The sequence below is a fragment of the Vicia villosa genome, unplaced genomic scaffold (genome assembly GCF_029867415.1).
Source record: "Vicia villosa cultivar HV-30 ecotype Madison, WI unplaced genomic scaffold, Vvil1.0 ctg.002484F_1_1, whole genome shotgun sequence".
In the NCBI taxonomy this organism is placed as follows: Eukaryota; Viridiplantae; Streptophyta; class Magnoliopsida; order Fabales; family Fabaceae; genus Vicia; species Vicia villosa.
The window spans coordinates 92,496-234,530 of NW_026705941.1; the positions used below are offsets into that span (position 1 = coordinate 92,496).

A 142,035-nucleotide genomic window follows, 5' to 3' on the forward strand; every position below is an offset into this window, starting at 1 on the left:
CTTGTATTCAGGTGAAAATCTATGTTTGAAGTAGCAAGTGTCAATGGTATGGGCGAGACGTGTGCAAAAGGTGAACTGTTTGGGTGGACCACGATCTTCAAACAAACTTCGACCTCGGCCACATCCTTTGTTGTTATAACCACGGCCTTGAGAATAGTTACCATTATCATACACTTTGTAAAGAATTTTTTAACTTTGAATTGTAGTACTTGCAAGACTTGATTCTTATTGAAGAACCAATGAAAGAACTTTGCTAATGGAAGAAAGTGGATGCAAATGAAGAATTTGAGAACAATCACGTTGTTGTTTGATGATCTTGAAAGCAGCACAATTGCAAGGTGTGTGGCAGATGCAAGAAGGAAGAGGACAAAGGTCTTCAAGACCTTCCCAATAAATTTTCATAAAATTGAAAAATCCTAAAATTAATCCTTCACCTTGTTTAGTGGAGTGAATTTCTTGCAAAAGTTCATAGAAGCGAAAGTGATTTCTTTTAGTGAATCGTTATTTCAATTCTTGCCAAAGAACCCTGGAATTTTTTACGTAAGCGACACTTTGAGCGACTGAAGGTGTGAGAGATTGAGTTATCCACAAGATAACAAGACCATCACACTGCTACCATGCATCAAAAAGAGAATCATATTCTGGTAAAGGCGATAAATTTCCATTGATGAATTGCAGTTTGCTCTTGGCAAGGAAGGTTCGCTTCATTCCACGACTCCAAGTATGATTGTTGTTGTTTAATTGTGGAGAGACCACAACCAATCCTAAATTTTCACCACGATGAATGTAACAAGGTGATTAATGTGATTGAGAGGATTCTTTGATGTGATGAATCGTTGAATCATTGTTTTTATCAGAGGAAGATGGAGAAATTTCTTAATCCATTACTGAAGGAGAGGAAGATGGAGAAATTTCTTAATCCATTAGTGAAGGAGAAGAAAAGCAGAAAGCGAGTTTATTATGACATAATATCATATTAGAGAAATAATTACATTTTTCTTATTGATGAAAATAGAGATTGAGGTGAGGGAAGGAACAGTCACAAAAAGTGTGAGATATTGGATCGAACTCTAGTATGGTCGAAGGGTAGCTTCTTGGTTTGACAAGATTAAGCATGAAGTCGAAGGTTGTTCACATGCTTGTGTCGAAGATGCTAGGGTTGTTAGCATGTTAAATTAGGTTTAGTGTTTAAACCTTAATTTGTTAAGTTGGCTTGTTTATTAAGTTGGCTTGTGTAATGGGCCTTGTGGAAAAAGCCCATTAGTTAGTATGTTAGGTTTTATTATAAATAGCATACTAGTCTCTCATCATTGCTAAGCTGCAAATCCTAATTTAGGGTGAGAGAGGTTATTTGTTATTCTTGTAAACTTGTAATCTTGTTTTCTAAGAGAAAGTGAAAGAATAGCAGTTATAATCAATTCTTGTGTTCTTCTTCTTCCTTGTTCTTTACTCTTCCCTTGCATTATACTTTGTTCTTGGCATCGAATTCACAACAAATTGGTGCAGTGAGCGTGGAGAAGATGCCTTAAACAAAGTATGAGATTGAAAAGTTCACCGGAGTGAATGATTTCGGTCTGTGGCGCTTGAAGATGAAAGCCCTACTGGTACAGCAGGTTTGCTTGAAAGCGTTGAAGGGAGAGGCAGCCATGAATGCAGAATTGATGGCAGCGGAGAAGACGAATATGATCGAGAAAGCACACAGCACAATTTTGTTGAGCCTTGGTGATAAGGTTCTCCGACACGTATCAAAGGAGACGACGGCATCAGGGTTATGGGTGAAACTTGAAAGTTTGTATATGACCAAATCGCTGGTAAATCGACTCTACCTGAAGCAAGCTTTGTATTCATTCAAGATAATTGAAGACAAAGTGTTGGCTGAGCAGTTGGATATGTTCAATAAGCTGATTCCTGATCTTGAAAATATTGATGTGAAGATCGATGATGAAGATAAAGCGCTGTTACTATTGTGCGCTTTGCCTCGATCACATGCTCACTTCAAAGAAACTCTCTTGTATGGAAGGGAGTCTCTGACCTTTGAAGAAGTTCAATCAGCCCTGTATCCTAAGGACTTGAACGAACGAAAAGAGCATAAACCTTCGACTGTTGGTGAAGGTTTGGCCGTTAAGGGCAAATTCTTGCGAAAGGATGGTAAGTTCGACAAGAAGAAGGGAAAAAGCCAGTCGAAGTCTTACAGCGGCGAATCATCTGGCATTCGATGCTATCATTGCAAGAAGGATGGTCACATAAGAAAGGTGTGCCCTGAACGCCTGAAAGATCATGGAGGTAAAGATAATGGCAATGCAGCCATTGTTCAAGATGATTTCGAATCATCAGATGTCCTTGTGGTTTCGAGCAGTGACTCTAGGAAGGAGTGGATTATGGATTCAGGTTGTACTTGGCACATGACTCCAAACAAAGACTTGTTCGAGGAATTATGTGATCAAGATGGTGGATCAGTACTGCTGGGAAACAACAAAGCTTGTAAGATTGCAGGTGTTGAATCTGTGAGATTTAAGCTCCATGATGAGTCAATAAGGTTATTGACTGAAGTCAGGTATTTTCCTGATTTGAAGAGAAAGCTGCTTTCTCTTGGTGAATTCGACAAGAAAGGATATGTTTTCCAAGGAGAGAAAGTATTCTAAGAGTCATGAAGGGGTCGAAGGAAGTCTTGAGATGCGTGAAGAAACAAGGCTTGTATACCCTTGAGGCTGAAGTTGTAAGTGGTTCGACAAATGTTGCATCAACGAAACCTTTGTCGAATACAGAAATTTGGCACATGAGATTGGGCCGTGTCAGTGAAAGAGGTCTGGTCGAATTAGGGAAATAAAATCTGGTTGGTGGAGACAAAGTCGAAAAGCTGAAGTTTTGTGAACCCTGTGTACTTGGAAAATCTTGCAGAGTGAAGTTCAACAAAGGCAAACAAAGAACACATGGATCCCTTGATTACATCCATGCCGATCTTTGGGGGCCTGTAAGGTGTGCATCACATTCTGGAGCGAGGTATTTCCTATCCATAGTAGATGATTATTCCGGGAAGTTATGGGTATTTATCCAGAAGACTAAGGATGAAACTTTTGAGAATTTCAAAAGTTGGAAGACTCTGGTCGAAAATCTGACTGGCAGGAAGGTCAAGAGGTTGAGAATCGATAATGGCCTTGAATTTTGCAATGAGGCGTTCGACAGTTTTTGTGCTGCCTCTGGTATTACAAGGTATAGAACTACTGCAGGTACTCCACAGAAAAATGGTTTGGCTGAAAGGTTTAATCGAACTATTTTGGAGAGAGTCAGATGCATGTTGACTAGTGCCGGTTTAAAGAAGGTGTTTTGGGCTGAGGCTGTTTCAACAACAACATATCTGATAAATAGATGTCCTTCGACAGCGTTAGGTATGAAGACACCTGAAGAAGTTTGGTCGGGACATCCACCAGATCTCGATAAACTGAGAGTATTTAGCTGCGTAGACTATGCTCACATTAGGCAAGATAAGGTCGAACCTAGAGCTCTGAAATGCATGTTCATGGGATACCCTGGAGGAGTCAAAGCTTATAGGCTATGGTGCCTAGAGCCAGGTCATGGGAGGTGTATCACAAGTCGAGATGTAGTTTTCAATGAAGTTGAGACGACTTTCAAGAAAACTGGTAATGATGATGGTTGAAGTGCAGAAGATCTGGAACAGGTAGAGATTCCTGTTGAGGTGGAGCAAGTTGATATTGAATTTCATATTCCAGATGAAGTCGAAGAAGAAGCAGAAGATGATGAGGAAGTTGAGGAAACTGTCGATGACTACCTATTGTCCAAAGATAGGTCGAGAAGAGTCATCAAGTCACCTCGGAGACTTGGGTATGCAGATCTTATAGCTTATGCCTTAATCTCTGCAAGTGAGGTTCTAGACTAAGAACCTAGAGACTATAAGGAAGTTATGAGGAGTCGAAATAAGACTGAATGGCTGAAGGCCATGAAAGATGAGATGAAATATCTTCATGATAATCACACTTGGTAACTGATCAAGAAACCTGTTGGGGCAAGGTTAGTCAACTGTTAATGGATTTTCAAAGTTAAGGAAGGAATTGAAGGAGTGACGTCGAAAAGATACAAGGCAAAGTTAGTTGCAAGGGCTTTCACTCAGAAAGAAGGTGTCGACTTTAATGAAGTGTTTTCTCCTGTTGTGAAGCATAGGTCCATTCGAATGTTGCTTGCCATGGTGGCACAGTTCGACCTTGAACTAGAACAGATGGATGTGAAGACTGCGTTCTTGTATGGTGATCTAGATGAAACGATCCTGATGAGGCAACCTGAAGGGTATGTCGAAAAGGGGAAGGAAGATTATGTGTGCAAGCTAAAGAGATCTTTATATGGGCTGAAACAATCTCCTCGACAGTGGAATAGGAGATTCGACAAGTTCATGGCACGCATAAGTTTCATTAGAAGTCAGTTCGACCACTGCGTTTACTTTAGATTTTGACCTGGTAATTCATTTGTTATTTTGTTGCTCTATGTGGATGATATTCTCATAGCAAGCAACAATGATGAAGATGTGATGAGGGTGAAGGTTGAACTCAATAAGGAGTTCGGTATGAAAGATCTGGGAGCTGCTTCCAGGATTCTTGGAATTGACATTCGAAGAGACAGAAAGAAGTCGAAGTTATGCTTATCTCAAGAGGCATATCTACGAAAGATTCTCGAAAAGTTTGGTATGTCGAATTCGAAGCCAGTTGTGACTCCAACAAACCCTGAGTTCAAGCTGAGTATAGATCAGTGTCCTAGTACTGATGTTGAAAGAGCTTATATGAATATCATCTCATATGCTAATATAGTTGGTTCTTTGATGTATGTTATGATCTGTACTAGATCCGACATAGCATATGCAGTAAGTCTTGTAAGCAGGTACATGGCGAATCCTGGAAAGGCTCACTGGCAAGCATTAAAGTGGATTTTAAGGTACATAAATGAGTCTCTGAATATGGTCCTAATTTATGGTGGAGCCTTGGGTGAAGATAGTAAATTAGTAATCGAAGGATATGTCGACTCTGATTATGCAGGTTGTATGGATTCTAGAAAGTCTATTTCTGGATATGTTTTCACCATGTTTGGCACAACAATTAGTTGGAAAGCAACACTTCAGAAGGTCGTTGCTCTATCAACCACTAAAGCGGAGTATATTGCTCTAACTGAAGCTGTGAAAGAAGCATTGTGGCTTGAAGGTTTTGCTAAGGAGCTAAAACTTCAAGGTAAAGGTATCACTGTTAAATGTGATAGTCAAAGTGCAATACATCTGTCGAAGAACTCAGCCTATCATGAGCGAACTAAGCACATTGATGTGAGGCTGCATTTCGTCAGAGGAGTAATCGAGCGTGGAGAAGTCCAAGTGCTGAAGGTTTCGACTGAGGACAATGCTGCTGATATGATCACAAAGACATTGCCGAGTTGCAAGTTTTTCCACTGTATGCAGTTGATAAAACTGCATGAAGAAAGCTAGTATGTTCCCTTGACGTTGTAGAGTTGGGTCCAAGGTGGAGATTTGTGAGATATTGGATCGAACTCTAGTATGGTCGAAGGGTAGCTTCTTGGTTCGACAGGATTAAGCATGAAGTCGAAGGTTGTTCACATGCTTGTGTCGAAGATGCTAGGGTTGTTAGCATGTTAAATTAGATTTAGTGTTTAAACCTTAATTTGTTAAGTTGGCTTGTTTATTAAGTTGGCTTGTGTAATGGGCCTTGTGGAAAAAGCCCATTAGTTAGTATGTTAGATTTTATTATAAATAGCATACTAGTCTCTCATCATTGCTAAGCTGCAAATCCTAATTTAGGGTGAGAGAGGTTATTTGTTATTCTTGTAAACTTGTAATCTTGTTTTCTAAGAGAAAGTGAAAGAATAGCAGTTATAACCAATTCTTATGTTCTTCTTCATCATTGTTCTTTACTCTTCCCTTGCATTATATTTTGTTTTTGGCATCGAATTCACAATAAAAAAGATATAAGGAAAGAGTCCTACTCCAACTACATCCCACTTATTAAAAAAAACAGTATAACCTTGAGCTGTACACGATTCCAACTTAATCAAGTTACCTCACAAAAGTGAATCACAACCTGAAGTCGACAAGATAGCATATTTCAAACATCACAAAATATACATAACCATTTTATTATTAAGGATTAAAAATCCAAATAAAAAAGTTGATCCCAGAAAAATACCGCCTTGAAGAATAAGACAAGTCTCGACCTTAAGTAGTTATAGGTCACAAACACCTTAGAGAAGTCAAAAAGCTTTGATACGAGGGACAGTAAAGATGAAGAGGGTTGCTCTTTCCACCCTTTCATAGTGGACTAGTAACGACGATGAAAGACGGTGTTGGTGTTGCTATTAAAAGTTTCGCATTGATCGGCGACCCTACTCTTAAAAATCACCCAACAACTTGAGGCGATAATCGTGATTGAGTGATAATGCCTGTAGTATGGATATGTATAGGATAAAAATCACACCTTAGGAGTTGAACCCATGCATGAGTAGCAAACAAAACATATTTGACAGTTTTGTAACCATTGATGTGATAAATGTTGCCTTATGGAAGAAAAAAATCCCTAGTTTACATTATACATGCCAATATCATAAGTAAAAGTTTCTTCCCCCTAACAATCTTAGCAAATGAATTCAAGAGTTTATATCTAATAAAACTGTTGATTTCTGGTTCTCTATATCTAATGACATCCATATTGAAGAATTCAAAGAATTAGAATCATCATGTGAATCTGCTTTCAATCGCTAAGAAAAAAAACAAAATAAAGAAAACAAAAATGGATTGTCAGGAGCAACTGAAACATAGGAAGATCATGCAACAACAGCTGCCATCAAATAGTTACTGAAAATCTAGGGCTGTTCTGTCATGCCTTCTTGGTGGTCTGCATGAGTAAAAACAGACACTTCAAACTGTTTTCAAATCAAACTGACCTTGAGCAAAAAATTGAAGTACGATAGGAATGAAATAAACTTACCTTGAGCAGGTATCTTTTCTGAAGTTTCAATGCTTCGTCACATGCCTTTTTAGCATCAAGACTTGAGGTTATGTCGCCCAAGATCTGAAGAGATTGTTTCACGTGAGATACATGCAGGAACAAATGAAAGAACTTGACATCTATCCATACATATATAGTAAGGGGTGGAAAAAGAGAGAGGACCTTGACAACGTCATCCACACCCTTGGCCTCAGTTAAAATCCGCTTGTTCTTGGTCTCGAGAACACTAGCAACAAGAAAAACAGCCAGTGCACTATTTTCCTCTGTATGTCCTGCCTTTAAATATTTTCTCTCAAATTTTCCGTATTGCTTCAGAACTTTGTCGTTTGCTGCAGGTGTCACGCCTTTCGTTTTAGCACGCTCTGGGTCCTCGTACCTAGTGAATATGTTCGGGTTGTATTCCATGCCCCACATCAACTGGAAACAATCTATATTATGTCTTAAAATGAGCTATTAATTTGAAATACTCTCTATCTCATCATAAGAATCGGGGAAAAATTGCTCCTCAAAACATTATGTTGTCGTAGGATTTGATCCTTACCTCCCAAAGATACAAAGTGTCTGCAAAAGAAAATTCTCTTCGGAAAAGAACCATCAGCATGCGAAATGCAAAGAGATACTCTCCGCCATCTAAATCCTCTGCAAAATTAAAAAAGATAAGGGTCAGTTGCCTCCTCGTACATTTATAGAGAAGAAAACTTCTTCATGCTGAGACAAACATGAAACACGGTTTTAGGTAATATTAAAAGCACGCGGTTGTGTGTGTGTGTGTGTGTTGTCATTTTTCTATTATCAAAAGCAACCTTGCAACATGAATATATGATTCTCAAAAGAGAGAAATATTTTTCGGAAACTTCCACCACATGGAAGCATTTGACTCCGAGTGAAAATAAAGAATAGAAGAATTTAAACCATGAAACTATTTTACTTGTGACATATTAGAAGTATCTAAAACAAGCTTTACCTACCAAGGTGATGATGAAGCTTGGGATCAACTGTTTTTATTATCTGTGAGAGTGTACCCAACTGAGATTGCACCCCCATTGAACTAGCAGTGCACCTGAAGTTCTCTCTCTGTTATGGGACATGGTCAGGATTGTAAAAACCACAGAAAAATTCAAGGGTATATTTGGTTTGAGAAAATGTTCTCCATTTTACTTCAAATTACAAAAGTACCGCCGTTTTCTTATCTTGTTTTCTTTTTTTTCAGATATTTTGCATACAAACAATGAAAAGAATTTTTTTTAAAATTGTTTGGTGTTTCCTATACAAAACTTCAATAACATGACATAAAGGGAGAACACAAAGAACAGAGCAGGAAAAATTTCCCCTGCATGATATGTCTAGCGTACCATTCTCCGCATCGCACGGTCAAAGCACCAATAGCAATCTGCTTCATTCTCAATAAGAATAACCAAAGGTGAGCAAATATCATTCATTCCTGCAAAGGAAATAATCCATTAAGAAACTTCTTGAAGCTCTTTCAGTTTAACATTAAAAAATTGAAAGGTATAGTAATCCACCTTGTACATAACCAATATCATTGTCCAACCAAGCATAAATCGACAGAACATCCCAAAGTTTTGCTTGATTACCTTCATCTTCGTAAAAGACAAGTGATCGGTCTGTTCGAACAACATCCAGACCTAAAATGCAAAAATAATCAATGGCCATTATGGATACTTATTAAACCAAACATAACAGAATAAAAATCAGAGTATTTATGCAGCAGCATATACTTACCAATCTGATGTAATAACTGTAACCACTGCACAACTTTCTTATCTGGATTCCTGACGGTTACCAAAGAAGGATCTGTTGGCTGGCCATCCTCATTGAGGAGAGGTGTTGTAACAAATTTTCCACTACCAAGGACTGGAACTATCTTTTGACATTCAGCTTTCCACATATCATACTGTCCCCTGAATAATTTACAAAAAGATTTCATGTGTTGTGCTAATACTTAATATTTTATGGGAGATTAAGTTGTTAGAAGATATAAAAATTTCTTGATTAGTTTCCATATTTCTTTGCTATTATCATAATTTGTTTATCTATTTAATCATATTAGTCTCTTAGAGTTAGAACCCATACCAAATGCATTCCCTGAACAGATACAGGAATTCAAAGGACCTAAGAATATTATAATACTACTGACGAGCTTGACTTCTTTTAATCCTCGATCTCATTTTCTAATCCTACAGAAACACATTTAAATGAAAATATACCTCCGGCGTTGCTTGAGCTCATTCCGTTCATCAAATGTACTGTTAGGATCATAACAACCTAGTAAGAACTCCATTACCACCCCTTTGATTGAAGGATGGACACCCTACATAATATATGGATTTAAACACAGCAATAAGCATAAACCAGAAGGAACAAAAACTAGAATAATATATGACGATGATTGATTGTAACTTTCATTGATATATATGTTGTCAAAAAAATACATATGTTGTCTAATGATCATGAAAAATCACATCATATAATGTCTCTTTCACATAGAAAAATGTCCGATGCAAGTGGAGGGAGTATCATCACTGCAGTCTACAACCTATTGGGATAGAGTCACCATACAATTGAACAGTAATTACCAGAGTGATTATAAACACCACAAACATACAGAGGAAACACACAAACAGATCAGCAATGCAAGGGTAAACAATAAAAGTTACCCCTCGCTGTATTCGTCTCAGCACTTTTGCGATATCCAAACGACCGTCTTCATCAAATGATGCTTGCCATCTTCTTTCACTTAAAGTCTTGCCATACTGTGGAAGTAAAAACAGTGTATAAAGAAAATCACCAACTCACTCAAGTATATATAATAACAATATACGTGGAATCGAAGATAAGTAAGGGACCTATTGAGTTCGTACAGATTACACCATTAGACTAATAAAAAGCTGATAAGTGTTCTTAAGTAGCTATAGTGGCGCTATGGCATAACAAAATTTGAACAAGTTGACATTGTTCTGGTATGTGATATTTTGTACAACGAGTTATCAAATAGTAGCAATAGTGGCACTATAATTCGAATAAACTGATATTCCTGGCGATCAGCAATTGACACCACTTATCTTAGCATAAACTTTCAATCTTGGAATAGTTTTAGGGCATTGCTAACATTCAATCAAACATTTCATAGGCATAAAAACAAAAAACAAACAAAAGCATTAATAGATGATGTAAAGCTGACCCTTGGTTTAAAACGAGTTGTTGGAACATCAGCTTGGCATTCTGGTCGAATGGGGTAGAAATCACTCAACTCCCTAGTTCCAGACCTCTTCATAAGAACACTCCACAGCCCCCCACAACCAATCATCTACTTCACCGAAACCTTTCAATGTCAACTCGGTTGCAACATATTAGAGACCCATCACGATCAATTCCTGAAATTTGAGAAAAACACACAAAAAATGTTATTTTTATATAATGAAATCAAAACAAAAACAAAAGGGGTAAATTTGATTGTTGATTGGTATTACCGATGATAAGATAATCCGATTGTGAATCTGTAAGCAGCTTTGTGAAAATAAGCCGGTTGCGGAAACGCGATTGTTAGGGAAAATGGCGATTTGGGAAATGATGAGATTGAATTGAAAGAATGTGGGAAGATGGTGAGAAAGAGAGAGAGAATGGAATGAGTGTTGAATAGAAGAATCCGCAAAATGGAACAATGATTGATGTTAGAAGAAACAAAGACAAAATACTATGCGGCTATATATATGGATGTTTTTTCTTAACGGTTTATTGCATTGCATTTTTCAAAGACTTTTTTGTTTTTTTTACAATCATTACAAATATCATTTTCAAATATTTGTTATGTTGGTTCGGATGGCAATTTTGGAAAAATATCTTTTCACCATGAACATTCGTATTCGGCTATTCCTATTTGGAGGAAGGGATAAATGTATGAGAAAACAATATATCGCTTACAGCACTCCAGTAAATAATGTCAGATATTTTAAACCGATTTGAATGATTTCACATTGATGGTTTTTTATTGAGATCGTGTAAAAAAAATTAAATTGACGGTACATGTTATCTAGGGGTGGGAATAGACCAGGCCGACTAACAGGGGTCTACGGCCCAGCCTACATAGGCCAAGGCCAGACCAAGCTTTTTACATAAATAGAAAAGGCCTAGGCTTTTTTATAAGCCTATCTAGCTAAAGAGGCTAGGCTACAGGCCATATAAAAAGCATTTTAAGCCTATGAGGCCGGCCTATTTAAATAAATTTGAATAATTTTATTAATATTATATTATATTTTGTATTTTGAATTAAAATATAAAAATAAATATTAGTTATCTTAAAGAAATTATGAAAATAAGATGAAAAAAAATCTTATGAACAATGTCATAAGTTACTTCCATAAGTTTTTTCAAACAAATAGTATCACAAAATTTATACTATTAGGTAAACTCAAATAAGTCAATGCAAACAAACATTTAATCTCACTGATCTTTTAATTTGTTAGTCTATATAAAGTTGAGTTGAGTGACTTATTTATAAATGTTCAAATGAAAAAGGCTTTTAAGTAGGCTAACAGGCCAATCAGGCCTTCTAAAAGGCCAGGCTCAGGCCAAAAAAATAAGCCTACGATAGGCTACAGGCCAGGCTTAGGCTTTGAATTTTTTAGCAGGCCAGGCTCAGGCTTGGCAAAGCCTAGCTCGGTCCAGCCTATTCCCACCCCTAAATTGTTATCCATTAAACTCCAACAAAATATTGTTTTCATCAACATTTCTATTCCTATTTGACCTATATTTGTGTAGCGATTTTATCCTTTATGACCTCCCTCAAAATTGTATTTGTAAGACACAAGATAATGACATTTTTGCTCCTATCCATCATCTGAGTCTTTTTCACTTGTGTTTGGTTCATCTGTATCGATTTGCCACTTTCAATACTAATGTAAACTTTTATTGAATCAAGATTGCTTGTATATTCACTTTCCACAATCCAAAATCATCGTTTTCAGAGAACTTCTCAATATATTTAGAACCCACTTAATAGTAAACTTATACATTGTTGCAAGATTGAAGATCAAACACATCAAGAAATATGATTTGTTGGACAAAGAATAAAAATAATCACCCTAAATAGTCTTAAGTAAAACTAATCTACAAAACAATCCGAAAGAAAAATCACAATAACATGAACAAGATAAAGAAACAATACAGAAAAATTATTTACCAACCCCCCCCCCCCCCCACCCCCACCTCTTTGATCGAAAATAATCTACTATGGAAGAGAGAACAACTCTTTGTTTCACTACTGTTCTTGGTCGCCCAGAAGGTCCAGTAAAAAAGCATGAAAATGAATGTTATTAGGGACCACACACAAGAAAGAAGGATATGTGTTCCCTTTAACACCTTCCAGATCATTCAAACAGTCACCAACATGATATGCACGCCTTTGCTACATTAAGAGAGGTGTGTGTCATTTTACATGTAATTCAAATTCATCTTCCATTACTCATCACTTCTCATTCTTCCACTAACTTGTTTGTTTGAGTGCTAACCTTGCAGGTGCATTCTCGCGCTTTCGTACTAGAAAGCTCAGTGCACTGCATCAGAAGTCTAACTGCATCGATCCATTTCACATTTTTGGTTTCCTTGTGGAACAGTGGTGCCATATGTGGGAATCGACTCTTGGTTCATATGAATTTCAGACCTCGTTCTTACAACAGAAACCTTCATTCTTACGTCAAAGATTCAGACCTCGTATCATCGATTGTCAAGCTATTGATCTCTTCACCTAAAATTCAAAATTCGATAACTCTTACTATGGTTAATTCCAAATACAATAGATCTACCAAAGTCATCGCCGCTCTCGCTGCGACGACGGAAGTAAGAAAGAATCCCAAATTTTGTCGTCCTTCAGGATCAGATGATCCAATGTTAGTAACTTCAACATCACACCCAACTAATTCAAACACAATTACTCTTAGATTCGTTCAAGGAATACAACAATATCTCCTAATTCTCCAACATAGTCAACTGCTTGTTCTGAGAGGACTCCCTAATCTACCTCTACCTCGCCCTGTGATGACCTATACATGAATGTTTCCTTGTATCCAATTGTCGCAGGAAAATTTAGGTATTCAAGGAGCAGTTAGTCTAATGAATAACATGTATAATATGATTTAGCATCGAAATTCTCAACTCATGACTGAAAGGATTGTGAGATTAAAATGAAATATGTAACATGCTCCTCCCCGGGGAAGCACAGTAAACGAGGCGGCATCACGACATTGCCCTGTAGTTGTTCAAGATCCAATCCTAGCTAGGCCCCCACTATTCATGAAGTAGCTCCACCATCTCTCGGGCCTCGCAGGAGCGAGAGACACCAGATTCCTCCCCTGAATTGTTAGAAAGAAGCAGAAGCCACGTTCCATTGAAAGCTCTTCATTTGAATCGTTCCTTGATTCCTAGTTCAAGGGAAAGAGAAATATTTAAGGTAGTTGCTCTTGTAGCAGAATGTTGGAGAAACATGTAATTCGCTTATATTCTTGAGAGTGGGATACTAAGATCGTTGGAGAAGTCTTTGAAACTATCTGATTATAATGGGATCGGGGGTCCTGACGAGCATGTCAAGAATGTTGATAAATGGATGGATTATTATCATAATGAAGGATCTCTCAAGTGAAAACTCTTTGCATTAACCCTCACAAGAGCTATCCGGAAGTGATACAAGTCTCTTCCATACGGTAGTATAAACTCGTAGGGGGCCTTTTTTATGTGTTAACCTCTTAATAGATAACCACGATGGTGGTAATTAGTGGAATTACGCAAGTAAAGAAAGAGACCATGCTAGAATACCTTGACTATTTTACCAAAGTGGTTATGGCGGTAGGAGGCGAGGAAGACGGTTTAAAGTTCTAGATCTTTAAGAAGGGCTTGAGACAGAATGTATGTTTTGCGAGAAGTTGGTACCAAAAGGAAAGGACAACATGAACGAATTATTGAACAAAGCCCGATCGTGCGTAAATTGGGAGGAATAGCTCCTAGATGATCAAAATATATCGGGGAAATGTCAAGTGTATGAAAATTTTTTTTACAAAGATGTTAACCGTCTGAGAGATGACAATGAGTGGGGTCCCGATCGAGAGGTCCCTCTTATACCCCTTTGAAAACTTTTAGAGAAAATATTTTTCGTGAGTGCACTAGTGTCGAATTCAAAGAGGTCGGGATCAAGCTTCTATATATGCTAAAAGAGTTCAACATAATAGATAAATTGAAATATTGTTGTTTCCATAAAAGTCATGGCCTTAATACTAATTATTGTATTCAGCTAAAGGATGTCGTTGAAGAATTGATGAAGAAGGGATACATAATCGAGTATGCTTGGGACATCCATGAGAAGGATAATCGGGGAAGGAATGGAACCCTAAAAACTCATAAAATTCTCCTAACAGAAAGTTGTGTCCCCAGAAGGATGAGACATCCCCAAAAAGGTAATTGATGTTGTGGTTTATAAGAGAAGAAGGCGGTCAATGAGGGGATCTTCTATACATTGCTTTTGTAATGGGAGGTGTCCCACGACCGACTAACCTTACGGAGGGCAATGTCAAAAGAAGGATAGTCGAGATGATGATCGTCAATAAGGATCAAGGAGAAACTTCAGCCAAGAAGCCAGAGAGGTTCATCCTCAAATTCATAAACAGCAAAAAATTGATAGGCATTCCAAATGATATCTTCCCTCTAGTAATAACAGCCATGATGGAAAATTTTGATGTCTTTAGGGTCCTCATCGATGGTGGAAGTTCTTGTGATATCATGCATGTTGAACTCTTCAAAAAATTGAGAATGAAAAAGGAAAAGATGTTGTGGTACGAGGGCTCTGATTTGTAGGTTTTCAATGGAATTGTGACCCGTACGTGGGGGTACATTGAGTTGATGGTCACTGTAGGAGAAGTAAGGGATACCAGAAGCATCGATCAATAATTCCTAGTGGTTCCATGCAGGAGCTTATATGACTGCATCTTGGGTAGACCCTTCGCGGCTACATTGGACATAGTAAATTCCCTAGTGCACCTTAAGCTTAAGTAACATAATGTACATGATGAGCCGAAACTATCAGAGATGGCTTGTGCGGAGCAAAGAAAATCCATAAAGCTTTATAATATGACTTGAGCAAAAAAGGGAAAGAAAAAAGCAATTAAGATTAATGTGGCATCCCTCATATAACGACTGGAGAAAATGGCTATTCAACCCCGATAAGAGAGGAGCACAACTCCTAGCATGTATATTGATCACTCTAATGTGACAGCTCCAAGAGTTAACTCTAAAGAAAAATAGTGGTAGGTCTTGCTTATCTTACTAAGCGGTGGTAAATCCACCTGGTTTTTCATATTCTTATAATTTGATGACCTTAATGCAAATGTAATACGAAAGTTCTTTCCAACTAGTAAATAATAATTTTTTTGATAAATTCTTTTTAACTTTGATGGAAAAGAAAATCAATTAGAACATGGGTGAAAATACCCTAGAGTGTTGTCACAAACACACACCACACATGACATAAGCAATATGAACCAAGGGGTAAAAAGTTACGGAGTGTTGCCTCAAATGCACTAAAGTGTACAACCAACGCAATCAGAACTCCATAAATTCAAGGTGTTGCCTTAAATGCTTCAAATCATATGGCCAAATTAATGAAAATCTCGTAAAGACAATGCATTACAAAATATCGATAAACAAGCTCAACCCCCTTATTGGTAGCTAACCATTCTAGAGGCCAAAATGAGTCCCTATCACGTCAACCTTGAACTAGGTTTTTACCTAGGGCAGTGAAGGGTATCGACCCTTAATAGAGCATGATCCTTAGAGGCTTCCAATAAAACTTCAAGCTCTGCCTCATAAATTAAAGCTATCCTATAGTAATATACTCAGAATCTAGCATGAATACCGATTTAAGTGAAAACAAGTATTTAACTAACAATTTGGGGGATATCACTTTCTCATACTCTATTTTCTCGTCTGGGCAGACTCTGTCCCTTGAAACACACAAAGGAGGATATAAATGTCCTACTTGTTGGAGAGTGTTCTCAAAAGAATCATATGCAAAGGCAAGACCCTCATCTAAAGCTTTATTAAACTCCTTACTCAAATTAAGATTCTCAAGGTGCAAAATTTGAAGACTTTCTTGAGCATCATTCAAAGATACTTTAAGTCATGATACCCTATTATGAGAAGGATTGTGTGCCCGATTCTCCTCTAAAAAGGGAAACCTTAGTTGCATATAATGATGCTTGAATGGAGACCAGAGCTTTATTCTTCTTTGATAGCTCAGCCACGAGCAGATTCACCTTGTCACCCAACGTACCATGAAACTCAAAAACGTTAATAGCAACTTCAATATCCAATAAGGAGGTGGAATCCCTTCTAAGGTCCTAAAGGTAACCGGTCACACTCAATGGTAAAATCCTGGACACGGTACTAGAGCACTTGTTTCTCCTTTCGAAGTTGATCAAATATAATGACTTCATCAAGGCCGACCCAACCAAAAGCAAGATTGGTATATGCCTGGCGGGTATAGTAAGATAGATTCGATAACTTCTCCTCACGAGCATCCTCAGTCAAACAAGAAAAATAAGAATAATATTCTTCTAAAATAGAAGCTCTGACTTATCTCGTAGTACGTGGGTCTGGGTGATCCAAGAATAAGGGAGCAGGGTCCTTGAGGAATAAGCCAGCCCTCCTGAGACATGTGAACCCCCTTGATTTCTCCCGAAAACTAGGGAGAACCTAACTGACAGTCTCCCTTCCCCCAAGAACTTCAACTTCAAAACTAAAGGCTAAATCTTCGTGGAAAGGGATACATTTGGGTTATCATCTACTACACTCTAATACCTGAACCCCAAACTTGTGCAGGTGAAAAATTTGGAGTAAACTGCATCAATGATTCAGTAGGATCCCTCGAAGTAGATGTTACCCTAGGGGATGAGGTATGTGGACTACCTACCAGAGTCAAAATTAATCAAGAGGCCCCCATTCATCTTTCAAATTTTTTCTTCACACTTCATGGAATCTACATGCTCCACAGTAGAATTGTCAGAAAATTTAAAGGGGAAATTAGTGAAGGCTACAAAACCTATAACACTCACCGTATATGGATTTCCTATACTTTTTAGTGTTGTCGTCCGCAAACAAATGGGTCTCAGGGGCATCAGAGATGTAACCCGATTCCTTGAAGAAGGCCAACAACTGATTCTTCAGATAAAGTTCTTCTTCAAACAAGTTGTATTCTTTGTAAACATAAGACCGGTTCCCCGTCAAGAAGTGACTTTGGCACCATAAATTGCGGAATAAATTTGTACATTTATAGTCGCGATCAGTTTTATGGTACAAACCTTTCTGTGGGAAATTTCGTTGATGGGGAGACCAGAAAGAATCAATCCTTGAAATGCTTCATGCTATTAGAGTAAACATAAAAAGGGTAACATGTCTCAAAGAAATCAAACCATAGTCATGTGTGTGGCTCGTCGCGCTATGATGAGCCTTGGAAAAATGAAAGAAGAACTGAAAGGTAGACACACTCCATTGATATTTGTACAAATGCTGGAAAACACTAATAAATGCCCAGCCCACCAATTATAGCTGTGAAGGAGAAATCATCAAATAATTCAACACGACAACCTTAAAACCATTGAACGGGAGGCGGAAACCCAAGATGGAGAATAAGTACCCATAAAAGGGGATGACGCGCCTGTCATATTCATTACATATCCTCTTATCCTTGTCCGGAGTCAACACCCCTAGTCAGAGGAAAGATCCCACGTCACCAAAAGCACGGTCGATGCAACTTTCATAAGCGAAAGTTGAAGCAGTCTCCAAAATCTCTAGATCCGCCTAAATAGTGGAAATAACCTTATTCTCTTTGCGACGCATGACAATTGTGACCTCCGTGATAAGAAATCCTATAAGACACCAGGATGGAAAAACGGAATAAGAAACCTCGATAAAGGAAAGTAAGAACACTTAAGGACTTTAAACAACGAAAGAATGGGGAAAAATAAGCAAAGAAGTCTTAATGGGTATTTCTAACATGAAGGCAATGTGATCTCTTACATCCATAAGAGAAGAAGCACTACAAAAAATCTAGATATCCTCATAAGTCATCTCAGATACTCATGTATCCTAGGATCAGAAGCTTATCAATGGTGGCATGTGATGGATTACGCATCAACGACTCCTTAGTGAAAAGACATGTGGAACAAGAAATGCATTTAATGTGAGAGTTTCCAACTCTAGTTGTGTCCTATCACTACCCTTCACTTGACCTAAACGTTAGCTGATCCAAGGGCATGCACGACAAAACCCTTATACTACAAGGCATAGGAAAAGATTTGGGTGCAATTGTTTTGGCCCACTCAGAAGGCCCGGTAATAAATTCCCCAAATCGAGCACAATTGGAGACCAGGTGCAAGAAATGATGACGTTTGTTCCTGTGAATATATACAATCCTAATCTCTAGTTCATCGCACACCGTCTAGATCAATCGAATGATTCCTAGCATGATATGTTGCATTTCACGTGAAGCGATTATAACCGCCTTTTTATATAAAGAAAGGGGTGCACAATTTTAAAGGTAATTCAAATTCATCTCCATTACTCATGACTTCTCATTCTCTCACTAACTTAGATGTTGAAGTGCTAACAATGCAGGTACACTCACATGCTTTCGTACTGGAAAGCTCAATGCACCGTATCAAAAGTATAGTTTGCACCGATCCATCTAACATTTTTGGTTCCCACGTGGAACAACTACCAATTATGAATTATCAACTAAAGGTTACAAATGAGTTATAAGAAAATAGTTCTCCAAGTTCATAAGAATATCTTCTATTTTCTACTCAATTTTGAGATTCAATCTCTCCTTCCGTCAATACATAAATTACAGAATTTCAAAGTGTTTAGAAATGTTTCTTAATCTTTAGACTTTGTTTGAGAATTTGAAGAAAAATAAAGATGGTATTGAAAAAAGAGAAGGATTGACTAAAAAGAATTGAGTGATTTTGATAAAGAAGATTTTGGAAGATTTTATTTATCCATAACACTTAAATCTCTTATTTTGTAGGAATTTTAAGGTTGTGGAAAACTTAGATAAATTATTCAATAATACTCAATTTCATTAGAATATGTTAAAAATAGTAATAAACATTCATTTATCATTTTAAACAAAATTATTATTTTGAAAAATATTTTAAAAATTCTCTGTTTTTTTTATTTTCATAAAAAAATAGAGAAAATTTTCTCTATTTTATTTATAATAAAGTTATTGTAATTAATTTTATAATATGTATTTATAATGTCTATTGTCTGACCCTTACTTTGTTGTCATGCATATTTATGAAGTACTTGTTTTTTAACAAATCAAGGAATCTTATTAAAAAACGAATTAAAAAATATTTTTATATTACAATAAAATTTTAGAATTATTTAATAAATGTGACTAAAGCTAAAATAGTTACAATTAACACAAAAATAAAAATATATTCAACCATAAGTATCACACACTCCCATAGAACAGAGTTTGTTGAATTGGGGTTACAACACAGTGTGAAGACTTGTGATTCCAATTGCAACATTGTTCTACTTAGAAGAACACACACAACCAATACGATGTTGAAAATCTTCTCCAAAAAACCAAAGCCAAAAGGTTCCTCATCATTAATTTGATCATGTCTTGTCTTTTTTCTACGATCATTCATTCAATTTCGCTTAATTTGATTATAATAAACCCTTCTTCTTCGTTCATGCAGAGGTTCTTCGTGAGAGTAAACGAGAAATGGCAAACGCCACTAGAGGTTATCTTTTCAATTTTCACTTCATCACATTACTCAATTACATTTACATTTCCACTTTTAATCCTCCTATCATATTATTATTATTTTCACATGTGTATCTATATCTATACATTCCACAGGTATAGAGAAAGAAATTAGAGGATTACAACTTGAGGTATGGTATCACTTACTTTACTAACTACCTAAATGTAGCACTGACACTTCTGAAAAAATTGTCTCCGTGTCACTGTGGGTGAGGTTGTGATCATATTTAGTTTATTAATTTTTCTAAATTATTATCGGTGTCGACATGTCAATGTTGGTGTCATGTTTCCTTGTCTGTTTTTCATTGTTATTACCATTGAATTACGAATTATTAATATTCGAATATATTCGTTTGTTTCAATTTTTGATGGAGTAAATCATATGCAAGGCATAACTTAACTAAGAAATGTCGATATTGTTAGGCTGGACACTTTGTCATCTGTTTTAATCTTGTACCTCATAATTGTGTATAATTGTGTGTGTGAATATATAAGTTTCTAGTAGTCTACCTATCAAAAATATATCTGCAATCTAGTCCTTGAAATTGTTTATAAGTGGGTTGTTTTATTCCTTTAAATTTGTAAAATAGCAATTCAGTACCTTAAACTGAACAATGTAGGTCAATATAGTCTTTTTTTTTGCTTCAAATTTAGCACCAGTGTTAAAGGTTCAATGTTTATTTTGATGCAGCAAAGACTATTGAAGTCAATATATAAGTCATTCACTGATATTGATGATTGTTTAAGAAAAATGTGTATCGATTGAGGGGCTAAATTGATATTGCACAAATTTGAGGGGGAAATTGCTTTTATAAATTTAAGTACCAAAATACTGATTTACTCATTTATGATTAGGAAAAGAAGCTAGTAGCTGAGATAAAGAGAACTGCTAAGACGGGTAATGAGGTATAAGCATTCATCTATCTTGCTCTTAGTTGTTTTCTTCCTGTAGGAAGAACAAAACTGATAAGCTATGACCGTAATTTAATTGATATTTTCCTTGCTTATCAGTTATCGTGCACCTTTTGCAGGATGCGACTAAAATTCTAGCGCGCCAGTTAGTCCGGCTTAGGCAACAAATTTCTAATCTTCAAAATAGTCGAGCTCAGATGAGAGGCATGGCAACTCACACACAGGTACATTACTCAAATAGTTGTTCTTATGATTCTAATTTTGGTACTTGGTTATGATGTGGTGGGTGATTTTTGCTCTTACCATATACAGGCACAGTTTGCTCAATCTTCTGTTTCTGTTGGTTTGAAAGGTGCTAGTAAGGCAATGGAAGCGATGAATAAGGTAGCATGATTTGTCACATGTTTGAATTAGTATTTTACATCCACGGCTCAATATGCGATACATTGCTTTGGTTGGTTTTAGTATCGGACATGATATGATAGCAAGATATTATTAGAATACACTCCCTACCGAAAAAGATAGAAACAAAAGTTTTTGCTTTGATGAAGGTTTTATGATTTTTGACATGTTATTGTGCCCATTTGCAGCAAATGGCACCTGGAAAGCAAGCCAAAGTTATTCAAGAGTTCCAAAAACAAACAGCGCAATTGGATATAACTGTAAGATGTTGTAAATTTCAAAGTGGTTATAAATTTCGAAATGCTGCTTGTGTTTCCACATCTAATGACACGGATATTAATGGTCCCGACTCTGTAATTCATGCAGACTGAAATGATGTCAGATGCCATAGATGATGTCTTGGATGATGATGAAGCAGAAGAGGAGACAGAAGTTCTCACAAATCAGGTACTAGGGACTTCCTCACATAGCAGTGCTTTAAAAAAATTGTGCTACAATCTCTGCAGAACTTAAATTTGATTAATTTGCTAGAATTGTTGAAAATCGTTATACATTTGGCACGGCTTATTAATTTCTTACTAAGCAGTTTACATGGAAGTATGTTATAATATCTTGTGTTAGGAATTTCCACCAATTGTCTTGTCTTTAATTTTTAAGCAAATCAAATGCACCTTAAAATACTTAAAAAAATTCTGGATTGATTATAGCTAAATTAACAAGGGAAGAAGTTAAGATTTGAATGTATGGAGGTGACATTTACTTTTTAAATTACATTAAAGAATTGATGGAAATTACATGTACTTTTCTTTTTGGCAGGTGCTCGATGAAATTGGTGTGGATCTTGCTTCACAGGTTGGAACTCGTTGTTATTAATCTCTGCAGTTCTATAATCTGTCTTAAATCTTTGTGTTTTGTGCTCCTGTTAATTTCTGTTTTATTTGAACTACTGGCAGTTATCAGCAGCTCCAAAAGGGAGACTCAAAACAAAGAATACCGAAAATGTCAGCAGGTATATATCATATTACAATTCTATGCCTCTCCATTTTTCCTCCATAATTAAACTTTGAAAAAGTTCAGATGAAGATACAAATGCTGAAAAATGTTAGGTTTCTACCATCCAACATTAATTTATTCTTCTGTGAAACTGCTTTAGTTGTTGCTTATTCTGTCAGTTTGTTTGACCTTTGAATTTGATGTCATTGCAGCTCGGAAGTTGATGACATTGAGAAGCGTTTGGCAGCTCTTAAAAATCCATAACTTTTGTCTAGGATTTTGGTTTTCAAACTCAGTTGTAAAAACTATAATTCTTTTCAGATCACCTGTGTTTTGGTTGGAATTCAGAAATTCAATGTGTATATTCTTCTTGAAGTGTTGATTATTTTCAGTTTAAATTTTCATGCGCTCGGCTAGGGCAATCTAGTGGTGTGGATTCAAAACCAAAATTGGGAATGAAAAAAATACTGCATTACACAGAATGATTGCACAGAATAACCTAGTTTGATGCCATATATACCTAATATCAGTTCAAGACTTTTAAGGGCTTGTTTTCACAGCTTTTTTTTAATTCATCTATTGTTATGAAAATGATATCTCCAGTTTTATAATCCTACATCACCATATCATTCAGCACATTAGCCTAGTTAAATTTGATTCATGGTAAAAAAACAGTAACATTGTTATCACAAAACTTTCATCCAGTACAATACTTATTTATAATTAAAGAATCTTTTCTTTGAATTACATCTTCGACATGTTATAAGAACACATTACAGTTGCTGAGAGAAATCTTCTGAAGCAATCCGGGGGGATCCAGAAATGATATCGAGAGGTCACAGGTCATGTCATTGTGACCTCATAGGTAATTCAGTATTATCCATGACCTCATAAGGCTTCTTGAAATCTCAGGTGAAATTTAGAAATGATAACAAAATGAGACCCTTGAGATTACTTCCTGATAGCGAGGAGCTCAAAGTTCCTCAGAGGATCATCACGGTGGCCTCTCAAAGATCCATTGCGCGCAAAAGCTGCTTGTCTGGTCTCGTAAACAGGTTGAACTCTATGTGCAGCGGATGGACGGCCCCCACCACTTGAGGCTATCCTGGCAGTATAGTCGCCTGAGGAATTCGTCCTGTTTGATGATGATACCATTGCTCTTTTCGAATTGCTGCCATATCGTGTTGTATTGTGTTGGGCATAGTGCTGTTAATACAAGATAATGTTCAACATAAGAATAATATTTTGTTCACTTTTTTTGTAATTATTAGTAACAAAAATGAAATGGAACTAGAAATCCTCTTGTTTAACCAAGCATGAAGCAATATTCTCATTTAAGAACATCTTACGATGATTTATATATTCTTATTGTTGAAAAAACAATATTACCATCTCCTTATGCATTGCTGCCTCGTCATAAGTCCTATGTCTGGCATGTTCACCGTGATGATGATGAGGAGTAGAACTTGGGCGGTTCCTATGGGAGGAGAATGCTTCAACAGCACCGGATAACTTCTCTCGAATCTCTCTCCCAACTGAAACAAATTGCACAAGCAAATATTATATAACACAGAATTTGAGAGCAGTATATTAGTTTTACTATTGACGAGTGATGCTGCATATGACTTCAGTTGAACACTTTCAGTTCAAACATTTATTTGTTGGCATATCACATGGCAAATTCAAAATTCCACTTGAGACTATATTAAATTTCATTGTTATTCGGCTGAAAGAAAACAGACCTTGGATCCTTTCCGGTCTGTGTGCAGGTGTAGCTGCTTGCATAGCTGCCTTGCCATTGCCATGCTGTCGATACAGCAACTACAGTAAGCAACCAACAATAAACAGAAAAATCCAAACAAGAAATATCTAAAATACTAACCCGTCCTCTAGAGCTGCTGCTACCAACTTGTGGATATTTCAATACAGTCCAGTCAAAAACATAGTCAAATTGATAGCCTGCATCAACAATATCCACATCCGTTGACAACTACTAAACACACTAAGTTTGCGGAAAAAATAAACTGAATATATTTTCCATGTTACATATTTAGGGCAACAACTTACCTTCTCGGATAAATAGATCTCGGAAAAGTCTCTTTAAATATGAATAATCTGGCTTGTCCTCAAACCTCAATGATCGGCAATAGTGGAAGTATGATACAAACTCAGAGGGATATGATTTACAGAGCACCTGTTTTTATAAAAGCAGATAATTCAAGAAGATCAATAAAATTAAGATTCTACCGGAGACAACATAGAAGGGCTAATGAAGAGGAAAATTTTATGAAAAACATGACAGATCCAGGTAGTCATATCATAATTACCTCTATCGGAGTTGACACCTTTGTCTCACTGATTTTGTCGTATTTTTGTTTTTTGTTTCCAGCCTTCAGTCCCTGCCAGGGAAGACTGAAGAAAGAAAAGGTAAGAAAGAATAATTATACCATGAATAAAGTTGTAATGACATTATCAATTAACCAACCTTCCTCTTAAGAAATACATGAGCACATAACCAAGGGATTCCAGATCATCCCTTCTGCTTTGTTCTGCCAGCACAATCACGCACAATTAGTATGTGGAAAACACATTTGATTCTAATAGTGTAATAATGTTTCTTTTCGAACTAAATGTTCCTAAGTGAGAAAGGAAAAAAACCAGCATAAAATATTACTAACCGATTCCAAGATGAGTGTTGACACTTGCATAGCGTGCTGTGCCTGTAAGGTTCTTGTTTTCCCTATGCAAAGAAGAAAAATATCACTTACAAAATATATTGAGATCAATGGGAATTGCTGGGGCCGAGTTTGATATTGTTACTGTTAAAATTTGCACCCTCCTGAAATAATGACAAAACCAACCTGTATGGTATGTGCCTGTGAGTCTGAAGATCCCTATATTTTTTCGCAAGGCCGTAGTCAATGGCGTACACCTGAAATGAGATTACGAGCATGATGTATCAGTCGATTGTATTTTGTTTTAGACAAAAGATTAGAAATTCATTAAAATAAATAAAAAATTGAAATAAAAGATGGACATACAACCATACTCCTATAGCGTCCATAAAATAAAATAAAGATGAGAAGAATATTAACTCAAAGTGCTGCCCAAACTTATCATATCTGATGATTTGACCAAAAAGATGGCTACAAAATGAAGTCTCTAAAAGGATCCAAACTTAAGGTTAAGTTTAAGATTCATTTTCATCATGTGTTAACTCTAGGTAATATAGTCTCACCGTAAGTTATTTGTATTATAATTAGTACTAGATGCCGGAACTAAGCTACGAACAGCTACATTATCTACGGTGTAAGTCAAGGAACTAAATAAGAAACACCCTCCCCATAAAGTAAATACTACTATGGTATATTATGAAGTAAGCCAATAGAGGTGGTGTGAAAATTAGAAAAATGCACTGGTGAACTTATGATTTTAAAGGAAAGGCCCAAGAAGAAGTAAGAATACACTTGAGAAACTCAACGGCAAACATGGAAACAGGACTCAACCAAGCTTATATTTTGATGTTTTTGAATGCATGCAACTTATTACAATGAGTAATGTGTTTTTATGTATGTCAAAGACAACAAAAATAAATAACAACCAAAATCTTCAAAGCAACACCACATATCAAATGATGCAAGTGCATTATGTCAAAACCAATTTCCATAAAGGATATTTAGATCTTCATCTAGCTGGTTTCTCTATTTCATGGTCTTTTCTATCTCTATTTAGTGGTCCATCCTTCATTTGATTAATTGTTAGAACTTAGAACATATTTGCTTTGCTTTGAAATCAATACAAATCCTTTTCCCCCCTTTTACTAAGTTCCTTTCATGGTTTCTAACAATTGGGTCTTCTATTAGACTCCTCACATGCTAGACGAGATTCTATCATCTTTTCCTAATATAGGTGTTATTCCTATTGTATCTAATGCATTGATCCATAATCTTATTTTTTTTTTGTATCTCTGCAATCCACTACAACATTCTCATACCATATGCTATTGAAGGAACTTTATTTCCTTCAAGCTAGAGGGGTACCTTTCAATTCAATCACAAATAACAATTGAAACATTTCTCCGTTTTGTCCAACTCACTTCAATCCTATGATTTACTTATCTCTCTCTATTTCTTAGTTACTTTGTATGATAGATACAAGATACCAAATTGTGCAACTTGTTGTGGCATAATATGATCTCCAAAAGTCACTTCTAAGACAATGCCAAAGTTCCCTGGCTAAACTTGCATTCAATGCTCTTAACATTTGGGTTGGACCTAAGTCAATCCTACAAAATCGGTTTGTAAGGTGAGAGTTATCCACTACTTATAAACATTGTTCCACATCATACCACATCCAATGAGGGCTCAACAAATGTACCCCCAACCCAAGATTTACTTTTATTTTATCCTAAACCATTTGACTATTTAGATTCTTCGACTATGACTATAATCTACAAAAGAAAATTTTATGAAAGTATTGATTCTTGGATATGTTGGTAAGGACATTCAAAACCAAAGTAAAAAGATATCAGCTTAAAATGGGCTCTACCATGTGTTCACTAGATATTTTTCTATAGATACCCTATCATAATTCTTTTCTAGGTCAATAATATTCATATGTCGAACACTTAGGATTCCCTCTACCACTATCAAACTTTAAGTAAGGCATATTGCTTCCAAAATAGAAAAGGGAATAATAAAAAAAGAACAAGAAAGAGAACTTTTCAATAATAACATTAACATACTTGATTTGCTTTACGTCCGAGGCCCATCAAAAAATTGTCTGGCTTTATGTCCCGGTGAAGAAAGCCTCGTGAATGCATGTATTCAACTCTATTAATCTGAAAAAACAAACAAAAGCACGAGGGAAATAAACCATTAGTATCACTATTTAAAAAAACCTTATTTCATAATAATAGTTGCCAACTTGACAAACAAACTTACTAATTGATCAGCAAGCATCAACACTGACTTCAATGTAAATTTCCGGTTACAATAATTGAATAAATCTTCAAGACTTGGTCCAAGAAGATCAATAACCATGACATTATACTCTCCCTCAACTCCAAACCATTTGAGGTGGGGAATCCCCGCTTCATAAAGAAAAAACCATATTTACTCATTAGGAAACATATACGTAGTTTAATAACATCTTTCATTTTACATTTTTGCTTCGAGGGCATTGGTTCGAGACTAATGATCATGATTTCACTATTTAAAGAAGATTCATCGCACCAATCACATTTTACTCTGTGATCAAGAAAACAAAGACAAATGTACATATTTTTTTAATGATTCAGAAACATATACAATTTCGACTCATAGAAAGAGAGATGCAAACTTACTTCCTCCTTGAAGAAGCATATACAATTTTGACTCATAGTGAAGCTGTGGATGCCTGGTCTTCACAGATTCCTGAATTATTTATGCGGAACACCAAGAGGATTAGAAACTGGAAAACATATAGTATCACTAGAAGTACAACTAACTAGTAATAACGGAAAAAAAACTTCTTGAAAAAACAGCAAAACATGATCAATAATGTAACATAAAATAGATCCTAAAAGTATGAAACAAAATAAGCATCCAGCAGCTGCAAAACAGACCCGAGATAAACATAATGTGCCATTTCACATATCACTTTGATCCATAAAGATAATTTAGATAACTAATTTATATCTCCAATGCCTCAACAACTAATTATCCACCTATTGTCCAAAAGTTTTAACATTTGACATTTATCTCATGACATTTCTTTTTCTATTTCCTCCAGCGATAAACGATATCATACCCAATTTCATGCATCACTATTGACCTAAATAATTAAGATAATAATATCCTATAAGAAAAACTCAACCAAACTCAACAAAATCATGAAGGAATTCAACAACAAAAAAGAGAGAAAAGCATAAAGAGAACTTCACATACCAGCTTAACAGCCACCTCCTCTCCAGATTGTATATTAACAGCTAACATAAGAAGAAAAAAATGAACATGTTAATAGTAACAAAACAAAACAAAACAAAACAACAGAATTACAATATAATGTAGCCAACAACAAAGGGAATAATAAAGATTCACAAACCTAAATAGAGCTCTCCAAAAGAGCCACTCCCAATTTTCCTTCCTAGTTTAAACTTCCCACCAATCACATGATCCATGATATAAAATCACCTTCAAATTCAATCACAATTCAGCCCTTGATTGTGGAGAAATCCAAACAAAGGAAGGAAAAAGGACCAAATTGATTCACCACAATCTAGTAATCAGGTTAAATTTCAAAACAATTGGGGGTAATAATAATAAAGATAATGATAATGAGAATGAATCAAATTTAAAAAATTTGAAACAACCTCAAGAATGAGGATTTATTTATTCAAAAAAGAATCACCTTCTCCAACTACATTCCTTCACCCCAAAGAACCCAAATCATCATGGTAGAATACTTAAGGCCAAAAATCACAAAGGGCACAAAAAAAGGAGAGACAAAAAAAAATGAAATATTTTTGGTTGGATCAAAGAGGAACAGACAAAAGTAGTTTCGCAAATCACAATGTATGGAGATGAACGGAGGAAGTGGGTCTGGTTTGGTGTGAAGAGAGAGAAACAAGAGAGAGAAACTCAATGACAAAAATGACAACAGAAATAATGTTTCTGTTTCATTATACAAAGTTGTTTTTTTTTTTCTTCTTTTTTATTTTTTAATTAATAATTCAATTATTTTTTATTTTTTATTTTTTAACTTTTTAATTTCTTTTTTGACATTTAGAATTTTCAGAGAAAAAGACAAGTAAGATGAGAATTGAAGGCTACCCGTCTCCTTCTCCATGTTTGTGCCAGTCAACAGTAGACAAAAGTTGTTTTCATAATTATTCTTCTTTTGAAAAATATTTTTTATTATCTATTTGTTTTTATTTGATTTTATATTTTTTGTAATAAAAAAGTTTGTTTCTTTTTATTTGTCAAAGCATTTGGTGGTCATGACTTTTTTATGTAAGGATAGATAAAGTCATGAGAATTGCTTTCTTCTTTTTCTCTTTTTTTGGTAAATTTTACTTTTTTTGCTTTTGTTTTGGCACTTATATTTAAGTAAGTAAATTTGTCTTTTTTCGTTCAAATAATAAAAACTTGTCAATGAGTCTGTCTTTTTAATATAGAATGTTTAATGTAGAGTTTTTATATGGATGTTAAAAAAACTATTTTGATTCAATATTTTTAGGAATGTTAACTTGAATAAGATTTTTGGACAACAAAAATTTAAATAAGATTGTTCAAATCAATGTTTTACAAATCAGATTGAATTAGTCGATTTAATCGGTTGGATTGTGAACCGGAAATAAATGTGGTTGGATCAACTTTTCAAAATTGCTAGTAGATCAAAATTGGAATAGAATCAGAAAAATCAGATTGAACCGTCCAAAACCATTCGAACCATAAAATCGGAGCCGATTTTGTAAAATCGTCCGGTAAATAAATGCATAAAATTGACCACTATTTATTTTTTAAAAAAAACTTTAATATGTAAATATCAAAACTTAACATACATTCTCCAATAATCACAAAAAAAATTCATGTTTTTATTACAAACATACGAATTTCTATGTTTTGTCACTCCGTTATAGTTTTTCTTTCAACCACACTCCATCATATATGTTTGTCGTAGTTCAATTCGAATTTGCTTTTTGTTGTTTAATTAAGTGTATTGTATTTTTTTTTGTTGCTATTAGATGTTAATTGATATCTTTTCTAGCAAGTGGTATCAGAGTTTCGCCTCACTACACATTTTAACTTCTATTATTCATAATGGAAAATTCAACATCTACGACATTAACCATAATGATTAAGTTAACTCCTTCAAACTACTCCATTTAAAAACCTAGAGTGGAAGACATACTCTATAGCAAATATTTGTATTAACCTTTGCAAAATAAATAAACGAAGCCAACTGATAAGTATGATAATGATTACAATTTTATGAACGAGAAAACTATTGGACAAATTCGGCAATAGATAGATCAAAGTGTCTTTCATCATGTTGTGCAAGAAACAATTATGTACACGTTATGGACAAAACTTGAAACCTTTTATGAGAGAAAGACAGCCTAAAATAAAGCCTCTACTATTCTGCGATTGGTGAAACTCAAGTACAGAGAAACTCAGAGTGTTTGAGAACACTTGAGTGACTTTTAAAGATTGATAAATAAACTCGCCAATATGAAGATGGTGCTTGAAGATGAATTACAAGCATTATTATTATTAAGTTCCTTGTCAGACAATTGGGACACACTTGTGGTTTCGTTGAGTAACTCTGAACTATAAGGTGTTTTAACATTGGACATAGTAAAAGATAACATGTTTAATGAAGAATCAAGAAGGAGTGAACAAATAATGCCTCCAAAGTATGAGGCGTTTATCACGGAGTATCGTGGAACAGATATTCACAAGAAGTTTAATACTAGAGATAGGTCAAAGGGCGAGTCTATAGATAATTTCAGGGGAAGACCGTGGACAAGAAAAGACATGGAATGTTATTATTGTCACGAGAAATGTCATATAAAGAGAGACTATAAGAAACTTAAAAGAGAGAAACAAGAAAATGGTGATACGAGTTACATAACTGCTACCATTTTTCAAGGCAATAGGGCAATCTTTGTTTGCAATAATGGTTATGTTAATTTGACATCACTAGATACATGTTGGGTTGTGGATTCTGATGCAACATTCCATGTAACATCAAGAAGGGATTTCTTTTCCTCCTATATAAGCAGTGATTTTGGTCATGTTAGCCAGGGGCAAGAAAGTAAGCATTCTTTATGTGATAGGAGGCAAAGTCAATAATTGGTGCGTTAATGTTCTCAGAGAAGACTCCTTATCCGAGCTATGGCATAAATAACTCATACATATGAGTGAGAATGAACTTTAAATTCTAGCCAAAAGTGGTACTTTAGAAGGTATGAAAGAAATTAAAATGTCTCTTAATCCATGTACATATTACTTGAGTGGAAATCAACATAGAGTTTCACTTCAATATAAGGCCCCCACATAGAAGACTACGTGTTTTAGATTTGGTGCATTCTGATATTTGTGGTCCAATAACCACCAGTACTCTTAGAGGTGCAATGTATTTTGTTAGCTTTATTGACGACCACTCTAGAAAAGTTTGGGTGTATACCCTCATAACAAAAGGCTAGGTGTTTGTAGTATTAAAATAGTTTCATGCTAGCGTTGAGTAAGAAACTAGAAAGAAGTCAAAATATGTTTGCACTGATAATGGAGGAGAATTTATTGAAGATTTAAAATATTATTGTATGAGTAGTGGAATTCATAATGAATGAATTATCTCTAAAGGCTTTTCAATTGGCCACAATATTCTCTTGAAAGACTTACATGAAAACCTCCAAATCTACCAAAGATCTTGGAGGACAAACCCTCGGTTTCTCCAGATGAAACCCCTGCAAATATCAACACAATATTCTCGGATACACAAGAACCTGATTGGACATTATCAAACCTCGTTTAGATGGCACCCCAACAAAAGATGATTATGTGTAATTTGTCAGTGTGTATGCATAGGTTGGAGGTTGAAGATGAAGAGCAAATGTAGTAAGTGTTTATAGTTTCATTAATTTGGAATGATGCATGAATGATGTATTTATAGTTGTGAAAGTTTGATGGTAAAAGGAGGAAATTTGAAATTAAAAAAAATTAAAGAAAATGACTCATGAAACAGCATGTGCCGACACATAATGTTAAAAATAACAGCATATATCGGCCTGAATGTCGTATGTGCCGGAACATAAGATAATTCTTTTAGTATGTGCCGACTTGTAATTGTGTATGTGTCGGCCTATGAAATAGAGTCTACAGGCTTCGTTATTGTGTTGCATGTACCGTCTTGAAGGTCTTATTTGCCAGCACGTAATACTGAAGTTACTGTATGTGCCGTCCTGAAAGGCTTATGTGTCGGCCGAACTTTGACCGAAGCTACATGCTTCAATATTGCGTTACATGTTCCAACCTAAAAAGCGCGTGTGCAACATGCAGTGCATTTTTGTGCAGAAAACTATTTTTCATGATTTTGGCCAATTTCAAAGTGGTTTTTGATGATCCCTAAGACTTTTAATGCAAGAGTTCCACACAAACTCAGAGATACCATCCATAATACATAAATGTTATATTTTCCTATAGTGTTAACATCATACAAAATCTCTAATGGTGAAGTTGCACTCACACAATCACTATTAAGAGATAAGAGAATCAAACAATGCGTTAGTACAAGTAACATGGGGTTGATAAATTAATCAAAGGAGATCCCTTACATTCTTTACCTTCATGGATTTGAGAAATAATCTTAACATGCTTTATGTCGACATGAATGTGACCTCTAAAACTATTCAAGTCATATTTAGTCAGAACCACTCGTTGAGCCGGTTTTAAGCTTTCATTTTTTAATAAGTTCAAGAATGACCCATATACGAACCACCGTGGGAATGGAGGTCGAAATTCCAAGGCCAAGTCTGAACTAGGAAAAAGTGGAAATATGTGTGACTAGAATTTTAAAGCAGACTCATACCTTTTCTCGTTCGTTACGTGCGAAGGAATTTTGAGAAAAGGGAGTTTTTTTCATAAATTTCTCTTTTAAAATAGGGGCGGTTTTGTTAATGGTCCGACTAAGGTCATTAGGCCTATATACAGTTTCAAAGTATTTTTGGAATGCTTGGATCTCTTTGATGTGCCTATCTTTACCTTTTATGAAGCATTCTTGTATGGAAAGAAAAGTAGTTGTTAGATGTTGTGACAAGGTGGAGACGTCAAAAAATAAATCAGTGTAGTATTTCCTCCACCAAGTGTCATATACTTGTGTGCAATAGAAGGACGGGAAAAAGGATAAGAGAATGATCTTGGCTTTATCATCAGAGTAGTGAGCCTCACGCTTGTTATACTCGTCTTCAGAGAAGTAGAGGGTACAAATACAAAGTTCACGCTTTTGTTTGAAAAGTGACTTGGGTAAAATTTGATTGAGACCAAACTGTCAAGCAACCAACCTAGGTTGATAACTTAGTATATTGACTTGCTCTTTAGATGTCACTGATCGAGATGAAAGTAAGGTTGAGGTAAGAAAAGCTATCCAAGTCGCCAAAGATTCAGCAGCCTGAGCGAGTTTGGTGGGTGGAAATTTGTGAGTGAAACATTTGGGACCATAGGTTCGATTGGCAAAGGGAGCCATGGATGGACTAAACTTATGACATTTGGTGAACATGAACGCATACTTGAGGAAGTCCTCTTGTAAAGTCCCTTTGTCAACAGAAGTCAACAGATGCAATGTTGGCCATTCTACCTTTCGGTGTTTGATAGCGTCTTCGTTATCATCAGGTTTCTCAACTTGAAGGGATGACTTGAACGTTGCATTTACCTAGAGTTGAATTAACCAATAAGGTCCAACTAATAAGAAGTTAGCCCTAAGTTTTAAATGTTTCAATGAGTCGACAACACATCCTAAGGTCTCATATAAAGAACCTAACATCACTCGACTCAAGCAAAGGTCATGACCCGCGTGTAGTTGGTTGGCCATGGTAAGAAACCTTTTTGCCACTTTTAAAGATTTGCAACAAAATATGCACCTTGACAGTCATAATGCCAAGAAGGCGATGTGTTCGGCATCTGAAACGTTGTCATCCTTTTTTCATGATGATTGATTATATAACGATTGAAGCTGGCACAGTCAGTATTAAAGCCTATAATATCTTTGATAAGCTCATTAGAATAGAAGGCTTTGCCGCTGCTACATCAAAGAGAGTAGGGGTGATCATTCCACTTGGGAGATGAAAGGTGTTTGTTGAACTTTTCGATAAATAAAGGGAAGTGGCTAACATGTTTTAGCAATAACTTGGACTTACTTTCGACATTTAGATTAGGTCATAACTCCCCATTTTCTTCCAAGTTTCAATTTTCTTAATTTCAACCTTTTTTAGCCATCCAAGATAATTATCAAGGTCCTTAAACAAAGGATATGAGCGAAACACTCTAAGAGAGTTGCTCATATAACTTAAACTTATTAGGATTTCAGCGGTAGTGATGGGAGTGTCTTTTGACACCGTTACACTAGTCTCAACATTTTCTTTAGACTTTTTTGTATCATCGATGGAAGTAGTTTTTTTGCTTCAAACTAGAAATTGGTCTTGTATGTTGATACACAGGGATAAAGTACCTCATTTTTTCAAAGTTAACTTTAGGGTCAAGAATTAGACCCATAAAGGCATGTGTTTCGTCAGAGAAAGAAAAGGGAATTAAAACCTGAGACTGGTAATGTAGCGGGGAAAATCTGATATCGAAGCCATTAGATTGACTCGAATCAATATTCCGTTTGAAATCGCCACCGCGCTTTATTTTTTCAAAGGAAAAGGGAAAAGAACGTAAAACCCAAAGTTTTGTTTTTAAAACAAGAAAGAGATCTCAGGTACGGGTGTTGATTATACAAGGGGAAGGTTTAAAGCACCCCTCATATCTGTGGTATTCCACAGGAACCTTTTTGAAAATCTGTGTCGTGTGTGCTAAAAAAGGGTTTGTTTTATTTTTAAAATAAGCTCGGCAAAGCGTTAAGCTTTGTGCCTACATACCTCCTCGGTGCAATGGAGAAGTCAGAGCTAATGTAGTTCCGCTTAAAGGGAAAACATTTTTTTAAAACGAATAAACACTTTATCGTCGTTGGAGAGAAATACTCAGCCATTGATCTTGAGCATGAGAACAAACGAGTTCTTTGCATCGCAAATTAAAGAAGGGCTCCAACTCGGATAAAATCAACGAGTATGCCACTAGCTCTCTCACGCGGAAAAGATCTCATTATATCAATCAATTTCAAAATCGTGGGGTATAACCACTCGTTTCGACAATTAACGGTGTCTAAACTTTTTGAAGAAAAAGGCCATTGAAGGCAAAAGATATTTTTTAAAAAAGGTTTTGAAAAGATTGCAAACATAAGAAGGTTTTTGAAAAAGGGAGAAGATTTTGAAAATTTAAGAATGGGAGGAGATGAAGAGGTTATCCTATTGCGTAAAATAAAAGCTAAGGAAAAGAACGGTCTAACCGAAATAAGAAGCCAACACTTGACATTGTGAGTCAAGGTAGATTTCCCTTCCTTTGGAATATCAATACTAAACCAACATTATCACTTGGGGATCCAGATGAACTTATTATCTTAGCACCACTTTGCATTAAGCACATTAAAATTCTGACGAAAATCGGGCAGAGTAACGGTTGTTTTCGGGTAAAATCCTTATCTCAATGCCTTGGAATTAACCATCAAGGGCTTTCAAGGAAATACCTGCACTCATAAACAGACAACAATCCAATGCCAGACAGACAGAATAACAGCAGAGTAACAATATCATGAGGGTCCAGAGGTACTAAGTCCATAAGTCCGAATCTCCAAAATGCTCGGGATAGTAACCAATAGTCCAAAAGAGAGCCTTAAGTGTTTTTTAGATTTTTGTTGTTTATTAGTGTTTTAGCATAAAAGTAAAGTATGGTCCAAGTGGACAAAAAGAAAATGGCGGAAACATAAACATATGTCCAAATGGACAAAGAGAAAATAGCGGAATGTAAATATGATGAAATGATAAAATAAAGCGATAAAGCGAGAAACATAAAGAGCAATATAATAGAAGTACGAAAATTAAAGTCAATTGTTAGATGTTAAAGATAACCATCTTGAAACTTGTCAAGTATGTTATCAAAGTTAGTAATGAAGATCGATGGTGAGTGAAGGATGTACTCGGATTTAAATTCAATGAACATTTATCAGAAGCTTGATAAAATCATAGCGACTACACGATAAACCTTCATAAGTCTTAAATCAACTGCATACAATTCTCTTCCATGTTTGATCTTTTTGATTCGGGACACGAAATATTGCGCTATGTTAAGCAGATCGCCAAGTGATTTATGTAGAAATCACCCTACAACGAGGCCGGTCAAAACTTTATGTGCTAATGCATGCGAGAGAAGCAATATGTAGATCACTCTCCGAAAGCAATACCGCACGAAAAGAAAAATGGTGAGTGATCTAGTCTTTACTAAGAATCCATAAGAATTCTCAAAGTATTAAGACTTTCATCGATCAAAATAAAGAGAAACAAAAGATGGAACCACATTAAAAGCTCCTTTCATCCATAATTTCAATCACATAATTTTGCGGATTTGGATTCTCATCCTATCGACGCCCTAAGTCCATTGAAATTAGAGAGAAATTAGGCCTCTAGTTTGTGATTCAAAGAAAATATCAAAAGAATGGAGTAGAAGAAGAATTAGAACCAAAAACAAGTCAAAAATAGCAAAAACAAGCATTCTGCCTCACTGGAATTCGATTTACCTCTGTAGGAAATCGATTTCCTGCCTGCAGAATTCAGATCTGGCGCAAAAAACAGAGTGGAAATCGATTTCCCTCTGTAGGAAATCGATTTCCTGCGCACAGTTTTCAAAAAAACAGCATTATGAACTTTGAAACTTGATTTAGGCAAACATACAAACACCTTATGATCACATATCCATTGGAGCACGAATTTTCCATCAAATCACCATCAAATAGGACCAATATAGCATCAAAGATGCATTGAACACAAACAACAAAGAATCACATTATGGTAGATGGAAAAGGATGATGAAAATTACCAATTCTTGAACAAAACTTAGATCCACTTCAACAATCACCAACACAAATCTTGATTTCTCAACAATTGAAGAAAAAAGAGTGAAATGGATGGTGGTTTAGCTCAAAGTTTGTGAGGTTCAAGGTGTGACTCACAAACTTTATGAAAGAATCAAGAGCTTTGGTGAATTTGGTAGGGATGAGGAGAGAAATTGCAAGGGGTTTTTTGGCTCTCAAAGCTTGAGAAATGAGAGAGTAGAGGTCTCTATTTATAGAATTGGAGCAAGAGTAGTGGCAAATTGGTCTTTTTGTGTTTGGTAATTAATTTGTGGTTAATTGGTAATTAAAGTGGGATTTAAATGGTAAAATGATATTTAAGTGGGTTTAATGAAGGAGTTAATTTTGATGAGGTGGAAAATTGGTAAAATGATCAAATAAAAGGTGCCAAAATGATGTCAAGCTTCCCTTCTTATATTTTTTTGAATTTTGCGCACAGGAAATCGATTTCCCACAGGGGTAAATCGATTTCCACCTTCAAATTTCAAAAAATTTTCTTCTTGCACTGTTTTGACTTTTGCCCGATCTTTCACCTGTAAAATATAAACAAAAGAGACAAAACACATATTTTTTTGATTTTTTGGTTAGCACTAAACAAACAAAAATCTAAAAGTGCTTGATGATTCCCCTCAGAGATAATCACAGTATCAAAGACAAAGCCTCACAATGGTGCTTCTGATTGATGATTGAATGCAATTGATGTATGATCTTAGGGTCAAAAATTGGGGTATGACAGGTAAATACATGCTTTCTCTTCTTGATAAGGAGGTTCTGGTACATATTCTTGATTACTAGAAATGAGTGGACCAACAATTTTATTTGCCAGAGGAAGTGATTCCTTGGAAGTAGAAGAACCCTTAGAAGCCTTGGACTTTGAGCTACCATGGTCGAAATAATGAGGAACTCTAAGGAAAGAATAGAGGTAATTTATGATTCTTATGGAAATAGCACAACAAGGTTTTTTTGAAGAAGATGAAATGTTTTAAGAGAGTGAAAGAAGAGAATAGTAGAGAAAATAAATATTTATAGTGGAAGAAAAAACTTTTTCACTTCTTTATTAGTGACATTTGGTAGCTGAACGTGGAATACGTGTGTAATTTTGAGAAGAGAATCAAGCAGTTTGAGTAAGCATGGCCTACGTACTCCTTTAAAAGAGGGATTATGATGGTTTTTTAGAGCTTCACGCGTCTTGATGAGATGTTTTCGGGAAAGATGCTCATGATAACCATGACGTCATAACAGTGAGAAATTGTAGCGTCAAAATGATCAAAAAATGTATCTTCATTTTGTCGAAAAAGGCATTTTTTGGGGGCAATTTGTTAGTTGGTATTTTTAACATACTTCAAATATCAGCATATTAGGAATGATAAGGACAATTAATGGACTTTGAATGACATTAAGTATTTTGTTCGACAGAAATACTATAATGGAGTTTCTAAATAATCTAACGTCAGGTGTTTTTGGCGAGATTCCTACATACGCTGTGGCATTTTGGAACTTAGTGATTTTTCAAACTTTGTGAGAAAAAGACCGTTTTTCGACCACACGTATCAATCGAATGAGTTGGCTAGAATAATTGTTTTTTGGCCTTATCTACTTTGGGATGTGTGGAAGCCAAGTAGTGAGTGAAGTACATGCAAGCGAAACGTGTCAAGCAGTGGAGAAAAGACCGTTCGTTGTGGTTATTTCCTTTTCTGTATAAATAGGAAATTTTAGTGTTAGATCCTGTGTGTTCAATTTGTACAAACTCATATTACTCAAAGTATCTAAGCGTTGTTGAGAAAAGAGTTGTCGAGTGAAATGTACGTATGAATCACCATCTTTATTGTATTTAATACCACGTCTTTTACATTCACCTTACCTTCCTGCTATTTAAAGTCTTGTCGAAGATGTAACACCCCAAATTCTACCCAAAATTATAATGCAAAAATTAGAGTATTTTTAAAACTTTCAACAGCTATTTGGGATATCACATTTACTTCATATAAATATCACATAATCAGATACACAACACTTTAATCGCGGAGGATCACAAAACAACTTTCATCAGCTTTTTAGAACAAACCAACTTTTAATTAATACGCAACACAATCATAACATTCGATTTTATAAACAAATTATCTTTATTCAATTAAACAACTTGAAAACTTCATAGTGCTTCCTATTTTTCAACTTGGAACTCAACAACTAAGATAATAACAACATTGAAACAATAGTATAAACATCCCCCCGAGTGCTACATATCAAAGCGACACACCAACTTGGACTCGATGAAGCTACTAAATCTTCATCACTGCGAATCACCTGCATGTTACTAGTATAAAGGTAATGGCGAAACAAAAGAAAGGGTGATATATCGAATCAATATAAATAGGCATATGATAAACATCATACAAATTTCACCACTTCATAACAACCACTTGGTAACAACAACAAGCCACTTCTTAAATCAACGTAACAACTTAATCAACACAACTTAATAACAACAACAACTTATACCAACAACAACTCACAACAATAACAACTTATAGCAACAACAACTTATAAGAACAACAACACAACGACAATCAATAAACAACGAATAATAACAACAACTTTAACACGCGACCCAATATGCGACTCAACTATGCAAACACATGTGGTACCATTTGGAGTAGAACTCCCAACTTAAACATATGTCAGTTTATCAAGGCACGAGCCTTCAACGTGGTGCCATCAAGGCCAAGGCATAAGCCTTCAACTTTCAACGTGGTGCCATCAAGGCCAACTTAATCATGCAGTGTATGCCATGCGACTTCAACTTCAACAACAAATACACAACAATGCAAAACCAACATCAACATACAACAACGATGGAACAACAACTTAAACATGCATCAACTACAACAATTTAGTCGCACCTGCAAATCAACTTATTCGACATAATTATAACAAAACAAATCAACCAAAAATACATATTAGTATATACGACTTCCTCCGACAATTTTCAACTAATACTGGACTACTAATTTTACCGCTTAATTCTACTTATTCAACCAATTCCATACATCAAACCAACCAAAAATAACTAGGATTAAATATACAAACCCCCCTGTAATATTAGCGAATTTAGGTTTTAGCCCCTGGTAAAGTTTTTTTTTTTAAAATCTACCTTACAATTTGCAGATTCCTTCAATATGCCCCCTGTCAACCACATTGCAACAAAGATTCTCTTTAACCGCATATGTGGCAGTCCACGTGGTATTTGTTTATTTTTTAATTAATTTTTTAATCCACGTGGATATTTTGTATCTTTTTATATTTTATTATTTTATTTTAAAATATATTTTATAAACTTTTTTAATTTATGTTTTTTTAAATTACATTTTCTTTATTTATTTTTACTAATATTGTTTTATGAAATTATATTAATAAATTAGTTATTAAAATATATCTATTGGGCTTAATGAACAATAAGTCTTTAGAAAGCCCATTAATTAGAGTTTTGGAGAGTAATGTGGAAAATAGGTTTATAAACTCTTCTACTTGGACAATTATTTTCGATGTGGGACTTTAAGGTTTATAAACTCTTCTACAGGAGCTAAAACTAAAAAACTCAGCTAAATGTTCATTGTTTGCTCACATAAAAAGCTCAGTTGCAGTCTGTAGGTGGAACTGAGATTTATCATCTTTGGGCATAGATGAATCTATCTCTACCCCTTTCACAAATTCAATGTTCCCAAGATGCAAAATTGCAGCAACAACTTTCCATATCTCTCCAGGATACAATATTTAAGTTTGTTGCCATTACATTGAAAGTTTGCTTTCAATTTATTAAAAGTAAGTTTCTGCAATGATTTTATCATAGCTTCGGTTTGATTTTATTTTTGAATTATTACCAAATGAGTATTATTCGGGCATTAACACATTTTTAGCTAAATAATATTGTTCAATTCAAGTACATCCATACTGATTCAAGAATTAATTTCCTTTTATTTCTACACCTTATGATGATATTGCTATAGGATTTGATTTTAAACACAATAGTTGTGTTGTCAACTATGATACAATACTTGTACTTCATTCTTACTGCAGCCAATTAAAAAATCATTATTGTATTGCATTGCATGAAGTTTGAATATATAAATCCAAACACAGTGTCATACAACAATATTGTATTGCATGGAGTTATGGATATCTTTTGATTAAAAAATCATTTCAATTTGTCACTTGAAGTGCCACTGTAGATTACTGCAACCAATTAGATATCAGTGGCTAAATGTTTGCGTTTTGTGTAGATACACCAAGGAGCAACGGTTATACACTAAGGAGCAACTACATTAGAATATTATTCCTCCTCCTCACACTGATTCAGTAATGGCCTACTTGCATCTTGGCTACAGCTTCTTTCCATGTGATTAATATTCAACCTACTCCTTGTAACAGGAGTTTTTGAATCGCATGCAGAAGCATCTTTCTTGGTATTCTTTCCATTTGTATTAGAAAACTGTTGCGAATGATTTTCATCAAAATTGCCATGAACAACATCCGGAGATATAAATTCAGCTGAATCTGGAAATTCAATAGCAAAAGGAACAAGTTGGTTCTCACAATTTGGGAGGAAGCTCAAGACTGACAGAAGCTTGCGTAGAATGGCATGCATGTGTATTATGGTTGAGGATGAACAACAAGAAGCACTGGTTTTATGCATGTGTCTCATGTGCTGTAAAAGTCCCACATCGAAATTTGATAAAGAAAGGAAAGTGTTTATATAACACTTTTACATACTTCTATTAAATTATGTAAGTTATTGGGTTGATAAGTGAGCTAATTAGGCTTTAGGCCCAATATATTATTTTGATAATTTAAAATAAAAATAATAACTCTTAAAAAATAAAAAATAAAAAATAATTTTTTTTTAATAAAACGTAAATAAATAACTAATAACAAAAAATATAATCTATAAGAAAAATAATAAATAATAAAAATTAAATTAAAAAATAAAGAATTTCATGTGTATTTTAAAATTAAATAAAAAACGAATTAAAAATCCAACTGGACCGCCACGTAGGCTGTTTAGAAGAATCTTTGTTGTAATGTGGCAGTCAGGGGTGTATATAAGGGAATCTGGATATTACGAGGTTTGTTTTACAAAAAATACTTTACGAGGGGCTAAAACTTGAATTCACTAACATTGCAGGGGGTTTATATATTTAACCCAAATAACTACAACCATTTACTAGTTATTGCTACAAAATTTCAACTAATTTCAGTTAAACAATTATACCGGTTAAAACTACTAATATTACTATTCGGTGCTGATTTCATCAACCTCTTGCATTACTACTAATTTAATCCTCTACTAAAATACATAACTTCCAGTTTTGCTGCTAATTTCATCTGGTCTTGCAATTTACTAAATTCCTGCGATCTGCAACGTCTGCTACCAACTACTCTGCTAGCTAAACAACCACTCTACTGAATGCCAACTCTGCTAAAATAATAGCTCTGCTAGTTCACTATTATTAACTCTGTAATCTAACTAATTTATATTATCTATGCAACAACTATATCTGATAATTATATACTATTACTACTCAATATGTATATCCAAACTAGGTAATTCTACTGGATCTCCAGTCCATTAATTATGTAATATGTTACCATTAAAAAAATGCCTCTGCTATAATGTACCAATCTGATAATTCCACTACTATAATATATATATATATATATATATATAGTAGTGAAATTATATATATTAGCTTTTTCATGGGGCGCCCGCCATGCCTTTTGCTGGTGGCCCCACTCGCTCTTCATACGATGGGGCACTCGCCCCCTACCCAGGGTGGCCCCCGTCCCAACTTTTCTTTCATCTTCCTCTTTGACTATGCATTTAGCTTTTTCCTGTAACTTTCCTTTATTCTCGTTCTCCAGTTTCCTTCTTAATCCAACCAATACAACATATATTTTACAAAAACTTAACAATTACACTAACACAAAACAATCTTCGACAATCAATTAACCTCAACAAATTCAGTATCAATTCACGACAATCAAACACAACCGAAAACAACAATTAATCCATGGAAAATTCATACGACCTACCCCACATAAAGTTTATCATAAATCCGATTATAGAGATTGAACCCCACCCTTATCTTGGATTTACGGTCTCTCTATAATTTTCCGGTCGATCTCCTAGCTTTACCGCAGCTTTCAACCTCTTCCTCGCGATTCCACAACACCACTCGTATAAGCTTGCTACACCGAAACCTTGTGCCTCTCACCAAAACCCTTGTTCCTCTTTGTCTGCAACTTTATTTCACAGTCTATTTTCCAAAAGCTCCAAACCCCTTATTCTGCCAACAAAACCTAATTTTCTCTTCTTTTATTCAACTTAACCCAATATTAGTACTTTCTCATAACCTCCTAATTCGGCCTATTATTCGCACCTCCAATCTACTACGACCACCATACTTCGTTCAATATAATTTCTCATTTATAATCCAATATTATTTTTCCGCAACTTCATCAATCCATCAATTAAATAATACTTCATAGAAATACACCGATTAATTCCTAACTTCAATACTTTTCAACAATTAATTTTGAAAATACTCTGAAATATTTAATTAAATAATTAATTAAATTTTCGGGTGTTACAAAAGTCAATCATATTCTTTGCATTTTATTAACTTTTCCTTCATTACCTTAGAACTAAGTATTGAAACCCTTATGGTTAAGAAAACTTTAAAAAAAATATACACATGTGTCCTATGATCAATCTAGTCGATCCTGTAAGTAATCAAACTTTCTCTTTTGGAAGACTAGCGGTTGTTTATCAAAATCCAAGGTAAACATGTGACTAGTGTGTCGAATCGAAGACTAAGTCTCTTCATACTTAGTTATTTACAGACGTGATTATTATCATTCTTTGTCGAATCCTTCAACTAAAACTTTCAGGATAACACAGAGTCGTCTTAAATTTTTTGAGGGTCTTAATTAAGCTAACCAAAGTTTAATCATGACAAAAAAAAATGGTTTTGTTTAACCATATTTTAACTATGATAAATTTTTATGAAATCTTATTTGGCCACACTTTAAATGTGGCAAACATAAGGCTCTAAGTTGTAGTCAACCCTTAAAGACGACTCTGATCATTATTCTGGAAAAAAACTTATATCAAATTTTATATTTTTAAAGAAAATACTATAAGAATACTTTAAAATTCAAATTTCAAAGAAATATGTTTTTAAATTTTCAGTATTTCTTTATTTTCATTTTTTTTATCACAATCTAACACATCATTATTTCGGGCAAGAAATCTATGGAAAACACTATTTTGAACATATTTATGATAACAATAACTTCTATATTATTGTATTCAACCATAAATCATTTCTACTAAACTCAGTTTTATTTAGTGTCAATCCAAAGATATGTTTACTATATCTATTTTTCTCTTTTTGAACTCGTAAAGCATAACTTCGTGGCTAGACACCTTACATAAAGAGTCTTGCTCCGAATTCTCTATGTGAAATTATATATATATATTTTTTTTGGTGTTAACCGACCGGTATCCGCGGGGAAAGGGGCCCCACGTGACTAATCCGGACCCGGGCTCGGAGGCGACGGCACCGTGGCCCCAGAGCGTTTTTGACTCCAACCGGGATCGAACTCGGGTACTAGCCGGTTCCGTTCCTTTTTGGAGAAAGCTCATTTGCCAACTGAGCTTCCCCAGAAGATGAAGAGCACAATAAGTAATTAGCATGTCATTGATATATTTTTTTTAAACTTATATTTTTCTCACGGGTATACCATTAGACTTCAATTATACCTTCTTTTCTATAAAAAAGAATAAAAAATCAGATGAGATATACTCACCAACAAAATCATTTAAAAACTCATGTATAAGTAAGATCTACCACCTCTTGTTTTTCCTCCTTAATAGTTGAAAATAATTAGAAAGGGATGGGAAGGGGATATTTGTTGTTGCACTCACTTGCACTGCATTTTGATGGAGGTAGTTGTGTTGTGTATATCTGTCACGTCTCTTGCATTCCATTGCATTGCACAGAAGACGACAAATTTCAATTCTGTTACATCCTCACACACACAGTCACACCAATATCTCTCGTCCTTTTCTTCCACCTGTCCCATTCCACATTTTCCGCATCTTTTCTACGCCCCCACCATATCACTCACTCCCTACTACTCACGCTGCTTAGACCATCTCCAATGATGCAACTCATTTTTGAGTTTTTTATGGGTCCCACCAGCCATATCATCTCAAAATAATTTATTTAATATTTATTTTATTAGTGTAATTTAAATGGGTCCCACAACTTTACCTCATAAATTAATTTGATTGGGTACCACAATTTTTTACTCTACTATGACATGGCATTTTGATTCAATATTTAATTATTATATTGATATCTAGTTGGAGAACTCATTGAAAAATAGCACCATTGGAGATGCTCTTATATAACAAACAACACATTCCTCAACAACCATCGTTTCCATTCTTTTCTTTTTCTCCAATGGATGAATCACTCGTATTTTTGTGGTTCATGTTCATGCTCTTTATGATGAGCTCCCAAAACAAACCTCCCATTGACCCACTTGAACAGAATGCACTCTACCATCTCCTCAACTCCATCAACCCAACCATTCCTTGGACCACTCTCTTCCCCGACGATCTCTGCGTCACTGCACCAAGCTTCGTCGTCTGCGAATCTCATCGTCAACAAAACCAAACTTCCAAATCACACATTGTTGAACTCACATTTCCACCTTGTTCCCCTAACTCCACCCTCGACCCTTCTCTCTTCACCCCTTTCCCATACCTTCGTAAAATCTCCTTCTCCAACTGCTTCAACAACATGCACATTTCACTTCCCTCTTTCCCTCCATCTATCCAAGAACTCGTCTTCATCGACAATCCATCTCTTGTTTCACCTCTTGAACCTTTTCTCCGCAACCTTACCTCTCTCAAGAAACTTGTCTTGGTCGGAAACGGCTTCTATGGTGAACTTCCGACCAACATTGGTAGTTTTCATAACCTGGAACAGCTTAATCTCTCAAGAAACAATCTCTCCGGCGAGGTTCCGACGAGTATCGGAATGCTCGAGAAACTGGAGATTCTTGATCTCAGTCATAACGACTTCAAAGGGTGTGTACCCGAACAGGTTGGGAATCTTGTTAATCTTTTGAAACTTAACTTGAGCCAGAATGGGTTTGCTTGTAAAATCCCAGAGAGTTTTATCCATTTGAAAAAGTTGGAGTATTTGGATTTAAGCTTCAACCGTTTTGGTAACTTTGGTGTCCCATTGTTCTTAGGAAAATTTCACAAAATGAAGGAACTTCATTTGAGTGGGAACTCACTCTCTGGTAAGATTCCGGAAATATGGAAAAAACTGGGCGGTGTTGAAAAAGTAGGATTTTCTAAAATGGATTTGGTTGGTGAAATCCCAGCTTCAATGGGGATTCATCTGAAAAATCTTTCTTATCTTGGTCTTGATAACAACAACCTTGAAGGCCCTGTTCCTAAGGAATTCAGGTTTCTTTTGAAGATTGCTAATGAGATAAACTTGGAGAACAACAATTTGAGTGGTAGAATCACTTTCATTTGTGGAGGAGGAGTTGGAGGGAACAAGTTGAAGTTGGGAGGAAATGTAGGGCTGTATGTGGAAAACAAGAATGATAGTTGTCCTGGTGATGTCATTTTCAATGGGGGTTCTTTGCAGCTTTTTGATCCTCTTGTGTTGGTTTTGCTCTTCATCATATTCTTCGTCTTCACTTGATTTTTAGTTTTAGTTTTTAGTTTTTGTTTCCACTAAACAAAGTATTACTGATACATCTGTTTACTAGAGTGTGACTCAATTGTAAATGGAGTTGAAAGTAATGGTAGACTATAGAAGTGAAGAAATGCTTAGCATAGTTCCTAGAAAAATGAGTTTCAAATATGGATGAGGAAAACAGAGCATTAAGATGTTTCTATGTTCCATTAGAGATTTACTATATGCTATATTGTTCCTTTTTTTGCAAATGAATTCATGCTCAAATCAAGGTCAACTTTGAAAATTGTATGGATTTTAGATTGTTGCAACTTACAAAATCACGATATCTACTAGTTTTGTGAGTTTAATATATGCAATAAAATTTTAACAGGTCAAATTTGTATAAAAGAAGTTAAATAATGACATGATACTCTGTATATTAAGTCATAAAATATTAATGTTTGAAATTCAAATTTTAATCACGTTTTGTTTGATATATAAACGATATACTAAAATATTCTAAACTATTTCTTGACTTTCAGGCAGAGCTATGAGCTATTGGATGCTATTGTTGATGTTAAAATTGCTCATTAAAAGAATTGAAAACACATTTGGTTTGAAATAGACTCTTAACTCATGGTTAAATTTTTATTTTTTAAATCAAGAGAATTGCATTCAACACACCAATTCTATAAACTTGACTGTCTCTCATATTTAGAAGTATTTTATAAGTAAAAATGATGTTTGTATTGACAAAATTATAAGGAGCTTATTTGATTAGATAATTTCTATTATAAGGAGCTTATTTGATTAGATAACAAAATTATGATCGTATTAATATAGATTTTTTTGAGAAATAAGTTTGACTTTCTATATTTTAGATTTAGCTAGGTTTATTTATACATTTGTTGTATGATTCTTGCGTCCCAAGGCAAGTCTATATTTTAGTATAAAACTAATTTATATCAACGGTGTGTATCCTATTTATTGAGATTTTCCAAAGGCTGAGTTCAAAGGCTGAAAGTGAAAAACTGAGAAAATTGTGCAGCAGTGGAAAAGGCAGAATGTTAAAACAAACTTTGTCAAGTTCAAATTCATGACAATTACTAAGTTAAAGACATATTAACACTCATTATGATTACATCCATTAAAGTACATCAATATACACTCATTATGAAGACAAACTTATGTCAAGTTCTAAGGCATCTATTAACTAAGTATATGCATAAGTTGCCAATACATGAATACAAATTTGTGTCTAAATTTCCAACTCCATATCAGTCTCTGCATCCACAAATCTACTCTTTTTATAAGGATTGCTAAATCGAATATTCTCCATGCTATTTTCCTCTTTGAATATGTGGATTCCACTTTCAATAAGTAATGCATCCTTCATCTGATGGGTGTATGTGACCTCTACATGGATCCACTCATTTTTTGAAAGTGCTTCCTCTAGTTTGAATTTCACATTCCAGAGTTTCTCATTTCTATGTTCCATGTTAAAGTTGAGAACCCGGCTATGCAGGTGCAGATCAAATAGATATGCATGGCCCGGTTTAATCTCTTGCCATTCATGAACTTCGCGAGAGTCAACATAATATCCATAGCCATTGATGAACAGATTGATATTTACTAAGCAATCGGATGTGTCAACTCCATGCTTCAACTTAGTAACAAGTAAAAGAGCAATAGAAGGGAGGTAGTTACGAGACCAAAACGAAATTGAAGGTCCATTACTCTGGTGCTCAAACCACTCTGGAATTCCCTCAGTTCCAGCAGAAAAATAGAAGTGGGTGCCTCTAGCCTCATGCAATTCCTGTAAGCCATACAACATTCCCAAGTTTAGTTCAACATGATAGATCCTAGAATAAATTATTTAATAATAAATCAAATACTAATGCGGAAAAAAACCTGATTCAGTAGCATGCTTCTAGACGATGATGTCAAAGAAACGCAAGATTTTGCAGAGAAATATTTTAAACTCGGCGGGATTCCTCTAATTTCCTGAAGATTCTTGCAATCATCTAAACAAAGCTTATATAAAAAGTCACATTCTTTGAGGCATTCAGGAAGAATTGTGAAATGATTCGCCGATAGGTCTAATATTGTCACATTAGCAAATAAAGTAAGAAATTTTGGAAGAAATTCATCTGACAGGTTGGAGTTAAAGAGCTCTAGAGATCCCACTTGTGGAAACATCTCAGAACTGAATTTATCATTTTCTTTTGGAAATAATAGATGACAATTCTCAATATGAACACTCCACAAATTTGACATCATAAGACTGTTACTCGATAACCTACGCATTCCATTTCCAACTACTTTTAAAAGGCAAAGGCCAGTGAGATTTTGAAATGAAAGTGGAAATTCTTCTATGGAAGTTTCATGCAATTCAATGGCGGTTATATATTGCATCTCTCCCAATATTTCTGGAAAACTCTTAAGACTCTCACAACCTGAAAGTTGCAATTTTTTAAGAGAGGTCAACTTCAAGGGTGGAAAACTCTGGAGCTTGCTGCAACCCTTAGCATTCAAGTCTTTGAGTTTATTCAAGTGCCCAACAGAATTGTGGATCTTAAGTAAATTCTTACAATTATTCATCGAAAATTCTTCTAAGTTTGATAAACCCGATACATCAGGTATATGCGTTAAATATTCAGAATCTTTGAAGTCCAAAACTTTGAGATTTGTTAACTTCTGCATAAATAAAATTAAAATGAATAATCTTAAAATGGATTTATAAATATATATAGAATAGAAAAATATATTTGTTTCACTTGCCTGGTTCAAAAAGCTAGCCAATTCCAATGAGGTAAAGCAATTATTGGGTAACTTACATATGGCCAGTTTCTTGGGACAAAAGTTAGATGGTATATACCGTGAAGGATATCTCTGCCATTCCAATACTCTCAAACTATTTGGAAAACTTGTAGGACATTTAGAAAAATGACCTTGTTTAATAATAAGTGTTTTGAGATTTTTCATTTTCTTGAAGCTCTTTCCCTTCCAATCAACCACTACTTCAACCGAGGGGCAATCCAGATATATGATTTCAATTTTATCTGTTCCCTTTTAACAAATAAGTAATCACGATATAGGTAAGACTTTGACAGATTAATAACAGTAAAACATAAGTATATATGACATGAGATATAATAGTACAAAATAAGAAATCAAGGCTTAAGATTCAACAATCAAACCAAACATAGAAATCTTACCAAATTTTCTTCTAAAACATGAACTATATCTTTATGGAACCACAATCTACTGCGTTTACCAAGCTCTTTGGATGATTCTTGACGAACAATTTCTTTACCCATGTCCTCGATCAAGTCATGTAATGTCACAGTATCATGTTTACCTTCCTGATTAATCTTTATGAGAGATCTGTCAACCAACACTTCAATTTTATGCTTCATGCAGTCACCATAATGAGCATCGAGTATATTTTCAACCTCTAAGAACTCATACCCTCTGAAGCAACAAGCGATGTCAAGGAAAACACTTTGCTCATATTCCTCTAAAGCATCAAAACTTACTTTAAGTATCTCTTGGATTTTTTTGTCAGGAATCCTTTCGTACCAATCCAATGTAGATTTCCATTGTCCTATATTCTTTCCAAACAAATTGGAACCGACTACTTCTAAAGCCAATGGAAGTCCAGAAGCATAAGTTACTGCGCGTTTTAAAACGCCTTCAAAACTTGAATCAAATGTGTTACTTTTAAACGAGTTCCACCTCAACAATTCCTGAGCTTCTACTTGGTTTAACTTATCTACTTCATATGTTCTTTCAATCCCATGACTTGCTAGCAAATGCTTGTCTCGAGTGGTAACAATTACTACGCTCCCAAGACCAAACCAATCAAGTCCTCCAGCTAAAACCTGCAACTGCTTCAGTTCATCAACATCATCGAGAACCAACAAAACCTTCTTTCGATGTAGCCTTTGCCTTAACATTGGAATCCCCTCGCTGACATCTCCAAGCCGAATTTCCGGTCCCTTCATTTTGGAAAGGATCATCTCTTGAAGATGTTCCAAGCTATGCTTAGCTGAATTTTCTCTCACGTTATGAAGAAAACATAACACTTCAAATTGATCGGCGATGAAATTGTAAATTGCTCGGGCAAGTGTTGTTTTTCCCAATCCTCCAAATCCATATATCCCTAACATTTGAACTTTATCATCAAATCTAACATCAAAAAGTGAATTCACTTTTTGTAATCGAGACTGGAGTCCAACCGGATAATTTGCAACGTGCAAAGGAACACGATTAATCTTGTTGGTGACTTTTTTTACTATCTCCCCAATTAAATTGTATTCATATCCATTCCTGACGAAACAAATAATTGTTTCAGTAATACCATTTTTAAAACCATATTTCTAACCACAAATAACTAATACATGTTCAAGTCCCGTCATGCCAGCTCATAGCTATGCAAAGGCATCAGATACAGATGCATGATGGCGAATTCAAGTTACTGGACTATTTGACAAAAAAAAAAAAAAACTAATAGAAGTTGAAGATTAACAAAGATATATTGTAATTCAAGCTTTATATGCGGTTACCCAATATGAAAATTGTAGCCGGACCAGTTGGATGCTTGGTTAAGAGCCACCTTCCATTTCTGCAACCTCTCCATATTCACAGTATCATTTTGGAACCTGTCTCTATGTTTAGCTATTGCTTCACCATAGCTTCCAATTTGATGACGCAAGAGAGAAGGATCGACGCCGTAGAAAACGGGCAAAACCAAACGATTGTTTTGCGTGAAGTGATGAATGATGTGGACGAGTTCGTCTAAACAAAAGGAAGAAGAAGCGTAGTTGATAGAGAATACAAGAATAGCGATTCTAGAGTCTTCGATGGCGTTAGAAAGTGATGGTTTGATTTCATCACCTCCTTCAAGCTCTCTATCATCTATGAAGGTGCGTATTCCAGTATCTGAAAGAGCTTTGTAGAGATTTCCGGTAAAAGTGTAACGAGTGTCAAGGCCTCTGAAACTGAGGAAGACGTCGTAGGTGAATTCATAGGAGAAAGAAGAAGAAGGTTTTGGTGATGTCGAGAAATCCATGATCACAGAGAAGAAAAAGAAGTAAGAATAAGGATCTGTGTATTTGACCAAATATTTTCTGACCAAAGATTATTGGAAAATTGTTAAGTGATTGAAGTATATTTTAGAGTTAAAATTATGATTATTTGAATAATTTTATTTATTAATATTTATTTATTATTAATAATTAAAATTTTACTTTTAATGATTATTATTTTTATATTTCTATTTTATTGCTACTTTTTTATGTATATAGCACGTTGCTTTTAAATAGGAAATTACTCATAATGTTTAATTAATTTATTAAAATAACAAATAAAAATTAATAATTTTTCATCACTAATATTCTTTTATTTATTAATTAATAAAAGTCAATTTACTTAATTAATTCTTTTATTTATTAATTAATAAAAGTCAATTTACTTAATTAATTAAAAATAATAATAGCACGTTCCTCTTAAGTAAAGCATTACTCATATTTTAATTAATTTATCAAAGTGGTAAATAATAATTAACAATTTTCCATCACTAATATTTTTCTATTTATTAATTAATAAAAATTAATTTACTTAATTAAATAAAAAAATTAAAAAATTTCTATAACAATTACTTATTACTGAAAAGTTATAACCCATCCACTTTTTTTCTTCTAACCTATCTATTTCCCACCACTTTATAAGAAAAGATGAAATCAATTATATATAACCCTTCTCCTCACTATGCTACCAAGCGGTAAAGATACATTCAAAAGGGCTCTATCGCCCGACTCTCTCTAAGTGGGGCAGATGCAGAAGCACGTGGCATATCCTTAGTGTAGGTATGAAATATTGAAATTTCTAATACATGCAGAACACATGCTAACATAATTGTCTCACATGATGTCAAGACAGATGTTACGACATCTAGAAACAGACCAGACATATCAGACTGAAATTGATACTGAAATAAAATTGCGAAATGATAAACACCACAGAGAATTGTTAATCCAGTTCAGTGCAACATCACCTACTTTGGGGGCTACCAAGCCAGGAATTAGATCAAAGCCTAAACGGTCCTAGTTTACGACATCTCGCCTAATCACTACTCAGCGCAACTTCTACCTAGATTTCGACATCTAGCTATGGGAAATCGTCATCCCGCTTCCTAAATCACCTCAGTGATATCTAACAGTCTCAATCCCAATGACTCCTTCAAGAAACAACTCAATCAGAAGATCACACTTCCAATACAAAAACTCAACTCTTTTGCTTAAAAGCTTCAAGAGTGAGAACAAAACTCAACTCATTACCTAAAGGCTTCTGAGTGAGAAAAAAACTCAACTCATTATCTAAAGACTTCTGAGTAGAACAAAATGTCTATCACAAGTATCATAAAATAGAAGGGTCACTTATACCTACACAAGAGACCCTCAAACTTGCAACCTTAAGCTTCCCCTAATTTACAAATTATAAAAAATTCAAATTACATTAGGTCAGGTCTTCTCTTTAAGTACACCTCTGCAGTCTATGGGTTTCAAAATCTGCGTCCAGATATTTCTTAATCCACAAGCTGATTGATGCAAAATTGTGTAGATAAATCTCCTTAAATCTTGGAACATAAATATCAAATTTCCTAAATTGTCTTAACATAAAATTTTGGCAACTTGTATACTGCTGGAGATACAAAACTTGTTCCAGATTAAATTTTCTTGACCTACGAAATATACTGAGATATATCCAAAATAAAAATCATAGAATAAAATCAAATCTATCAAGATTTAAAAACAGTTTGTGCTAATGTTCTGGTATAACATGTCATAACATCTATCAGAACATCTTTCCAAAATGAATCTTTTTTAAACCATCACCCCCACCTTCAAGTCAAAGAAGTTGTTCTCGTGGCACATGGTGACACATAACAATCCACTAAAACTAAAAATAACACTAATCATACTGGGTACAAGCATAACACATGTTAACGCAGCTGTCTCACATGATGTCAAGATAGATCTTACAAAATCCGGAAACAGATCAGACACATCAGAATGAAATTTGATAGTGAAATAAAACTGTAGAATGATAAACAACATAGATAATTGTTAACCTAGTTCAGTGCAACAACACCTAATATGAAGGCTATCAAGCCAGGAAGGAAATCCACTATTAGCAGTATTAGTTTAAAGCCTAAATAGTGTCAGTTCAAAACTTCTCACCTTATCACTACCAAGTGCAACTTCTACCTAGAAATCGACATTTAGATATGGGAAATCGTCATCCCGTTTCCTGAATCACCTCGATGATATCTAACACTCACAATCCCAGTGACTGCATACAAAATAACATAATTTAGAAGCTTACACTTCAAATACAAAATACTTAGTTTTGCTTAAAAGCTTCAACCAAGAACAATACTCAACCCAATGCCTAAAAACTTTAAGAGTGAGACCAACAACTTGGCTAACAGTCAAGTAACAAACAGTCTACCATACAGTATCAAAAGATACGTTGGTGACTGAAAAACACGAGACTCTCAAAACTTAAGATTACAACAAATTTATAGAGAAATCTTTTTTAATCTTGAAATAAATATTGTCTCAATCATCCAATTTTAAAAATTTTAATTTTGGTGGAGATTAAATCTTTTTAACCTTCGTAAATCACTAAATTATAACCAAAAAAAATATCACAGAATCAATTTAAATCAAATCAAATCTGTCAAATTTGTTGGTCGCCATAAAAAGTCCATAAGCTCTAACCCCCTTATCATTTTAACATGTATATATCGATATAGAATAATTCTTTACAATCAACTAAATTTTCTCAATTATCTTCCTATAATTGCATAAATCAACTATTTCAACAAACAAACAAACAAACTCAAACCTTAAACAAAGCTACCTAGAATCTCTACAAGTCCACGAAGAAGCTGTATACAAACTAGTATCCTTCCAACCAAGCCTCAACATGCCATCAACTTGAGCAACACTATAACCATGAGCTGGTGAAAACATGTTCAATATCAACTGTGCTTGAGCCATTGAATTACCACTCATTGGAACCTGCTCAAAACTATTTCTTCCTACAAGTTCACTTCTCCAAAGCCTAAACTTCTCTTCACCACTCCTCTTAGGCCCCCCTATCGCCAATATATTGTTAATCTCTTTAGATAGAAGATCATGCTCAACAATGTTCCTGTTAGAATCATCACTATGCAAATATGATCCAAGAGAATCAAAAAGTGTAGAATAGTAATGTAACGAACCGACAAACCGGTCCAAGAATGAGCCTCCAATGTTAACATCTTGTTCTACCAAAGTTATGATTCTTGGTTCCAATTCCTCAAGAAGTCTCAAAGTTTTCCAATCAGGTCCAGTTGAGTCATACAAAGAATGCTGCAACCAATGCACTGCAAGTGTCTCATTAGGCCTAATTTGCAACATGGAAACATCAACAACTTCACCAAACTTACATGCTAGAGGGTAAAACTCCAAACACAAACCAAGCCTTCTCGCGAAATTCGATAAATTTTTCCCCGTCTCAACAAGAAGCTCCATCGATGCTCCCATCCCCGTCATCCGAACCTTAGGTCGACCCTCCATCCGAGTCGCGAGTATGTGAAAAAAAGCAGGCCATTGAAGACCTTGCATGATATCCAAATCAATTATATGAATGCTACTACAACGATTCACGGCTTCGAGAATCGCTTGGTTTGAAGTAAAATGTGAAAATTTGATGAAAGGGGAAACATTGTTGAAGACTTGGAGTGAAGAGTGAATGGTTCTATGATCAATCAAAGGAGAACAAACTCCAAGCCATGAATTCATGACTCTACTTATCATTGCCTTTGCAAAATAAGCAACAACACGTTCAGCACATGATGTTTTATAAGGTGAAGCTAGTTGTGTTAACTCTAGTAACATTCTATGAGCTTCACCAAGATTCTCAACTGATATTGCCACTGCACATTCCATCAAAAGGGTTATCAGATTCAACCCTTGATCACTTTCATAATCATTATTATTATGATTATGGCTATGATTATGAACTAAATCTAAGGTGTTTGTTTGAGTGTGAAGATTATGAATAGTATGATTATCAGAAGAGTTTTGTGGTAAGTGATCTTCAACAAAGTGTTTAGTAATGTGTTCAACCCAATCACATATCTCATTATTGTTTCCTAAGTTTAAGGAGTGGTTTTCTGTTAGTGGTTTTGGATAAGGATTTGTTTGGATGGGAGGTGGTAATAGTAAGTCATTTGTAATGATGGTGTAGTCCCATGTTTGATGCATGTGTGGATGATGAATCATGTTTGGATTTGCATGAAGGACTTCAAATCCTAGTTTCATCATAGAGAAAAAAAGATATATAAAATGAAATGCAAAGAAGTTGGAAAATGGAGGAGTTTGGGGTGTGAATGTGAGAGGGAGGTTTGAAGAAGAGGTTTATGTTAGTTTTTAAAGGGTGAAGTTTAGTGAGGAAATAATTGATTAAAGTAAATTAAGTAGAATTGTGGTGTTGTCAATAGCATTGCCAATTCAATTCCTGTTGATGGCCGGCATAATCAAGCCATTTGGAAAAAGACAAGTCACTAGAAGCTAAACATTACACGTCGATTTGGCAGTGATTTTTCCATTATTATATTAATCAAGGTAATTTTATTAAACTTTTAATACTACAAACTTTGTTTTGACACTTTTTTTTACTCTAATACTAGAAAACTTAATTTAACATCTGCGTGTTGCATTTAATATTCTCCATTACAATTTTTAAACATTAATAACTACTAGTTGAAATAGTAGAAATTCAATAGATATGAGTTTAACGGGTATAAAGGTTGTTTAGTTAGGGGATTAGAAGTGTGGAATGAAATGGTGAAATGAAATTTTGGTTTGTTAGAGCAAATTTTCAAAACAATAGAGAAGAGTTAGACCTGTAAAATTAGCACTTCAATATTTAAATAAGTTATTGAGTGAAAAGTAGAATTAGAATGAGAATGAATTTAGTACTTTAAATTGGGCGATTTGAATTTTATAAAATATATGTGGGTTAAAATCGTTCGCGAGGGACTTGGCGTCTTGTCGAATAGTCATTTGATTAGATATCAGCAGTGAAAGATGTGATGGAGAGCGTGATTGAGTGCCTTAGTAGAGATGACGGTTCACATGTTTGGTGTGTTTTCCTCTTCATCGCTTATTGTTGGATCTTCTATGTGGTCCTTGTGGGTGGTCCAGAACAGTTGCCTTCGAGTCTTCTTTCCTACCTCATAGAGCGAGGACTTTACCAGGTTTACCTTCAGTCCAGGCTCTGGTGGAATGGAACAGAAGAGTTTTGATTGGCGTTGATGTCTTTGGGAGATGTGCATTAAATTCCTTCATCGTGATAAGCAATGTTTTTCAGACGTCTCAACATGTGTCTCTATGTCTTACAATTATGATTCTTTTTAGGAGTAGGTTTTTGTGTCTCTTGAATTGTGTACGCTGAATTTTGATCGTTGGTGATGCGCTAATATCTAGTGTGTAGTGTTGGCCCTCATAGGATCTTATTGCAAGTTCTCTATAATTTGGAGTATCTTTATATAATATGAACGGTTAAAAATACCTGCATGTGACTCGGCGTCTTATATAAATAGTTGTTTGACTAGATATCAAAGGTGAGGAATGTGATGGAGTGAGTGATCATGTGCTTTCGACACTTATGAGGGTTCGCCTGTTTGATGTGTCTTCTTCTTCAATGTTTATTATTGAGCCTTCTTCGTAGGTCTTACTGTGAGTCTAAAACAAAGATGAATATAGACTTTTGAAGAAGTTAAAGTTTCTTCAAAATGTGAGATAATTGATACTGTATATTAGTTTGATGAATTAAAACGACACTTCATTTTTCAAATTTCTCTTAAATATAAGAAAGTTATTTAATTTAAAAAAAAAATTTCATAAATGCATAGCAAAAAAGTTTTTTTTTTCTTTAACTTGAAAATAGTTTTAAAAAATTGAGATTTATTATCAGGTGTGAGTGTGGATGTTCCTTTCTTTTTTTAGTAGTCTTCAAATATTTTTTTAGTAGTCTTCAAATAGGTGTTGGTAATCCTATTGATTTGAGATCTAACTTGTTCTTCGTTGTGATGAAATTTTTAGGGTGAATTCCTTAGAAATCTATCCCGTGGTGATTTTTGTGCATGCATTTTCTTTTTCTCCTTTAATTTGTATTTTCTTGAATTCTCATATGATGTCATTTTTGTACATATGTACTTTGTCGCATTCATTCCTCTTTTCTCATTTTTATTATATGTAATTATTATTTTCTTTAAAGAAACTTTATTTTCATAACTTTATCTTCATATTTTCGGTAGTTAATCTATTAATAAACGAGAGAATTAAGAAAACTTATCGTACACAGGTCCTATATAATATAACATAATTCAATACATAAACTGTGCTTTCAGTGTAAATAAAATATTTTAAATTTTAGCTTGATTGAAATAATTAATCCACTTAATATGTTGTAGTTGATGAACAAGACAAATAACACACACCTATGGATGAACACTAATTTTAAAATTAATCATACATGGCTTAACGGTTTAAGTTGATTTTCAAGGTGGAATGAATAGCCTGAAGAGGTACCTTTCGATTTCTCTATACTATTATTATCATGGAGAAGGAACAGGTATCCTATATAATCCGTTACACGAAAAAAATATTCGTTAATGAGAATTAAGAAAAAGTATAGTAAATTTTTCCTAAGAACTATAAATTTTTTTCTTAAGTTGATGTAAACGAGAGAATTAAGGATTCTCCAACTTCTTTTATACAATAAAACTGGAAAATAATTTAACAAAAAGGACAAAAAAATTACCAACCAAATAAATTACGAAAGAAATAGCAAAGGATATTTGTTAAATTCGTAGAAGGTAAAGTTGAAATTAGTAATTTCTCCAAGAACAGTCCATTTCCAAACTAAAATCTTAATATTCCAAACCGTACTATCAATATTCCAACCGTCGTTTCGGAAGCAAATATCATTACGCAAAAGCCAAATATGTTAGAATTATTTAATATTTTGTGGGGTACAATCAATTGTTATTTAGTTTCTAAAAAACACGTTAATCGTGATTCTGATAGGGGTGCATAAATAGGTTCATTTATTGGTTAAGTGATCTTTTTTAATTAAAGTCTGAGTATCTGAAACCTGATTGGTGTGGGCAAAAGTGTGAGTTTTTAACCCTTTGTCCATAATGGATAGGGACTGGGGTTATATATATTATTTGACTAGGTCCCCTCTGTAATCACGAAATCAGGATTCAGAAATATAACTGACGGCTCCACAACTTGCCTCATTGAGAGTTGTGAACGGGAGTGTGAGATATAGAGGAAGATCCGGTCATTTATCTTTTCATGTATCTAATCAAGGTTACAATAACGACAATCTTTATTCCCAAACCATGTCTACAACAAGTAAGTATTGGTGTTCTAATTTCATATAATTGATCACGAAATTATTCCGCTTACAAAATAGTCCAATGGCAAGTCAAACAACTCTCAATTTACCCTCCTTAACTTTCTTTCCTTTACAAAAAGAGTATCAATCCATAATATTCTAGAAGAAATCTTCTGAACCACCAACTGATTTACCTATCCAAAAAGCTATCTCATCTCAAACACACTACCATTTTACAATTGAAAAAAGTGTGATCCCTACACTCCATATCTATATCACTAAAAAAAACACTTTAAACTAATTAAAAGGAAAGATAATATCTCTGCTCTTCAAAAGATTCTTCGTTAAGAGTCTATTCACAAGAAGTCTCTAAATGGTTTTGATTTAAAAAAAAAAAAACTTCAAACTCCAAATAATGTGCAACACGTCGTCATGCCTATTCTAGGGCCCAAGAGAAGTGTGAAATGAAGCATAAAAATTATAATAAAAAGATGCCGAAAAAATGCAGATCGGGTCCGCGCTCCAAACCAACTTGTAAATAAATTTTAAACTGTATTATCCAAATATTATTTTATAATTTATAGAAACTGGATTCAATAGGCTAACGCCTAAATATTATGCTTCATATAAATAATGAGATTAAATATTATATACGGTAAAAAAAATGTACGTTTAATTAAATTATATAAAAATGTCATTTTATAAAATAGTTTTTAAAATATCTTCATGAATAATAAAATTTAATTCATTAGTTAATTACATTTATTAAAGTTTTAAAATATTTAATTTTATCATAATTAATTCTAAAGTCATGTTTAAAAATATAAGAATAGATTAATAGTGTAAATATTTCCACCAGGGCACAACAACTATTTTCTAAATAATACTATATTTGCTTCTTTTTACATGATACAAATCTATTGAATAACTAATATATTTTAACTATATCTAAATCTAAACATGATATATTGGTTATTTAATAAATTAAAAAATATTTTATCTCATCTAAATCTTCTGAATTCACTAAATCCTACTTATTTATTTATTTTTAAAAGGTGAAATTTCAACTGTGACAAAAAAACATAATACCAAACCTAGAAAAATATTTGATTAAATTACTAATAGAAAAACTACTAGATTAACACCTTTGGGGTAAATGCATGTTTGTTTCACCTTACAAAAAATGAATTTTTTTTCTTTTGTATTTTCAAAAATAAACTTTACAAAATTATTTTTTTAAAATATTACAATTTTCTATATTTATTTTTTCTAAATTAAAAAATTACTTTTGATATTCTATAACATAAACAAACATTATTTAACATAGTCAAAATCCCAATGTTTTCAAAAAGTGGTATTTAAAAAAAAAATGATTTTTATAAAAATAATTATATTATTTTTTAAAATTTAATATCCGAAAAAAGTTTCAATAAAATGACAAAATACCTAAAATAATATTTTTAAAATGAGAAAAAAGGTAATACACCGAAAGTGTAAAATATTTTACACTATCAACCAATCACCACCATTTATCCAATTAAAACACAATTTTATTTCTAAATTACTGAAATGACATGGTAAATATTAGAATTTTGATTGGTTGTATGTGTAATATTGATTTACACTGACAGTGCACTACCATTACACTCTTTTAAAATAACTATTGAAACCAAATTTTTATTTGAAGCTTTTATGAAAAATATTTTGTAACAAAATTACAAAATAATGTAACACTATAAAAATTATTTAAAAAAAACAAAACAAACAGGCCCAGTCTTATTATTGAACCAACTTTTAGGTGAAAGTGATGTTTATTAGTTTATATCTTAATTTATTCTGGCTGTAGGGAGTTTGAGCGACCATCCGAGTTAATTTACCAACCTACAAGGACAGTTTAATATACAAATCTTATTGCTTAGTCTTTTCAAATGCCTCTCTCATTATCAATAAACATAGATTATTGATTGATTTGTAAGCTTGCCGACTTGTTTTGTATTGTTGCACACTTCTTGGGGTAAGAGGTTCATATCTATTGACTTAAAGTATGCTTTAAACAACACGGCACAAGAAAAAATGGTATCAGAATCCAGAGCTTCTTCATATGTCATTTTACCTTGACCTATATTATTATTGTCATTTTAACATTTTCCAGATTCAGAATGACTCAAATAAACATTAAGTGTATCCAGAATCATTAATTTAAAAGAATATGAATAAACATAGAATATTCATAATTCATTGAGATCAAGCATCTGTTTACAGAGTAGCATATTTGACAATGAACAGTAAGAGATTTACAATTCAATATTTGTGCTTGACAGAAAATACTCGTTCAAGCAAGCTTGAGGTTAATTACTTGACTCAAGACACAGCACTTTCTTATAACATTTTGTCATAATCATTAATTAGTGACCGAGATAACAAATCCAAACATGGAATTGCATTTAGAGCGGCATTTAAAACACAATCAAATATATGCATGAGTTATGATACCTACGCCGTTTGACTGGATAGATCAGAGATTGCCTTATTAGGATTTATGAGAAAGACTCCTCTCACTATGAGATGCCCCTAACCTGGGTGGCAAGAGGTTTAAAAAGCTTCCTTGAACAGACCGATCATTTGGAGACTTATCAGAAACCTCAGTCGACGTTGAATCGGAATCGGAATCTGTCATTTATGTCAGTCAGTGTGATTAGATGAAAATATTTATGGTTACATGCAAGTAACAGATATACACAGAATAACATGAACTATAGCCTACCAAAAAGCGACTTAATAGATGGTCTCTTTAATTTGGAGGGTTTCTTCTTCAGTTCAACTGCAACGCAAGAGTATTGGCAAAGTCAACACAAAAGAGCAACATACCCGTGAACTTCCAGAACATTCTTAAATGTAAAATGCAATCAGCAGCACCCCAAACAAAACAAAAAGAAAAAGATTTTACTTTTCAATGTAACCCCGCCAATTTATCTTCCGCATCCCTGACTAAAAATCTAAAATGACATGTAATGGCATTGATGTGAAACTGTGGTTTGATACATTGATTTAATATCTATCTTGGCCTTGCATCAATAAAAGATGAATCAAATGTCTTCATCTGGACCAAGTTTTGCATATAATGTGTCCATGTAGTCGTGTAGATTAACTAGTCTCTATTTGCATTTATATTTTATATAGTTTCTTTCAATGTTAGGAGGACTCCTGCCCATCGAATTCTGTAATTGTTAGAATATCTTTAAAACATCCTACCATTTCATTATTCTATCATAAAATATGTCATTTATCTTTGATCATCCTTAAGGATGAGTGGAACATAAATTTATTATTAAGAGTGTTCCTAATAGAACACCAAGGTCCAATACACTTGATTGACCCAATTATTGGGACCATGGATCCTCTCCTTCCATCCTTTTCTCTCCTTCACAAAAAGCAGTCGTAATTGAATTAAGGAAATGAAGAAAATTTGATAAAAAAGAAGAGAGAAAATATTAGAGAGAGAGAGAGAGAGAGAGAGAGAGAGAGAGATATAAAAGTGTGAAGGAGATAGTTGGAGAGAAGAAATTGAAGGAGAGGATCCAAGTCCAATCATTGGGCCCAAGCCGCATGTGGTCCAATACACTTAGTTTGATGAATTAAAACGACACTTCATTTTTCAAATTTCTCTTAAATATAAGAAAGTTATTTAATTTAAAAAAAAAATTTCATAAATGCATAGCAAAAAAGTTTTTTTTTTTCTTTAACTTGAAAATAGTTTTAAAAAATTGAGATTTATTATCAGGTGTGAGTGTGGATGTTCCTTTCTTTTTTTAGTAGTCTTCAAATATTTTTTTAGTAGTCTTCAAATAGGTGTTGGTAATCCTATTGATTTGAGATCTAACTTGTTCTTCGTTGTGATGAAATTTTTAGGGTGAATTCCTTAGAAATCTATCCCGTGGTGATTTTTGTGCATGCATTTTCTTTTTCTCCTTTAATTTGTATTTTCTTGAATTCTCATATGATGTCATTTTTGTACATATGTACTTTGTCGCATTCATTCCTCTTTTCTCATTTTTATTATATGTAATTATTATTTTCTTTAAAGAAACTTTATTTTCATAACTTTATCTTCATATTTTCGGTAGTTAATCTATTAATAAAATTCATTCTGTTTTTCTCATTTTTATTATATGTAATTATTATTTTCCTTTGAAAAAAACTTTATTTTCATAATTTTATCTTCATATTTTCAGTAGTTTATCCATTTAAAAATTCATGAACTTTATTTTGATTAATTTATTATAGATTTTAAAATTATGAAATATGGATGTTTGAATTAAATTTTTAATACTGTTAATGAATTCGTTACTAATATTTTTGTTTCTTTAAATTGAACTTATTTTTGCTTTATTTTACATCTTTTATATTGTTTTCAATTCGGTCGAGACGTTTGTTAACACATAAATGTTTGCGTTTATTATTGTTTTTTTTTTTTTGATGGAAAGACTCACTCATTAGATAGATAAAGAGTCTTGTACAGCAAATGAAAAATTGGCAGAGGGAATAATCCCATTCCAAGTCCTAGCACCAATCCTATGGCCTAAACCAACTAAATTATGGGCTGTTTGGTTTTGATTTCTACCGACAAAAGCAAAAGATAAAACATTACAGGAAATAGCTAATGACAGACAATCTAACACCAAGGGCTCCAACTCAGCCACTTTTGACACACCATTTAAACAGTCAATCACCGAGAGCGCATCCGAATACAAGATCAACTTCTTTATGCTGAGTTGTTCTGCTAGCTTGAGGGCCCAACGAATAGCCAGAGTTTCTGCGACAGCGGGAGTCGTATCCATGATCATCTTGTTTGTTGCAGCAAGCTTGACAATTCCATTCTGATTTTGGAAAACACAGCCCATGCCTACGGAACCATCGGGAAAACAACCTGTTTGGAGAAATCACACTGCATAAACAAATGCTCATTGTTTTCAGGACTTTTGTTGCATAGCGGACAATCCGGTATTGTTTTGACACCTTTACGAACCAAATTCATCCGAGTGGGAAGAATATTCTTGGCCATTCTCCAAAGGAAGTTCCTCACTCTATTATGGATAGGAGCATTCCACAACAATTTCCACAAGTTATCATTAACACGCCGCGATGGACCAGGGGCAGAACTATCTCTCTTCCTTGCAATGAGATGGTACGCCGACCTAACGGAGTAATTGCCATCTTTCTCACTGTGCCAAATGAGTTTATCTTCTGGTTGGCTCCAGGAAATAGGGATGTTTGCAATTTGAGAACAAATCAGAGGGCTGAAACAGGATTTAAGAAAATTATGATCCCAGCATCCGGCGATAGGATCAATAAGGTCACTAACTAAGACATCATCTCCAACTCCACTTGACAGTTCAGCAGTCTTAAAGCCTCCTCCTGTAGGAATCCATTTGTCTTTCAACACTCTGACTTTTCTTCCATTCCCAATTCTCCAACCTGAACCATACTCAACAATTTCCTTAGATTCTAGGATGCTCCGCCAGGCGTAACTAGGAGCAAAGCCCAACTTTGCCTCACTAATGGAAGTCCTTGGATAATACCTACTTTTAAACACTCTCTTCAGTAAGGAATCTCCTCCAACTGACAGTCTCCAATAGTGTTTTCCCAAGAGGCTCAAATTAAAATCACTAATGCCCCTGAAACCCAATCCACCTTCGCCTTTAGCTTTCGACAATTTGGACCAGCTCAACCAGTGAATCTTCTTCTCTTCTACTGAGGATCCCCACCAGAACCTAGCCATAAGAGCTTCAATCTCCTTGCAACAGTCCACTGGCAGTCTGAAGCAGCTCATGACGTATGTCGGAATTGCTTGAGCCACGGATTTTATCAGCACTTCTTTCCCAGCCCTTGACAAGAACTTCTCCTTCCATCCTTTCACCTTTTTCCACACCCTTTCGATCACCTGAGAGAAAATAGCTTTCTTGGATCTACCAAAAAAGGCCGGTAAGCCCAAGTATCTTGAGTGAGCCTCGACGGTCTTTACACCCATCCTGTCCCGGATCATATTTTTATCACTTTCCACCACGTTTCGACTAAAAGAGGCTTCAGACTTCTCAAGATTGACCAGCTGACCTGAAGCCATCTGGTACTTTCTCAATATCTCCATGATAGTGTCGGCTTCCTTGATTGAGGCTCTGGAGAAGAAAAGACTATCATCAGCAAAAAGGAGGTGCGTGATGGTTGGTGCTTTCCTCGCCACTTGGATACCATGGATTCTCTTGGCTGCTCCCTCCTGCTTCAATAATCCTGAAAGTACATCTGCACAAAGAACAAACAGGTAAGGGGAGAGAGGATCCCCTTGACGGAGACCTCTCTCCGGGTAAAAAACATTGCTGGGCTGCCCGTTAATTAGGATCTGGTAGCTGACTGTTTTGATGCAGCGAGCAATTAGGCACACCATCTCCTTCGGAAAGCCCATGGCTTCCATCACTCCCACCACAAAATCCCATTCGATTCTGTCATAAGCCTTCGACATGTCCAACTTCAAAGCCATAGCCCCTTTCTTCCCTTTGGTCTTCTTTTTCATCCAGTGGAAGCATTCAAGAGCAATTAGAGCGTTGTCCGTTATCAGCCTTCCATTCACAAAAGCACTCTGTTCAGCGTCGATAACGTCAGGGAGGATTTGCTTGACTCGGTTGGCAATTGTCTTTGTCACCAGCTTCATAAGAACATTACAAAGACTTATGGGTCTGAAGTCTTTAGGGGAACTTGGATGCTTGACTTTGGGGATGAGGGCTATGAAGGTTCTGTTAGCCTCAGAGGGGTCCCTATTATTGTTCAGGATATCAAGGACCAAGGAAATTATGTCTCTCCCAACGATAGGCCAATACTTTTGATAGAAGAGAGCCGGTAAGCCGTCAGGGCCTGGAGCCTTCAGAGGATGCATCTGATGAAGGGCCGTCTCTACTTCCTGCCCCACGTATTTTGCCTCACACAGAACCTTGTGCTCAGGGGTAAGTTTCCCTTTTACAATATCACACGTAGCTTCGATATTTTGGGGGTTAGAGGTGCCAAATATATTCTTGAAGTAGTTCAGAAGTAAATTCTCACAGTTGCTGCTTCCCCGCCTCCACACACCAGTGGGATCTTTTAGTTTAAGGATTTGGTTACACTTTCGCCGTTGCGTCGCCTTTCCATGGAAGAACTTTGAGTTGTTGTCACCATCCCTCAACCATATAGCTCTGCTCCGTTGTCTCCAGAGTATCTCCTCTGTCTTAAGAAGATTGTTGCGATGTTTTTCGAGGGCCTTGTAGGATCTAATGCTCTCCACACTGTTACTCCAATTTTCTACACCTTTCAGCTTTTCCTCAATCCTGGAAATCTCTTTCCTAACTGAATCTGGTCTGTATTCCTTGAACTCCTCATTCATTTTTTGCAATTCTTTTATTTTGTTCAGGCCTCCCCCTCTAGCATTGTTCCAACACTGTCTAATCATTCTTTCACATCTTTCATCTTTGGTCCAAGCTTCTTCAAACCGGAAAAGACGCCTGGCCCGTTGTCTACCTTCTTGTGTGACACCCATATCAATCCTAATCGCCGCATGGTCCGAACCGAATCTGGGCAAATGAAGAATGTTGAGTGGAGAGAAATCTTGGATGAACTGTGCAGTAGCCATAGCTCTGTCCAATCTGCACTGAATATTTGCCTCCTCTGCTCTACCATTAGACCAAGTGAAAGGGTACCCTTCAAAGCCAAGGTCCTGTAATCCGCATGATTCAATAGCATTTCTTCCCCAATTCAGTTGGCTGCAACTTCTAGTATTCCCCCCAAGTTTCTCGTTTTCCTGCACGATATCGTTGAAATCGCCAAAGCATATCCAATTGTCTCCCATTGATCTAGCCACCTCCTGGAGCAAAATCCATGTATCTTTTTTATTTTGCTCTTCTGGGAATCCATACATTCCCACAAAGCCCCAAGGAATATTTGTCCCTTCATCCAGAACATTACCACAAATATGATTGAGAGAGAAAGAACTCAGAGAGATCTGTAAACCCTCATTCCACAACAGCAGTAGGCCTCCGGCTCTGTCTCTCCCATTGCCTTTGCAGCCAATTGAGTGGCAGCAGTCATATCCTGTTTTGATTTTTATTCTAGTAGCCTCTTGAACGGTCAATCTAGTTTCCATCAAAAACACACCATCGGGATTTTCTGTTCTGATGAGCCTTAGCAAGGCTCGAACTGCACGGGGATTCCCTAACCCCCTGCAGTTCCAACTCACTAATTTCATTGGGATAGGCGGTGTTGGGATTCCAACACCACCTCTGGTACAATGTTTTGATTTATCTCACCTACTTCTGGCTGCCTTCTTTTCTTGTTGATTTGCCCCATTTCTTCAGAGGACACTTCTCTAATAGGCACCTCCACTAGTTGTCTTTTTCCCCTCTCTATTGCTTCCTTGCTTCTAGTCTCCCCCATGGGTTTCTTCCCCGGCTTCCTCCTACTCCATTTCTTTTTCTTTTGCACTGTTTCCACTGGATTTTGATTGATGACTTTGTCAGCCTCGGAGATGATCACAGCCCCAAGGGATTCCGCCACCGTCTCAATAGCCAAATTATCTACTCCCTGCTTCCCTCCCGGTTCACCCTCCTTCTCAGTACCCTTTTTCTTGTGGTCTCGAACCTGTGTAACTTCAACCCCTTCCTCCTTGTCTTTTTCATTATTGTTGCACCTGCTTTGACTTGAAGATACCTGGAACAGACTCCTGCTGCACGTCCCCGAACTCCCCTCTCTGGACTTTTGGTCGTCAAAAACTTTTGGGAGTGGCGAAGCTCGTAACCATAAACCATAGGATAGCTCCTGTTCATCCAGATCTTCGAAGCCCTCTTCACTTAGATCTCCTAGAGCATCACAATCCTTCATTTGATGGCCGATTCTCCCACATACGAAACAGAAAGTTGGGAGTCTCTCGTATTTGAAGTACACTCTGTGAGTTTTCTCCTTAAATCGAACCACCGTCCCTCGCTTGAGTGGATTATTCAGATCTATTTTAACCTTAATTCTGAGGAATCTCCCGCTCCTATGTCCTTCCTTCGTATCCATCTCTTCGAACGTACCTAGGATTTGACCAACCTTCCGCGCCATTGTCTCGGATCTCAGCATCAAAGGGAGATCGTAGACACGAACCCAGAACATCCCGTAGTGCATGTTAAGGTTGGAAGGTTGCTCTTCCCCTGAAACCCTGTCCAACACCAAAAGGTTCCTATCAAAGCTCCATGGGCCGCTACGAAGCACCCATTCCATTTCTCTTTTTGTTGCAAACCTGAAGAGGAACAGATTTTTGTTTAACTCTTGTGTCTCCACAGCATTCTTTAGTTTCCAGGCCCCCACAGCATTCCATTTCTTATGTTTGCGTTTATTATTGTTGGTGTGTGTGTATCTAAGATTCTTGTCGTACACAGGTCCTATATAATATAACATAATTCAATACATAAACTGTGCTTTCAGTGTAAATAAAATATTTTAAATTTTAGCTTGATTGAAATAATTAATCCACTTAATATGTTGTAGTTGATGAACAAGACAAATAACACACACCTATGGATGAACACTAATTTTAAAATTAATCATACATGGCTTAACGGTTTAAGTTGATTTTCAAGGTGGAATGAATAGCCTGAAGAGGTACCTTTCGATTTCTCTATACTATTATTATCATGGAGAAGGAACAGGTATCCTATATAATCCGTTACACGAAAAAAATATTCGTTAATGAGAATTAAGAAAAAGTATAGTAAATTTTTCCTAAGAACTATAAATTTTTTTCTTAAGTTGATGTAAACGAGAGAATTAAGGATTCTCCAACTTCTTTTATACAATAAAACTGGAAAATAATTTAACAAAAAGGACAAAAAAATTACCAACCAAATAAATTACGAAAGAAATAGCAAAGGATATTTGTTAAATTCGTAGAAGGTAAAGTTGAAATTAGTAATTTCTCCAAGAACAGTCCATTTCCAAACTAAAATCTTAATATTCCAAACCGTACTATCAATATTCCAACCGTCGTTTCGGAAGCAAATATCATTACGCAAAAGCCAAATATGTTAGAATTATTTAATATTTTGTGGGGTACAATCAATTGTTATTTAGTTTCTAAAAAACACGTTAATCGTGATTCTGATAGGGGTGCATAAATAGGTTCATTTATTGGTTAAGTGATCTTTTTTAATTAAAGTCTGAGTATCTGAAACCTGATTGGTGTGGGCAAAAGTGTGAGTTTTTAACCCTTTGTCCATAATGGATAGGGACTGGGGTTATATATATTATTTGACTAGGTCCCCTCTGTAATCACGAAATCAGGATTCAGAAATATAACTGACGGCTCCACAACTTGCCTCATTGAGAGTTGTGAACGGGAGTGTGAGATATAGAGGAAGATCCGGTCATTTATCTTTTCATGTATCTAATCAAGGTTACAATAACGACAATCTTTATTCCCAAACCATGTCTACAACAAGTAAGTATTGGTGTTCTAATTTCATATAATTGATCACGAAATTATTCCGCTTACAAAATAGTCCAATGGCAAGTCAAACAACTCTCAATTTACCCTCCTTAACTTTCTTTCCTTTACAAAAAGAGTATCAATCCATAATATTCTAGAAGAAATCTTCTGAACCACCAACTGATTTACCTATCCAAAAAGCTATCTCATCTCAAACACACTACCATTTTACAATTGAAAAAAGTGTGATCCCTACACTCCATATCTATATCACTAAAAAAAACACTTTAAACTAATTAAAAGGAAAGATAATATCTCTGCTCTTCAAAAGATTCTTCGTTAAGAGTCTATTCACAAGAAGTCTCTAAATGGTTTTGATTTAAAAAAAAAAAAACTTCAAACTCCAAATAATGTGCAACACGTCGTCATGCCTATTCTAGGGCCCAAGAGAAGTGTGAAATGAAGCATAAAAATTATAATAAAAAGATGCCGAAAAAATGCAGATCGGGTCCGCGCTCCAAACCAACTTGTAAATAAATTTTAAACTGTATTATCCAAATATTATTTTATAATTTATAGAAACTGGATTCAATAGGCTAACGCCTAAATATTATGCTTCATATAAATAATGAGATTAAATATTATATACGGTAAAAAAAATGTACGTTTAATTAAATTATATAAAAATGTCATTTTATAAAATAGTTTTTAAAATATCTTCATGAATAATAAAATTTAATTCATTAGTTAATTACATTTATTAAAGTTTTAAAATATTTAATTTTATCATAATTAATTCTAAAGTCATGTTTAAAAATATAAGAATAGATTAATAGTGTAAATATTTCCACCAGGGCACAACAACTATTTTCTAAATAATACTATATTTGCTTCTTTTTACATGATACAAATCTATTGAATAACTAATATATTTTAACTATATCTAAATCTAAACATGATATATTGGTTATTTAATAAATTAAAAAATATTTTATCTCATCTAAATCTTCTGAATTCACTAAATCCTACTTATTTATTTATTTTTAAAAGGTGAAATTTCAACTGTGACAAAAAAACATAATACCAAACCTAGAAAAATATTTGATTAAATTACTAATAGAAAAACTACTAGATTAACACCTTTGGGGTAAATGCATGTTTGTTTCACCTTACAAAAAATGAATTTTTTTTCTTTTGTATTTTCAAAAATAAACTTTACAAAATTATTTTTTTAAAATATTACAATTTTCTATATTTATTTTTTCTAAATTAAAAAATTACTTTTGATATTCTATAACATAAACAAACATTATTTAACATAGTCAAAATCCCAATGTTTTCAAAAAGTGGTATTTAAAAAAAAAATGATTTTTATAAAAATAATTATATTATTTTTTAAAATTTAATATCCGAAAAAAGTTTCAATAAAATGACAAAATACCTAAAATAATATTTTTAAAATGAGAAAAAAGGTAATACACCGAAAGTGTAAAATATTTTACACTATCAACCAATCACCACCATTTATCCAATTAAAACACAATTTTATTTCTAAATTACTGAAATGACATGGTAAATATTAGAATTTTGATTGGTTGTATGTGTAATATTGATTTACACTGACAGTGCACTACCATTACACTCTTTTAAAATAACTATTGAAACCAAATTTTTATTTGAAGCTTTTATGAAAAATATTTTGTAACAAAATTACAAAATAATGTAACACTATAAAAATTATTTAAAAAAAACAAAACAAACAGGCCCAGTCTTATTATTGAACCAACTTTTAGGTGAAAGTGATGTTTATTAGTTTATATCTTAATTTATTCTGGCTGTAGGGAGTTTGAGCGACCATCCGAGTTAATTTACCAACCTACAAGGACAGTTTAATATACAAATCTTATTGCTTAGTCTTTTCAAATGCCTCTCTCATTATCAATAAACATAGATTATTGATTGATTTGTAAGCTTGCCGACTTGTTTTGTATTGTTGCACACTTCTTGGGGTAAGAGGTTCATATCTATTGACTTAAAGTATGCTTTAAACAACACGGCACAAGAAAAAATGGTATCAGAATCCAGAGCTTCTTCATATGTCATTTTACCTTGACCTATATTATTATTGTCATTTTAACATTTTCCAGATTCAGAATGACTCAAATAAACATTAAGTGTATCCAGAATCATTAATTTAAAAGAATATGAATAAACATAGAATATTCATAATTCATTGAGATCAAGCATCTGTTTACAGAGTAGCATATTTGACAATGAACAGTAAGAGATTTACAATTCAATATTTGTGCTTGACAGAAAATACTCGTTCAAGCAAGCTTGAGGTTAATTACTTGACTCAAGACACAGCACTTTCTTATAACATTTTGTCATAATCATTAATTAGTGACCGAGATAACAAATCCAAACATGGAATTGCATTTAGAGCGGCATTTAAAACACAATCAAATATATGCATGAGTTATGATACCTACGCCGTTTGACTGGATAGATCAGAGATTGCCTTATTAGGATTTATGAGAAAGACTCCTCTCACTATGAGATGCCCCTAACCTGGGTGGCAAGAGGTTTAAAAAGCTTCCTTGAACAGACCGATCATTTGGAGACTTATCAGAAACCTCAGTCGACGTTGAATCGGAATCGGAATCTGTCATTTATGTCAGTCAGTGTGATTAGATGAAAATATTTATGGTTACATGCAAGTAACAGATATACACAGAATAACATGAACTATAGCCTACCAAAAAGCGACTTAATAGATGGTCTCTTTAATTTGGAGGGTTTCTTCTTCAGTTCAACTGCAACGCAAGAGTATTGGCAAAGTCAACACAAAAGAGCAACATACCCGTGAACTTCCAGAACATTCTTAAATGTAAAATGCAATCAGCAGCACCCCAAACAAAACAAAAAGAAAAAGATTTTACTTTTCAATGTAACCCCGCCAATTTATCTTCCGCATCCCTGACTAAAAATCTAAAATGACATGTAATGGCATTGATGTGAAACTGTGGTTTGATACATTGATTTAATATCTATCTTGGCCTTGCATCAATAAAAGATGAATCAAATGTCTTCATCTGGACCAAGTTTTGCATATAATGTGTCCATGTAGTCGTGTAGATTAACTAGTCTCTATTTGCATTTATATTTTATATAGTTTCTTTCAATGTTAGGAGGACTCCTGCCCATCGAATTCTGTAATTGTTAGAATATCTTTAAAACATCCTACCATTTCATTATTCTATCATAAAATATGTCATTTATCTTTGATCATCCTTAAGGATGAGTGGAACATAAATTTATTATTAAGAGTGTTCCTAATAGAACACCAAGGTCCAATACACTTGATTGACCCAATTATTGGGACCATGGATCCTCTCCTTCCATCCTTTTCTCTCCTTCACAAAAAGCAGTCGTAATTGAATTAAGGAAATGAAGAAAATTTGATAAAAAAGAAGAGAGAAAATATTAGAGAGAGAGAGAGAGAGAGAGAGAGAGAGATATAAAAGTGTGAAGGAGATAGTTGGAGAGAAGAAATTGAAGGAGAGGATCCAAGTCCAATCATTGGGCCCAAGCCGCATGTGGTCCAATACACTAGTCACTCCTACGATGCTGAGTTTCCTAAAAGATGGAGCTTGTTGTAACGATGACATTATCTCCATGATTATCCCGGGTGCATTGGTTATCCCGAATGTAATCCAGTCTCAACTATCTTAGATGAAATTTAGTCACAACAATCGCAGATATATACTAGCCCCAATTTTTGACTGAATTATTTTCCATCAGATTTCATGGAGTCTGTTATAAATTTTTCATTTCAAAGGATTCATTTCTAACAAGCTTAAATCTTGGTAAAATTTATCTTGAGAGTGCTGTTAGAAAATCTGAAAAATATAACACTAACACTATTCATCATAAAATATGTTAGAGCATCTTAAATTATCTCTTATGATTAGATTCCATATATCCTCATAACTATTTGCTTCCTTATCAAATTAGGATTAAGTGTCTTCGGTAAAAAAAATATTTACATTGACAAATACTCCCTCTTTCCAACAATGAGTGACCGAGTTTGGAAATGATGATAGTATTAATTAGAGAATAGAATTGGAAAAAAGTAATTAATATTGCTTTGGAAATTGAATACGGTCATTCATTTTGGGACAATTCTTTTTTACAAATAGATCATTCATTGTAGGACGGAGTGAGTACAATTTTGTCATTCTAAGTATTTACTTTCTTTATATCTAAAAGATTAAACCTATAAAATACCTATCTCAAAATATAAGATCATCTGAAGTTTTTTTTTCCCTTTTTGTAAGACCCTCTTAAAATTTCAAAGTGCATTAATAATTTCTTTACTTGTATACCTATTTTTCTGCATATTGCAATAAATAATCTTACACAAACATTAAATAATTACTTTCCCAAAAAATAAATTTGTAAAATTATACAAATAGTCAACAAACTTAATACTCCAACCAACTTTCTTAATTCTCGTAATTTACTCTAAAGGGTCTTATATTTAGGGATGGAGATAGTATATTTAGGGACAGAGGTAGTATATTTAGGGATGGAGGAAGTATTAGTTTAACACTAACCTTTACTCTTTAATATACTTTATCCTAGACGAAAGTACATTTCAAAGGAGATATATTTTCACAAACCGTTTATTGGCTTAAACAATCCTTCTTATGGTTTATGGCTTTATGCATCTAAGTGGGAAATCTTCACTAAGAGTTCTTCAATAGTAATTCTCTCAAAAATAAGTAAATAATATATCTATCCTTCTTACCATAAAAAGCATCAGTCAAATAAGCATAATAGCCATGAAAACGCTAAAATGGAACCTCGTAGCAAACATATTGCATAAAATAATATGCATGAGTAGAAAGGAAAAAATAAACGTACCCATCCCAGGAACTTGATAATCGTTTACAATTTCAAAGTTCTTATATGTGTATCCAACAAAATTTAAGTCCTTGGATGAAAGCATCTGCAACATCCCGTCAAACAACAAAAGAATAAGAAAAAGGAAATTGATTAGAGGTGGAGATAGCTGTTGGTAAAACATCAAAAATTCAAAGATTGAGAACTATTCTTGTAAGCCAGTGAGAAAATAACTTAAATTGTGTTGTCTAATATGGTTCACAAACAAAAACCCAACAATTAGAACTTGGGGATGCTATATTTGTCAGACAGTGCTAAAAGAAAGTTAAACACAAAGTAACTCGAGTTCTGTTGAAGATGAACTCATTATTTGAGACAAACAAAAATATACAACCCTAAATCATGAAGGTGATTTCTGACCTAGCATGAACATTTTAGCAAGCTCAATAATACATGCTTTATTGCTCTTAAACCCTAGTAGAGTGATAGTTCTGGCTTCCTAAGAATTCAAAGAGCAGTGTATTCTCATGTACTACTATACTATAGTAGATGTACCACAATATCGATAAATTTATTCATATCACGATTTTTTGATCTCACTCACCCCCAATGATTTTACGATATCACTCACCCCCAATGATTTAGACCCTGAGTAGATTCGTGTGGGGTAGTCAAATTGTGAGAGAAAAAATAGTAAAACCAATAATTATGTGTGATTGACGAATTACGGCCATAATCGGCCATTTTCGGTCACCACCATTACAAGCCGAGAAGGATGACAAGATACAAAAGCACAACAATTTTGGTCCGGTGGAGTCCATTTTCCCACAAATACACTTGCCTGCCAAAATATATGTAGATATACTTCAAATATGTAGTATTATTTTCCATTTAAGTAGTATCTTACGATTTTTTTTATGATCTTATGATTTGCGATCTTGCTAACCCCCTCTCGATCTTGCAAAACTAATTGAGTAGGATCTTCCGATCTTAGTTACGATCTTATATTTTTTTATCTTAACCCCTCCCAATCTTATGCAAGATCCCGATTTTGATAACCTTGGACAGGATATAAACGTAATTGAACACCAGAAAATTGTGGTTTATGACATTCAAAATAGGGGTTAGATGACTAGTGACTTGCAACACCTTATTATATTCATTAACTATCGGCTGAACATAACCACATATTTTAACCATCAAAAAGGATAACAGAATATGATGTCAATTGTGTCAAAACATAATCTCTAAAATTAATCAAGTGATTTCGAAATCCAAAATATGCCTAAAAACGAAAGAGGGCAAAAAAGTTTCATATATGGGAACCCCAAGCTTGTTCCAGAGCTTGCAAGACATTTCTTACTACACGGCCCTGCCTGTTCTTTATACCTTCTCAACCACCAACTCACCTCATAACAATTATCAACAGCCAACTCATGAACATGCAAACTCAAAAGAAACATTTTTAAAACAGAAGAGAAACGCCAAATTTCCATGTAAGTAATTCCAAGTAGAAACAGCGATAAACAGATTGGCTTCTTTTCCCTTACTTGTATTACAAAAAAAAATAGGGATTTAACAGAATACTACTTGATCATCATCATATCAACCAATAAAAGGTTATTCAAACACTATCTCGGCATATAACTTGGTGACAATTTCTAGCAGAAGGGAACATCAAAGATTACCTTCCTCCATGGACCAGCTTTTGAGGACGGTCGGACTTGGCTGTCAGACTACAGGTGCAAAAGGTGAAATGAGAAAAAATGGACAAGGAAAACAACACAAAAATATTAATAATAAGCAAGAAAATGATCAACTAATATACCTCATCAAACTTTTCAAAATTCTGAGTATCTAATTCATCATTGACCTCGGGTATAAATGCAGCTTCAATGTGATATAGTTTATCCCATTCAACACCTTTGAAGAACCGATGAGCCTGAAGAGGAATTCAACACCGAGGTAAACTCAATATCCAAAATATATAATATAATAAATCTAATAATTTAAAGAACAACACACCATACAACACCTTTATTTCATGTGCACCTTTTGATCCCAGCCTATTGTTGACATTACATAAAAGTCTACTAATAAGATCTTTGGCCTCTGGCGATAGCCCAGCTTCCTCAGGAAATTTCAAGTGAGTTTTCCAGTTCACTATCTGCAATAAAGCGAAACCAAGATAAAATATCACGCTCTACAATTTATATATATATATATATATATATATATATATATATATATATATATATATATATATATATATATATATATATGTATATATATATATATATGTGTATATATATATATATATATATATATATATATATGTATATATATATATAAAAAATCTGTGTTTGGTTTCTGTATCCATCTTTTCATACATTGTTTTTACTTTTAATTACAAAAATATCACTTTGTTTTATCTATATTTACATTGTGCTCTTTGAAAACATGAAATTTAATAAAAATAAGGAGACATAAAACAGGAAAGGAAAATACCAGGCGGCCTCTAAATTATTATGTGTATAAGATTTGGTACTCTAAAGAGAAGGTTGCACTTTAAAGCATTGTCATTTTAATATTGATAATTCTCTATTTTTATGGTTGACATTAATTTTGGTAAAACTAACTTGGCGGCAACATGTTTAATCAAGATGTTCTAATATGCAGAGATACATGTTGAACAGGATATCCTATCATGGTGATTCGACATCGTGTCTACTGCAGCTGCGCAATTAGCTATTTTTAATATATATCATATTCAGAAGATTCTGAGAATATTTGTTATCCGATGTGGCGTCCAAGATTGAGGAATCAGAGATTCTGTTTGAATTTAAGGATATTAGGTTTTTCTAAATGTTGAGACATTTTAGGAACCTCTTGATTGAAGACCTATTTTTATGTAGAATATTCTGCAGATATTGTGCAACAGCCCAAATTGAATCTGTTGCGGCTTTTGAGCCTAAGCCCATGTTGTTTCTCTGGCTATAAAAAGGAAGTCTCTAAACCTAAGACCACGAGCCGCATATGTAAAAGTGTCAATTATTAGGGTTTCGTCTGTTTATTGTGAGCCACTCTTGTATCGTTTGATGCAGGTTGGACTATTAGTTGAGTTGTAATTGTGAATCATTCATAAACTTTTAAGCAAGAGTGTATTATGTGTAATTGGAGTGTGTCTCCTCTTAGATTGTTATCGTTGCCATCATGAGTTGTGTGATTGAGGAGAAGTGAGAGGGGTCTCATATCTAGGTGAGTCTTAGGTAGAAGTTAAGCACGGGTAGTGATTAGGTGTGAAGGCGGTAAACCAGAGGTTGTTTACATAGGACTTCAGACTAATACTATTATAGTAGATTTCCTTCCTGCCTTGGTAGTCCCCAAATGTAGGTGTTGTTGTACACCGAACTGGAATAACAACTCTGTGTGTTCTTTTACTTTCAGTATTCATTACTGTGTTTATGTTGTTCATTGTGATTTGATCTGATATCAATGCCTCGACATCTCTTAGGACGTCTGTTTATTGTGAGCCACTCTTGTATCGTTTGATGCAGGCTGGACTATTAGTTGAGTTGTAATTGTGAATCATTCATAAACTTTTAAGCAAGAGTGTATTATGTGTAATTGGAGTGTGTCTCCTCTTAGATTGTTATCGTTGCCATCATGAGTTGTGTGATTGAGGAGAAGTGAGAGGGGTCTCATATCTAGGTGAGTCTTAGGTAGAAGTTTAGCACGGGTAGTGATTAGGTGTGAAGGCGGTAAACCAGAGGTTGTTTACATAGGACTTCAGACTAATACTATTATAGTAGATTTCCTTCCTGCCTTGGTAGTCCCCAAATGTAGGTGTTGTTGTACACCGAATTGGAATAACAACTTTGTGTGTTCTTTTACTTTCAATATTCATTACTGTGTTTATGTTGTTCATTGTGATTTGATTTGATATCAATGCCTCGACATCTCTTAGGACATCTGATATTTGCATACCAGAATTTCAAATATCCACAAGTCTAATAAAGTAGGATGAGGATCTAATCTGCACTTAATGGAAAGTGTACACCTAGCATTTAGGGAAGCTTAATTCAAGTTTACAATTAAATTTTCAAAATACATCAGATGATGTATTAAAAAAATGTCATGCTAAACTTAAGTGGGAAATAGACTTAAGTGGGAAATAGGTGATGAGGTGAAAAAAGCTTTGGAGACAAGAGGAAAGAGAGACATTGTTATGTTTGAACTTATCTTGCAAACGCAGCCAATAAATAAAGGACTAGAGGAAGAGTTCTGCCAAAGGAACTAAGGACTAAAGGAAAAATACTTTCAGCCTTATCATCATCATATTTGATATGGCACCCACTTTCTTTTTTACATATAGCAATATGAGAGAACTTTTCATCTCAAATGTGATCCCTAGCATCATGTAGATCTAGGCCAGAGAAGTTGAGAACGCCGAACATGACAAGAGATTTAAAGCTGATTCTATCAACGAGTCAAAAAATCTAACCACCAATTTGATGTAGAATGATAGAATGTTAGAAACCACAAATAAAAAGAGGAGACAAACATCTTAGCTGAAAATTAAAAATCAAATGCAATAACTGCGAAGTGCAATGATCAATAGTAAGAGTGTACTGTAGAGGGTTAAACATCAGTAAATGTCAAACAACCGTAAGTTGGAAGAATCATTTGTATCAGAAAGATTACCTTCCTACATGTTGTCATTGGATCATCAGAATAAAAAGGAGGATATCCCACCAACATTTCATACATGATAGCGCCAAGTGACCACCTGTGAATTTCAAAACAACCATGGTTCTGTCAAATAAAACATTAACGCGAACCTTATTGGAGTTTATTCACAAGTCCATGTATATAGAGCAAAACCCAATATGTTGGATTGTTTTCAAAAAATTGTATAGGAAACAAAAATAAAAAGGAGGAATAAATCCCAAGCCCAAACAAATAATAAAGTGATAATAGGTTGGAATATACTGAAAATATATCACTCAGTTAGGAATGAAAAGAAGAATAAACTCAGATGATATGGTATACATGCGATAACATGCAGAAAACTCACCAATCACATTCCATTGCATACCCTTTCTTCAAAAGAACTTCTGGAGCAATATAATCCGGTGTACCAACAGTAGAATAAGCCTACAACATTTATGCATTCATAGTTACAAGCACGCACAGGAAAATGTAAAAGAAGGAACAGTATTTTAAACACATGGAGTAAAAGAAAGCTGTCTCCATACAGATACCCTCAACAATAGAAATCAGCCATTTATTTTTCTCTCGTTTTTCCTGTTTTTGGTTGGGTGGGTGGAGAGGGTTTAACAGGTACAGTGTGTAAGTACATTATTTCATTACTTGCTAGATCACGAGGAAAACACTACATCAATGTTTGCAATTACATTACAATCAATAAATAAGCAAGATTGAAACATAATAGCAGTGAACTTACAAGTGTCCTCCGGTTCTTTTGCCAGTTTTGAAGTTGTTCTTGTTGTGTGCGTTTTGGAGCAGAGCGTTCCTCATTCTGTGTAGACCCATTCGCATTCTGACCCATAGAAAAATCCTTTTCTTCAAGCGTACTACAATCTAATGGTTTACAAAGTCCAAAGTCAGACAGTCTCAAGTGTCCATATCTATCAAGCAATAAGTTGTCAGGCTTGATATCCCTGCAAAACAAAGTATTGTAAAGGTAAATTTATACTGTCCAGTGATCAAGTTTCCTTTATTTCAATCATACGGGCACACAGATAAATAAGACTAAATACATTAAACACTTTCCAGCATAGGATGATTTTGCTGCCAATCATGAAGCGTGCATGTTCTGGAAGTTAACTTAAAGTCATACAAATTAGAAGCTACCCTACAAAAAAATATACATACCTATGTATATAATTGTGCTTGTGTATAGATTCAATAGCCAGAACAGTTTCTCCAACATAAAATCTGGCTTCGTCTTCAGTCAATGTATCCTTTCTCATAAGTAAAGTCATCACATCTCCACCCGGTAAATACTCCATAATAAGATAAAGATACTCATCATCCTGGAAAGAACAATAAAGTTTGACAATGCAATTGCTGTCAACCTCTGCGAGGACATTTCTTTCTGCTTTGACATGTTCAACCTGAAAAAATTCACAAAAGAGGGGATAAGTATGAATCATTATGACTTTATTAAACTCAAGCATAAAAATTGCTACTCTCTTGAATAACATCATCCAGCAAAAACAAAAGACTTTAAACCTGGCCTCTGCGAAGCATCTCCGATTTCTTTAGCTTTTTCATTGCGAATACATGATCAGTAGTCTTCTCTCTGCAGACTCTAACCTGCAACAAATTCAAATTTTAGGAAGAGCCGAATGGTTTCAGACAAAGAGTTATAAAGGAAAAATACAAAAGAAAAACAAAATCAGTTGGGGAGTTCTGGTAGCTTTACATAGAAAAATATAAGAATGAAATTGTGGTTCAAGAAAAAAGTGGATGTTTCAGTAAAATACAATCTACAGACTCTGTTCACGATGGGTGAGCTAGATGTATTTGGAGTTTTTGTAAAAAGGAGAATGGAGAAAATACACACTTTCCTTCATAATAATTTAAACCCCATTCCAACAAAGCAGTCCATAATATATTACAGAAGATGGAGTGACTCCTAGATCAATTGTAAGCTAAAATGTGAAATCCAATCGGAAATTGACTAGCATTAGGATGTTGGCAGTCTTGGCCATCTACTAAGTAAGTAGTAATGATGATCATCCCAAAATCCAAATTAATCTCATAAAACTATATTACCAAATCCATGGCTTGTATAGTGAAAAAAAATGAGATCCCTACAGAAAGTATTACAGAAACGTCATGAAAGCCTTAGGCTCCTTTGTAGCCCACATCACTGATTACAATTTACAATATTTTATTATGTATATCTCTTTTCAAAATCACATCAACAGTCATATCAATATGCATTTGATGAATCAGGGGAACAAAAAATTGCATACTATATACCCAAAGTACCAAACAGAAAAAAAAAATGATTTTTATGATTGATGAACAGAGACACTATAATACAACCCGTAGTTACATTTCAACTTTATACATAAAGAAAGTAATCGTAAACCAGAAGAAGCAATCATATTCATCAATGATGTCATATTACTCATCACACACAATCATAACATACCTCTCCAAATGCACCTTTTCCGATCATAGTCAATAGCTCAAAATCATCAACACCCATCTTGGCCCTCTGAAGGCGCATATATTCAGTTTCCTTTTTCTCTAGAAATTTAAGCAAGTTGTTTTGATCCTCTTCAGACACATCCGCATCAGCCAACTTCTTTTCCAAGACAGTCCGACTGTTGCAAGCAAGTAAGGTGTTATAAAATTTTAAGACATATTAGTAAAAGCAACTACTAACACAGTGCACGTTTACATTCCAGAAAGAAAAAAAAAAAACATTTTAACTTCCATCAACTTTATCATGCTTTGCCCAAACCATGTGGGAGGAAAGAGGCCATATTTATCACTTTAATCATCTCATGGTGCACCTCAACAAAAATTAAGAGAGTAATTCATCTTTTACAATATTACATTTCAAGACTTGAATATACAGAAAATATTACATACTATTTGGGGTTGTGTAATTGTAAGTAACTTGCAGTAACTTATACTACCTCCGTCCATAAATATAAAACCATCAAGAGAATTTTTCTTTTCAGACCCTCTTCAAATTTTGAACGACATTAACTATTTCTTAAAACACTCCCCAATTTATTTTACATTTTTTCTGCAATCAACATAAATAGCGGCCTGGATTAGTGACCCTCCGCTATTTGATGTTTAGCGGGTAGCAGGAGCGGGGCGCTTCCCGAACTGAGCGGGTTTGAACTGTTTTGAACACCAGATTTATCCTTAAAATAAATAAATCTTGTTTGATTTTACATCTGCTTTTTCATTACCTGTTTTTTGTACGTAATAGTCATCGATTCCTCTTCTTCCTCTTTTATTTGTTTGGTTTTACATTCAATATATGTTTTATAGATTATTCATATAATTAGTCTAAAAAATAATTATAAATAAGACTCAGAGGGAGAGGATACAAATAGAAGGCATTGGGTTCTCCAAGCTTCCCCCTTCTAATGGGATTTTTTTCCCTTGAAGGCAGGTGACCATCATGACTCGTGATTTCCGATAATATAAAAAAACTGAGTATCATCTATCATAACCATAGATAAAATAAATCATACCGCTCCTTCCTCTCGTGAAGATTCTTCATTTGCTCCTTGTAGTGATTTTCAATATATTGCTTTGCCGCTGCAACCTTCTGTTTGGTGACATCAGAAAGAGCTCCTTCATCCACAGGTGTAATCAAATCACCATTTCCATCTCCGTCCCTCTTCTTGACCTTCGTTTTATCACGAGGCTGCAACTTCTGAAGCCAACTCCTCGCCGAATCCATTTCCTTCTCTCAAAAATTAAAACCCTTCCCTGTTCCTTCTATACATATTCAAATTCCAAACCCCTAAAAAAATCCGATTACCAATAAATATCATCAATAACATATTTACATTTTGGTTTCACAAAACCCCTATGAAAAATTGATAATTAATAAAAAATAAAAAACGTACCTCATGTTCTATGCTTCGGGCATTTCGTAAATCGAAGAAAGGGAATTTAGGGATTCGGAATGGAGAGAATTGCGATTGTAGAGGAAACTGGGAATTCCGAATAGCGATTAATAAATAGTAGTTGTGTTGATATGAAGAAGATGATAAAACCCTAGAGATAGAGAAAGAGATGGGATTTGGGAATAGAATGGCGAATGAGAAATGAAAAGGTGTCGCTCGTCCAGTGAGATTGTGCGCGTGATTTTCTGTGCGATGCTCTTCCCTTTTCTTTCTGCTGTGTTTCTATCGTAATGAAAATGAGTTAACGTTACAGGTTTCTTTTTTTTGCCAACTTTACAACCATACTCCTTTTTATTTTTATTGTTTAATATTTATTTTATTTTAATTTTATTCAAAGAAATTTTAAAAACTACAACTAACAAGTACAAGTAACAACGAAAATATTTAAGATACTCTTCCACAACATCAAACAAAAAGTTGAAAACTCTGTCAAACCAACCAAATTTATGGTTGTAATTAATATTTACAAGACATTTACACAATGACTAGTTTCTCGGCAAAAATATGTTTGTTGTCCAATAAAAAATGGGGAGCAATGGAAGATTATGAGTTTTCTAATAGATGTTCACAATCCACAAGAGAGAAATTAATTTTTAAAAAGTAAAGAAGAGAAACCCAAACTACTTGTCAATCTTAAACTAAAGATTATGCTTAAGATTTTAGTGGAAAAGAAGGTTGTTCGTACATGAAAATTATACCCCGTACCCCTACATTTATCCCAATACCCCTACAATTTTAAAAAAATCCCAATTTTGTCCTTATTAAATTTTTAACTTTTCTTTTTTATTTTTTTTTTCAATTTTACTGAACCGGATATCCCAGGGGTGGGTGTTCCGGTTCCTTTTTTTTTCAATTTTACTGAACCGGATATCCCAGGGGTGGGTGTTCCGGTTCTTCTTTTTTTTTCCAATTTTACTGAACCGGATATCCCAGAATTGGGTGTTCCGGTTCTTTTGTGTTTCACCAACATTAACATGGCTTACAGGTAACTGAATCTCATATCCACTTCCACCTTCTCTAACGGCTTTTATAAACCCACTTCCTGTCTGTATTACCAAAAACAATTACAAATAAAACCAAAACAAAAAACCAAACATAGAAACATAGTAAAATCACGAACCGCATGATGCTGTTTATCAGTAGACAACAACTCCTTGTAATACTGAGTTTCCACAAATTCATCTCCTGCATCCGGGACACCCAATTTTGGTACATCCGGAATACCCTTGATTAGTGGTGTATTGTGTATACCCTTGAAAAAAAAGAACCGGAACACCCAATTCTGGGATATCCGGTTCAGTAAAATTGAAAAAAAAAAGAACCGGAACACCCACCCTTGGGATATCCGGTTCAGTAAAATTGAAAATAAAAAATAAAAAAGAAAAGTTAAAAATTTAATAAGGATAAAATTGGGATTTTTTAAAATTGTAGGGGTATTGGGATAAATGTAGGGGTACCGGGTATAATTTTCTTCGTACATATGTTAAAACGGGTTATTCGATTTTAAACGGATCAATTTTGATAGACTTTGAATTTTTTAGTATCGGGTCAAAACACTATGTTGTAATATAAACTCAAAATTATTGCTCAAGTCTAGCCATTTACGAACTTTAAACTACTCGATTTTAAACGGAGTATTTTTTAATATTATTTTTTGTAAAAAAAATTAAAATAAAACCCTATAATAATTTTATAAATACAATAAAAATATATTATTTATAATATATATATATATATATATATATATATATATATATATATATATATATATAAAGTACAATATTATTTTTTATAAAAACTATAATATGTTAATACATATCTAAATTGCATAACATTAATATTAATTTATGAGAACCTAATAGAGTAAATTGTATATAAAATATGTAAATATTAATATATAATATTTAAAAAAAAGAAAGATCAAATAGAATAGAAAGAAAAAATAGCAAGGTGAAAAAAATTAATATGTTATTTTGGAGTAAGACAACATAAATATTAATATTTTTAATTTATATATTAAACGGGTTTAACGGGCTACCCGCGACTCATACGAGTTAGCGCTAATGGATAGCATACTTTTTAGGGTCGGGCTAAAAATCTTAAAAAATATGGAATATAATTTGAGAATTTCTTTATTGACTCATCTATGGGGGTGACCCCCAGCGAAATTCCCAAGTTGCCCCTGCTTCGGAGATGTATCTCTGAAGTATTTTTTTTTAAAGATTTTTTTAGACATCGGAAATGCACTTCCGAAAAAGCCAAATGGGGGGTGTTTTCGGAGATGCACTTCCAAAAACACATTTTTCACATTTTAGGGGATTTTCGGAAGTGCACTTCCGAAATATGCAGAAAATGTGTTTTTTTTTATGTTTTTCTTAACAGTCTGTATTTTTAATTAAACGAAAATGCCGAATAAATTAAACGACATATCAACATAAAATACTAATATAATAAATACAATCCGAATAATATATACAAGCCGAATAAAATAGTAATAGTGTGCGAAATACAACCCGAATACAATAAAATCCAAGAAAAATAATCCGGAACCCCTACTGTGTATGCCTAACCCTATCTCCCTAGGACCTCCTCTGCCTCCTATATGCCGCCGCACGGCCCGCATCACCGACCATCCTCTCCACCACGGCGACTGCCTCTGGACCGCACTGATCAATGATACCTCGCTCCAACGCGTCCCGCACAAGCATCTCTATCCATTGACATATCGGCAGGAGATCAATGGCATGGTCATCCTCGGCCTGCTGGTTCTCCAGGATCTCCTCGTATGTTGGCCTAGGAGCGCCGGGAGCGTCGGCTGTCATCAGAGGATGTGACACCCAATAGAACCATGTGACGTACCCCTCTGCATAATGTCAGTCCTGGGTGGTCTACATGCGACGATACTCCTCCGGGACCACATGACGCTCCCACCGAAAATATGGCATTGAGCTCCACTCGGGTAACTGTGTCGGGAGCAGCCTCAAACGGTGACCTCGGTATCATCTGCACATGTCCAAACTGCCGCATGCACCGCTCAAGGAGATACCTCACTATGGTGTTGGTCCCGCATGCCAACCAGCCAGAATATAATGCGATGCGGTCAAATGCGACAACAGTAGTGTAGTCACTGAATGACGTCCAACGAATGTCATCGTGAGTTGTGCGGTCGAGGTACCCACGATATGCTCCCACTGCATTGTTCCCCCTTTGGAGAACGTATTGGGCGGCCCTGGGAATGGCGTCTTCGTACGCAGGATCAATGGCGAAGCCGTGGATGCGGGGGAAGTAGGAGATGATCCAGCCCTGAAACACAAACACGATAATGTATTAAAAATAAATATGAACCATAAATAAATGTGAAACAATTAAAATGAAACGTACCGTCAGAAGTGTGGCGGATCCGGTCATCTTCCTGGTCCTCCAGTTGGAGGCTTCATTCAGCTTCTGGTATAGGTATACCAGAATAGTTGACCCCCAGTTCCACTGGTGAATGGTAGTCACGTCCATGAAGTAACGGAGGTAGGTCACGTCGACGTATCTTGCACTCTTGTCTATAAAGAGTGCACTGCCTATCAAAAACATGAACCAGCACCGGAGAGCGCAGGCACGGTGATACTCCATAAATAGGTCGTTACCCGCGTCCTCGGAATCGGCCGCCGCCACCAAGTGGTTCTCATAATAATTGCTCAATGTGGAGAACCGGATATGAGGCCCATTTGTCGTCCTGCACTCATAATCAGCCATATAAGGGTCCATACCCAGATAGATCTCCATCCACTCGATCGCATCGACCCTCTAGATCCGGAAATGGTTCACCAGCATCCCCCTAATCGGCAAGTGGAGAAGATAATGCACATCGTGCAAGGTGATCGTCATCTCCCCAACCGCTAAGTGGAAAGAAGACGTCTCCCTATGCCACCGCTCCACAAAGGCCCCCTGCATGCCGTGGCTGGTGGTGGTATACTCGGTCATGCACAACCCACCTAGCCCGGAAGCAGTCACCGCATCATTAAACCACTCTGCCTCTGGTATAAAGAGACCAAAAATCTTCCGCGCGTGGTTCACCATTTTTAAAGTCGGCCTTTCCTATTACAACAAAAACAAAAACAAAATTAATTAGACCGTTAAGAAAATGTGGAATAAAAAGCTAAACAAAAAACGGTTAAATAATAAAGTCGGATAAATTATAAAAAATACCTCTCCCGCCCAGACACGTCGAGCGACGTGCTCGTGGTAGGAAATCAGCACGGACGTGTCCCTAGGCCCTCCCGGGTAGCCCTCCTCCTCCTCCCCGTGTGGAGGATCAGCATCAGTTATTTCCTCCTCCGCCTCCTGGTATCTCACCGCCTCCTCCTCTCGTACCTCCTCATCCTCCTCTCGTACCTCCTCCTAACGTGAAGAAGATACCCGAGCCAGCCAACTCCTCGATCCAGACGAGGAACCAAGCTCATCTGTCTGTACGGGTGCTCGTACTCCACCTCGTCCCCGCTTCGATGCAAGCTGCACTGCCCGCTCGCGTCTAGCCGACGCTGTCTGTGTCTCTCTCCCCCGTCTGATACGTGTTGGGTTGCCTGTCATATTCCTGAAACAATTGAAATTCATAAGCGAACAGGTTAGAAGGCGAAACAATCAAGAAAATAAAAAAAAAAGCTTTCTAGGTCAACTTCGGAAGTGCATTTCCGAAACTGGTCAGGGAGGTGTTTTTGGAAATGCACTTCCGAAAACACCTGCGACTTCATTTTTGCAGAAAACCCATTTCTTCCCCTAAATGCTTCAAAATCAGATTTTTCCTATCTAAACAACCTAAGTGACTAATAGTAATTTAACCCTATATCATTATCCTAATTTCTAACAACCCTAATTTGAATATCAATACTACAATTTAAGTTTGTGAGAACTTACAATTTTGAAGCTCTGAATGTAGCCTTTGAGTAGTCTTTGAAGGTTGTAGAGCAACTTTGTAGAGCAAGTTCGTGTAGTACCAACGACAAATGGGAAGATTTTTGAAAATATTTGAGTTTTAGGGTAAAATGGAATTGGTGGGGGGCTGTTTTGTTTAAACAGTATTTCGGAAGTTCATTTTCGAAATTTTTTTTTACGTAAAAAAAGGTGATTTCGGAAATGCATTTCCGAAATCAGTCTTTTTTTCAACTTTAGAAATGCATTTACGAAGTAACGGGGCAATTACGAAATTTCGCTAGACGTCACCAAGAACATAGGGAGGTGGATAAAGAAAATCTCTATAATGTTAAGACTCAAGCCCAATCATTTTTCGGGTTTGACAGACCAACCCATATGGGCTAGCCCATTTTGATGGTTCTAGTTGTTCAACCAAGATTATAAGAAAAACCATTAACATAAATTCTCTTATAATTTCTAATGAAACTTGCACAACCTCAAAACCTCATACTATTGATGTAGGCTTACGATAAGCGTCGTAACGCTTATCGACCTTGTCTTACTATTTTCCCAAAACCGAATGTTGCGTTATATTTTGGGAAAATAGTAAGACAAGGTCGATAAGCGTTATGATGCTTAAAAGTCATTTATTCAATACGACCATTGTTAATAAATGTGACATTTACGCCCATTATGGCCATGAATGGATATTAACCTATTAAATCGTGCATATTAGTGTTTAGTGAAGGAGGGGATTGCACTATAATTGGGCCTTCAGCAACGTAAAAAAGGATCTGGAATGGTCTAAAAAACTCATAGACAGACTCTAGAAAAAAATACACATAACACATGTAAAAACCTTGATGTCTTTGGGGACTAAGTGATAGTCATAATTCATAGATAATATTTGTATACACAAATTTGTAATTAACTCATAGATAATCTTTGTATACACAAATTTGTAATTAACGATGGTTGATAGATGCCTTAGAGGACTAAGTAATAGTCATAATTCTTAAGAAGACATTAGTTATGATCATTGCGGTTTCATGATAAGGAACAACTGAACTTGTTGGGGTTTTCAAAAAGGTTGATCAGAAGTTTATTGTGGTTGTCTATAATCGGTTGGATTATTGTGGATTAAGTCCCTTTTTATAAGACAAACCACCTTGGTGGATGGACTGGAGTAACTTAGTTAACATTGAACCAAGATAAAAATAATTGTGTTCATTTATTTTTTATTCACTTGTTAACTTTGGGGTTGAGTTGCAAAAATATTAAATTTGGCGCAACCCAATTCAAACTCATTTTCTTGTGTTTCTCGCACATTCAGCCTAATGTGAAGAAAAACAATGAAACAAGTGTGAGATGTTGGAATTGTGGAAAAATTGGACATATAAAGCATAAGTGTCCTGATCGGGCAGCGTCAGAGAAGGGCTCTGATTCAAATGCTAGCAATGTCTCTCTTGTTGTGAGAGAGGATGATCATCTTTGAAAATTGAGAAGTGTGTCCTCATGACATCTCCGTTGTCATGGGTAAGGACATATTATTGCTAGCTAATTAACACATGGGCATTGATGCAAAATGTGTTGTGATATTATGTCGATGGTTAAAGAGCTTCCTACTAACATAGAAGTTGCACGATAAAGTTTCAACCTGGTTTTTAACATGTGAAAAACTTGAAGCGGTTTAATTTTATGTGAAGTATACTCTTCTTTAGGTGGATTATGATAGTTTTTTAAAACTATGATTGTCGATGTGACAATTCTTAGAGTGGTATAGCTTCACGTGACTATACTATTTATAGTGTTGTATGATTGTTGGTGAAGACAATGAAAGTTAATGTATTATTTTTAATCAAGGTGTATATTGTTGGGGTTGATTAAAAAAATTACATGTTGAACAAGTCTCACATCACTTAGTTTAGTGATAGAAGAGATAATTCATGGCTATATATAGGATTCAAAATTTTCTTTACAAAATCCATCAGCCAGAAGCACTTTAAGCTTGTATTTGACTTTTTTTGTCTTTGTTCTCTTATGCTCTTGTATCAGAGTGTTGTGCGATGTAGTTAAATAGTTTTTTTTGGAGAGTGTATGTGTATTGGGAGCTTGGGTTAGTTGAAGGTATACTATATGTTGTAACAATTTTCACTTTGTGTTATTCTCTGATTGTCTATTGACACTAGTCGTAGTTTTTTCTCTGGTTTTGGAGTTTCCACGTTAATCTCTTGTGTCATTATTTTGTTCCTATTTTTCTCTATGTTTGTTATTTTCCCAATTGTTGGGGAGACCAGGGAAGTCGGGGGCACCAATTGGACTAATGCTCCAGAACCACCACAAGAGAGAGACGCCACGTCTTAACCCAAAACCTTAAAATGTTAGGTAAATGGGTCATATCTCTTATAAATTCATCATTCCACTCATTCGTAGGAAATGTGGGACTTTAACCACTCACACTTACACCTAACATTCTACCCTACAAGTGTGAGCCCCCCACATCCTATAACAAGGTCCAACAACGAATCCAGCTCCCGCTCCCCCACAAAGCTGAACCACGGCTCTGATACCACTATTTAGGTGATCGAGGAAGTCAGGAGTACCAATGGGACTAATGCTCCAAGACCACCACAAGAGAGGGAGACGCCACATCCCAACCTAAAACCTTTAGATGTTAGGTAAATGGGTGATATGTCTTATTAATCCAACATTCTACCCATTCATAGGCGATGTGGGAAATTAACCACTCACACTTGCACCCAACAATAATGACTCATTTTAAACGATCACATATTGCCACGACAAACAAGTCACAAAATCACATAGCCCCCCAGGTCAATAGCAGTATGATTATGTTATTTCATAATTTTTCTATATAATGTAAAACTCATCTAGTCATAAGGGTTCCAATTTTTTATGATATAAAAGGCATATTCTATAGAAATGGATAAGGGAAAATACACGACACCATTAGAGAATCATCCTTAATCACTTGTAATATTAACATCTTTGTTTTTATTTTAATTGTCATGAATCCCTTAAGGATGAGTGACTAATTCCCTTAGATTAGGTCATCTCAGAATTTCCTTCCAACAATATGAATATTGAATCATGTGGTTCGTTTAGATTTGTTGTTTGTAGTGAATCTTTTCTTATAACAATTTAATGTTATTTTGTGTTTGATGTTTTTTCCCCGTCTACAAACCTGAGAGAAACTGTCCATATAGAAATAAGAACTAAAAGTAGACTTGCATATTGGAATTAAATAATGTTATGAGAGATGTTTATGATTTTTATACATATTGCAAAACGGATTGTGACAAAGGTATTTTACATGTGATAAAACCTCTGTCGATTGTAACTTTCCCCCAAAATCACTCGAGAATTATATTCTGATAGAGAAGACTATGTGGCAATTAAATGGTTGGGTAGCCTTGCTTTATAAAGTAGTCATGGTATAGAAAAACTTGGTATATGTTCAAGTAAAGATTAACCGTATAAAAAGTGAAAAGTATTATAAAGAGAGACTTAATTATTTCTCTCATAATATTTCTTAATCGTTAATTTTAGTTAGCTAGTTTTATAATCAACTTAATCACGCTCTAATAAACAATAAACACTCTATAAATTTCACCAATGAATCAACATTTATGAGATGAACTACGATGCTCTGAATCTTTTAATGAACCTAGGGATACGTAGGCGCGAGATTTTGGAACTCTGGCGAGCTCAATAATTTAATAAAATCTTTTTATTTTGTAAATATCCAATACTAAATAAATAAAAGACAAACAATTACAAACAAACTACTTAACCCTAGATTCTTAAGAGGTTCCCGGTGAGTATAACGGATGTGAGTGGTTCCTAACACCTTCCCTCGCATAACCGACTCCTGAACCTTAATTTGGTTATGATGACCATGTTTTATCCTCTTTAAGGGTTTTGTCCTTATTTCCATTTTCCTTAAGAATAAATAAATTTGGCGGTGACTCTATATTTTTTACGTAGCAATAACATCTTATAATAAAATTGATCTTAGTTATGAACCTGAGAACAATAGTAAAAGCTTTAACAATATTTGCAATGCCGAACCAAATTCTTAATGCAAAACTATAAAATATAATTGTTGTAATAAAGACGATCATATTGTCATGTTTTGTTTTATCAAAAAGAGTCATGAGAGCAAAAAAGGACATCATCCTTCATACTTTTATAAAAAAATATTGTGAACGTAAGAATATAAAGATATCCACTCATAATATGTACTCCACTAAAATAAAAGGAGCCAAAAAGATAAGGGTACCAAAGGTAGAAAAGTCAAATTGTGATGTAGATGATATCGACAATTGCTCTTCAATTGAAGAAATAATGTTTTATTGTTCCTTTTTAATGAGGGAAGAAATTTATTTGCCTAATGGCAAGACAAAACCATTGGATCTTTGAAAGATCCATACCTCTCGGTCATCCTAATTATTTGTGTCTTTATATACACAAGTTATTTAATATTAAGTAAGTTATGTAATAAAGGTAATAAAGTATGTTTAACTCCTCTATATGCATGGTCTATAAAAACCTTGATGCAAAATCCATTAAAAAAACCTCTTTTCGAATGTACCGTGACTATGGAAGAACTCATACTTATACCCTTGGTGAACTAACCTCTAGTAGATGGAAGTAGAGGTTGTTACTTTTGTAGAAAGATGTCCGCTCATAATATGTATTCCACTAAAATGAAAGGAGCCAAAAAAATAAAGGTACCAAAGGTAGAAAATCCAAATTGTGATCCATATGATATTGACAACTGCTCTTCAAGTGAAGAAATAATTTTCTATTATTCCTCTCTTATGAGGGAAGAAACTTATTTGCCTAGTAGCAAGACAAAATCATTGTATCTTTGAAAAGATCCCTACCTCTTAGTTGTCTTAATTATTAGTCTATATGGATGGTCTATAAAAACCTTAATGCAAAATCCATTCAAAAACCTCTTTTTGACAGTACCATGACTATGGAAGAACTCGTACTTATTACCTTTGGTGAACTACCCCTAGTATGTATAAGTAGAGGTCGTTGCTTTTGTAGGTATCCTATAGGGAACATAATTAAAAGATGCCAAGTAAGGAAAAGAAAAATGTCGAATGTCCAAATGAAGAAATTCAAGAAGTCAACTTATGAGAATCAATGTCAAACTAAAGAATAGAGAACCATTAAGGACCATCTCATTCAGAATATTGATGGAGGTATTTATGAAGGAAATACATCCCAATATTCCCTTATTATGGACATTTTCTGATATCAAAAGAAATGAGAGCTTCCTGAAATATCTTTGGTGTACAAGAAGAAGCGGTTACTTAATAACGCTTGTCTAGTTGCTCTTTAGGTTGATAATATCCCTCAACGGTTATAATCAAGATATTGACATTGATGGTATCTCTTACTGGCTACGATCACAGAACCTATTACAAAGTTAAGATGATAAATTTGTAATGAATTTATTAGTCTTTTGGTTGAATCAACTCTCGTATCAAGCAATTTGTAGAGAAGGAAAATCAACGGTGGCTTGTCGTTTCCTCAGAAGGGGGGGGGGTTCTCAAGTTACCTTAAAATTATGAGGTAGTACACTTAATAAAGATTAAAAAACCGGAAAACTTTGATTGATTCTCTAAGCAAAAAGGGTGCCAAAAACATAATGCCTAGAGTCCAATATTAATCTAAGGCCCAAGGAGAAAGTTGTCCAAAATTTTTTCCTTAAGACAAAAGAATCTAAAGCAGTAGACAACAAAATTCCCTCTCGGTATAGGAAGCTCCAAAGACCTTTAAGTTCTGCTCGAATCACAGGGAAAAGCATACATATCTTTGTTTTCAAAGTTGTATGCTACCTTTTGTGGGGAGAAATAAAATCTTAGATCATATTTCTTACTCTGGACTGCTCATGTCCATAACTATAAGGTATTTGGTTCCTTTTACTTGGGATCTATGTGCTTTGGCTACTTCTTATCATTTTGATTTCGATAAAGGTAGATACATTCGGGTTTTCATAAACTCACATATTCAAATCGCATACATTTTTACCAAACCACTTCCTAAAGAAAACTTTCTTTTCATAAGAACTAAACTAGGAACTTTAAATCAGTCATACATGAGTTAATACATGTGAATATATGTGTTTATATCTGCATCTTACTGCTAATTTACCTTTTTTATTTTGACAAATGGGGAGAATTATACTCTTTGGGGGAAGGTATATTCTCTATCTAACTCGGGGGAGTTTAATAACTCCAAACTATATATATATTACTTGCATGTGATGTTTGAAGTGTTGCTAATCCTCATAATTTGTTAGAATATGATTCCATTGGGTTAGGATAGGTAAAAACATGAGAAATTAGTGAAAAATAGACTTTTAGCAGGGGTATAATTGGTTACACTCTGTGAGTAATCGATTACCATCCTTAAAAATTGGAAGAAAAAAAAGAGGTAGGACCGACGTGTAAACAATTATGTGTTTTGTGTAATCGATTATTGACCCTGAAACCACCATAAAATGAGCTTCGTAACTCCGATTGGGACGCAAACACATGTGTTAGAAAACTAGTTCAAAGATCTACCTTATGGTGAAATAAAATTATTCTTGTATGTCGTATTTTATGGTAGAAATTTTGAAATTTTATGAACCCTAGTTGGTTTGATTTATGGTGTGTTTCTTACTATGTTATAAGAAATGTGTGTATTACTTCTTATGCCCTCTTAAACCCTATTTGGCACACAAGTTGCGTAATAGGCATACATGTGTAGATGTCGCCTTCGGGGAGGTATCGCCTCACCCCTAATACTTAGCTCTCGCCCAGTCTTGGTAAATGTGAAAAAAGACATTTCTTGGGCAGAGAGAAGTCAATATTAGTAGGCGTATCACGTCTCCCTTGGATTAGAAATTCAATGGTCTGTCATTGATTAAATGGGAGGTGACCCTTCCCAAGAAAATCCTAAACCCAAAAGGCCTATATAATACTTGTTCCCTAACGAGGGAAAGTACATATCACAGTTGACACATAATATCCAAAGTACTACGGCTGATACACAAATGCTCTCACCTCACGTGAGCAAGTCCTCTAAAACCACTGTTAAAACCACCACGCGGGGCTTCTCAACGTCGTGGGCAAGTCTTAACGACCCTCAATTGTTATAAACCTTCTGAGGCCTATGAATATCCCTGACTCTTGTAAGGATACCATACACACCTATACTTTTTTTACCATTACAATCTTTATCGTAACATCAATGCTTTTGTTGATTGGGTTAACAAAGTAATACAAATTTCATGTTCATAAAAATTTGAGTAAAAGAAAATGGGTAAAATGATCTAAATGCACACATAAAGCTCAACTTAATTCAATCGCTAAATTAGGAGAATCATACTCTCAAGGAAGTATACTTTATATATTTGTTGGGGAAATTTAATACTCCAAACTTTCTTTTATCTTAACCTCTCTTAAGCTACCTTCTTGATAAATGAAATGTCATTATCAAAAGGGGGAAATGTAGTTTTATGTACTTAACAAGTATAACAGTTTCGTATGATGACAAAAAGGATCAAAGAAAAATATCATTAACACCATCTAATGAAGAAAGTTTGAATCAAACCATAAACCGAGAAGTTTCTGATGATTGACTTCAAAGAATTAAAAGTTAAATAACATCATCAAGAAACAGTTTCATCTTTTAGAAGCTTATCTTGTGATCCTACACTATGTTGTCTCTTTTTTTTTCAAGGATAAAATTTTTAATATTAAATGTGTTGCTCTTAACGTACTAAAATAATACACATTTACTATTTTTTTTTAAACTTCATCTATTTTCAAAACATCTTCTAAAATCACTCTGGATTAGGAAAAAATATTTTAAAACCAAGTATAATCCATTAGGAAGTTTCTATAATCAACTTTATAGTAACATTTGGTCTATTATCGATTAAAAGGCGAAATCGTTTATAATATCATCTTGTTTTTCTATAAAAAAATCAAATCAAATACATTATAATCGGAAATCCTCTAAAAATTCACGAATAAACTTTTACAATCTTGGTAATTCAACTCTCTTTTTTTGAATCATTTTTTGCACGTTACACTCAAACAAAATTTAAATCTTAAACTACTATGAGTGCGTTTGATTTGCAAAATAAGAAGTACTGGATATAACAATATTTGACAACACAGAACACTACAAGACAACTTTTTGTATTGTAGTGTGTTTGATGGTTGATGCAATATACAATTTTTCTAATCTACTTTGACTGATATATCTATGCATAAAATAATATAATTATTACTATAATATTTTTTAATCATAGATAAAATATTGATATTCATGAATCAAATATTAAATAATGAGAAGGAGAAGAAAAATGATGAAGAGAGCAAAAAAAAAAATTTACTCTACTTCATTTGATATGTATATGCATTGAATCGAAATACGATAATTTATCATAATATTTTTTATAAATAAATAAAATATTAATATTATATTTATAAATCAAAATATTAAATAGAGAGATTAAAAATAATATTTTGATATTTTTTGATAATTTGTGTATTAGGACAAAAAGTTGTCCCAAGATATATTGAAGAACAACAATTCATATTTTTGTCTTGTCTCTTGCCATATGTTTTATCCAGTTTCATAATTAATTTTTGCATCAAACAACGAATAAAACAAGTTATCTTATCTGATCACTCATTTTTTAGCAAGTTAAATGCAATGCTTTGAGAAAAAATTATATTAAATAATAATTTTTTTAGGAAGGATACCAATGATTAATTAATACTATTATTTTAATTATATCTCTATGTATATGAAGACTAATTTTATTTTATTTTTAGAATTCCCTATTAATGAAAGTATTAAAACAGTTTATAAAATAATAAATAAATAAAATTAAACTAGTACATATTCAAATCTACTACTAATAGAAAATCATCAAATATTTTTTTATATTATTTTTAAAATTCATCTTAAAAAACCTTCCTTTCTCCTCTCTTTCAAACTCTCATATCGTAATTATAAATTGTTCGAATATGAATACACGCGCTCTCTTTTCTAATTCTATGATTGTAATAAAACTTTTGATTTTGAAAAACAATTTTACCAATAATGATCAATTATAAAATATTTTAAATATTGTCTCAATCTTTGCTACTGATTTTAATATAGTTGAATTTATTAATACAAATAATTTCTGAATTAGTTTCCTTACAAAATGCATGAAGATAAATCTGTCATTTGATTTGAGAGTCTTAGTGCATGGTCAATGTGAAATGTGAAAGCTTCATTTGGATTGTATTACTAATATTTTTCTAATGACAGAACATATAAACTCAAGGATTTACAACAACCAAAGCTGATGAACATACCCTCAAGTCATTGTTCTACATACATATCTATCACAATAAGCAATAATTTAGATCATTGAAAGCTCGATCTGGCAAATCATTTTTTGACATGAAAGTAACTGATATTAAACATGAGTCAATAATTTTACATACAGATTCTGTACATCTAAGCAACATCCGAAGACAAAATAACACGAGGAAAATATGGCATCTGAAAGCTTGCATCTGGACGAACCATTTGAAGATTATGTGAGACAGTTGAGCTTCCAAAACCTATTGGATGCTGAAGGAATGAGGCATTCATTTGATGGTTCATATAAGTTGAATTTGCAGACAATCTGCCTAATGTGGGGGGACATTCGGAAGGAAGCGTTAAATTATTGTGCCCTGTTCTGAGCTGTACAAAATGATTGTTTGGATGATGTTGAAGAGAAATTCTAGGCTGCTTTGGAGGCCTTGGATTTGCAATTGATTGATTAGGAGCAAAAGGGTTACGAGGTAGAGTGTTGGCTTGGCCTTCTTGAATGTAAGGTGTAAAGCAAGACTGCAACTTGCTTTGAACCGATGTTTGCTGCGTCAGACCAATGTGGCCTTCATTCATTAAAGATATTGAGGTTTGATCTGAAGCTTGTCTAAGATTTGGCATTTGTAACTGCAGCAGTTATTGTTAAAAAGAAAGTTAGAAAATGTAAACGTGATTGAGATAGCTGAAAAGTATAGGCTGAATAAGCTATGGAATAAAAAATATGAATGGAATCAATAAAAAAGGTAGTGAAATAGTAGAACAAACCATTTCAGGAGTGACCATTCCTAGCATTATCTGAGCCTGCAAGTAGAACAAATCATGAATATGTAAAATGACACAATGTGCTTGCATTAATGCACAAAGGAAATGATATGGGAAAAAAGTTTATACCTGGAAAAGAGCCTTAGACAATTGTGGCCTAGAAAGCAACAGTTGGCGGGACAATTCCTTGTTGTGCGTAGCCATTCCCTGCGATCAAAACAAGAACAAATAAGTCAAGAACAAATAAGTCAAGAAAAGAAAAGGCTATTTAGCAAAAGGAAAGCTTTACCAAGTACTATACCTTAAGCTCAGAGATCATCTCAGTCAGCTGACTCCTGGACATTCTGGCCAGATGCATGGTTAACGGATCATTTGCCAGTGCTGACTGATTCAGCAAACAGTTTTGATTTGACTGGATGCCAGTTTGAGCACCATTTAGAGCTGCAGTCATAAGAGCTGCGGCTTCCATGGCAATATGAAGACCAATAGGTTGATCTTGAGCTCCTTGAGCTGATTCTCCTTGCACAGTTGGGTTGCCTAATTGTTTCTGAGAAGTTATACCGAACGGACCAACCATTGGCGTCATTCCTGATCCTCCACAACTCTGCATCAAAAGAGAAAGAAACATTTTATTCCGTAATTGAATTGACATTAAGCATTGTCTTTTTTAATAAAACTGAATATACTTAATGCTTCACAATTTCCTATAAGATCATATTAGTGAAAATACTTAAAATTATATCGATTTTCGATGTTTTTTTAGTTCTTCTTCTTATATTAATTAAGAACAAGAACTGTACTTATTTGATTTCCTTTTGGTTTCTCACATTGATCAAACAGCAAAAATTTATGAAACTAATTATTCAAACTATGTAGTATCTGATTTTTAACCTGATTATTATTTCTATCAGTCCCTTTGTCATTTTCAGCAAAATCAACACGTAATTGACGTCCATTAATTTGATATCCATGAAGATTCCGGCGAGCACTTAAAACAGTTTCTTGATCCCTATATTCACAAAATCCATAACCTTTTGGTTTCCCAGTTTCTCTATCAACAACTAATCTGTAGATAAAACAAAATCAACACACTTACTTAAACCCTAAAAAATACAACTTCATTCACAAAACAGAACTTATCCACAACTAAATACAAACAAAAAAACGCATTTTTTAAACCTAAACAAATTAAACCCTAATTGCAGAGTTGAAGAAAAAATTTGAAAGTTACCGGAAAGAAACTACAGGACCGATCTCCTGGAAAATTTCAACAAGCTGTTGTTCCGTTGCACCGTACGGTATATTACCGACGAAGACACGGTGATGTTGCGAATGAGAGGAAGCCATGAAATCAAGCGTAGAAGAAGAAGAAGGGTTTGTTTGGGTTTGTGATTCCGATTGATACGTTTCTACTTTCCCTCAATGTTCTGTTTATATAGGGAATTAATCTAAAACCGTTCGATCTTATTTTCAAATTTTAAATATTTTCACTTTTTAATGCGCAGGATTTTATCTACAATATAAGAAAGTTCACTGATCTGGAAAATACCGTATTGCCCTTCTGTTACCAAATACTGCCACGTGGATGCCTTAACCATCCTTCTTTTCTTTTGCTTCTATTACTAACCCTAAGGTTGCTTCTATTTTGAAAAACATTACGTTCTCTCTCTACCTCTTCCTCTTTCTTTTGTCTTTCTTTCTCCTCCACGTCTTCTACTTTCCATTCCTCCTTCCTAATTTTTAGGGTTTAAAATTTTACTCAGGTTTACTATTCATTTTCATTATTGATTTTCAGACAAATTCGATTTTGTTTTTGATTTAATGTTTGTTATTTCAGGTTTGTGATGTTAGCTTATGTGGAAGGGCAAAGATTCGCTGGCGGTGGGATTTCTGATGGCTTCAGTTCGGGGCCTTCGTGACCCAAAAAGGAAGTCGGAAACGGATCCTAATCTTTTGACAATGCGGCTTGAAACTCGAAAAACTGAAGCGGGTAGGAATTGCTTTGGTGAAAAAATTATTGTGTAGCTGTGGTGAGACCGGATCGATACTGAGTGAGTAGATCTTGATTCTTCATGTTAGTTTTGTAGTTAGGGTTTTGATTTTGTATATAGGGATTTTTGTGGTTGAAATATCTAATGAGCATCGCTGTCGTCATCATCTTTTTCTCTCTCTTGGTTGACGTTTCCGCCGCCTTAATTTGTTTGAAAACATGTTCATAATTTATTTTCAGATTATTCATAAGTGCTTATACTACAATAAGTGCTTATGCTATATACGTTGAGAAATAGATTGTTTATCCAATAAGTACTTTATTCGAGAATTCTAGATGATAATAAACAGGGTACGCATTTTTTTAACGACAAACTTTAGTAACATCCCTTTTGTTTACAGACCAAGGCTCAGAAAGAATGTTAGGCTCAAAGTTCGATCTATAGCTGAGGTGATTATGGTTTTATCAAACTTATTTTAAGGTTATATATACTATTTGTTTATGGATATGAAATGTTATTATGATTTAAGAATTGTTGGTTGCTAATTACTACTTATTACATTACTATAGGTTGCTAATATTTAGTGTGAATAGAGTAACTTTAAATTACTACTGTCTTTTATATTGTATTAGTTATATAAAGTATTAATTTTGATATAAGTTAATGAGACCCTTTTAATAAATAATAATTATGATATTGATGGCCTTTAGTGGATCAGTACCTGAAAGAATCAATGTGGAAGGTTGGTTATGATTGGTTTTGTAGCAGCAATGGGGGTGGAGATATCAAAAGGGCAGGGTTTGGTTGAACAAATTGTCTGGCGGTGAAGTTCCATGGTATGTTGTAGTGATGTATATTAGTTTTCACTTTTCAGATTGTTGAAGACAATAACAATCAGATCGAGCGACACAACAGAAGATTAAGTCGACAAGTAATTCATTCAGGTATCCGAACTTTCAATGCCACGGGCAAGAGGACTACTTTCTTGCATTAATAATTTATTTTTGAATGAAAGTGGATAATAGGTTTTCTCTACTCGATTATCTAATGGATTATAGTGTTGTATTCATATACACCACATTCTTGGTTCTGTTTGATTCTGTTTGAGTTAATTAGCTAGTTGATAGTTCTCATGGATACAAACTAATAGTTTATTTGCATGATATTTTATAGAGAAATTTTGGATTTCAATACATATGCTAACCATTAAACCAATAACAAAATTGAAAAAGTGAATTGTTTCAGTTCTGCACTTTTGTCTATAAGAGTAAGGATGATTCTATTGCTGATTAAGTTACTGAACCTAACTTTATTATAACGTGTTACTTTTCATTTTTATGATTTTTCCTACTGTGGTAAAGGATGTGCAGGCCAGTTTTTGTTTTGTCTTCTTCTCTTGCTGTGCAGCCGAGTTTGCGTGGTGCGCCAGTTCATCCGCAATAGATTGCTAGGAAACAGAGGATATTTACACGTGGTCGCAGTTGGAGGCTTCTGCAGAGAATAAGGAGGTTTTTTCGCAAAAAGGACGGCGGAGAATAATTCTTTCATTTGTTTTTGTCACAGGTGAATGTTATGTTTTGCTGGTTTATTTAGTCCCTTTTATATGATCATGACGTGGTTTTATCACAAACACTGAACATGAAACATTTCTGTTATTTCAATGAGGGTGTTGGTCTTAGTAAATCAACCAAAAACCAAACAAAATGTGTGAAACCAAAAACACGAGAAATCTTAGCCAGTCAGGAGGAGTAGAAGAATTGCATTGACGTCACCGATTAAAGATAAGTTATGCACACGCATATGGCTGGACGCGATCTAACTGAATCTTTGATGAAGATCCTCACTGAGATAGGGTATATGTTCACCACCTCAGCTGAGCGGGAATTTGTCCGTGACATAAAAGAGAAGCTTGCCTATGTTGCTATGGATTATGAACAAGAACTTGAAACTGCCAAGAGCAGTTCTTCTAATGAGAAAAACTATGACCTTCCTATTGAAAAACATAGCCTATATAGGTATTGCATTCATGTTCAACTCTACATGGATAAGTATTTGCAGGTATAATTATTATGTACATGGATAAGTATTTGCAAGTATAATTATTAGTATTTTGTTGCATCAGGACTGCGAACCTCTTATCATCATGACTGCATCATTCAATGCCTTTCGTTGTTGATGCTTCAGGCATCCCGCTGATTTTTTCAGGAGAGCCAAAATCCAGTCTTTATTGGTTTGGCATCACTCTAATTTATCATATGGAGCATGTACTTTACGCATCTAAATCCAAGAATTTTCTGGTTTGTCACTTGGAGCTATTATGTATGAAATGCTGGTGGGATATCCGCCTTTTTATCCGGACATTCGACAATCGCTGTAGGAAGTGGAGGAGATGGAGGAGGCGGTGCCAGTGGTGCTGGTGAACAAAAAATGTAAACAAAAAGAGTAGCATTCATAGTTCTTAATGCAGTACACTCATGATCTGGTTTGTAGAAGAAAGAATCTATTGATGTATTGATGGACATTAAGAGGGAAATGACTCTTACAATGCGTCAACGGGCCCTTCAATCAAACAAAGGTACTTTTACATCTAATGCGAGTTTAATTGAGTTTCCCAACAGATTACCTCCTGCCCCGCCTAGAAGTGAGTATTAATTATACTATTTTATTTTATCAATTTTATACGAGAATCGCTAACCATGTTGCTTGACTACAGAGCAAAAAGAGAAGCCTACGGAACAGGAGCTGCCATCAAAGAAAACTAAGGCTGCCAATAGACATAAAATGCAAGTTGAGAAGACTGATTAGTTGTTAAGTTCGTGAGAAGTGTGCTGGTCCAACATGTACAAATCCATAAAAATACTAGGATTCAAAAACCAAGCTTCCTCTTTGCAGTCTCCAATGCTACAAGGCTGTTCAGGAGATCACTACACCTGAAACTATCAGCTAATTTTGTCGATACTCCTCCTTTGTTGTTTTTTCCAGTTATATGTCACCGTTTGTATTTTTATCTATGATACATGCTTTTAGGCTAGAGCAATGGTGAAAACCAGATCAGCAGACTCACTTAGTTGCTTGTCTGCGCAATTTTCTGGGTCGTGTTCAACCGGATTATTTTGCTACATGTGAAAACCAGATTAGTAGACACACATCCTTATGTCCATCACGTAAATGATTTGTCATTCGGAGTGGGCTTGAAGCAGATAAGATGGATGGGAATACTGCAGGTATGAATTGAAATTTCGTGTTCTCGCAAGTTCAAGTTGTGAAACCAATCAATAAATTGTAGAACATTATAGAAAATTCATGGAACAACTTCTTTCTCAGGGAGATCATAAGCATTTAAATGATAAATAGGCTATTGTATGTATTTTTATGATAAATTATATTTAAAAAATTTAGGAAGCATTTCATACATTGTGAGGCTTCTGATTCATTGGAAAAATCAGTTCGGGATACTACTGGAAGAAAGCATGATGATTCGAAAGGCATGTCGTCGTTTTCTAGATCGTCGAAAAGATCGCGGGTGCAGAATCGATTACAGAATATGATTTTCTCTGTTGATGGATGCAACACGGATCTTAGTGATTGTAGAGAGTATCATAAGCAACATAGAGTTTGTGAAAAACATTAGAAAACTCCTGTTGTTTTTGTTAGAGGTAAGCAGCAAAGATTCTGTCAAAAATTTAGCAGGTATATTAATTGAAGTTGTTTGTTTCATATATATAGTTTATCCAATTTCGTTGAAGTAAATATGCGAATTAGTCCTTGAAAGTATAAGCATCGGTCAATTTTGACTTACATTTTACTATTTTGCTTGGTTGGTGATGTCGGTGTCCAGTGTCGTATTGATGTCAGTGTCCGAGCCAATGACTACGGTTAGAATTTATATTTCTTTTTGTCATTATTTTTTGAAATTACGCTTAATATAAAATTTTACATTTACTTGCCTTAGGTCCTAGAATCCTGCACTTTTGTAACCCTCAGACATATATGAGTGAATCCTATTATGAGAAACATTTGGCCTGCAACTTCAATAACTGAAGCTGAGCCAGGTTACGACCATCACCGACTTTTTAATCGAATCGACAAACATAAACAGGATAAAAGACATCCTTTATGGAAAGAAATTGTCCCTAAAGCCGACGTTGTTAACGATGCCATGTCGGGGATTCCTATCAGTCAACCTATCAGTTTGCTGCTGTATTGATGCGACAATGTTTACTGGGCAGGTTCAGTTTCGGAGCGTTTGCAGTAGCCTTTAATCCTGCATCGGCCTCACGTGATCTTTTTTCCTTGGTTCTTATCTATTTTTGATCAGCTGTTTGCAGTGGAAGTGTTCAAGGAGTTGCGTGTTTTCTTTGTTGACAGATGTATCAGCTGATTTTCGGTTTTTGGATAATGTGTTTTTTATCAGCCAGTGTTAGTGTCGATTTTGGACACTGACAAGTCTTTTCTTAGAGGCGGCGATATTGACTACTTTGAGTTTGTAATCGTAGAATATATTCCAACTGAATTAGACTTGACTGATATCTGTTTGAAGATCAGTTGTGAGCCAAGTTATAACAAGATATCTTCCGAGTTTGATTTTTAAGCAGTTTCTATCATTTGTTCCACCAACCATGATTATGATTTCATTTTGGAAAGAATATATTTCATGGAGTCATATACAAAAAAGTGCATGTGCTAAAGTATTGTGATTTATAATATGGACATTTTCTTTGCAAATCATTGGTTTGTAAGTTATTCACTGTCTTGTATCAATTCGTCTTTATATTTATATTATTTGTCACTTGAGGTAATTAATATTCATTTGAACTATATCTTTGGAGATTTACAAGAAAAAACACAATTCATGAATGAAAAATATAGGTTAGTCTTAGTCATTGGTGGACTGTATGTCATTGTGGTCTGTCTTCTTAGTTTTAATGTTGCGGCTCTAATTCTTTTAATACTTCTTTTTTATTGTTGTCAAATTCATATTATAAGGTAAAATGTTATATTATGGATTATGACATTCACTTTTCTGCCATGATAATAAGATGGATTGAATAAATAAGTCGGAGTGGATATTTGTCATCTGTCTCATTTGTGTTTTGTTAACTTTGTATACTCATATCGAAATCATTCAATTATTTTGCAGTTTGTCCATGACAATGTTATGAGAGTTTGTGTTTATTCTTGAATTGCAAAAATGAAGCCGAGTTTAAAAGATTGCTATCAGTATTGTAGATTATTAGAGGTAAACGAGTGTAGTGGACAACAACATGTTTAAATGGACTATAATGATTAATATATACATGGTTATTTGATTTATTTTGGTGTGGCTGGAAAGAAAAATTACGACTTTATACACAATGACTTTGTATCCAAAAGTCAAATATGTATTATGAATATTTATTATAATCATTTGAATTACATCAAATATCTTGCATTTTGTTGAAATTTATTAGACTCTATAATCATTTGAGATATCTTCCAAAAGCTATAAAGCTTTTTTCACAATTTTTTCATAAATACTTAATAGTGTTACTAGATACTTAATAGTTATTTGTCTATATTTATTTTAATTTGTTAATAAACAAAAATGAGATTTCTAACAAAAATTATTATCAGAGAATATAAAATAATAATTTGTTTACCTATAATTACATATATTTAAAAATGATGATTTCGATATTAAAAATAGTATTTTACTAAGATGATAATTTTAATTTTTTTATAACATCAAATTAAAATAATTATAACGGAAACGTGAAGTGACTGTTAGAAATATTGAATATTAACGGGACTGTTATTACTGATCAGAATATTGAACACTACATAAAGTTATTGATTAAAATATTTAATTATTATTTTTTCACGGGTACTAGATATTTTTCTATACATTCAATTATTATATTTTTCACGAGTACCAGATATTTTTTTTATACATTTAATTATTATTTTTTCACGAGTAGCAGACATTTTTCTATGCATTTAATTATGATTTTTTCACGGGTATCAGACATTTTTTATACATTTAATTATTATTCTTTTACAGATATCAAACATTTTTCTATTAAAAAAATATCAATCTAAAACAAATGCGCGTCCCGTACCAGAACCCGTGCGAACGCACGGGTTTGTTAGTAGTTATATACAAATCTTTTAACTAGATAGATCTTACCGGTGCTTTATTAATGTTTAATTAAAAATCTTGTCTTAGATTTTCTTATTAATACCACTTTACTTTTAATAGGGATTGAATAAGATATTTTTTATAGGTAGATTCTGTTTTTTTTTAATATTTAATTAAAAAATTTGTCTTAGATTTCCTTATTAATAGCACTTTTAATAGGGATTGAATAAGATTTTTTTATAGGTAGATTTTGTTTTCTTTTTAAATATTTAATTAGAAATGTTGTCTTATATTTCTATATTAAATTTTTAAGAATAACTGTGCCCTTAAGAATCATACCTAGTAAATTTGTTTTGGATATTACGTCTTGATTTTATTAAAAGATTATAATTAAACTTTTTCTTATTTTTTTAACAGAAATTTTTTATTCATAAATTTCTTAACATGTATCTTTAGGACAAGATTATCCAACTTTTAATAGGGATTGATTCAATTTTTTCTCCAACTTCTCGTAATATATTTCCAACACCATCAACTTTTAACTTATTTATAGCATATTGTTTCTCACTTATTATTAATAATAATAATAATAATAATAATAATAATAATAATAATAATAATAATAATAATAATAATAATAATAATAATAATAATAATAAAAGACACAACAACGCTTAGATGAGATAATAAGATAATTCTTTTAACTTAATCAGAAGTTCTGGACTAAATTATGTACAAGCGGTCGTGTTAAATTTTTTGAAAGAAAAACTTTGTCGTTCATTGTGATTCTTTCTGACTCAAGGAATAAGCTCTGTAGTTGAGTGCTAAGGCAAGGGACTTTCGTCATATCATTGACAAAGTGCAAAGTAAATTGTCCATGTGAAAAGCAAAGAATCTATCCATGGCGGGAATAGTCACCCTTGCCATATATTTTCTGGAAGTCATACCAATCTACTTAATGATGCGTAACAAACTACCTAAAATGAGTCTTAAAGCAATTCAAAAAGCTCAAAGACAAATCATATGAGGAGATTTAAGTAGTAAGAAGTTGCATACCATTAAGTGGAACAACATAGTCAAACCCAATAAGGATTGAGGACTTGGGCTGAGAAATCCAGTTGCAATGAATAGCATGTCTTGCCAAATTATGTTAGAAATACTTCAAAGGGGATAATGTCTTATGGTTTCGTGTGCTCAAAGAAAAATCTAAAAGACAAAATGCTAGGAAAGATATACGAGAAGCGAAGATTTTCTATTCTAGAATATAGAGAAACATGGGACTGATATGGGAAACTTCACAGATCATAGAAATTAGAAAGACATTTGGAAGCTGCAGGTTCCAGAATGGTTTCACATTTTCATTTGGATGATGCAAAATAACGGACTGAAAACTAAAGATGTGTTAGCTTGTAGAAATATCACATATCCCTGCTACTTTGAGTATGGCAACACGAAAGAATCTATTATCCATGTGTTTCGCGATTATCCTCTTATAAGGCATATTTGGCTGGCTCTAGCGGACCACAACTATTGGGGACAATTTTTCACAATTAATGAAAAATATTGAATACAATTCAATATGCATCACAACATTTGCAACATGCAGAGTATTAATTGTCAGGAAATTTAGGCTACCTCTTGTCATGTGATATGGTATTGGAGGAACATGAAGATGCACGAGGAATATTACATTATGCCAACTGATTTGGTGCAAATTATCCATTGTAGAGTTCAACAGTATCACGGGAGTCTTCAGATGGGATAACAGATGAAGTTCAGAAAGTTAGTGGTCAAGGCTTCTCAATGGAAGCCGCCGTCGGAGAACTGGGTAGCACTAAACTCTGATGGGGCGATTAGCAAGAGAACATGGCAGGGTGTGGAGGAGTTTTAAAAAATAGCAATGGGGCTGGATTCGGGGATTTGCCAAGTAGATAGGATGCTGCTTCATATTGAATTCTGAATTATATGGAATTCTCGAAGGTGTCAAACTAAGTGGTGTCAGGAGTTTTTCTGCAACAACTTAAAGCAGTGGATACACATAAACATGAATTTAAATCTTGGTTGGAAAGAGGATAGTAAATGTAATGTTTGTGGGCGGTATATTGTCATTGCATTTGGAGCTGGAGAAATATAGAAGCGCGTGAATAACAGTTTTATAGGATAGTTGATCCTAATGGAGTCATTTGTAATCGTATTAAGGATTATGAAATGACGTGTAAGCTTCTTAAAAACACAATTGAGCCTTGCAAAGATGTGAAGTAGATTTGATGTCATTCTCCAAATGAGGGGTGGATGAAGCTAAATTTGGATGGTGCGTGTGATGTTAATGGCAGAGGGGGATGTGGAGGTATTATTAGAGATAATAGTTGCAAGTGGATAGAAGATTTTTCCAAGAAATTAGGAATGTGCGATATTATAATTGGTTAGCTTTGCGAAGTTCTGAAAGGATTAATTATTGCCAAGAGAATATGTGTGAATGTCATTGAGATAAATATTGATTCCATTGGAGAAGTTAATGGGGTAAATAATATCAATAAGATTAACCCCATGGAAATAACTTTGTTGAGGAAAATCAAAGATTACATTGATATGGATTGTAATATTCTAGGACAACGCATCTTGAAGGAAGAGAATTATTGTACGGATGCTCTTTCAAAGAGAAGTTTGAAGATTACTAAAAATTACTGTTTTTTTATTCTTGTCCTAATTGGATGAAGCATCTTGTGGATGTTGATTTGGTGGGAACTACGGTCTTTCGGTTTATTGTGATGTAGTTCCTTTGTTGTGGGCTTTAAGCCTTCTTTATCTAAAAAAACAAAAACAAAAATATTTTAATTATTTTTTTATCATTTTCTATATAAGAAAGTGTTTTTTTCTAAATATTTTTATTATATGTAATAAAAATTTCAATAAAGATTTCAATTTAAATTATAGTAAATTTCAATCCTTATATTATAGAATGTTGAATCATTTATAAATAAAGAGAACAACTCATTCAACCCTTCAAACATAAAATTTAGGTTACTAAAATAAAATAAAATTCTTAAGTATCGAAAAATGATATGAAATTATTTTATTAAAATATAAACAAAAGCAAGAAAAAAATTCAGTAATAAAAAATTTGGAATGTCATCAAAAAAGTGTAGAATCAAAACATTGTTGACCTAATTAAATTTCAAACTACTAATTGAATAATAAATCGCACAAAATTTATTGTAATTAAAGTTTATTATTAGCGAAGTTTAATTAAATTAGATAAAATTTTGATTTTATATTTTCTTTTTTGGCGACATTCTTAATTTTAATCACTATCATTTTATCCTTATTTTTATTTCAATTTAATAAAATATATTCATCTCATTTTTGGATACTTATGAATATTTTTTATTTTAATAGCATAAATTCTATAGTTGAAGATGTTGAATGAGTGGTTCTCTTCAATAAAAAAATGATTAAACGTTGTATATTTTAAGGATTGAAATGTATTATAATTTAAACTGAAATTTATATTACACATTATAAAAAGGCTTAAATAATGATTTCGTCCCTATAAGTTAGTGTGTTTTTGGTTTTAGTCCCTAAATCTTTTTTTTTCGTTCCAAGTCCCCATATGTTCAATTCGCTTTGGCTTCAGTCCCTCATGTCAAAGGAACGTTAAAAAAAAGGATTAGGTGGCAGATGTTGATGACATGGATAACATTGTTTCATTTTATTTTATTTTTCATTACACATGTGGACATCTTCTCTTTGCAATATATTAAATAGGGACCAAATGAAAAAAAATTAGAATTTGTTCTTCTTCTCCTTCAAGGTCATTAACTCCAAAATCCCTCATCTTCTTCGCTGCACCTTTTCATTCCCTTCTGCCATGGTTTCTAATTCGTCTGCTAAATCTCATCACGTTGAAGCATCGGTTTGTGGTTGCAATAAAAGCATGAAAATATTTATGTCAAACTCCATTGATAACCCTAAAAGGAGGTTTTGGAAGTGTTAAAATGTAGGGTTAATGTATGGTTGGGTCATGGGGGTTCTTTGAGATTGGCAAAAAGGAAAAATTGAAGATTAAGTTGGAGAAGGAGAAGATGAAGGTGACACTGTTGAAGTTGTTGTTGGTTGGGTTATGGGGGTTCTTTGAGATTGGCAAAAAGGAAACGATGAAGATTAAGTTGGAGAAGGAGAAGATGAAGGTGACACTGTTGAAGTTGTTGTTCGTTGGGTCATGGGGGTTCTTTGTTGCTTGTCACAAATGGTGTTGAACCCAGTTGTTTGCAGCTTGTCACAAATGGTGATGAAGATTAATTTGGAGAAGGAGAAGAGGAAGGTGACACTGTTTATTATTTTTTAGTTCAGTCCCTGTAACATATATGTATTTTGGAAATGGTCCATGTACCATATGATGAATGAAAGTATAAAACTAATATCCACGTGTGTTACAAAAAAAATAATAAAAAATTGTTTAAGGAGTATGCCAAGTCACCAACGCCTGCCACATAAGCTTTTTTTTAACGTCTCACTAACAGCAAGGACTAACGCCAAAGCGAATTGAACATATGGGGACTTGGAACGAAAAAAAAAGATTCAGGGACTAAAACCAAAAACACGCTAACTTACAGGGACGAAATCATTATTTAAGCCTTATAAAAATATCTAAAAAAGGCATTTTTTATATATATATATAAGAATTAAAATGTTTTCTACAATCTATTTTAGGAAGAGAACCTGACAAATATAAAATGAGAGGAAATACCAATGTTCTTAAATAATTAATTATTTTAGACAATTAGATTAAACTAAAATCAACTGACACGATTTAGAATAACTCTTTTGTTTTACTCTTGGAGTAAATATATACACACTTATGATTTTATTGTAAATGAATAAGTGTAAGTTAATGAGTTTAATTAAATCTAACACGGGTTGGAAAAAAATAATGTAATATCATTGAATCAAATTGATAACTTTTTGTGGTCGTTCTTCAATATATATAGATTCACCTCTGAGTGTGGATAAGATGGCTCCCAATTGTTTTAAAGAAGACCACCCTGTGATCATGTTACATGAACAAGGTGTGTCTATAACAAGATATCTAACCTTGATTATTCTTGCACTCTTCTCGGTCCCAAACATAGCTTTCAAGATGACGCAACTCTTTACCTGCCATTGCTTGCATGTGAATCCTACCAGTGAGCCTTGAAAAGCTTTAAGGTCATCAAGGTCCAAGAAAAGCATTTCGAAAGCATCCTAGCAGAGGATGTCTACAGAGTTTCCCTTATCAACCAACACTATATTAATATCTCAGTCATCACACCTCATAGTTATGACCATGAGAATGTTATCACATGGATGGATGCTTGAGGCGTCTCTCTCAGAAAAAATGATCTCAGTGTTAGAACAAGATTTGTTCTGATCAATATTCTTAGTTTTGATGATAACAAGGATATGAATTTTGGATAAGATAATGTGGTACTCTAATACACTGCAATTTCCCTTTCAGGAAATATATAAAGAGTATGCAAAAATCAGCGCTCAGAAGCTTTGACTCAGAAGGTTCAGCATGCAACATCAGAACATGGTCTGGCAAGACATCAGAAGATGGTCAAAGCAGAATCAGAACATGGGTCTATGGAAGCATCAGAAGAACTTGAGTTCAGAAGCAGAAGCACTGAAGTTCTCATGGTATCACGCTCAGAAGAACTTCAAGGTCAGAAGACAAGAAGATGCTCTGCACCAAGCTGTTTGACTCTGATGATATTCAAACGTTGTATACACAAACATCAGATCAGAAGCAATTACAAGATGGCAGGCTACGCTGACTGACAAAAGGAACGTTAGAAACTATTAAAGGCAACGTCAGTAGACACAGCGTAAACAAGGCTTGAGGTAGTTGACAAAAGAGTGAAACATTAAATGCAATGTTGTACGGAATACGCAAAGCATTAAATGCTCCCAACGGTCATCTTATCAAGTGCCTATAAATATGAAGTTCTGATGAGAAGTAAGGTTACCGATTCTGACGAATTCTGTGAATACAAACTTGCTGAAACACTGTTCAAATCAAAGCTCACAAACTTCATCTTCATCAAAGCTCACTACATTGCTGTTGTAATATATTAGTGAGATTAAGCTTAAACTTTAAGAGAAATATCACTGTTGTGATTATAGCTTTTCAAAATCATTGTAATACTCTTAGAATTGATTACATTAATTTGTAAGTAACTAGAGTGATCAAGTGTGATCAGGATACTCTAGGAAGTCTTAGCTTGTGTCTAAGCAGTTGTAACTAGAGTGATCACGTGGTGGTCAAGATACTCTAGAAAGTCTTAGCTTGTGTCTAAGCAATTGTTCCTGGAGTGATCAGGTTGTGATCAGGATACTCTAGAAGACTTAGTCGCGTACTAAGTGGAAAACCATTGTAATCTGTTGAGATTAGTGGATTAAATCCTCAGGTGAGGTAAATCACTCCAAGGGGGTGGACTGGAGTAGTTTAGTTAACAACGAACCAGGATAAAAATAACTGTGCAATTTGTTTTTATCGTTCAAGCTTTTAGACTACACTTATTCAACCCCCCCCCTTTCTAAGTGTTTTTCTATCCTTCAATTGGCATCAGAGCGCCGGTTCTAAGGTGCAAGCACTTAACCGTGTTTAGAAAAGATTCAGGAAGAGAAAAACGCTTCAGTAAAAGATGGCTGGTGAAATTCCAACAAACCCACCTGCATCTACATCTGGCTCTGCTGAGCAATATAATGGTAACAATGGTTATACCAGACCACCAGTATTTGATGGTGAAAACTTTGAATACTGGAAAGATAAACTGGAAAGTTACTTTCTTGGTCTAGATGGTGAACTATGGGATCTTCTGATGGATGGTTACAAACATCCAGTGAAAGCTAGTGGCGTAAAGCTTACAAGGCAAGAAATGGATGATGATCAGAAGAAGCTTTTCAAGAATCATCATAAATGTAGAACTGTTTTGCTGAATGCTATCTCTCATGCTGAGTATGAGAAGATATCTAACAGGGAAACGACCTATGATATATATGAGTCATTGAAAATGACCCATGAGGGAAATGCTCAAGTCAAGGAGACTAAAGCTCTTGCTCTAATCCAGAGATATGAAGCCTTCAAGATGGAGGATGATGAAAACATTGAGAAGATGTTCTCAAGATTTCAAACGCTAACTGTTGGATTAAGAGTTCTGGATAAAGGCTACACCAAGGCTGATCATGTAAAGAAGATTATCAGAAGCTTACCCAGAAGATGGGGTCCAATGGTAACAGCATTCAAGATTGCAAAGAATCTGAATGAAGTTTCTTTGGAAGAGCTTATCAGTGCCTTGAGAAGCCATGAAATAAAGTTGGACGCAAACGAGCCTCAAAAGAAAGGTAAGTCTATTGCATTAAAATCTAATGTTAAAAAATGCACTAACTCTTTTCAGGATAAAGAAGAAGATTCTGAAGAATCAGAATCAGAAGAAGAAGATGAACTGTCCATGATCTCCAGAAGGGTAAACCAACTCTGGAAGAGCAAGCAAAGGAAGTTCAGAGGCTTCAGAAGTTCAAAGAGATTTGAACAAGGAGAATCTTCTGGTGACAGAAGATCTGACAAGAAGAAGGCTGTCTGCTATGAGTGCAATGAGCCTGGACACTTCAAGAATGAATGTCCAAAACTTCAGAAGGAGAATCCCAAGAAGAAGTTTCATAAGAAGAAAGGTCTTATGGTGTCATACCCCAAAATTTGCCCGGTTAATTCATGTCTTTTAATTCATTAAGGATCAAAATTAAGAATCATGGGGTTTGACATTCCTATTGTCAAACCTGCGTTCTTATAGAATATCCTGAGTTAAAATGAGGGTTAAGGTTAGAAGGTGTTTAAGCTCAGCCATCTATCCCGTTTTTGAGATTTTTAGTCTGTTTCGCAATTGATCATATGCCTTAGGATTTTTTATTTGATGATTAATTTTTTGGTTTGATCATTTTTCACAATTTTTAACTATTATTATTTGATTATTAATTTTAATATTTGATTTAATCATCTATTATTATTATTAATTATTATTATTATTAGTTAGTATTAGGATTAGTAGCATTACTAATTTTAATAGCATTATCAATATTATTAGTTTAAATTATTGTTATTTATCATTCTATTTTATAATTATTAGATTTTCTTACTCATTTAAAATATTAAGCTAAATACAATAATCATGAAATAAAAAAATAAAAAAAAAAGAGAGGAAAGATTGGTTGTCCAAAGGGCCAAAGAAAAACGTGAAAGATGGCTTGAGGGAACAAAAATGGCAAGTTTGGATGACAAAATAAGATCTTGATTCTTCAATTGCAAAGGAAGTGGGATTGAGTTTTCTTGACCTAATTGGGCCATATATAAACCAAGAACAACTGCAGACAAGAGGAGGAGAATTCTGGCCTCCAAGAATCAAAACCGGACTCAAAAATCCAAGGAAAAAATTGAAATCGATTCCAATATTGCAGGGTGATTCAACGAGTTTTGGTGATTCAGACGCATTCCTTGGGACCTCCTAAAGTTATCACGATCATCACCAAGGATCAGAGCACTCGGAATCGCACCCTCCAAGTCACGGTTTTTTTCATGTTCTAATTCAATTTCGTTTTCTTATATTCACCGTATATAAATGCCTTTTGAGTTCATATTATTGATTGTTGCAATGCTTAGATAGTTTCTGGGTCATTAATTGGTTCTTTGCGTGCCTACATGACAATCCGCCATTATTGAATTCTAGGGTTTTATTTTGGGGTTTTCTGGTACAGGATAAATTGGACAAAAATAAGGGCATGGTTAGAATCGTGATGATAATACGAAGCTAGCCATGGTCTCCTTTTTTATTTTCATGCTCGTTTGGAGGTTTGACGATAATCACAGGTGTTATATTTATTGGTTTTTACAACTGATCTTTTGCAAGCACTGTGAAAAGTCTGTATCAGGTTTCAAGCAAGAAGATGAAGACGTGTTGACGTCTGATTGGCCCAGTTCAAATTGGCAGCTTGGCGCGCGCGTTATGTGGGGGAACATTATTGTTTGGATATATTAGTATCATGGTATTGTACTAACAACAAACGTTGAGCAGCGCGCGTGGTCAGATTGTATTCTTGGTAACCAACACGACCTGGGTTCGATCCCCAGGTTTTTACACTATTTTTTTCCAAAGTTCCTCTTTGCAGATCCCATGCTCTTAGCCAGGACGTGCGTACCGTGCTCCGTCACATATAGGCCGTCAGATTAGCTGCCAAGGAGATCCCACGCATCAGAGATGGAGGTGCATACCATGGGCACTCAACTCACCCACATGTGATCCCAGCCAGGTTTCTTAATTGTTTTTTTTATTTATTTGTTTAAAGGTTAAATAAATTGATATTTTTATGGTATATAGTTTGATTGTGTCATACCCCGAAATTTGCCCACACTATTTCTCCTATTCAAGTTTCAAATCCATATGCAAAGCTCTTATACAAATTCTCCTATATAAAGTTCTGAACTAGGGTTTGGTTCTTTCAAAGGAAAATCACTGAATCAATGGCTCAAGGTGGTTCCATAGGGTCACCAACATCCCAAAGAATCTTCATGTAAAGTTGCAAGTCAATCAGAGCAAATTGAGTCCCTCAAATCTTGATTAGGTCAACAGTCGACTCTCAAGGGCAAAATAGTCATTTCAAGTCAGTATACAGTCAAAGTTCAAGATATTTGGTCAACAACATCCTCATAACCCTAAAATCATCATTTGATCAAGGGTTGATCATGATGATGCAAGGAAAGATCAGAAAAGTCAAAAGACAAAAGTTACTATTTTGGGCATAAATTGAAAAAGTCAACCAAACTTTGAAAATTCGCCAAATATTCATACTTCATCAGAAAAATTCCCACCAAAGCTCATTTTAAAGGGAATCCACTCCTCTATCCAAGGGTCCAAGAATCAGAGCTCATAGGTCAATGGTTTGAGAGATATGGCTTCATACATTATAGGTCCTTTTCAAAAGTCAACAAAAAGACACTTTTTTCAAAAGGGCATGAAATGAGAATGGAAAATAATTTTGATACGAGACCAAAGACGCTAGTTAGGGGACTCTCCAAGGTTTCTAAAAAGTCTTAGAACACTCCCATACCTCAAAAATTGAGGGAGATACACCTTGTTAAAGTTGGACTATTTTTGAGAAAAAATGTAAAAAGAAAAGGGCCAAAACTCAAAAAATTTCCAAATGGGCCTATAATCTTTTTGTTCTAACCTTATTCTAAGCCCATCCACGTGCTAGAATTAGAAGCATGTTATTTTTACTATTTTATTTATTATTTTATGGTTTTAATTCATTAAAATCATGATTTAATTATATGAAATATAAAAATAATGCAAGATTTGATTTTGCTTTAATTCTAAGTCAAAAATTGAATCAAATATCTCCCACCAATCAGCCAATTTCGTGCATAATACTTGAAGCCCAAGAAAGTACAATTTTAGAAAGATTTGGAAGCATATCTCAATCAAATTTTCCCAAAATTCAGTCTCAAGATACAAAGAGATTTGGTTTAATTTTGTTGCCCTAAAATCATCTCTATAAATACATGAACAAGGCCAGATGCTAGGGTTACGAAATTTCTCTGCAAAAGAACCCTAATTCGAGCACAAAAAATCTAAGAAAACTTCAAGTTCAATTCCCAGGTTGCAGGTCAATTCAAAGCTTTTGAAGGATTCAAACATCTTCCTCAAGTCTCCCTGAAACTATTAGGATCGTTACTCAAGGCCAACACTCCCAGAATCTTCTCCCATAAGCCGAGGTAAGTAGCAAATTTTTCAAAGTCGATTACGGCAATTCATGGCATATAAGTGTGATTTGAATGCATAACATTGTTCACTATGATGTTTGGAACGTTCCTGAATGCTTAATTGTATGCTTACGCGCCTGTGTGTGATTACGCCATTGTTGGATGTTAGGGTTTTCAATTAGGGCTTTTGAGTACAGGGAAAGGTAGGTCAAATAATGGCTATGGTTGAATTTACGAGGCCGAGACGAGTTCATAGGTGGTCTCGCGAAATATTTTTGTGTCCGTTTGGTTGTATTCGTAGCTTGCAGGTTCTAGCTACGGTGGTGAGCCGTTGGTAAAAGGTCGTATCAGGGCTAATACGACGGAGCCAGGTTGAAGACGATGGCGTGGCAGACTCTCATTGGCTGGGGCTGCGCGCGTTTCAGTGTTTCAAATCCAGGATGTTCCAGTACATCAAGACTTACGAGGGTACCATGCACCCTCAACGCTCTCCCATCAAATCTCACCTGTTCCAGATCCAACGCATTTGAGTCTGAGTGACCACCATGGTCCCTCAGGGGCGCGCCACACACGATTACAAGCTAAGTTTCCCAATTTTTTTATATTTAATTACATAAAGCTATTTTATTTCATATATTATTTTTTTTTAAAAAGCCTTTTTTTTATAATAATAATAATAATTATTTTATTTTATTTATTCACATGTTTATCTTTTTTATATAATAATATTGTTTAGTTTATTTTTATTTATTTAATATCTCCTCTTATTTATTTTTAATATACAAATTAATTTTATATGTATATAGTTAATATTGATTTTATTTAAATTATATTATTTTCATAATTATATTTATAGGTTTAATATTTAATTATATATTTTATTTATTTATTTATTTTATTTTCTTATTTTATATTTAAGTACCTCTATTTATTCAAAAAAATCATATTTATTTTATTTAAATTCCAAAAAATTTCATAAATACAATTTTACGCTCGATTTAATTTTCTGAACCTGATTTAATTAATTAGGTCGCGAGACCAATAATTAATTAAATCAATTCATCATTACACTCTATTTGAATCTCAACCAGGATTGATGATACACTGATATGTTTTCTTTTCTGTGCTTTTTTCAGGGTTAGCAACATGATTTCTCCCGATCACGCGTCTTCAGAAAACCCGAAGTTAAGTAATTTTATTTAGTTTAATTTAAATTATATTTGATTTATCTTTTAAATTAGGGTTTGTTTCGCCTTCATCTCTTTCTGCCTTGCCTTTTCAGGGTCAACCCTAAAGGCGCCCTATCAACCATATCAGATCAAATCAAAGCTAAGTACCGTAGCCTATATTATTGTTTTAAATTTATTTATTCTTTGTTTTTAGGGTTAATCTCTTTGCCCTCGAATCTGATAATACACTCACGCCTTATTTGTTTCATTCCTAATGGTCAGAGTCGATGCTTCTGGCAAACCCTTGCCCTCAACCCTGTCAGGCAAATGCCAAGCTAAGTACCTTCTCCCTATTCTATTTTTAATTTATTATCCTATTTTCTTTTGTAGTTAATGAGGTTTGCCCTCGAATTTGATAATGCACTCACTATATGTTTTCTGTCTTGTCTTTTTTCCTTTTCAGGGTTTATCCATTGCCAAAGCTACGTTGTTGGTAACCCTAAACCTCATTTTATTTTATGCCTCTTATTATTATTACTTGTGTCAAACCCTGATAAGGGATCCGCTGGTTACAATTTCCCGCCCCCTTTATTGCTTTATATTATTGCGTGGTTAGTAATCTTAGGGAGTGCAAGCCTTAAATCAATGTAGATAATTAATTATAAGATAATTTTCTGAATATAATCACGTGATTGTTGCACACACGCACGCTTTTGGGGTAACCTCTCTGTTGCCTTGTTGCCTTGTTGCCTGTTGCCTTGTTGCCTTGTTGCCTGTTGCCTGTTGCCTGTTGCCTTTGTGTTTTTTGCAGAATAAGCCATGTCCCTCGAATATGAGGATACCTCAGCCATGTTGCCTCGATAAAAAGGTCACGACCCTAAATGATGCTGCCTTCGATACACAAATGACCTCGACCCTCGGAAGTTGCCTACGGAAAAAGGCTGAGGTATCTTCTGGTTGCCTAACGAAAAATGGCTTATTCTGATCCTTGCCTTAGATTACCTGCCCTTCTATGGCATGGGACAGTCTTATGGCACAGGATGCTTCGACGACCCTTCAACCTCCAAACGAAAGGCTTCCTGCCCTCTTATGGCAAGGATAGACCCTTTCATTCTGAAAGGCTAAAAAGAGACTTATCATCTGAGTTTAAGGTAATTGCCCCTAATTGCCTTGCAATGCCCATCTTTAATATTCTTTCTCACAATTCTTCGAAAACTGGCTACGCTCATTTACGAGCTAAAGTCCACTGCTTTCTTTCATCTACTTCTTCTAAAAAACAAACGAGCAAGCAAAGCAATTAAGAGCCCATGGAAAACCATGGATGCAAAGGGTGCCTTACACCTTCCCTTTGCATAAATTACCCCCCGAACTTAGATTTCTTTAAAAGGTTTTTTTCTGTTTCTTTTTGCCTTTCCGAATTTGTTTGGATAAAATAAAAGTCGGTGGCGACTCTTGCTTACCGCGACATTTCGATTATTAAAAAGTCAGTTCACCGTATTACAGATTGTTAAATTGACTTAATAGTATCATTAAATTAGGATTAGGCTAAGATTACAATATATGTCGATTATTCGATTATGTCGATTATTCGACTTAATTGATTTAGTTAATTTTAATTAATATTAAATCATAAAAAACCCTAGGAGTGTGTAACCAAAAATTAGGGTTTGCTCCATCCCATTGGCCACTTGGCCAAAGATATTAGGATTTAATTTATTATTCGTTCCGACTAAATCTATTAGTCGCAATGGTTAGTAATTGATTAATTTAATTAATCAAAATCCTATAAATCAAATAAAATATATTTTGCTAAAAGGTTGTAACTATCTTATTAGTTATGATGATTAGCATTTCTCCGTCAATTCGTTATTATTTATAATCGAATCTATCGATTACGAGGGATAACGGTAAAAAATAAATAACCAATTCTATAAAACATATTTATTTGTTATTAGTGATAATCGAATCAATCGATTAGAATTGGTAACAATACCCTTTTAATCCGTTAACTATGGTGATCAAACCTATTGATCATCGCAACTAACGGTAACAAATTAAAATCAGGGTTGTACGCCCAAAACACATCTAAACACTAAACCACAATACTACGGATTTTCATCCCTTCAAACATTGCAATGTTCACAACTACGATAAGGTAATTCAAAATACCTTCGAACATTCGCATTTCAAAACAATTTCAAAACAACTTCAAATACATTCAATTCAACTCTAAGGCGTACAACCCTGTACCCGAACTACGTTGATTCTGATCCTCCATAAGGAGGTACGTAGGCACTTGGCAACAAGGCGAGTCCCCTTCCTCCAAATCTTAATCATGTCTTTAACCCTACTAATTGTTTGTTACCTTTCTTTATGTTTTGCCATAACCCTTATCTTTGCAATGTTAACCTTTAGGAAAGGGTTGAGGGTGCCTAACACCTTCCCTCGACCTGAATATAGTATCTTACCCTGATCTCTATACTGCATAGGGTTTCCTATTCGCCCTTCAGAATAGGTGGCGACTCTAAATCTTTAATTTTTAGGGCAGGTTGCTACAGCTGGCGACTCTGCTGGGGACAACTTAATAGTGAATACTATGCTCCTATAGGTTTTAGGTTTTGGCAAGGTTTAGGTTTGACAATTTTTTAGGGTTTGGCTAATTCGCCTTTTTTTTAGGGTTTTTAATTATTTTTTTATTTTTTTTTAAAAAAAATTTGTTTATTTGTTTTTTATCTAAAAAATATTTAATTGTTTATAATATGTTTATATTTAATTACTTATGTTAATATATTTATATCTAATTGCCTGTTGTTATATTTTTATATGCATTGCTGGTATTTTCTATGTTGTGTTAAACCCTAAGTGTGGGAGTTAACTTTGAGATCAATAGGGGAGCATGAATCGTCTACGAGTCTCATTGATAACTCCACTCGGAGTGGGTTGAATATTCGGAAATGTCCAAAACGAGGCTTGACTTTGTTGAGGGCAGGACGGGATATTTGGCTGATCTCTCCGGGAACCTACCCCAAAAAATTCGAACCTCATGGATAAAATGAGTTGTTCTAAAATCCGAAGAGACAAAAAGTCTCGGAGGCTACGAACGACCCCATGAGACCTTCTAGAACCCCCCCTATAATAAGGTTGGCTCCCAAGAGCCGCTACGTCGGACCTATGAACCTATGTGATTATGTGCTATATGTATATATATGTGTTGATCATTTTTTTTATTATTTCTTTTTCCATTCATCATACATCAGGGGCATTCTTGCATCATATCTTATTCAAAAAAAAAAAGAAGGAAAAAAAGATATCATACATATCATGCATGGCATACACATTATTTTTATGACATTGAGAGATGATTCCTCTTCTATCTCCAGAACAGGGGACCATTGGGAAGGATAACCTAACATCCCGACCATATTATCCAACAAGATTTCAGGAAAAGAAATCAATGGATCAGCTAGAACAGAATCAGGCCGCCCTTCGTGAGGAAGTGGATCAACTGAAGGTTAGTATGGAGGAAGTTAAAGAAGGTATGACTCAGATGCTAGAATTCATGAAGGCCCTCCTGGATAAACAAGAAAAAGCAAAAGAGGTTCAGTCTAGGGATACCCTGGTTCAGGATGAGATCCCTAACGACGAAAACCCGCTGCTAGGATTTGTTTCAGGCTTTGGCCCAGTTAAGGACAAATCTCAGGCTCGATCTGTCAGAAGAGCTATCCAGTTCCAAGAGAAAGGAGAGACCTCCCAAGAAGGATTTGTCCCCACTCCACAAACGAAAGGGACAACCCGCACAGTTCGCATTCCTGCTAGCAATGTCCCTAAGGACGAAGATTACCTGGATCTGCAATACGGAGTGCAAGAGGTGGACAATACACACCAAGCACCTCAGACGCAACAGTCTAATCCCGACTCTAGGGAAGACTCCAAGGATAGCGAACAAATCAAGGCGCTGGAAGAGAGACTAAAAGTGGTAGAAGGATACGATGCCTTCGATGTGGATGCCTTCGAAATGAGTTTGGTCTCAGACTTGACTATCCCTCGCAAATTCAAGATTCCCGATTTCGAGAAATACAAAGGACTCACATGTCCGAGGAACCACTTGCGCATGTATGTGCGGAAAATGGCTGCCTACGCCCACGATCAAAAGCTAATGATACATTTCTTTCAAGAAAGCTTAAGCGGAGCGTCTATTGACTGGTACATGCAATTAGAGAAGTCTTCTGTCCGAAGCTGGAATGATCTGGCTAACACATTCTTGAAGCAGTACAAGTACAACTTGGACATGGCACCCAATCGGATGCAATTACAAAACATGTCACAGAAGAAGGATGAATCATTCAAGGAGTATGCCCAAAGGTGGAGGGAAATGACTTCTCGAGTCCAACCTCCCCTAATGGAAAAAGAACTGGTGGACATATTTATGAGCACCTTGCGAGGACCATACTACGACAAAATGGTCGGAAGCATATCTTCAGGGTTCTCGGACTTGGTAGTCATTGGTGAGAGAATTGAAGATGGAATAAAAAATGGGAAGATACAAGGGGCACCCTCAGGTTCCTATCACACAAAGAAGTCATATGACGAAAAAAAAGGAACCCACTACTGTTGGAGCAATCCTGGTTAATCAGACACCGACACTACAACAGAAGGATCATCAAAAACAACAGAGTGGCCAACGCCCCTGGAGGTCCAAGCCAAAACGATCGTTTACCCCATTGCACATGCCGCTGTCTCAAGCTCTGCAACATCTGCTCAGTCAGAACTTGGTTACTCTTCTGCCTCCATACTCAGCTCCGGCTAACCCCGCTCCTGGGTACAAGCATCATGCTAGGTGCGCTTATCATTCAGACAGTCCTGGTCATGATACAGAGGATTGTGGGCCGTTAAAGCACAAGAACCAAGATTTGATTGAAGAAGGGCTCATTGAGTTCGAAGATCCTAGCAAGTCTAATACCATAGGTGGCTAGAAGGAGGATTTCTTAGATCATTAGTTTTGTTTTCATTCGCAATTTCTTTCCGTTTGTTTAAACATTAGTCTTATGACATATGCTATGTACTTTACAACAATCATTAATGCATTGCTTACGTTTGTCTTGATTCATTCCTAGTGTTCTCACTATATTTAAAACTGTGTTTTTACTCGGTTTTCTCATTTGTGATATTCAACTCTCGTTAAAAGTCGTACACCTTTAGAGGGAGAATGACGAAAATGATACCACAATTTCCTACACTACGCTTTCGAACAGACCGTGTTGACGATGTACAGGCATTTGTTCAATTCCTAAATAACGGAGATATAAGGATGTCAATCCCTTGTCAACCCCTTTGAGCCTAAAGAAGTAGGAGTCTTCCTTCATATAAAATAAAACCCTTCATATATAACCTGGGGTAGGGTAGCTGCTCAGTTAACTTAATCATTCCAAATTGTTCCTTTGAACATAATCACCGATGGTTCCCCGTCATCATTAAGTCCGACAGTCAATGTCCGCAAAGAAAAAGAAAGCAATACAAGGGCCTGCTAAGTCAAAACCTATTAAGGAGACTTAGGTAAAATTGGGGCATCCCGCTGACTGTAATTTTAAAACGAACAGTTCAGGCAAAAGTTAGGGATAACAAAGTCGAAAAGAGGTCACTATATACCCCTCACAAAAGAAAAGAAAGGAGGATGACTGCCTTTGCAAAATAAACTTCTGTTTTTTGAACCATCATAAATGTCAACGTCATAATTCCCAAATTCTTTTGGAGACTAAACACATAGTCAACTGAGCATAGGACTGGAGAACATCACGAAGATAGGGATGGGTACAAATAAACTTTGAGCCTCTATCCTTTGTTTCTTTAAACCGTGAACCAGGCCACGTTACAACCTTTAAAAGTCCTAACTGAAGCATGGTTAGTTCGAAAGCATACTGTTACCAAAGGTATCCCGACTCCTTAAGGTCTACTATAACTTTTGAGTTGATATCACTTTCTTACAAAAAAAAAACTTCGTTTTACTCAAAAAAAATGTTTTTAAACTTTCAAGACAGACATATGCATTCGCATCTTATGAATTTCATTATAAAGTACACTTGTCTATGTGGATTCAGATGTTTAAACATCAGGGAGAAGTTGCATGGGGCATGGCTAATGACAAAAAAATCCTACCGACAGACGAAAGAGCCTTCAACAAAAGAAGCTTATCAAAAGAAGAAACATCCCTTACGCATGACTGGGATGGCTAATGTGTACACATGGCATAACTCGTCATTATACCATTTACATGGGGCAAATCTAATCAAGATCCATAGAATCTCTCAAAGACACTGAATAGCCCATGGGGCAAGCCCACTACCTGGGGCACGTTACAAAGGTCACTCAGTATCAGATGATGTTAATGCCACTCTCACATCCTTTCCAGGAACCTTTATAGGATATTTCTCAATCTGTCCATATAGTCTTCTTTAAGACATGTTCAAATACTTCTCACCCTTTTTAGGAGCCTTTTTCAGACAGTCTTTTAAAGACCCACCTTCTTATCCTTTCTATTTTCAAACCCTTGCAGACAGTCTTCTCTAAGACATATTCCTTTCCAAGAACCTTTTCTAGGTAGTCTTCTGTAAGACATCTCTTAACTTTTTTTTTTCTCAGTTAGTCTTTCAAGACATATTCAAACTTCTCTTATGCTTTCAAAGAACCTTGTCAAACTTTGTTTAAAGTACAGAGTCTTCTCTAAGACAGTTCACCATCCTTTCTAGGGTGATCTTCTTCAAGATGTCTTTTCCTAAGTTTTGTTTAAAACCTCACATTCCTTAAAACAATCTTTATCCTCTATAGGAACATTTTTGACCCTCTGCACGAACACATCCCTTTGAGATTTGTTTAAAGCACAGTCTTGTTTAAGACAATTTCCCATTCTTTCCAAAGACCTCTTCAGGTAGTCTTATAGAAGACATCATCTCATTCTGAGTACTCAGCAAATCACTGCCCGTCAGGCGCAACCGAAATGCATGACTCATTCTGAAAAGCATCTGCTTCACATTCGAATCAACACTTAGCATCAGGGAGTCCTCAAAATTGGTCTAATCAAAGACGATCCTTCCTGATAAAGACCCTTGAATGGGGAAACCACATCCAGAGGGTCTTCCTAAAATAGGGGCATACAACCAAGGATCCTATTGACTAGGGGCATATCTTTCAAAAAATCAAACACTGGGGCAATGCATATCAGGCAAGACATGGTGAAACTCGAGTTCCCTCTAAAGGTCCCTCCTTCATATTAAGGGGTACGTCTCTCAAAATTTCTGAAAATCGGGGAGTCACACTAGTATCAAACACAAGGAGCATTGTTGCGTAACTGATCTTCCCACGCCTGTACTATTTACGTCCCGCAGTGTGGGATCGACATACATGCATAATTCTCATTTATTTTGAGAATCTCATTACATGACACATGCATCATGACATTGCATAAAACTAACGCTGCCTTTTCAGGTCACTTCATATTCAAAAGGATGTTATCATCCAATTACAGTGCAAATACGATCGTACCAACGATTCAATCTTAACAGATACAATTCTAATACCTCATTCCAAGTCTTTCTTCAAAGACAATCTAGAAGCAATCAAAGAATTTCTTACCTCTCCAGGTAGTCTTGTCCAAGACAGTTATTCTAATCCTTCCAAGCAGTCTTGTGTAAGACGTATCCTGACCTTTTCTAGGTAGTTTTGTTTAAAACGTCTCATGTCCTTTATAGGAACCTTTCTAGGTAGTTTTGTTTAAAACGTCTTATGTCCTCTATAGGAACCTTTCTAGGTAGTTTTGTTTAAAACGTCTTATGTCCTCTATAGGAATCTTTCTAGATTAGTTTTGTTTAAAACATATCGTTCCTTTTATAGGAATCTTTCTAGGTAGTTTTGTTTAAAACGTCTTATGTCCTTTATAGGAACCTTTCTAGGTAGTTTTGTTTAAAACATATTGTGCCCTTTATAGGAACCTTTATAGGTAGTTTTGTTTAAAACATATCGTTCCCTTTATAGGAACCTTTATAGGTAGTTTTGTTTAAAACATATCGTTCCCTTTATAGGAATCTTTCTAGATTAGTTTTGTTTAAAACATATCGTTCCTTTTATAGGAATTTTTCTAGACAGTTTTGTTTAAAATATATCATTCCCTTTATAGGAATCTTTCTAGATAGGTCTTGTTTAAGATATCCCGTATCCTATCTAAGAGCCTTTCCAGGTGAGTCTTGTGTAAGACGTACCACACCATTTCCAAAAACTGTTCTAGGCTAGTCTTGTTTAGGACATATCATTCCTTTCTAGGTAATCTTCTTAAAGACATGTATCCAATACCTCCTTATCCTCTCCAGGAGCCTCCATAGGTCAGTCTTGTTTGAGACATATCCAAGTTAACCTTATAGTCTTATTTAAGGCGTGTCGTATCATTCCCGAGAATCTTTCTAGGTTAGTCTTATTTAAGACGTACCATAACCTGTCTAGGTAGTCTAGTTGAGACATTTCATATCCTTTCTAAAAAACCTCTCCAGGTGAATCTTGTTTAAGATGTTTCATATCTTTTTAGGAGCCTTTCTAGGTGAGTCTTATTTAAGACATATCATGCCTTTCTAGGTAGCCTTCTTAAAATGTTTATCCAATCTCTTCTTAGGCATGCCTTGTTCTTTTAGAGAACTCCGTAGTTAGTCTTCTCTGAGACATTCCTCCTAAGCTTTGTTCAAAGCCTAAGCTTCTTCGCATCAACTTTCTTCGATATACCCTATTCAGGAACCTCTTCAGGTAGTCTTATGTAAGACATTACTCCCTCTCTCCTCAGATACAATCAAATGATCCAGGTCTGAAAAGCATATGCTTTAGACAAGTACCCCGCCAGGCAAATAGGTGGCATCTATAAGCCCATCTCCCACAAAACTCTTTCCCTACGCAAGCAAATTTCAGGGCATTTCAATGTCCAATCATCTTCTACCTCTTCAGGTTCAAGAAGATTGAACAGGGGCAGCTGTCATACCCCAAAATTTGTCCGGTCAATTCATGTCTTTTAATTCATTAAGGATCAAAATTAAGAATCATGGGGTTTGACATTCCTATTGTCAAACCTGCGTTCTTATAGAATATCCTGAGTTAAAATGAGGGTTAAGGTTAGAAGGTGTTTGAGCTCAGCCATCTATCCCGTTTTTGAGATTTTTAGTCTGTTTCGCAATTGATCATATGCCTTAGGATTTTTTATTTGATGATTAATTTTTTGGTTTGATCATTTTTCACAATTTTTAACTATTATTATTTGATTATTAATTTTAATATTTGATTTAATCATCTATTATTATTATTATTAATTATTATTATTAGTTAGTATTAGGATTAGTAGCATTACTAATTTTAATAGCATTATCAATATTATTAGTTTAAATTATTGTTATTTATCATTCTATTTTACAATTATTAGATTTTCTTACTCATTTAAAATATTAAGCTAAATACAATAATCATGAAATAAAAAAATAAAAAAAAAGAGAGGAAAGATTGGTTGTCCAAAGGGCCAAAGAAAAACGTGAAAGATGGCTTGAGGGAACAAAAATGGCAAGTTTGGATGACAAAATAAGATCTTGATTCTTCAATTGCAAAGGAAGTGGGATTGAGTTTTCTTGACCTAATTGGGCCATATATAAACCAAGAACAACTGCAGACAAGAGGAGGAGAATTCTGGCCTCCAAGAATCAAAACCGGACTCAAAAATCCAAGGAAAAAATTGAAATCGATTCCAATATTGCAGGGTGATTCAACGAGTTTTGGTGATTCAGACGCATTCCTTGGGACCTCCTAAAGTTATCACGATCATCACCAAGGATCAGAGCACTCGGAATCGCACCCTCCAAGTCACGGTTTTTTTCATGTTCTAATTCAATTTCGTTTTCTTATATTCACCGTATATAAATGCCTTTTGAGTTCATATTATTGATTGTTGCAATGCTTAGATAGTTTCTGGGTCATTAATTGGTTCTTTGCGTGCCTACATGACAATCCGCCATTATTGAATTCTAGGGTTTTATTTTGGGGTTTTCTGGTACAGGATAAATTGGACAAAATAAGGGCATGGTTAGAATCGTGATGATAATACGAAGCTAGCCATGGTCTCCTTTTTTATTTTCATGCTCGTTTGGAGGTTTTACGATAATCACAGGTGTTATATTTATTGGTTTTTACAACTGATCTTTTGCAAGCGCTGTGAAAAGTCTGTATCAGGTTTCAAGCAAGAAGATGAAGACGTGTTGACGTCTGATTGGCCCAGTTCAAATTGGCAGCTTGGCGCGCGCGTTATGTGGGGGAACATTATTGTTTGGATATATTAGTATCATGGTATTGTACTAACAACAAACGTAAAGCAGCGCGCGTGGCCAGATTGTATTCTTGGTAACCAACACGATCTGGGTTCGATCCCCAGGTTTTTACACTATTTTTTCCAAAGTTCCTCTTTGCAGATCCCATGCTCTTAGCCAAGACGTGCGTACAGTGCTCCGTCACATATAGGCCGTCAGATTAGCTGCCAAGGAGATCCCACGCATCAGAGATGGAGGTGCATACCATGGGCACTCAACTCACCCACATGTGATCCCAGCCAGGTTTCTTAATTGTTTTTTTTATTTATTTGTTTAAAGGTTAAATAAATTGATATTTTTATGGTATATAGTTTGATTGTTAAATTGACTTAATAGTATCATTAAATTAGGATTAGGCTAAGATTACAATATATCTCGATTATTCGATTATGTCGATTATTCGACTTAATTGATTTAGTTAATTTTAATTAATATTAAATCATAAAAAACCCTAGGAGTGTGTAACCAAAAATTAGGGTTTGCTCCATCCCATTGGCCACTTGGCCAAAGATATTAGGATTTAATTTATTATTCGTTCCGACTAAATCTATTAGTCGCAATGGTTAGTAATTGATTAATTTAATTAATCAAAATCCTATAAATCAAATAAAATATATTTTGCTAAAAGGTTGTAACTATCTTATTAGTTATGATGATTAGCATTTCTCCGTCAATTCGTTATTATTTATAATCGAATCTATCGATTACGAGGGATAACGGTAAAAAATAAATAACCAATTCTATAAAACATATTTATTTGTTATTAGTGATAATCAAATCAATCGATTAGAATTGGTAACAATACCCTTTTAATCCGTTAACTATGGTGATCAAACCTATTGATCATTGCAACTAACGGTAACAAATTAAAATCAGGGTTGTACGCCCAAAACACATCTAAACACTAAACCACAATACTACGAATTTTCATCCCTTCAAACATTGCAATGTTCACAACTACGATAAGGTAATTCAAAATACCTTCGAACATTCGCATTTCAAAACAATTTCAAAACAACTTCAAATACATTCAATTCAACTCTAAGGCGTACAACCCTGTACCCGAACTACGTTGACTCTGATCCTCCATAAGGAGGTACGTAGGCACTTGGCAACAAGGCGAGTCCCCTTCCTCCAAATCTTAATCATGTCTTTAACCCTACTAATTGTTTGTTACCTTTCTTTATGTTTTGCCACAACCCTTATCTTTGCAATGTTAACCTTTAGGAAAGGGTTGAGGGTGCCTAACACCTTCCCTCGACCTGAATATAGTATCTTACCCTGATCTCTATACTGCATAGGGTTTCCTATTCGCCCTTCAGAATAGGTGGCGACTCTAAATCTTTAATTTTTAGGGTAGGTTGCTACGTATGGCAACATGGGATGATTCTGAATCAGAATCAGAATCAGACTCTGAAGGAGAGCAAGCCAACTTCGCGCTGATGGCTACAAAAGATGATGGATCAGAATCTACATCAGAATCTGATTCTGAAGAGGTATTTTCTGAACTATCTAAAGAAGAGTTAGTTTCCAGTTTAACAGAACTTCTGGAACTCAAGGCTCATCTTAGTATCAAATACAAAAAGCTGAAGAAGCAGTTTGAATTTGAAACTAAGAAGCTGGAAGTGGAAAATTCTGAACTGAAGGAAAAAGTTTTAAATTTATCCAAAGATAGTGGATCTCCTTCTAAAACAGAAAAATCCATTCCGAGTCTCAATCATATTCTGAAAGAATATGACTCGAGCTTCAGAAAGTTCTTATCTAGAAGTATTGGCAGAAGTCATCTTGCTTCTATGATATATGGAGTTTCTGGAAACAGAAGGTTTGGCTTTGGCTATGAGGGTGATACCTCACATAAATTTGAACCTATTGATGATCTGAAGATCACATACAAGCCACTGTATGATCAGTTCAAATATGGCCATGCACATGATATTAGGCTCACTTCACATGCACAGAGTTTTAACACTGTTCACACCAAGAAGCATGTGACACATCCTAAGAAATATCATGCTGACAAACCTAAAGAATATCATGCTGTTCCTCCTGTTAAATATTATGCTAAACCCAAGTTCAATCAGAACTTGAGGAGAACTAACAAGAAAGGACCCAAGAAATTGTGGGTACCTAAGGAGAAGATAATTTCTGTTGCAGATATCCTTGGCTGCAAAGAGGACAAAAAGCAAAATGTCATGGTACATGGACTCTGGGTGCTCGCGACACATGACAGGAAGAAGGTCTACATTCCAAGACCTGGTGCTTAAACCAGGTGGAGAATGAAGGATAGAAAAACACTTAGAAAGGGGGGGGGGTTGAATAAGTGTAGCTTTAAAAACTTGACAGATAAAAATAAATTGCACAGTTATTTTTATCCTGGTTCGTTGTTAACTAAACTACTCCAGTCCACCCCCGCAGAGATGATTTACCTCAACTGAGGATTTAATCCACTAATCGCACGGATTACAATGGTTTTCCACTTAGTCAGCAACTAAGTCTTCCAGAGTCTTCTGATCACACACTGATCACTCCAGGAACAACTGCTTAGATACCCTCTAAGACTTTTCTAGAGTATACTGATCCACACGATCACTCTAGTTACAACCTGCTTAGATCACTTCTAAGACTTCCTAGAGTATTCTGATCCACACGATCACTCTAGTTCCTTACAACTTAATGTAATCAATTCTAAGAGTATTACAAATGCTTCTTGAAAGCTATAATCACAAACTGTGATATTTCTCTTAATCGTTTAAGCTTAATCTCACTAATATATTACAAAAGAAATGTAGTGAGCTTTGATGAAGATGAAGATTCTGAGCTTTGAATTTGAACAGCGTTTCAGCAAGTTAATAGGCGTTGTTTTGTTCAGGATCGTTAACCTTGCTTCTCATCAGAACTTCATATTTATAGGCGTTGGAGAAGATGACCGTTGAGTGCATTTAATGCTTTGCGTGTTCCGTACAGCATCGCATTTAATGTTATACGCTTTTGTCAACTACCTCGAGCCTTGTTCACGCTGTGTCTACTGACGTAGCCTTTAGTAGCTTTTAACGTTCCTTTTGTCAGTCAGCGTAGCTTGCCACTTGTACTTTCTTCTGATCTGATGTTTGTGAATACAACGTTTGAATATCATCAGAGTCAAACAGCTTGGTGCAAAGCATCTTCTGATCTTCTGACCTTGAAGTGCTTCTGAGCGTGATACCATCAGAACTTCAGTGCTTATGTTCTCTTGTTCTTCTGATGCTTCCATAGACCCATGTTCTGATTCTGCTTCGACCATCTTCTGATGTCTTGCCAGACCATGTTCTGATGTTGCATGCTGAACCATTTGAGACAAAGCTTCTGAGCGCTGAATTATGCGTACTCTTTATATATTTCCTGAAAGGGAAATTGCATTGGATTAGAGTACCATATAATCTTAAGCAAAATTCATATTATTGTTATCATCAAAACTAAGATAATTGATCAGAACAAATCTTGTTCTAACAATCTCCCCCTTTTTGATGATGACAAAAACATATATAAATGATATGAATTTGCGATCAGAAAGAACAGACGGCAAAAGACAAATTACACAGCTATAGCATAAGCATATGAATATGTCTCCCCCTGAGATTAAAAATCTCCCCCTGAGATAAATAATCTCCCCCTGAAATAAATACTCGAAGAACTTTAATAAAAGACTTCCCTGATTATTTCGGTAGAGACGATCATATAAGCTTTTGTCTTCAGAGAATTCATAGCTTCTGACTTTTGCTTCCATAGGACAGCTTCAGAACTAGAATTTCTTTAGATCCCTAGAACACTCACAGCTTCTGATTCCTGCTTCCATCTAGGACAGCTTCAGAACTTGAATTTCTTTGATCTTCTGAACATTCACAGCTTCTGATTTCTGCTTCCATTCAGGACAGCTTCAGAACTTGAATTTCTTTGATCTTCAGAACATTCACAGCTTCTGATTTCTGCTTCCATCTAGGACAACTTCAGAACTTGAGTTTTCTGGATCTTTAGAACATTCGCAGCTTCTGATTTCTGCTTCCCTCGGATAGCTTCAGAGCTTTGAATTTTTACCAACATCACTTCATGCTAGATTTGTATCAGAACATTGTTGAATGTACCAGAGCATCATCAGAGCATCTCTACATCCTGAAATGTTACAGAACAAAAACTAAACGACAAAAGTCAGCATGAACGAGTCAGAACATAAAATGTATATTCGAACATATTATATGTATCAGAGCCATATAGGCTAAAATAATGTATCAGAGCAAATAGAATTTTGTCATAGCAAATAGACAAATATGGATCAAATTCTATTATCAGTGCTTCTGATTCATTCTTCTTTCTTGCTTCTGATCTCTGAAGCTTGACAGCACTCGGCTTGCTTCAGTTTCCATGGTTTTGCTTCTTGTGTTTGCTTTGAAGATTCTCTTCACTTCTTTATACCTGCAAAACACTTAAACCATATAGAACTTGCAGTTCTTGTTAGTGAAATGTGTGGGAGCTTTACCCAGCAACTGATAGATTAATCAAATCATTTATCATTTATCTTCTCCCCCTTTTTGTCATAACATCAAAAAGAATATTTCAAAAGATTCAGATGAATAAAACGACAAATAAAAACACTGGAATGTAAAAACAAAGAAACTTTTTCATTTATAATCAAAAGATATTACATGAAGATGTTTAACAAGCAGATGCAACAAGGAAAAGAAAACTACAAAGACCAAAGCCTAAGACCCTAGCTAAGACAAAGTCTGTGCCAGCATGCCATGAAGGAGTGAAACGCCTCATTGACTGCTTCTTGGGCTTCCAGGCGAGGGGTCAGGGAGACTTGGTTCTGATGCAGATCTTCCACAATCTTTATCAGAGACAGCATTCTCAGCGGGTGAAGATGAAGAGATTTCTTCGGAATGGGTTGAGGGAGAGGAAGGGTTAGATGAAGAGGAAGTTGAGTCAAGAAGGAAACAAGATGAGGAAGAAGATGGAGATGATGGAGGGCTTTCACCAGGGGGTTGAAACACACGTCTAGAATAGTTTCCAGATAACATTGCTTCGAATGGATTCACCTTGAGAGGATCATAGGTGATTTTTATCTTTTTGGGTTTGGAAGGAGATGTTTCAACAGCTTTTCTCTTGTTGTTTTGATCATTTTCATGATTTCCTGGACTAGATGAAGAGTTCATGATGGATTTGCAGATAATGAACAGCTAGGGTTTGATATGAATGCAAAAGGATAGGGAATAGAGAAAGTATGAGAGGGAAGGAGAAGTGTTTGAAGAGTATTTAAAAGAAAATAAAATGAAACGAATGATGAATAGCATTTAATGTTACGTGACGTGAGGGGAGATAATAAAGACAAATGAGGTGACTAGCACAGTTACCTATGGTCGGTGTCCCTTCAACTGCACGCGCGCTTATCCATGAATAGTAACGACAGGTTTACCATCCCGAGATAAAACGTTACAGCTGTTTTGCTTTAAAAGAGGTTCTGAATCAACTTAGACAATGAAACGTTAGTAATAACCGAATCATAATTTCTAAAAGATTTCAATCAGAACTTCTGATATAAAAAAAATAATCCATTTTCATTTCAGAAGATATACATAAGGACTTCTCATCTTCTCATTCTGGGCATAAATCCATACTGATGTTCTTCAGAATGAACTTAAACCTATCTTCAGCCAGGGGTTTTGTAAAGATATCAGCCCATTGATGGTCTGTATCAACAAAGTTTAAAGATATAATGCCCTTCTGAACATAGTCCCTTATGAAATGATGTTTAATCTCAATATGTTTAGCTTTTGAATGAAGAATAGGATTCTTAGATAAACATATAGCAGAAGTATTATCACAGAATATAGGAATGTTACTCTCAAATATCTGATAATCTTCTAACTGACTCTTCATCCAAAGCATCTGTGTACTACAACCAGCAGCAGCGACATATTCTGCTTCTGTTGTTGATAGAGCAATAGTTGCTTGCTTCTTGCTATACCAGGAGATCAAATGACTTCCAAGAAATTGGCAACTTCCTGAAGTACTTTTTCTTTCAATTCTGTCTCCAGCATAATCAGCATCGCAGAATCCTACTAAGTTGTATTCTTTAGATTTTCTGTAAACTAAGCCAACATTAGTAGTACCTTTCAGATACCTTAGAATTCTCTTAACAGCAGTTAAATGAGATTCTCTAGGATCTGATTGGAATCTAGCACACAAACAAACACTGAACAGAATGTCAGGTCTATAAGCAGTCAGATATAGAAGAGATCCAATCATACCTCTGTATAACTTCTGATCTACCTTCTTACTTACCTCATCCTTACCTAGGATGCATGTTGGATGCATAGGAGTTTTGGCTTCTTTGCAGTCTAGAAGATTAAACTTCTTCAGAAGTTCCTTCACATACTTGGTTTGGTGAACATACGTTCCTTCTGATGTTTGATTTATTTGTATTCCTAGGAAATACTTGAGTTCTCCCATCATGCTCATTTCAAACTCAGCCTGCATAGACTCAGCAAACTCCTTTCCAAGTGTAGCATTAGATGTTCCAAAAATGATATCATCTACATATATTTGACAAATTAAAATATCCCTTTTAAAGGTTTTACAAAAGAGAGTAGTGTCCACTTTTCCTCTAGTGAAACCATTATCCAGAAGGAAAGAACTTAAGCGTTCATACCAAGCTCTGGGAGCCTGTTTCAATCTATACAATGATTTCTTAAGTTTAAAAACATGATTAGGAGACATAGAGTCTTCAAAACCAGGAGGTTGATGGACATAAACTTCTTCATCTATATAACCATTTAAGAAGGCACTCTTAACATCCATCTGATAGAGAGTGATGTTATGTTGAGTGGCAAATGAAATTAATAGACGAATAGATTCTAACCTGGCCACTGGTGCAAAGGTTTCTGTATAGTCAATCCCTTCTTGCTGACTATAACCCTGAGCCACCAGTCTAGCTTTGTTCCTTACCACTTCACCTTTCTCACTGAGCTTGTTTCTGAAGACCCATTTTGTACCGATTATATTGAATCCATCTGGTCTAGGAACAAGATCCCAAACATCATTCCTTGTAAACTGATTCAGTTCTTCTTGCATAGCAATTATCCAGTCTGGATCTTCTAGAGCATGATCAACAGAAGTTGGCTCGATCAAAGATACAAGACCTAATTGACAGTCTGCATTGTTCTTAAGGAATGCTCTTGTTCTGATTGGATCATCCTTCTTTCCAAGAATGACATCTTCTGAATGACCAGAAATGAGTCTGGATGATCTTCTGACAGATGGTTCTTCAGAAATGCTTAGATTCTCCAGAGAAGCTGATACTTGATCTTCAGATTCTTTGCTTCTGAGAAGCTCTGCTTCTGATGCGTTGCTTCTTGGTTCAACAACTTCTGATATATCAATATCACAATCTGCAAAATTATCAAACTGCTTTGGTTTTTCAGAACCAAGCTTATCATCAAACCTGATATTGATTGATTCTTCTACAATCAATGTTTCAGTATTGTATACTCTGTAGCCTTTTGAGCGTTCAGAATATCCAAGAAGGAAACATTTTTGTGCTTTGGAATCAAACTTACCAAGATGATCTTTAGTGTTCAGAATAAAGCATACACATCCAAAAGGATGGAAATATGAAATGTTGGGCTTTCTATTCTTCCACAATTCATAGGGAGTCTTATTTAGAATAGGTCTGATAGAGATTCTATTCTGAATATAGCATGCAGTGTTTATTGCTTCTGCCCAGAAATGCTTAGCCATATTGGTTTCATTGATCATGGTTCTGGCCATTTCTTGCAGAGTCCTATTCTTTCGTTCTACAACCCCATTTTGCTGTGGAGTTCTAGGACAAGAGAAATCATGGGCAATACCATTTTCTTTGAAGAATTCTTCAAAGGATCTGTTCTCAAATTCACCACCATGATCACTTCTAACCTTTTATGATTTTACACTCTTTTTCAGATTGAATCTGAATGCAGAAATCAAAGAACACTGAATGAGTCTCATCCTTGTGTTTCAAGAATTTTACCCATGTCCAGCGGCTATAATCATCTACGATGACTAATCCATATTTCTTCCCTCTGATAGATGCTGTTTTGACTGGGCCAAACAGATCAATGTGCAAGAGTTCTAATGGCCTTGAGGTAGAAACAACATTCTTGGACTTGAATGCAGGTTTGGAGAACTTGCCCTTCTGACATGCTTCACAAAGAGCATCTGATTTGAATTTCAGATTAGGGAGTCCTCTGACAAGATTCAGTTTGTTAATCTGAGAAATCTTTCTCAAACTAGCATGACCTAATCTTCTGTGCCAGACCCATTGCTCTTCAGAAACAGACATAAGACAAGTCACCTTCTGACTCATAAGATCTTGCAGATCTGTCTTATAAATGTTGTTCTTCCTTTTGCCTGTAAATAGGATTGAGCCATCCTTCTGATTTACAGCCTTGCAAGACTCTTGATTAAAGATTATATCATAACCATTGTCACTCAATTGACTGATAGATAAGAGGTTATGTGTTAATCCTTCTACAAGAAGTACATTAGAAATGGAAGGAGAGTTACCAGACTTTATAGTTCCAGAGCCAATTATCTTGCCCTTCTGATCTCCTCCAAACTTGACTTCTCCTCCAGACTTAAGCACCAGGTCTTGGAACATAGACCTTCTTCCTGTCATGTGTCGTGAGCATCCAGAGTCCAGGTACCATGACATGTTGTGCTTTGTCCTTTTTGCAGTCAAGGATATCTGCAATAGGAATAATCTTATCCTTAGGTACCCACATTTTCTTGGGTCCTTTCTTGTTAGATTTTCTCAAGTTCTGATTGAACTTGGGTTTAACATTGTAAGCAATAGGAGGAACAGCATGATAATTTTTAATGTGAGTTTCATGATATTTCCTAGGTTGTGTCACATGCTTTTTGGTGTGTGTTATGTGAAAACTTTGAGCATGTGAAGTGTGCCTAATATCATGGGAGTGGCCATACTTGAACTGATCATACAATGGCTTGTATGTGAATTTCATTTCATCAACAGGTTCAAGTTTGTATGGGGTTTCACCCTCAAAACCAATGCCGACTCTTTTGTTTCCAGACACAGCATATATCATAGAAGCTAGCTGACTTCTGCCAATACTTCTAGATAAGAACTTCCTGAAACTTAAATCATATTCTTTCAGAATATGGTTTAGACTAGGAGTGGATTTTTCTGAATCAGAAGGAGATCCAACATTATTGGATAATTTTAAAAGTTTTTCCTTTAATTCAGAGTTTTCCAACTCAAGCTTCTTTGTTTCAAATTCAAATAGCTTTTTCAGCTTTTTGTATTTGAGACTAATCTGAGACTTGAGTTCCAGAAGTTCAGTTAGACCGGAAACTAACTCATCTCTAGTAAGTTCAGAAAATACCTCTTCAGAATCTGATTCTGATGTAGATTCTGATCCGTCATCTTCTGTCGCCATCAGCGCACAGTTAGCCTGCTCATCTTCAGAGTCTGAATCATCTTCTGACTCATCCCAGGTTGCCATAAGACCTTTCTTCTTATGAAACTTCTTCTTGGGATTTTCCTTCTGAAGATTTGGACATTCATTCTTGAAGTGTCCAGGCTTATTGCATTCATACCACATGACCTTCTTCTTGTCAAATCTTCTGTCATCAGAAGATTCTCCACGTTCAAATTTATTTGAACTTCTGAAGCCTCTGAACTTCCTTTGCTTGGTCTTCCAGAGTTGATTTAGCCTTCTGGAGATCAAGGACAGTTCATCTTCAGATTCTGATTCTTCAGGATCTTCTTCTCTAGCCTGAAAAGCGTTAGTGCATTTCTTGATATTTGATTTTAATGCAATAGACTTACCTTTCTTTTGAGGCTCATTTGCGTCCAGCTCTATTTCATGACTTCTCAAGGCACTGATAAGCTCTTCCAGAGAGACTTCATTCAGATTCTTTGCAATCTTGAATGCAGTCACCATAGGACCCCATCTTCTGGGTAAGCTTCTGATGATCTTCTTTACGTGATCAGCCTTGGTGTATCCCTTGTCAAGAACTCTCAATCCAGCAGTAAGAGTTTGAAATCTTGAAAACATCTTTTCAATGTCTTCATCATCCTCCATCTTGAAGGCTTCATACTTCTGGATTAAAGCTAGAGCTTTAGTCTCCTTGACTTGAGCATTTCCTTCATGAGTCATTTTCAAGGACTCATATATGTCATAGGCCGTTTCCCTGTTAGATATCTTCTCATACTCAGCATGAGAGATAGCATTCAGCAAAACAGTTCTGCATTTATGATGATTCCTGAAAAGCTTTTTCTGATCATCATTCATTTCTTGCCTTGTCAGCTTTACGCCTTTGGCATTTACTGGATGTTTGTAACCATCCATCAGAAGATCCCATAGATCACCATCTAGACCAAGAAAGTAACTTTCCAGTTTATCTTTCCAATATTCAAAGTTTTCACCATCAAATACCGGCGGTCTAGTATAACCATTGTTACCGTTATATTGCTCAGCAGAGCCAGATGTAGATGCTGGTGTAGACTTTTCACTTTCATCAACCATCTTTTACTGAAGCGTTTTTCTCTTCCTGAATCTTTTCTAAACACGGTTAAGTGCTTGCACCTTAGAACCGGCGCTCTGATGCCAATTGAAGGATAGAAAAACACTTAGAAAGGGGGGGTTTGAATAAGTGTAGCTTTAAAAACTTGACAGATAAAAATAAATTGCACAGTTATTTTTATCCTGGTTCGTTGTTAACTAAACTACTCCAGTCCACCCCCGCAGAGATGATTTACCTCAACTGAGGATTTAATCCACTAATCGCACGGATTACAATGGTTTTCCACTTAGTCAGCAACTAAGTCTTCCAGAGTCTTCTGATCACACACTGATCACTCCAGGAACAACTGCTTAGATACCCTCTAAGACTTTTCTAGAGTATACTGATCCACACGATCACTCTAGTTACAACCTGCTTAGATCACTTCTAAGACTTCCTAGAGTATTCTGATCCACACGATCACTCTAGTTCCTTACAACTTAATGTAATCAATTCTAAGAGTATTACAAATGCTTCTTGAAAGCTATAATCACAAACTGTGATATTTCTCTTAATCGTTTAAGCTTAATCTCACTAATATATTACAAAAGAAATGTAGTGAGCTTTGATGAAGATGAAGATTCTGAGCTTTGAATTTGAACAGCGTTTCAGCAAGTTAATAGGCGTTGTTTTGTTCAGGATCGTTAACCTTGCTTCTCATCAGAACTTCATATTTATAGGCGTTGGAGAAGATGACCGTTGAGTGCATTTAATGCTTTGCGTGTTCCGTACAGCATCGCATTTAATGTTATACGCTTTTGTCAACTACCTCGAGCCTTGTTCACGCTGTGTCTACTGACGTAGCCTTTAGTAGCTTTTAACGTTCCTTTTGTCAGTCAGCGTAGCTTGCCACTTGTACTTTCTTCTGATCTGATGTTTGTGAATACAACGTTTGAACATCATCAGAGTCAAACAGCTTGGTGCAAAGCATCTTCTGATCTTCTGACCTTGAAGTGCTTCTGAGCGTGATACCATCAGAACTTCAGTGCTTCTGTTCTCTTGTTCTTCTGATGCTTCCATAGACCCATGTTCTGATTCTGCTTCGACCATCTTCTGATGTCTTGCCAGACCATGTTCTGATGTTGCATGCTGAACCATTTGAGACAAAGCTTCTGAGCGCTGAATTATGCGTACTCTTTATATATTTCCTGAAAGGGAAATTGCATTGGATTAGAGTACCATATAATCTTAAGCAAAATTCATATTATTGTTATCATCAAAACTAAGATAATTGATCAGAACAAATCTTGTTCTAACAGAGAAGTCAAGTTTGGAGGAGATCAGAAGGGCAAAATCATTGGCTCTGGAACCATAAGTCTTGGTAATTCTCCTTCCATAACTAATGTACTTCTTGTAGAAGGATTAACGCATAACTTATTATCCATAAGTCAATTAAGTGACAATGGTTATGATATAATCTTCAATCAAAAGTCTTGCAAGGCTGTAAGTCAGAAGGATGGCTCAATCCTATTTACAGGCAAGAGAAAGAACAACATTTATAAGATTGATCTTTCAGATCTTGAGAAGCAGAAGGTGACATGCCTTATGTCTGTTTCTGAAGAGCAATGGGTCTGGCACAGAAGATTAGGACATGCTAGTTTGAGAAAAATTTCTCAGATTAACAAACTAAATCTGGTCAGAGGACTCCCAAATCAGATGCTCTTTGTGAAGCATGTCAGAAGGGCAAGTTCTCCAAACCTGCATTCAAGTCTAAGAATGTTGTGTCTACCTCAAGGCCGTTAGAACTCTTGCACATTGATCTGTTTGGCCCAGTCAAAACAGCATCTGTCAGAGGGAAGAAATATGGATTAGTCATCGTAGATGATTATAGCCGCTGGACATGGGTAAAGTTCTTAAAACACAAGGATGAGTCTCATTCAGTGTTCTTTGAATTCTGCACTCAGATCCAATCTGAGAAGGAGTGCAAGATCATAAAGGTCAGAAGTGATCATGGTGGCGAATTTGAGAACAGATTCTTTGAGGAATTCTTCAAAGAAAATGGTATTGCCCATGATTTCTCTTGCCCTAGAACTCCACAACAAAATGGAGTTGTAGAGCGAAAGAATAGGACTCTACAAGAAATGGCCAGAACCATGATCAATGAAACCAATATGGCTAAGCATTTCTGGGCAGAAGCAATAAACACTGCATGTTACATTCAGAATAGAATCTCTATCAGACCTATTCTAAATAAGACTCCTTATGAATTGTGGAAGAACAGAAAGCCCAACATTTCATATTTCCATCCTTTTGGATGTGTATGTTTTATTCTGAATACTAAAGATCATCTTGGTAAGTTTGGTTCTAAAGCACAAAAGTGTTTCCTTCTTGGATATTCTGAACGCTCTAAAGGCTACAGAGTATACAATACTGAAACATTGATTGTAGAAGAATCAATCAATATCAGGTTTAATGATAAGCTTGGTCTTGAAAAACCAAAGCAGCTTGAGAATTTTGCAGATATAGATATTGATATATCAGAAGCTGTAGAACCAAGAAGAAAAGCCCCAGGAGCTAATAGTCTCAGAAGCAATGGATCAGAAGATCAAGTTGCTGCATCTTTAGAGAATCTCAGGATTTCTGAAGAGCCAATAGTCAGAAGATCATCTAGACTTGCATCAGCTCATTCAGAAGATGTGATCCTTGGGAAGAAAGATGATCCTATCAGAACAAGATCCTTTCTAAAGAAGGACTATCAGAAGTAGTGACCAGAATCAAAAGATGTACAGTCTTTTCAAAACAACACAGCT

General features: G+C 34.9%; 9 protein-coding genes and 2 long non-coding RNA genes across 18 annotated transcripts; 3 read left to right on the forward strand and 8 right to left on the reverse strand.

Moving 5' to 3' along the window:
- Nucleotides 1-6,502: 6,502 nt before the first annotated feature.
- Nucleotides 6,503-10,784, reverse strand: LOC131638931 (rab GTPase-activating protein 22-like). 3 transcript variants are annotated; one of them, XM_058909460.1, is made up of 12 exons: nucleotides 10,502-10,784; nucleotides 10,213-10,405; nucleotides 9,689-9,784; nucleotides 9,239-9,342; nucleotides 8,754-8,932; nucleotides 8,534-8,656; nucleotides 8,363-8,451; nucleotides 7,975-8,084; nucleotides 7,552-7,649; nucleotides 7,173-7,438; nucleotides 6,990-7,073; nucleotides 6,503-6,896 (listed from the first exon to the last, which is right to left on the reverse strand). In XM_058909460.1, exons 2-12 carry the CDS (start codon nucleotides 10,336-10,338, stop codon nucleotides 6,879-6,881), a joined length of 1,293 nt encoding a protein of 430 aa, XP_058765443.1. In that variant the 5' UTR covers nucleotides 10,339-10,405; nucleotides 10,502-10,784; the 3' UTR covers nucleotides 6,503-6,878. The 3 variants fall into 3 exon arrangements, with proteins under 3 accessions (XP_058765443.1, XP_058765444.1, XP_058765445.1); XM_058909461.1 differs by having other exon boundaries at nucleotides 7,173-7,427; nucleotides 7,979-8,084; nucleotides 10,502-10,779; XM_058909462.1 differs by lacking the exons at nucleotides 6,503-6,896; nucleotides 6,990-7,073 and having other exon boundaries at nucleotides 7,285-7,438; nucleotides 7,979-8,084; nucleotides 10,502-10,782.
- An 8,737-nt stretch (nucleotides 10,785-19,521) lies between these two features.
- LOC131638926 (vacuolar protein sorting-associated protein 2 homolog 3-like) lies at nucleotides 19,522-22,533 on the forward strand. Its single transcript, XM_058909454.1, has 11 exons — nucleotides 19,522-19,680; nucleotides 19,784-19,828; nucleotides 19,948-19,982; nucleotides 20,707-20,757; nucleotides 20,883-20,987; nucleotides 21,076-21,147; nucleotides 21,354-21,425; nucleotides 21,532-21,612; nucleotides 21,982-22,017; nucleotides 22,119-22,174; nucleotides 22,371-22,533. Exons 1-11 carry the CDS (start codon nucleotides 19,644-19,646, stop codon nucleotides 22,420-22,422), a joined length of 642 nt encoding a protein of 213 aa, XP_058765437.1. The 5' UTR covers nucleotides 19,522-19,643; the 3' UTR covers nucleotides 22,423-22,533.
- Nucleotides 22,534-22,823: 290 nt separating this feature from the next.
- LOC131638925 (casein kinase 1-like protein 6) lies at nucleotides 22,824-28,789 on the reverse strand. Of its 2 annotated transcripts, XM_058909453.1 has the most exons (15): nucleotides 28,549-28,789; nucleotides 28,243-28,331; nucleotides 28,086-28,126; nucleotides 27,503-27,572; nucleotides 27,102-27,250; nucleotides 26,903-26,998; nucleotides 25,020-25,090; nucleotides 24,837-24,898; nucleotides 24,644-24,707; nucleotides 24,486-24,570; nucleotides 24,226-24,352; nucleotides 24,041-24,117; nucleotides 23,901-23,964; nucleotides 23,548-23,693; nucleotides 22,824-23,364 (listed from the first exon to the last, which is right to left on the reverse strand). In XM_058909453.1, exons 2-15 carry the CDS (start codon nucleotides 28,316-28,318, stop codon nucleotides 23,110-23,112), a joined length of 1,383 nt encoding a protein of 460 aa, XP_058765436.1. In that variant the 5' UTR covers nucleotides 28,319-28,331; nucleotides 28,549-28,789; the 3' UTR covers nucleotides 22,824-23,109. The 2 variants fall into 2 exon arrangements, with proteins under 2 accessions (XP_058765436.1, XP_058765435.1); XM_058909452.1 differs by having other exon boundaries at nucleotides 28,243-28,789.
- Nucleotides 28,790-45,350: 16,561 nt separating this feature from the next.
- On the forward strand, nucleotides 45,351-47,005 carry LOC131638919 (piriformospora indica-insensitive protein 2-like). Its single transcript, XM_058909447.1, has one exon. It carries the CDS (start codon nucleotides 45,384-45,386, stop codon nucleotides 46,644-46,646), a length of 1,263 nt encoding a protein of 420 aa, XP_058765430.1. The 5' UTR covers nucleotides 45,351-45,383; the 3' UTR covers nucleotides 46,647-47,005.
- A 504-nt stretch (nucleotides 47,006-47,509) lies between these two features.
- LOC131638911 (TMV resistance protein N-like) lies at nucleotides 47,510-51,754 on the reverse strand. Of its 2 annotated transcripts, XM_058909441.1 has the most exons (5): nucleotides 51,191-51,754; nucleotides 49,841-50,954; nucleotides 49,404-49,691; nucleotides 48,534-49,319; nucleotides 47,513-48,438 (listed from the first exon to the last, which is right to left on the reverse strand). In XM_058909441.1, the coding sequence occupies exons 1-5, from the start codon at nucleotides 51,694-51,696 to the stop codon at nucleotides 47,881-47,883; spliced, it is 3,252 nt and encodes a 1,083-aa protein (XP_058765424.1). In that variant the 5' UTR covers nucleotides 51,697-51,754; the 3' UTR covers nucleotides 47,513-47,880. The 2 variants fall into 2 exon arrangements, with proteins under 2 accessions (XP_058765423.1, XP_058765424.1); XM_058909440.1 differs by having other exon boundaries at nucleotides 47,510-48,438; nucleotides 48,534-49,691.
- Nucleotides 51,755-54,272: 2,518 nt separating this feature from the next.
- LOC131638915 (protein SCARECROW-like) lies at nucleotides 54,273-56,116 on the reverse strand. The gene has a single exon (XM_058909445.1). It carries the CDS (start codon nucleotides 56,000-56,002, stop codon nucleotides 54,548-54,550), a length of 1,455 nt encoding a protein of 484 aa, XP_058765428.1. The 5' UTR covers nucleotides 56,003-56,116; the 3' UTR covers nucleotides 54,273-54,547.
- A 5,185-nt stretch (nucleotides 56,117-61,301) lies between these two features.
- Nucleotides 61,302-62,609, reverse strand: LOC131638910 (uncharacterized). The gene is made up of 2 exons (XR_009294798.1): nucleotides 61,852-62,609; nucleotides 61,302-61,757 (listed from the first exon to the last, which is right to left on the reverse strand). It is a non-coding gene; the product is annotated as an uncharacterized LOC131638910 (long non-coding RNA).
- Nucleotides 62,610-67,349: 4,740 nt separating this feature from the next.
- Nucleotides 67,350-68,543, reverse strand: LOC131638928 (uncharacterized). The gene has a single exon (XM_058909458.1). It carries the CDS (start codon nucleotides 68,541-68,543, stop codon nucleotides 67,350-67,352), a length of 1,194 nt encoding a protein of 397 aa, XP_058765441.1.
- Nucleotides 68,544-71,779: 3,236 nt separating this feature from the next.
- On the reverse strand, nucleotides 71,780-83,445 carry LOC131638916 (uncharacterized). Its single transcript, XM_058909446.1, has 14 exons — nucleotides 83,115-83,445; nucleotides 82,734-83,008; nucleotides 81,668-81,842; nucleotides 80,737-80,820; nucleotides 80,377-80,618; nucleotides 79,946-80,162; nucleotides 79,556-79,635; nucleotides 79,183-79,267; nucleotides 76,514-76,645; nucleotides 76,307-76,420; nucleotides 76,167-76,214; nucleotides 74,500-74,584; nucleotides 72,330-72,386; nucleotides 71,780-72,235 (listed from the first exon to the last, which is right to left on the reverse strand). The coding sequence occupies exons 2-14, from the start codon at nucleotides 82,943-82,945 to the stop codon at nucleotides 72,096-72,098; spliced, it is 1,671 nt and encodes a 556-aa protein (XP_058765429.1). The 5' UTR covers nucleotides 82,946-83,008; nucleotides 83,115-83,445; the 3' UTR covers nucleotides 71,780-72,095.
- A 13,937-nt stretch (nucleotides 83,446-97,382) lies between these two features.
- On the reverse strand, nucleotides 97,383-99,652 carry LOC131638908 (cleavage stimulating factor 64-like). The gene is made up of 6 exons (XM_058909438.1): nucleotides 99,475-99,652; nucleotides 99,135-99,309; nucleotides 98,545-98,847; nucleotides 98,373-98,450; nucleotides 98,247-98,282; nucleotides 97,383-98,108 (listed from the first exon to the last, which is right to left on the reverse strand). Exons 1-6 carry the CDS (start codon nucleotides 99,588-99,590, stop codon nucleotides 97,623-97,625), a joined length of 1,194 nt encoding a protein of 397 aa, XP_058765421.1. The 5' UTR covers nucleotides 99,591-99,652; the 3' UTR covers nucleotides 97,383-97,622.
- Nucleotides 99,653-99,968: 316 nt separating this feature from the next.
- Nucleotides 99,969-104,833, forward strand: LOC131638917 (uncharacterized). 4 transcript variants are annotated; one of them, XR_009294803.1, is made up of 8 exons: nucleotides 99,969-100,294; nucleotides 100,635-100,683; nucleotides 101,109-101,178; nucleotides 101,596-102,249; nucleotides 102,357-102,809; nucleotides 102,948-103,458; nucleotides 103,634-104,109; nucleotides 104,187-104,833. It is a non-coding gene; the product is annotated as an uncharacterized LOC131638917 (long non-coding RNA). The 4 variants fall into 4 exon arrangements; XR_009294804.1 differs by having other exon boundaries at nucleotides 101,596-101,797; nucleotides 101,900-102,249; nucleotides 103,634-104,833; XR_009294805.1 differs by having other exon boundaries at nucleotides 102,357-102,875; nucleotides 103,634-104,833.
- The last annotated feature ends 37,202 nt before the right edge of the window (nucleotides 104,834-142,035 follow it).

Bases quoted from the DNA above. Each gene is read 5' to 3' on its own strand.
- LOC131638931 (XM_058909460.1), bottom strand. From the start codon at position 10,338: ATGATTGGTTGTGGGGGGCTGTGGAGTGTTCTTATGAAGAGGTCTGGA. The intron at 9,785-10,212 runs GTCAGCTTTACA...TTACTTCCACAG, and splicing joins CAACTCGTTTTAAACCAAGG to TATGGCAAGACTTTAAGTGA. The intron at 7,650-7,974 runs GTAAAGCTTGTT...TTAATTTTGCAG, and splicing joins CTTCATCATCACCTTGGTAG to AGGATTTAGATGGCGGAGAG.
- LOC131638926 (XM_058909454.1), top strand. From the start codon at position 19,644: ATGTTGAAAATCTTCTCCAAAAAACCAAAGCCAAAAG. The intron at 20,988-21,075 runs GTACATTACTCA...TACCATATACAG, and splicing joins GCATGGCAACTCACACACAG to GCACAGTTTGCTCAATCTTC. The intron at 21,613-21,981 runs GTACTAGGGACT...TCTTTTTGGCAG, and splicing joins CAGAAGTTCTCACAAATCAG to GTGCTCGATGAAATTGGTGT.
- LOC131638925 (XM_058909453.1), bottom strand. From the start codon at position 28,318: ATGGATCATGTGATTGGTGGGAAGTTTAAACTAGGAAGGAAAATTGGG. The intron at 27,251-27,502 runs GTAAGTTTGCAT...TTCTTTATGAAG, and splicing joins TATGCTTCTTCAAGGAGGAA to CGGGGATTCCCCACCTCAAA. The intron at 23,694-23,900 runs GTCTGTTTTCTT...AATTTGTTTCAG, and splicing joins CAGACCGGAAAGGATCCAAG to TTGGGAGAGAGATTCGAGAG.
- LOC131638919 (XM_058909447.1), top strand. From the start codon at position 45,384: ATGGATGAATCACTCGTATTTTTGTGGTTCATGTTCATGCTCTTTATG.
- LOC131638911 (XM_058909440.1), bottom strand. From the start codon at position 51,696: ATGGATTTCTCGACATCACCAAAACCTTCTTCTTCTTTCTCCTATGAA. The intron at 50,955-51,190 runs GTAACCGCATAT...TTGTTTCGTCAG, and splicing joins GGCTACAATTTTCATATTGG to GAATGGATATGAATACAATT. The intron at 49,692-49,840 runs GTAAGATTTCTA...ATTTGTTAAAAG, and splicing joins ATGTTTTAGAAGAAAATTTG to GGAACAGATAAAATTGAAAT.
- LOC131638915 (XM_058909445.1), bottom strand. From the start codon at position 56,002: ATGATGAAACTAGGATTTGAAGTCCTTCATGCAAATCCAAACATGATT.
- LOC131638928 (XM_058909458.1), bottom strand. From the start codon at position 68,543: ATGTTATATTATATAGGACCTGTGTACGACAAGAATCTTAGATACACA.
- LOC131638916 (XM_058909446.1), bottom strand. From the start codon at position 82,945: ATGGATTCGGCGAGGAGTTGGCTTCAGAAGTTGCAGCCTCGTGATAAA. The intron at 74,585-76,166 runs GTAATCTTTGAT...GGGATGTTGCAG, and splicing joins AAGCTGGTCCATGGAGGAAG to ATGCTTTCATCCAAGGACTT. The intron at 72,387-74,499 runs GTACGTTTATTT...CTTGCGTTGCAG, and splicing joins TTATCAAGTTCCTGGGATGG to TTGAACTGAAGAAGAAACCC.
- LOC131638908 (XM_058909438.1), bottom strand. From the start codon at position 99,590: ATGGCTTCCTCTCATTCGCAACATCACCGTGTCTTCGTCGGTAATATA. The intron at 98,451-98,544 runs GTATAGTACTTG...TTTTGATCGCAG, and splicing joins AGATGATCTCTGAGCTTAAG to GGAATGGCTACGCACAACAA. The intron at 98,283-98,372 runs GTATAAACTTTT...TTCTACTTGCAG, and splicing joins TGTCTAAGGCTCTTTTCCAG to GCTCAGATAATGCTAGGAAT.